The sequence below is a fragment of the Acinonyx jubatus genome, chromosome C1 (assembly GCF_027475565.1).
Source record: "Acinonyx jubatus isolate Ajub_Pintada_27869175 chromosome C1, VMU_Ajub_asm_v1.0, whole genome shotgun sequence".
Lineage (NCBI taxonomy): Eukaryota > Metazoa > Chordata > Mammalia > Carnivora > Felidae > Acinonyx > Acinonyx jubatus.
In genome coordinates, this window is record NC_069381.1 from 86,963,687 (window position 1) to 87,085,582 (window position 121,896).

At 35.5% G+C, this 121,896-nt stretch overlaps 1 protein-coding gene and 1 long non-coding RNA gene across 10 annotated transcripts; one reads left to right on the forward strand and one right to left on the reverse strand.

Annotated features, from left to right (window-relative positions):
- Positions 1 to 22,110: 22,110 nt before the first annotated feature.
- Positions 22,111 to 94,488, reverse strand: LOC113599225 (uncharacterized). Of its 2 annotated transcripts, XR_008295096.1 has the most exons (5): positions 94,185 to 94,488; positions 87,212 to 87,339; positions 80,145 to 80,367; positions 30,299 to 30,351; positions 22,111 to 29,242 (listed from the first exon to the last, which is right to left on the reverse strand). It is a non-coding gene; the product is annotated as an uncharacterized LOC113599225 (long non-coding RNA). The 2 variants fall into 2 exon arrangements; XR_003419965.2 differs by lacking the exon at positions 80,145 to 80,367.
- RNPC3 (RNA binding region (RNP1, RRM) containing 3) lies at positions 94,108 to 121,411 on the forward strand. Of its 8 annotated transcripts, none has more exons than XR_008295095.1 (17): positions 94,341 to 94,642; positions 96,308 to 96,355; positions 100,131 to 100,249; positions 101,469 to 101,552; positions 102,209 to 102,320; positions 103,638 to 103,706; positions 105,370 to 105,512; positions 108,924 to 109,046; positions 110,073 to 110,224; positions 113,672 to 113,833; positions 115,115 to 115,209; positions 115,298 to 115,356; positions 117,492 to 117,624; positions 118,542 to 118,613; positions 119,638 to 119,696; positions 120,353 to 120,428; positions 121,208 to 121,411. XR_008295095.1 is itself a non-coding variant. In XM_053214543.1 (16 exons), the coding sequence occupies exons 2-15, from the start codon at positions 94,448 to 94,450 to the stop codon at positions 118,599 to 118,601; spliced, it is 1,554 nt and encodes a 517-aa protein (XP_053070518.1). In that variant the 5' UTR covers positions 94,108 to 94,321; positions 94,434 to 94,447; the 3' UTR covers positions 118,602 to 118,613; positions 119,638 to 121,411. The 8 variants fall into 8 exon arrangements, 4 of the variants coding, with proteins under 4 accessions (XP_053070518.1, XP_053070521.1, XP_053070517.1 ...); XR_008295093.1 differs by having other exon boundaries at positions 119,638 to 119,681; XM_053214543.1 differs by adding an exon at positions 94,108 to 94,321 and having other exon boundaries at positions 94,434 to 94,642; positions 119,638 to 121,411.
- The last annotated feature ends 485 nt before the right edge of the window (positions 121,412 to 121,896 follow it).

Consider the following 121,896-nt stretch of genomic DNA (forward strand, 5'->3'; position numbering starts at 1 on the left):
TTATTTTATTGTAAGTATCCACAACAGCAAAGAAATGTAAGATAGCAGGTGTGTGTGTGTGTATGTGTGTGTGTGTGTGTGTGTGTGTGTGTGTGTACACATACATGAGTGACAGAGAGAGAGAGAGAAAGAGAGAGAGAGAGAGAGAGAGATGGAGAGATGGAGAGATGGTGAGAAAGGAGGTTCTTGTTACAAATTCATTCTAAGCACTTAAGTCTACCTTCTTTTAAATACTAGAGGAAGTTTAATAAGACAGCATAGAGAAAAGGTACATAAACTCCTTACAAACACTTCCCCTTGATTCACTAGAATCAAGACGAGACTACAGATTATTTATTACCTTAATTTCTAAAGTTGAATGTCTCGGTAAATAAATACAAGATTGAAAACAATAAAATAGAGCATGTAAATTAATACCAGGAGAATTGTAAAACTATATTTTATATTACCCCAGAGAAGAAAGGCTGCCTATATTTTTTGAAGAAGCATGGCAAATAGGATTTAACTAACTCTGCATCTGTGAGACTTCAAAAGTGGATCTCATCTGAGGACAACCTCAACCATAAAAAGTAATCAATCCTATGTTCTTAGCATGGCCAGGAAAATCATACACATCCTAGGCAACCAAAAGAATTAATAATAAAAAAAAAACCATGGGACTAGACTTTTAAAAATGGATTTTCACCCCTTCTTGACCCAGAAGATATATCACTGGTAATATCATATATAATAGAGAAGATACCAGATAATCAATGTCAGGGATTATCATTGTTTTCCTTCTCATGCATGGCACAGAAATATAGTTGTTCTAGTTTGATTAATTGCATTACTATTCTTATTACTTTGTGCATAATAGTGATGAGAATGAAATGTAATAATTACATAAAGTTTCTCTTATTTTTTATTGACGTCTTACTTATTTTTCAGCAAACCAAAAAAATTAAGACTTTTGCTTTGCCATAGCAATTCCAATGATCTGACTCCATCTACATTTTTTCAGTTGGTTTCTTTCATTTTCTGAGGTTAACTTTGCAGTGGTTTTTCAAGTTTCTGTTTCTACTTAAGAGTGCTTAGTGTTTTTAGGCAGTTCTAAAATTCTTAAAAACATATTTGATTTACCATACATGACCAAATTTTCATCTATGTGAATGTGTACAAACACACACACATAGCATGGACAAAGAAATAAGGAGAAGAAAGGAGAAGAGAAGGAAAGATAAAACTTATCTTAGAGTTCTAATTTGAGTTAAGAGGCCCAATTATTCATATGAGTGCTTTAGTTCACTTTGAGTTTATATTAATTTTGCTAATAACTTTTGCTAAGTTATTTCGCAGTAATAACTTAGCTTAAAATCTTAGTGGCTTACAAAAACAAAGGTTTATTTCTAGCTCTTATTTCTTGACTTTCACAGTTCACTGTGCTTTGCTTCATATTGTTTTCATTGCAGAACCCACACTGAAAGAATAGCCCTATCTTGCTTTCATGGCAGAGAGTAAGAATAATGTTGGAACCATGAAAATGTTCTTCTAGTTTCCAGCCAATAGTCTTACATATCACATTTACTCATCTTCCACTGGTCAGAGCCTCTTGCATAATCAATGGGGCATGAAACAGCAGTACAATCCTCTCTCAGGGATGGATGTTGCAGGGCACATGGCAATGGGCAATAACGCATTCACACTCTCTCTCTCAGTAAACAATTAGAAATAACAAAGCATCTACAATAGAGTCTGTGTCAATATTTCTTCTTGATAGATTCTATTATAATTGTATTCTAGAGTGACTTGGAATGGGCCTAACCTGGAATTGGTTTTATTCATTATAAGCATATTGTTGGGGCCTCCTCGCTCTCTGTCTGGTTACTTCTGACTCAACAAAAGAACATTAGAAAATGAAAGGAAGATTAGATCAATATCCAAAGTTTTAGTTAGAGAACTTGCATTTAAAAACCAGGCTGCTCCTGGTATACGTTTGTCATGAATTGTTAGAACATACTGAATGAAATCGTCAATATTACCTGCATAGGTGGATTAACACATAGCAGGAGGATAACTCAATCGAATTGTTTTCCTCTCTTCCTACTAGCCGGGTCTAATGGAGGTACTCCAGGGAACAGCCTTTAAACTAAATGGGCCTCTGGACTTGAAAATCTCCTCTGTATGTAAAAAGAGGTGTTGTTGGGTATCCCTCAGATATGCCAGAGAATCACCAGTCATCATCAGTAACATCTATTGCTTGTCACCTGTACCAAACACTAGTTGGGGAAAAAGCAATTTTATCAGCACTGACTTCATTCCAGTCAAGCAGCTAACTGGAAATAAAAAAAATTAAAAAATTTAAAAAAATTCTTACCAATCTATGCTTGAGGAGTGTGGACATTTCTTAGCTTTTAGGGAACAATCAAGGTCAGTGTTCCCTTTTGCTTCTATAAGTGTAAGACCTAAACAGAAGGTAGGAAGAGAGAAGGATGACATTTCCCCCAACGTATAAAGAGAAGCAGTAAGTGTATGAGGATCAGCACTGCTGAGTCACGCTACAGACTTGAAATGCTCCCAAGCTTTTCTCCTTCTAAACTTGTACTTCTATGAACCATGCCTTCTCAGGTTTTGTACTTCTTTTTTTTTTTCTTATAATGTTTATTTATTTTTGAGAGAAAGAGAGAGTGCAAGTGGGGGAAGTTCAGAGAGAGAGAGGGAGACACAGAATCTGAAGGAGGCTTCAGGCTTTGAGCTATCAACACAGACCCTGACACCGGGCTCAAACTCATGAACCATGCATGAGATCATGACCTGACCCGAAGTTGGATGCTCAACCAACTGAGCCACCCAGGAACCCCAGGTTTTGTACTTCTTTTCCCCATGGGTTTACAAGGATGATGGCTGTGGTGGATAAAATTAATTTTATTTTCTCCTTACTCTGTCAACATAAAAGCACACAAAAAATAACATGGTATATTACTTTATAGTATTTAGACTAGAAGTTTGGGAGAAAAAAAAGATTAAAGTAATGGAGTATCAGACACACTACCTACAACAAAGCTCAAAAACTATTACTTTCTTGCATCTATAACATTTGCTAATATGATAGGTATTAAATCTACCTTAATTAAAATATTACAGGAGCACCTGGGTGACTCAGTTGGTTACATGTCCCACTTCTGCTCGGGTCATGATCTCATGGTTTGTGAGTTGGAGCCTCGCATCAGGTTCTGTGCTGACAGCTGAGAGCCCGGAGCCTGCTTTGGATTCTGTGTCTCCCTCTCTCTCTCCCCCTCCCCTGCTTGCGCTCTGTCTCTTGCTCACTCAAAAATAAAATAGACATTAAAAATATGTTTTAAATATTACGCTCCCTTTCAACACCATAACTTTTTAGAGCTCTAATTATATGGTATATCTTTAATATGGCTCAATTTTTAGATAAGTCTTAGTTAACATCAAATAGAACATAAAAATAGTCATCAATTTTCTTCTGCTTTATATAAATAGCATTCCAATATCTTTAATTCTGCAAGCTTATTTTAAACAGTAAAATGGCACTTAATAATGTCATCATTTTGATTAAGTACCATATCATACCTTTGGATGAAAAATGTAAAAGTTTAAGACTTTGCTGGAAGAGTCTACATTATTTAATTTAATATTCATTCATTAACACTGGATAAAATCTAATTTCTCTAGGTTTCATTTTACTACAAAATAACCAAAAAGTTGTTGCAGTGATTCCCATATTTTACAGTTCCCTAAGTCGTGAGAAAGTTTACACTGAGATCTCTGGGTAATTCCAAACAAGGTGATGCCAAGGGAGTAGAAGAAGCATGGCCTAGCAGTTTAAGATTTAGATACTGCTTCTTGCAGAAAGAATACGGAAGAGCAGAAGAGAAATGCAGGCCATCTCTATTTTAACAGTGTTGTTTAAGAGCATATTTACCTAAAATATAAAATATATGATGAGCCATAAAGAAAAGTATTCTTACAAATCAAATGTTAATGATCCTTAAAATTACATAATAGATTTGCTTGTTTTGTTTGCATTCTACTTTTCTTCTAAACCACTAATTTTCAATGTTTCCTCAAGAAATTAAACTTTGTCCCATAATAGTACCATCATGGATACCACCACATTGATGTCACTAGATTCATAATTGCCCAACAGGCTTTTATAGATAAAAATGAATAGTTACCAGGACTTCCTCTTTTTTTGCCAAAAAAAAAAAAAAAAAACCAAAAACTACATCTAGACATATATTTTCCAAACTACAGAAAATTGAAGATTTAAAAAAAAAATCCTGAAAGAATCCAGGGGTGGGGTGATATCTTACTTAAAGAGAAGCAAAGAAAAGATTTACATCCAACTTCTGAGAAGCCATGTGCCACAGACTTAATGTCTCCCACTGAAAAATTCTTATGTTGAAATCCTAACCCCTGATGTGTTATAGTATTTGGAGGTGAGGGTCTTTGAGAGGTGATTAAATCATGAGTGTGGAGCACTAATAAATAGGATTAGTGTCCTTATAAAAGAGACCCCATAGAATTCCCTCACCCTTTCCACCATGTTAGGACACAGTAAAGAGACGGCTGTCTGTGAACCAGGAGGTGGGTCATCATCACCAGACACCAAGTCTGTTGGTCCTTTCATTTTGGACTTCCCAGTCTCCAGAACTGTGAGAAAAATAGCTATTATTTATGAGCCACCCAGTTTATGATATTTTGTTATGGCAGTCTGAAGGGACCTAAACACCATGCAAGCAAGAAGAGAATGGAGTAAAATATTTAAAGTATTGACAGCGAGAAAACAAAGTGAAATTATTCCTCAAAAATGAAGGAAAACTAAAGGCTGTCAGAAAAACAAAAATTGAAGGAATTTGTTGTTAGTAGATCTGCCTCGCAAGAAATATTTAGAAGATGTTTTTTAAAGAGAAGGAAAATGAAACCCTAGAGGAGAAAGCGGGAAAAGACCTCTCTGACCTCAGCCGTAGCAATTTCTTACTCGACACATCCCCAAAGGCAAGGGAATTAAAAGCAAAAATGAACTACTGGGACCTTATGAAGATCAAAAGCTTCTGCACAGCAAAGGAAACAACCAACAAAACTAAAAGGCAACCAATGGAATGGGAAAAGATATTTGCAAATGACATATCCGACAAAGGGCTAGTATCCAAAATCTATAAAGAGCTCACCAAACTCCACACCCGAAAAACAAATAACCCAGTGAAGAAATGGGCAGAAAACATGAATAGACACTTCTCTAAAGAAGACATCTGGATGGCCAACAGGCACATGAAAAGATGCTCAACATCACTCCTCATCACGGAAATACAAATCAAAACCACACTCAGATATCACCTCACGCCAGTCAGAGTGGCCAAAATGAACAAATCAGGAGACTATAGATGCTGGCGAGGATGTGGAGAAACAGGAACCCTCTTGCACTGTTGGTGGGAATACAAATTGGTGCAGCCACTCTGGAAAGCAGTGTGGAGGTTCCTCAGAAAATTAAAAATAGACCTACCCTATGACCCAGCAATAGCACTGCTAGGAATTTACCCAAGGGATACAGGAGTACTGATGCATAGGGGCACTTGTACCCCAGTGTTTATAGCAGCACTCTCAACAATAGCCAAATTATGGAAAAAGCCTAAATGTCCATCAAATGATGAATGGATAAAGAAATTGTGGTTTATATACACAATGGAGTACTACATGGCAATGAGAAAGAACGAAATATGGTCCTTTGTAGCAATGTGGATGGAACTGGAGAGTGTGATGCTAAGTGAAATAAGCCATACAGAGAAAGACAGATACCATATGTTTTCACTCTTATGTGGATCCTGAGAAACTTAACAGAAACCCATGGAGGAGGGGAAGGGGAAAAAAAAAAAAAGAGGTTAGAGTGGGAGAGAGCCAAAGCATAAGAGACTTAAAAACTGAGAACAAACTGAGGGTTGATGGGGGTGGGAGGGAGGGGAGGGTGGGTGATGGGTATTGAGGAGGGCACCTTTTGGGATGAGCACTGGGTGTTGTATAGAAACCAATTTGACAATAAATTTCATATGTTGAAAAAAAAAAGAATAAAGAGAAGGAAAATGATGTATGTCAGAAACTCAGATCTATATTTAAAAAGTAAGAGCATTAACAAATGTATAAGAAAGGGAGGAAAATTATATCTTATTATAGTTTTAATTTGTATTGCTTTGAATAGAATTAAAGGTAAATATTTCTTTTTCCAAGTTAAAAAAATATATTCACTGGTAGCTTTTTTAACCTTTTAAAATTAATCTTCCTACAGCGAAAATATATACATTTCAGCAAATGATGTTGCAGCAATTAGACAACCATGCCCAAAATAAATACACAAGCCTTGATGTAAAACCTTACACTTATAGAAAAATTAAAATGTATTATAAATTTCATTAAAAGATAAAAGATTATAAAATTTTTAGAAGAAAATAGAGGAAAAAAGTCTAGGCAAAGGGTTCCTAGACATGACAGCAAAAAGCACAATCACTAAAAGAATTAATTTTTTTCTACAAAAGACTCTGTCAAGTGTGTGAAAAACAATTTCAAAATTGGGTGAAAATATTTGCAAACTGCATATTTAGCAAGACTAACAAATCACAAAGGATTCAATTGGAAAATAGGCAAAAGATATTAACAGACCAAAGAAAATATACAGATGGCAAAAAGCATGTCCAAAATCATTGAGCATTAAGGAAATACAAATTAAACGATAATGGAATATCACTATGTACCTTTTAAAATGGTTACAATTAGAAAATAGTAATAATATCAAATGCTGATAAGGATGCAAGGAAACTAGCATCCTTTATACATTGCTGATGGGGAAATAAAATGGTACAGCCATTCTGAAAAATCCTGTGGTAGTTTCTGGTAACATTGTATTCACTTACCATATGATCCAACAATTCCACTTCTGCACGTTTATCTCAGAGAAATGAAAACTTAATTTCACATAAAAGCTTGTACATAAATCTTCATAGCAGTTTTATTGTCAATAACCAAAAACTGAAAAAAAAAATGTAGTACATTGATGCAGTGTCATACTATTCAGAAATACAAAGAAACAAACGACTTATACATGCAACAATTTGAATGTATCTTAAGGGCACTAAAAAAATTAATAAATAAATGGCCAATATTGAAAGGTTATATAATATATTATTCCATTTACATTACATTTTTCATATGGCAAAATGGAATACCTTGAAAATGATGAACTTTTAGAGAAGACAGATTAATGATTGCCATCACTATCTTCTGGCAATCACTAATGTGTTGTTGCATGTATAACTAGTTTGTTTCTTTGTATTTCTGAATAGTATGCCACTGTATGAATGTACTACAGCTAGGTAGAAGAATGTAAACGTTGGAGAAGCTAGGTATAAGGTACATGGGATTCTCTTTACCATTTTAGCAACTTCCTACGATTCTACAATTATTTCAAAATAAAGCTTTACAATGTAAAATTTAACAAATTAAATTTTCCCAAACATTTATATATTGATGTAAATGTGTTTAATCAAATTCTTACATTGATTTATTTCTCATTTAATATATCAGATTATTTAAAATATTTCAGCCCTGTAAGAATTGGAACTTTCAGTGTCTGTTTAGTATGTAGTCAGGGGAAAAGAGTGTTGTGCCTCACAGTTATGAAATCAAGCCCTGGTCGTGGGGCCCCATGCTGAGCATGGAGCCTGCTTAAGATTCTCTCTCCCTCTGCCCCTTCCCTGCTTGTTCTCTCTCTCAAAACAAAAAAAAACACCAACTAAAGCCCTAGGAAAAGAAGATGCATGCCCATTTCCAGGTGCCAATAATACTTATTTCAGCCACTACTTGGCTACAGATTATGTCTTTGTATGGTAAACACACACATTAAATGGACTAATTCCTTTTTCTAGGTACATAGGATAAAGTAAGTTTAATTCAAGGGAAGTATGCTAGTATATTATGGAACAAGCTGTTCGTGAAATCCGAATACCTCCCAAAGTCACTCTGTAATAGGTAGGAAGAGATACACCAGTCTAGAACATATATAGAGTCATAGGATGTGGTAGAAATGAGATCAATAGCTAATTAGATCCAGGGGCGCCTGGGTGGCTTAGTCACTTAAGTGTCCAACTTCGGCTCAGGTCATGATCTCACACTTCATGAGTTCGAACCCCAGGTCGGGCTATGTGCTGACAGATTCTGTGTCTCCCTCTCTTTCCACCCCTCCCCCACCTCACTCTCCCTCCTGCTCACACTCTGTTTCTCCCTCAGAAATAAATAAATATTTAAAAAAACTATTAAAAATAATTAGATCCAACATTATGGAAGGCCTTATATACCAAATAGAAGAGTTTGAATTTGATACAGAACTAGGTTCTCCTCAAACTGTTCTGCCTAACTGTCTCTAATAAGAGAGAGGAACATAAATATATGTGTCTCAGGATTCTGGAAGTTTGTTGAAGCTACCTGACACTTGCTAAAATTACTTTGAAGTCTCATGTGTTATCTTTAAAATTCAGCAGAAATTTATATGCTAATAATGAATATAAACTATATTTATTACTTATCAAAGTATTAAAGTGCTGCACAAATATTCATGAGGTATTGACAGTGTATAAAAGTATGTTGTGCTTATCCCGTGACACTATAGCATGTCATAATGTATACCCTAAAGCATAAACACCACAGTTTCAAAAGCCTGGCAGAGGCAATAGGTAGCCTTTTAGACATTCTTAAACAGAGGTGAAAGTGCACTTTTAAAAAGATTTACCTGAAAACTAATACCACAGACTTCATTTTTGGCAAAGTACATTCATATCTGACCCTTACATTAACCTATGGCAGTATGGCAGAGAAAGTATATTCATGTCCATTTATAAATAGATGAGGAAATTGAGACATAGAGAATTTTAATTGCAGTTAGTTAGCAGCAGAGCCAAGAGAACCCATTTTGTGACTCTGAATCCAATGCCAATTCTATAATTCCTGATCACCCTAGAGCAAAATATAGGATAAAATCAATTTATCTTGGATCACATTCAAGAGAATTTAGTTGTGCCAGTACTGTAAGGTAGATTTTCCCCTTATAGGTCACCCTAACATATACTCTGAGGACAGCATTATGTAAGTTCTCTGGTATAGTAAGTTTTCATTTGCTACGTGCTATCTGCTACTGACACTGACATCTTTTTCTAAGTGAAGAAATGCTATTGATTGTACTTAAAAGAATAAAATTGACCTGCTCAAATTTACTTGAAGGAAGGAAGGAAGGAAGGAAGGAAAGAAGGAAGGAAAGAAGGAAGAAAAAGAAAAATGTTCCTTCCCCCTCCCAAACCTCATTGAAAGTGATCACTACGTCAGGGAGACATTTTTTTATAAATGATTTGGGAATTCTCACTGCTATATCCTTAATTTTTAAAACTTTAGTGGGCAATTACTCTGAATAACCCACCAGAAACAAATAAGGACTCAGTTACCTTCCTGTTCTGAGGTTGGCTATTTGTAAGATAACTAACCTACTCTACTTGCACTCACTGAATACTATGCTCACAGCTACCAACTTCTGGCTCTTTCAGAGGGTCCTCCTGCCTGGAGCCATTAAGAAAGTTTTTTATTTTTATTATTATTTTTTTTAAACATACTTACCCTTTTGACTAGAGCCAAAAGCTTTGAAGTTAGTTGTTGATAACGAACCTGTACCTGATGGGCAACCTGGACACTCGACTGAATTTTCCACTAGGACTACCTCAAAAGCATTATCATACTAGTCTCTGGTTCCAGTAAAGGCAGACTTCTGGAGTATTCTGAATTGGATTCTCTTGGCCTACTGGGCACAGAAAATCCTGCCAAATTAGACCTGGATTCCTGGACTCCTGATTTACGAAAAGTATAGCATGGCATATTTGATATCCATGACCTTCTTTCATATCCACTGATAGCAAAAGTTTCTTGTTTTCCTCTAATCTTATTAGCAAAATATCCTTTGAAAAAACAGAAAAGGAGTAGAGATGATAATAAGAGAATGAGATAAGTAGCTAACTTTGAAAGCAGTTTCTAAAAGAAATAAACAGGGATTTTGGCCTAGGAAAAAAGCTTTTTTCATGAATTGTATTTTTGTTTTTGTTTTTATTTTTATTGACAACTAGGTAGACCAAAATTAAGAACCTAAGAATGTAATCACTATTCTCATAGGGATTATAACTGCCAATTTATTTTTTAAATATTTCTGGCATACATGATTACACTGATAAAAAAATCTACTAATTACGTTTAATCTTAGTTTCTATGTTCAGGGATAACATTCACTACTGTAAATAAAATTAATGGTAAGAAATTAGTTATAATATGTGTTAATGGTGCCTTAGAAACTTCTTCTGAAAAGAAAGAAATGTCAGGCTAAATTGTGATTAAAAGAACTCGTAGTTTCCAGGGCTCCTGGCTGGCTCAGTCAGTTAAGCATCCAATTTCGGCTCAGGTCATGATCCCGTGGTCCGTGAGTTCGAGGCCTACGTCGGGCTCTGTGCTGACAGCTCAGAGCCCGGAGCCTGCTTCAGATTCTGTGTCTCCCTCTGTCTCTCTTTCTCTCTGCCGATCCACCACCTCTCTGTCTTCTCTCAAAAATAAATAAACATTAAAAAAAAAAAGACTAGTAGTTTCCAAACTTTGCTCAATATTGTAATCACCTGAGAATCTTTAAAAAGTACTGATGGCTGACTCCCACTCTCACATTCTTATTTAATCCCTATGAAGTCCAATCTGAACATCAAGATTATTAAAAGTTCTCCAGTTCAACAGTTTATCTAGTGGAACCAAAAGTACACCACTGGAAGTCTGAAGTCCTTAGTTCAAATCCAGTCTCTTGCTTATTGAGACTGTAGAATCATTCAACTCAGATGACCTTTGCAAGGTTTTTTTTTCTTATCTGTAAAAGAAGGATATTGATAATTCACTTTCTATCTTTATTATAGGGATTTTGTGGAGATTAAATAAGAAACTATACAGGAAGTCACTTTGTAAATTATTATCAAGTAAAAGATGAAATGGTACATAAACATGAATTATTTATATTATATTATATATAAATATACACATATACAAATAAATTTATTATAAGGAATTGGCTTACAGGATTATGGAGGCCAGCAAATCTACTATTGACAGGGTAGGCTCGCAGGCCAGACACCCAAGAGAACCAATGTTCCAGTTCAAGTTTGAAGGCCATCTCCACAGAATTATGTTTTGCTCCTGGTAGGGGAGTGGGTAAGGAGGAATGTGGTGTTTTTGTTCTATTCAGGACTTCACATGATCGGATGAGATCCACTCACATTATGAAAGACAATCTGCTTTACTCAAAGTCTACCAATTTAAACGTTAATCTCATCCAATAATACCCTCACAGAAACAAATAATGTTTGACCAAATATGTGGGCATTCCCTAGCCCAGCCAAATTGACACACATAATTATTCAACACAGTATTACTGTAACCATTTTTAACAGGTAACTGAAAAAAAATCCCATCTAAGAACTAGACCAATTAAAAATGTAGGTTTATAACTACTGAGTTGTATTCTTGGCCCTCATGTTCACCTCAACTTTGTCCCAAATATGTTGACAAATATGTTGTGAGTTGAAGGACAACAAACAGAACTACTCTCAAATCCTCAGAGGAAAATCATTTTAAGAAAAAGGTTTCCAACTATAAGTGATTTTTCCACCCTTAACCCCAGAGTTACACCTAGGGAAAAAAATGTCTCAGATTCCAGTGGCACCCAAGACTGGCCATATGAGTAGGTGGTATGATCTGAGAAATACCAAGAGGCCGCACCTGCCAAATATACCTTCCCTTAGGGACATTCCTGGAATTCTCATCATTAAAGACAAAACAGAAAGACCCTTTTAAAATGCATAGAAGTGCTAGGATACCATGGATTCATTTACCAGGTTGACTAGAACATGAATAAAAATAGCTTTTTAAGATGGAAAAAGTGCCTACTCTCTCATCTTTTCCCTGGCAAAACTATTTTTCTTTACCAGATAAAATTTAGCATCGCTAAATTAATGTACTTCTTTACCTGAACTCAAATAGAACATATACTTTATTGGCTATTATGGCTTTATTACCTGATTCCTTGCTACCTTGTCCATATATTTCTAGGTGGCCACATTGCCACATTTGGTTCTCCACAATAGGACCTACAATAAGCTTAAAAGAGATTTTTTTTAATTTTCTTAGTAAACACTGGTGGAGTTTGGGGGTTCCTTATCTTTATTGTTTAGAGAAAGCATAAAGTTCAGATTTTTAACCTTAAAAAATGTATATGAATTGCAAATAGAGAGCCATCAAAACAGTTGGAATATAATAATATTTGCAATTAAAACTCTAACATGAATAAGAGGTTTTTTTGAGGAATACATATATGATTTTTTTAGTGTTTACTTTTTTTTTTTTTTGAGGGAGAGAGAGAGCTCATAAGCAGAGGAAGGGGCAGAGATGGAGAGGGAGACAAAGAATCCCAAGCAGGCTCCAGGCTCCAAGCTGTCAGCACAGAGCCTGATTCAGGGCTTGAACTCACTAACTGTGAGATCATGACCTGTGCGGAAATCTGACGCTCAACCAACTGAACAACCCAGGCACCCCAGGAAAATTATTTCCTGTGCTTATGAATACATATCTTACATTCCATGCAATCTGGGTAATCAAGAGTAAGGTTCACTTCCATCGTTAGCTCTTGAACCTAATCCTATGTATTAGTATTTGAAACTCCCTGGGTAAAATCACCTGAGTCCAATTCAAAAAATAAGGATATTTTGTCTCCACCCACAGATATATGTCTCTTCCCAGAGACTGCTTTCTATACTTCTTGACCTCCTCTAAAACTACATTTCTTCTCTAACTTCACTGTGACCTTGGCTAATGCTGCTGTGCATTTATCACTTCTTTCTACAATTCACAGCCTACTACCCTCACCTCCAAAGGTGACTCAAGAATCTAGTACTTCTCTGAGTGATAGATTTCTGCATCATGGGCATCCTAACATTATTAAATACATGAAACACATGGTGGGTTGTAAAAGTCCTGATGGTTGGACAACTCTGTAAATATACTAAAAACCACTGACTTATACCCATTAAACGGATGGATTTTGCAGCAAAATAAATAAATAAATAAAATTAAAAATTTAAAAAAAAAACCTTAATGTGTGCAAATGAAACAAAAATGATAGAGAGAATCTAGGGATCCCAGAATGGAAAGCAGAATGTTACAAAAGAATCTAAATATATTATAAATGTATGAGGCAACCATACTGAAGGAGGAGAGAAAAAAGCATTAATCTAAGATTTTTGAGAGTGAAGACTTAAAGGATAAAGGACTGTACATAAGCATTGTGTTCTACATTACATAGTTGTTGCTGATAAGGGTAAAAATTAACAATTCTGAAACCACACATGTATACTGCCATTGAATAACTAAGCAAATAAATGGCAAATAATGGGAGCCAAATTTCTCACTATTGAAGTAGGAGATTATATAGATAGTCAAAGAAAGGAAACTACAGTGACCCATGTAATAATGGATTAAAATTGGAGACATCAATATAAACTTAATATACAGACATACAGTTATATATAGATTTATAGACATGTGACTATACAAACATATTCCTCACTCTGTCAGTTGAGAAGGTCTAGAAGCATTGACACGCCAATAACAACAACCCCTCCTAGTGCCTAGATCCAGGGTTCCAATACCATTCTCCAATAAAAGTAACCTGAGATCCTTAAAGAAATGGCTACCTGGGACAGGAAATATATAAGATGGTCCTGGAGCATCTTGTAGTGACACTATACTGTAGTACAGAAAGTGTTTAAAAATCAAAACCTTACAGTGACAAGTGGTATGACAAAGAGATATAGAAGCCAACTAAAGAGCTCCCAAAGGCCAAATCCTTGAAAAATTTGAGCATTAAAATTAAATAGTATTGGATTATAATCCAAAGTAAAAATAGAATGCATGATTCCATGCTAATACAAATAAATAATTAAAGAAATTTAAAAAATGAAGAGAAACACTCTCCCATAGGGAATACTGTATATATATATTATGTAGTTTTTATATATAGTGATTATATATTACATATAAATATAAAAATACATAGTAACATATTTTATACTATATTATTACATGTTTATTTAAAAAACTTTTTGATATTCCACACTGAAAGAGGAGGTATACAACTCCCATTTTTAGGAATGGACTGTGCATAGTGACTGCTTCCACAGAATACAACAAAAACAATTCTAACTAAAGAAATTCCACAAAATACCAATATTTCTTAAAACTGTTAGGGTCATCAAAAATAAAGTCTGAGGGGAGCCTGGATGGCTCAGTCGGTTAAGCGTCCGACTTCACTTTGACTCAGGTCATGATCGCGCTGTTTCTAAGTTTGAGCCCTGCATCGGGCTCTGTGCTGACAGCTCAGAGCCTGGAGCCTGCTTCAGATTCTGTGTTTCCCTCTATCTCTCTGCCCCTCCCCAGCGTGTGCTCTGTCTCTCTCTGTCTCTCAAAAATGAATAAATGTAAAAAAATTTTTTTTCAAGTGCATAAAAAATAAAAATTTAAAGGAAAAAAGTCTGAGAGGGGTGCCTGGGTGGCTCAGTCGGTTGAGCTTCCCACTTTGGCTCAGGTCCTGATCTCACAGTTCATGAGTTTGAGCCCATGTCAGGCTCTGTGCTGACAGCTCAGATCCTGGAGGCTGCTTCAAATTCTGTTTCCCTCTCTCTCTGCCCCTCTCCTGCTTGCACTCTGTCTCTTTTTCTCTCTCAAAAATAAACAAACATTAAATAAATAAATAAATAAATAAATAAATAAATAAATAAATAAAGCTTGAGAAGCTATCACAGCCAAGAGGAGCCTATGGAGACATGGCAATTAAATGTAATGTAGTATCCCAGACAGGACTCTGGATCAGAAAAAGAACATTAGGGGAAAAGTGAGGAAATCTGAATAAAGTATGAAATTTGGGTAATAATAATGTATCATTATTGATTAATTAATTATGATAAATGTACCATAGTAATATAAAATCTGAAATAGGGAAAAATGCGTTTAGGGTTGTATGGGAATTCTCTGTACTATCTTTGCAATAATTCTGTAAATCTAAAACTGTTCTAAAGTAAAAGCTTCTTGTACCTGGCTCACTCAGTTGGTAAACCATGAGACTCTTGATCCCAAGATCAAGAGAGGTGAGTTTGAGCCCCACATTTGGTGTAAATATTACTTAAAAGTAAAATCTTAAAAAAGCAAATAAAATGTATTAAATATGCATTTATATTATTACATCTTAAAATAATATTTTAAGGGGGTTAACTTATATGTAAGCATGTTGTGGTTGACATTTATTGTCACTTTAGCCCATCTATCATCATTGTTTCCTAGAATAAGACAAAAGAATATTTATAATACTTTAAATGAAAACAAACTATCCCCACAATAGCACTATAAGATAAGTAGCATTATTATACTCCTTTTATAGAGACTAACATAGATAGTAAGTGGTATATATGAGTAAGACCCAAATCCAGGTACCTCTGACTCTAAATTGTGTATTTTAAACTATCCTATCATACCTCTTCCCCAAACCATACACATGTGGTTAAAATAATGGAAGAAAAAAGAAAGAAAGAAAGAAAGAAAGCAAGAAAGAAAGAAAGAAAGAAAAGAAAAAAAGAAAAGAGAAGAAAAGAAAAGAAAAACTATCAAAGACATGTATTCAAAGAGAGTAATTTCTTCCTTGATGAATATATGCATAATATTTTACATGCCAAAAATTGATAGTATCTATTACGTTGTGTCACATTTGAGCATAATATTTATGAAGTTCAATAGCCTTTACTTACTCTTTTCAAGATTAAGAAATAAGTTTGCACTTCTTTTTTACAAAGAAATAATTTGTTTATTATATTCAAATGAAATTGTTCACTGTTTTTTGTATATACTTTATAATGCATAGATTGGTAGAAATAATTTTTTAAATTAAACATTTTTTAAAAATATGTATTATATAGAAGCTCAAGAATAATCTGTAATATTATTTTACTGATTTTACTGATATAAAGAGCTATTTAGCTTTTAGCTAATATTTGGAGTAGATAGGCTAGATATTTAATATTTTTTCCCAGAACTGTATAGAATACAGTGTACTTTGTATTTTATGTTTTCTAAATTTCTGTACTTATTTAAATAAAACGCTACAAGCCAAGTAAAACATTAGTTTGGTAAAGTTGAGTTCCAGCAAATGAACAAGAACCAGTTCTACAAATGAAAGGGGTCTGGTAAGATTCTAAGCCTTATTTTTCTCTTTATACAACTACTAATTAGGGGCAGAGGCTGTAAAACAAAACCTAAAACTGTTCAGTAGAGAAATTTAATTAAGATTTCAACTTTATTCTTCTAAGAATAAATATGCTCAAAATACCTTATTTGATTCTTAATAAGCATGAAAAATCTGACTGACCCATTAACCCAGACTGACCCACTTTACAAATACAGTTGCAAATTTCAAATTTCTCCTGCTCACTTTATTATACTATGTTAAAATAAATGTTAAAATAAAATAAAATAAAATGTAATCTCTCTTTTTAGATTATAATCCATGTGAAGACACATCTATTAAACTTGCTGGAACTCAAAATCTGCACTAATGTAATAACCAGAAACGACAATGAAAATCCCTTCCTGAACTGTGGTGGTCATTCTCTAAATGGCCCCAGTTGCGTTCAAAATAACCTAATCAAATAACTGGGGACCAACTACTTCCTCTTTCTTTCAGAAAACAATTTGACCCAAGGTTAAATGAGGTTTTAATATGCTGTCATCCACAGAGAGAGGTTAAGATAATTTCTCTTTCAGTTATCAACAGTTCTGATCTCTCTATATTTCTCTAGAGTCATTGCCATGCCCCTAAAAAATAAGAAAAATAATTTGTAAATGGATCAAACTTTCAAAACTATTTCACAATTAACTATCAGGACCAATGGGATAGTAGGAAAAATCAGTACAAATAACAAGCACCGATGATCCACAGGGTCTCAGGGTCTTTCTAAGGCACATATAAGTACAAATTCCATGTGGCTATTTTTATCTGAGCTGTTACCTTCAAATAGTTTTAACAAGGCCCAAACCTATTTTAGTGTCCCTATTAATTGTTTGTATAATGTTGAAAAGAAATATTTATTGTCATTTGTCAAATGAAGGCATTGAAACAACGTAAATCCAACTTTGTGTTTAAAGTTACATAGATCTACATCTTTCCTTATTCTTCGCCAAAACAGAATTTGTCATAATGGCAGAGAAGCAATATGATATTGCATGGTACATCGAATAACAAGGGTTGGTCTGGGTAATGACAGAATTTGACTCCAGCCATGGCTTTTTTACCTGTGCTTGCTAATTACTTAATCTCTGTGTTCCTCAGTATACTTATATTTAAAATAAAGGTACTGTGTTAAATGACTTCTAAAATGTCCAATAGGGTCACCTTGGTGGTTCAGGTCACGGTCTCACAGTTTGTTAGTTCAAACCCTGCATTCTGGCTCACTGCTGTTAGTGCAGAGCCTGCTTGGGATCCTCTGTTGCCCTGTATGACCCTCCCCCGCGTGTGCATTCATTCTCTCTCTCTCTCTCTCTCTCTCTCTGTCTCTCAAAAATGAATAAACAAACGGGGTGCCTGTTTGTTAAGCTCAGTCGGTTAAGCTTCTGACTTTGGACCAGGTCATGATCTTTTTGTGAGTTCAAGCCCCGTGGTCTCCATGCTGACAGCGCAGAGCCTGGAGCCGGCCCCCTCTTTCTGCCCCTCCCCTGCTCACACTCTGTCTCTTTCTCCCTCAAAAATAAATAAATATTATTTTTTAAATGAATAAACATTAAAACTTTCTATACCAGTGGGGTTTTTAAAAAAAAATAAAAATAAAAGTAAATGTCCAATAGTTCTGGAGTTTTCAATGGAGTAGAAAGATCATAGTAAATGTAACTCCTAAGTAGGCTAAAAGAATTCCTAAAAAAAAAGTCATCAAAGGCAAGATAAGAAAAAAATGCTGTACTTCTTTTGTTAATATTATAAGGAAAAAAATCAATAAATAGAAAAGAATAAATCAGCAAATTTCAAAAACTTGAAATTTTTACTAATAAGGCAGTTTTTCTAGGATAGTGTATATTTAGTTAAGAAAATTCTTGTTTACAGGTGCCTGGATGCCTCAGTCAGTTGTGTCCAACTTGGCTCAGGTCATGCTCTCATGGTTCACGAGTTCGAGCCCCATATGGGGCTCTGTGCTGAGAGCTCAGAGCCTGGAACCTGCTTCAGATTCTGTGTCTCCCTCTCTCTCTCTGGCCCTCCTCCCTCTCTCTCTGGACCTCAAGCTTGGTCTATCTCTCTCTCTCTCTCTCTCTCTCTCTCTCTCTCTCAATAAATAAAAACATTAAAAAATTTTTTAAGAAAATTCTTGTTTCTCTAGTCTAAACTATAAGTTCCTAGAGGACAGGTACATTTTCTCTTCTTTTCATTTTTATCATTCAAGTCAACTTCATGGTATAAGGTTGTCCTCAGTCTGTTTCTCACCATTTACTCTGAAATATTGGCACAAGCACAAAGCCACCATGTCATTCTCCCCTGAAACCTAAAAAAGTGTAACAAGTTCCCTGCTTGATAACTCCTGTTGAATGTCTAATAGGCATTTTGAATCTAATATGCCCCAATTGGAAACCTTGCTTGCCAACTTCATTAGTTTTTTGTTGCTGTGTAACAAATCACAATAAACTTAGTTACTTACAACAACACCCATTTGGGGCTCCTGAGTTGCTCAGTTGGTTAAGCATCTGACTCTTGATTCTGGCTCAAGTTATGATTCCAGGGTTGTGAGATCGAGCCCAGGGCAGGGCTCCATGCTGAGTGTGAAGCCTGCTTGAAATTCAATCTCTCTCTCCCCCCCTGCCCGCCCTTCTTCCCTACCTGCATGACTCTCTCTCTCTAAAGTAAATAAAAAAATAAAATTAAAATAAAATAAAAAAACAATACCCATTTACCATCTCACAGTTTCTATAGGCTAGAAGCTTAAACTTCTCAGGAGTAGCTGAATTCTCTGTTCAGGATCATGTAGGGCCAAAATCAAGGTGTTGGCTGGAGCTATGGTCTCACATAAATCTTGGGGTACCCATCCAAGCTCATTTATATTGTTGACAGATTCAGTTCCTTGTAGATGTATTATTACTGAGGTCCCTATTTTCTTGGTGACTATCATCCAGGAACAACTATCAGCTAGTTGTTCAGCCTAGAGGCTCCCTCAGGTCTTTGCTATGAGATCTTTTCCTCTCTCAGTTATCTCAGTTTGCTGCTTCTTTGAGGTCAGCAGAAAAGCATCTCTCTGACATTTCACTTTCCTTTAAAGGGCTCACCTGGTTAAGTTAGGCCCACATGCAATAATATCCCTTTTTATTAGTGGAATATGAACTGATTTGTAACTTAGTTATGGGAGGGATATTCTATCATATTTATGATCCCTGCTCACTCTCAAGGAAAAGAGTTTACACAAGACATGTATACAAGAAAGCAGGGATCTTGGGAGCCATCTTAGTATTCTGCTCACCATACCAACTTACATCCAAACTTCTCTTATGCAGGTCTTCTTCCAATGACTAAACTGTTCTAGCCAAAAGTCTAATAGTCTTATTTAATCCTTCTTTCCCTAACAACCTATAATCAAGATATCATGAAATTCTGTGAGCTCTACCTCCAAAGCATATGTTTGACTCCTTCTCTCTATTAATTTCCTCTATAATCTTTTCTCCATGAAAAGTGGAATGACTTTTAAATTTTACTTTTTAAATTTTTAAAATTTTATTTATTTTTAAACATTTTATAAACTTTAAATATTTTTTAAACTTTATTTTTTATTTTTTTTAATGTTTACTTATTTTTGATAGAGAGAGACAGACAGATCAAGCGGATGAGGGGCAGAGAAAGAGGGAGACACAGAATCCAAGGCAGGCTCCAGGCTCTAAGATGTTCGCATAGAGCCTGATGTGGGGCTTGAACTCACGAACTGTGAGATCATGACCTGAGCCGAAGTTGGACACCTAACTGACTGAGCCACTCAGGAGCCCCTATTTTTTAAATTAAAAAAAAATGTTTAATGTTTATTTAGTTTTGAGAGAGAAGGACAGAGTGTGAGTGGGGGAGAGACAGACAGAGACAGAAACACAGAATCTGAAGCAGGTTCCAGGCTCCCAGCTGTCAGCACAGAGCCTGACACCGGGGCTCATTGTCATGAAGCCTGAGACCATGACCTGAGCTGAAGTCAGTCACTCGACCAACTGGGCCACCCAGGAGCCCTGGAATGACTTTTATTAAAAAATACTCCTCCTCTCTCTGTGCTGATGTTGCCTTCAAGCCCTCTCCCAGCCTGATCCTTCTCCAGAAGAGTGTATCTTAACTCTCCTATTGTGTCCTCCTAACCTTTAACCCCCTCCTCCATTTTGTGGGCTAAATTACCTATATTTTATAGAGAAAACTCTAAATTTATAGAGATGAAAGGCCCAGGATGGGCCTGTGTCTGTGTATAAATTGTGCAGACTGTGAAAGAAAAAAAAATTAATCACACCATGTTATCCTTCTTTGACTTCATTTCCCATTTTGACTAAAAGTCAGAATCCTAAACAAGGCCTACTAGGCCCTATGTGAAGGCTTGTTTGAGGGGATTCTATTTAACATTTAAATGACTGACTAATGGAGAGAGCCTTGTGACCATCACAGGAAAGAATATGTCTGGCAGAGAAGGTGGTTAATCCAGAAATCCTGAGGCAGAGATAAATTTGACATGCTTGAGGAACTGAAAGAAGGGTAGTAGGACAGACCACTTGCAGTGGGAAGGAAGTAAGGTAACCATAGTTTCTGACTCTTCTAGGAAAAATAAGTGTCAGGAAAGATAATATGTAACTTGTACCAATGTAATTTAGCATTGGTTTCCTCTGTCCCTGTTTAAACTGCTGGTTACACGGGGTGCTTTGTGGGTTCTTTGGAAATCTTTGATCACTGCGGTCTTACACCAATATCTCCCTTGATGAGAGTAAATACATTCCCATTGGGTGGTTGATTTTGATACCTCTCCTTATTATCTTTTTCTCTTACAGTAGTTCCCTTTTAGACAGGACTCTTAGAGTGAGTCTAAGGCAGCTCCAAGGCTCTTTATAAATGTCCCACATCTGGAGCAGAGGAAACATGCAATCCTAATCCACTCTTGGTAGGAATGGAGTTACTTCCTACCTGCATCCTTTAATATGTTGCCTCAAGCTGCTTAAACCAGATTTTGTTGTTTAGATTTCTTGTGTCTCTGTCCCAAGTTGCAAAGGGCATTTATGCAGTTCTACTTGTATTCTATTCTTCTTAATGCCCCTCTCACTTGACTTGAGGTAAGTGAGAAGCAATCCACTACCATTCATGAGAGACTAACAGTCTTACAATTATTTTCAATTTCCTACTTTCCGCTTAATTACTGATCTTCACTTACATAAACACTGACCTTTCCAAAGCTGATTTTTAATGATGTGCTTTGTAATTCTAACATGGGTTGTTCTGTAGTTCTCTTTAGATGCTGGCAATAGGAATATACTTAACAGAACATACACTGGTACTATTATGCTGGGGTGTAGCTCCTGGCTTTATTATTCACCATAAATGTGACCCTGGTTAAGTTACTTAAACTTTCTGTGCCTTAGTTCCTTCATCTGAAAAATACAGAAAATAATAGCATAAATCTCACAGGGTTATTAAGAAAATTAAACTAACTATATACACGGGCTTATATACAGTCATATACATATCCAGCTATGTAAACACATTTACACACAAATATACACACAGCTGAGCATGTATATGCTTCTGTGTGTATATATATATATATATATATATATATACACACACACACATATATACATATATATTTATATACACATAGATACATATATATACATATATATACACATAGATACATATATATACATATATACACATAGATACATATATATGTTTGTATATATTATTTATCAGCATATACTTGTATATATTTTATACCAGTATTTATGTACAAGTATATATATATATATTTATATTCACTAATAAATATTAGACGTGGTTATCACCTATTATTTTATTGTCAATCTTTGTAAGCCTTAAAATTGAGACAAAAAAATCTCATTTTGAGATTCTGTCAAAAAACAGGAAGAAACAAAATGATAAATTTTCATCATAAATCACAAGTAAAGGATGTGTGTCTACTACACACATTGTTTCAAAGTGTTTCACAGTGTTGCAAAAATGTCTGAAATGCATATGAACATAAACATTCAAATTTATTTATTTTTTTATTTTTTATTTTTTTTTACATTTATTTTTGAGAAACAGAGTGAGACAAAGTGTGAGTGGGGGAGGGGCAGAGAGAGAAGGAGACACAGAATCTGAAGCAGGCTCCAGGCTCTGAGCAAGCGGCAGCACAGAGCCTGATGCGGGGCTCGAGCCCACAAACTGTGAGATCATGACCTGAGCCGAAGTCAGATGCTCAACCGACTGAGCCACCCAGGTGCTCCAAACATTCAAATTAAAAAAAAAAAAAAAACTAAAAAACCAAAAAATCTTTCCTTTAACAAAATAGTTTGAGTTCATAAAATGCCCTAAGAGAGTGGCCATTATTATTTTTAACAATATAATACTATATATGTATTGCACTTGTGTTCAAAATGTATTGATTACATTATCACATTTGATTTATATTAGCTCATTTGAAGCAAAAGCCATTTTACGTAGCATTATTACATTTTTATTTATTCTTATATGAAAAAAACTGAAATTAAGAAACATTGTGATGTAAGGTAACCCAGTAAATAAAGGTAATAGAGCTAAATATAAAACAACGCTCCAGCAAGTCCTTGTTTATACTGCCGGACAATGCTCCCTATCCAAGTACAGGAGTAATTTACCCACTATTTGTGATTGCACAGTATTTTGTGCATTATTTGTAAGATATATAATTAGTATACTGAAGATAAGACTTATAGAATAAATTAAAGTAACAATTCTGTTTTATCTTCAATACTTCCTTAAAATTTATTCAATGTGGGAAACCTTCCCCGCCCTTGGATGTAAAATTGGCTAGGTCTCATTACTTTCCAGCTTACTCTTAGGTAGTAAGCAGTCCTATGATCCCTTAAGACCCAAAACATTGTCTCACTTCAAAAATCATAATATATACAATCCAGATTATTAATCAATGTTTCAATAGCTATTCAAACTGAGACTTCTTCTCCTTCCCAAGGCCAAGGTCTATAGTTGGCTGCCTCAAAATAATTAGAATGCTTGATTGTCCTTTGCTCTTTTTCCTCATATGCCTTCCTCCTTCCTCACTAGCTAGCAGCTTTTTCAGATTCTTCCAGGGTCAAATAAAGCAGGAAATATAGAAGAACAAATGTTTTTCCTTGGCTGATTGTGCCATATTCTCTGTGCTTGATATGTAGTTAAAGCCCTAATTTCTGATGGGATGATTGCATGGATACTTTGGAGGTTTCCATAGCTGTGGTGTTTCATTCTCCTGGCTGAATACTCTTTGTCCAGTCTCTAATTTCCCTGGAGACTCCCTCCCACAATCTCACACTATTGGAGTCCTTTCAACAATCCAGGCTGGTCCTCTTCAGCAGCCCTTAAATGGCTTCGACCCAGCTCTCTTTCCTAAGGGCCCATGTCTGGTCCATTCACATATCCTTTGTCATAGCAGGTTCTAGGAGAATATGCTAGTCTCAAAGCAATAGCAATAATCTCCTGCCTCTACACCAAGCAGCTAGTCAGCCTTTTTTCATCCTCTAGATAGATGAGGTGAGCATCTGCCTCCAGGCTTGGGGCACCACTAGATAGCTGGACGTTCTAATGTGAGTTCAAATAAGGTTGTAGGACAATAAGGATAAATGAAGCAATGAAAAATAAAAGCAGTGAACTTAGATGTCCTTCTTTGAATTTTGTTCTTTATAATAAGTACAGAGGGTCTAACTTCTAATCCTTAAAATTCAAGTGTGCAAAAGTACTAACTTTATTTTTCTATACATAAACAATTTCTATTCTGTGCCCCCCTCCCCCCTGTTTTGCTGGGTAGTAAAAATAATCTTGGTCAATTTAGAGTAATCTCAATCATTTTAGTTACTTACCTTTGTACCTACAAACCCTTCACTGAGGTTATATCTAAGTTGCAAAGCTCTTAGTATCACATAATTAGAAAGTTTTATATGGTTCTTAATGGTCACTTCACACTAATTTCCATCATGGGGTACTTTTTTTCTCTTCTATATTTTCTGTCATTTGCCCTTGTGTATGACAGCTGCATCTTCCTCTTCCTCAAAATAACCCCTCCTACCATCTGTTGGTTCCTTGCTCCCTCCCTGTGCTGCTCTCAACTTAATGGAAAAACATACTTTTGCTCTCTAGGCTATATTAAAGGAGCAAGAGATTCTAAGAGGCTATCTTAGAGCTGTGTCTTGAATACCCCATCCATCTGTACTCTTTTGTTCCTATACATGCAAGGGGGAGAGTGTATAGATGAGGGTAGAGGAAGAGTAGGGTAGATACAAAGTATACAGCTTGACACGTCTCTAAACTCCACTTGAGAAATATCAGGTCTCTTAGAATCCCAAATTTTTGAGATTGATCTATTGTTAATTCCCATTAACCCAATAGTTGGGGAAACAAGGTACATAGACTCTCTTATCAAGTGATCCACCAATATCAAAATGCTCTTTATCCTCTGCTTCTTGTCCTCTTCTCCAACAAAAAATTTTTCTTGGTGGGTTGGGAAAACTAGTTTTGATTGGTATAGTTAGTTTATTTTTGCACCTTGGCTTTTTTCTCCTATTATTTGCTTTGTGTGTGTGTTTTAAAAATTCCTTTTTATTTTTGCATTTGAAAGTCAAACACCAATACTTTCATTTTATTGTTGTTATTCTATTGTTTCATCCCTTTTCTAGGATATAAGCTCAGAACACCCTGGTTGCTGCTAGAATTGGGGCCAGGGTTGAGAGGGGAGCGTAGGGTGGGGGAGAATACACCATATAATAACCAAAATATCAGGAAAAATGTTTCAAAATACTATATTGTTACATAATGACCAGGTTAATTGGGTTTATTAGAAAAGAACTATGTAATTTAGAGTGACAATTTCATAAAATGTTCTATTATTTATTCTTAAGTAAAAATCAATTATTTTCTGAGTCTTAAGTAATTTATGTCTAAAATAAGTCTTCTGTTAAATACTGGGTGCATTATCAATCTTGAGGCAGTTATTAAGGATTATTAAAACAAATACAAATGGAAAAATTCAGTTTCTTGCATAAAGGAGTGCCTAATAAAATGTATTTTATTAATGATAAATATCACAATCTGAACTTTTATTATTTTCTCACCCATGTAACTGAATACTAAAACCCTCAGTTTGGGGCGCCTGGGTGGCTCAGTCAGTTAAGCGTTGGACTTCAGCTCAGGTCATGATCCCATGGTTCATGGGTTCCAGCCCCATGTTGTGCTCTGTGCTGACAGCTCAGAGCCTGGAGCCTGCTTCTGATGGTGTCTCCTTCTCTCTCTGCCCCTTGCACACTTGCACTCGCTCTCTCTCTCACAAATAAATAAAATTAAAAAAAGATTTTTTTTAACCCTCAGTTTATCTCACACAATCACTGAAAGGTCTAGTCAAATAAGTTTCCATAAAACCTATGAAATACATCTGATATTAATTGTACTTGTTAAGTGTGGTGATCAATATGCCCAAATTCTTTCAAATTGGATGTTATATATACTTTCATATGGGATTCCAAAATTATCTGAACATTTCTGAATTTTTAAATTATTCAATTATAATATAATTAGGCCTAATTGAAAACCATTTTGGAAAGGATACAAGGTAAAATTATTACATATATATGTAATTATATATATTTCTGTAACTCTATGTAATATTTTTACCCTGCATGTTTTCCAAAATCACACAGACGCCCCAGCAATTTAATCTTTTTTTTAAATAAATTCTAATGTTAGTTCCTAATTAAGGAAAAACTTGAATACTGCTCTTCCTTAACACATGCTACAAAATAAAACCCCATTTCAGTGATTCTGTAGTCTGCTCTTAAGAAAATCTAGAAAAAGAGTTGCAATGTGAGTCAAAGACAGAACACTGAAATTGATTCATATTTCACAGAGATCTGCAAAACTGTGGATCTAGATTGCAGCTCTTAGCCACTAGCCAGCTTTGCCTGCATTTCCATGATAGGCTCTGTCTTCACTTTTTAAAATACTAACAGGCTTCTTGTGGGTGGGATCAAATGACTGCCCCTCTCCCTTCACCTGTGAAATTTCAGAGCCTATTTGAAAAGGGCCATTGTTTCCCAGGAATGCCAGGCCTAGTCCAGGAAAGAAAGTCTTCATTTCAACAGGAATTTGGAGCCTGCCTGAGAAGGCCAGCCAGTTAGTTTACTTGGTGAAAACCAGCAATTCATTCAAGTTCTGAACAGTTACTATCCTGGCCTTACTCTCTTACTCTTAACTCCTAAGCTTTATGACAAATGTGGGTTTTTCCCCCTAAATTATAGGTGCATGTGTGTGTGTGTGTGTGTGTGTGTGTGTATGTGTGTGACAGCAGAAAGAAATAAGTGTGTACGCAGTGTAGCATGCGCATAGGCAGTGAGCTGATGAAGGAAACCTCTCTCATCAGTGAGCTGCAGCCATGAGTATGAGACATAGGTTCCTCTGTTCCAATATCTGCCCGTACAGTTACAGCACTTGACTACATTAATGTGACTAAGCTCATATGTTTAACAAGCATTTTGAAATAGGTTCCCAATAAAATATATTTGCACAAGAATACAAAACAAAGATATAATACTTGCATTCAAGACCTGGACAGAAAGCTCCTGTCTGAAGCATATCAAAAATAATTTCTAAAGTAAAATTAGGACCAGAAGCCAAAATAATACATTGTTTTAAAACAAACAAACAACAACAAAAACAAAACATCTCGTACAGAGATACAGAGTCACATCTTTCTTATTACAGTCTACAGGGGCTGACTATGAATTTACTACCTAAAATTCCTACTGTTTAGAGTTCTCTGACATTTTCCACAAAATGACTTGAACATTTTCCAAGATTTGTTCATTCTACTAATCAGATATTTAAGTTCACAGAATCCTTATTAAGAAAATCTACTGCTGCCCCTCAATAATTTCAAAACATCACCCAAGCATTCAAATAGACTAAAATGTAAAAAAAAAAATTAAAAACAATAATAATGTCAATGAACTTGAAAGCAAAACACTCACCCTTATGTGTGTTTATTAGCAGAGAAGGAAGTAGTGATGCCAATACAGCCTCAGGATAGGATTTTGGAAATATTTTTTCAAGGCGAGGGCAAGCAGTGTTAAATAGGAACTTACATTAATTTCTTCATTCACAACCTTCATTATGGAAAGCTTTTTATTTTATTTTTATTTTATGACTCTTGACACAACCCAGGTTTAATCTCTCATTTAACAATAAAGTACCATTAGTTTGTGATAAATTACCATGTAATTATTTCCAAAAAGAATGTTCTAATATTAGAAAACAGAGTTAAACAAAGGCTAATCAAGTCAAACAATGACATTTTTTTCTTTGCTTCTCCTTCGTCAGATGTTTCCTGTGATCTTGTGAAAAACCTGATGTTGTAACATTATTAGTCATTGGACTTTAGGAAAGATGGGGCACAAAAGGAAGCTTGTCCTTTTGAGACCTGGTTTTGAATCGGTTACAGACGACAGAAAAATACTCTTTTGTGGCTGCTAAAGTTCAGGAATGAATTCTGGCAGTCTTACCCAATTCCCTAAAGCAGAGTCCACATTACCAACATCTAATTGGCAGGCTTCGCTTGTAACTCCCACTAGGGGCCAGGGTAATGAATGGATTTAGCAAAGGTGTCCTGAGTCATCTGTAGAGTGGCTGGTCTGGACACTGAGGCTCTTCCTTATAAACTCCCCAGACATGTCACTCAAGGAAAAGAGAGAGGCCTAGGAGTTTGTATAACAGTGACAGACTCGGCAGTTTTATTGAATTGTATTCCTAAAATGCTTATTTTCTTTATTTGATCTAGAAAAGCAAAGGAAATCTTAGGAAAGAAAACATTCTTGTTGGATCACTTCATTCCTATATTTCCATTCCAAAATCTTTTATATTTGACTTGAATATGACTATAGTTGAATGTGACTTCCCCTAGGCCTATGACAGGTTATTTTTTAGGTAGTCAGGGAAGAAATTTGGCCCATTTTTGCCTAGAAAGCAAAAGATTAAGGGTGACCCAAAAGTCAGATTCCTACTCTGACAAGGTGAGGTTCTAAGAATAACATTATGTAATTTCTTTTTTAGTCCTTAGGCTTGCTCTATGAGGATTTACTTTCATGCATTAAGTAACTTTTATTACTATATTATTTGTTTACTCCCTCCAGTTCTATATATATCAATAGCATTAAATATTTAATATTAATTCATTTTTATCTTGTTAAGTCTTTAAATCATTTATGCCAAATTCTATCTGAAATATTTTTATATCTGCCTCTTTAGCAAAGTTCCAACAGTCTCCCAAATCTGGCAATCAAGACTAAATACTGACTACACTTCAGTGGTAATACTACTGTCTAGTTGAAATTAGAGAAGTAGGGAGAGTTGAGAACAAAAACAAAATGGCAGTCATGCCAAAAATAATGACTGAATGTTGAAGAAAGCACTCTCACTTTCTATCAACAGACTTATGAAGAAGTACTATTATTTATTTTCTTAGCAAACATTTTCAACATTGATTCCTCTTGAACTAATTCATAAGGCATTGTAATCTAATAGTTGCACAGAATTATGTCATGAGATCATTTTCATCCTTTGTTATGTTAAGTCCCTTCTCTTTCTTGAAATAACCAATGAACATATACACTACATATACTACATTTTTTTAAATGAATAAAAATATAAAGAGAAGTTTCAATAACAAAATCCACATTGCAAAGTTAGGTGCTTTGAACTTTCTCATCACCTTACCAGGGTTTCCGCATGGGCAGCCTAAAAGACAACTCAGCAACTGAATGGAGCTGCAAACAATGGCTCCTTCACAAGTGGGTCTTTAATTGATTACGGCTGTGTTTATGGAAGCAGAAGAGAATTTACACAAGATGACAGATTCCCTTCATTTTAAGGGGGTTTTACTGGCATTCGCGTGGTAAGGGTGGTTTCTCTATTGACTAGTCCTGCTCTTTCCCCACATATACCCACCTGATAACTACCCATATGAATGAACATTAAAAATGATTACTTTATACCACTTTTTATTAGAAATATCTCCTCAGGTTTTTGTTTTTAATAAAGTAAAATTTACACTTTATAAGATATAGCTTGTGTTTAGAGAATCCAAACAAGGTCCTGCTTTCATCTATCTTTTTGCTGTATATTCTTATAAATATTATACAAAATATTAGACAAAATAAACAACAGAAAATTCTTAAAACTAAATTTAAGGGGTCTTTCTTCTTTCAATTTGTTTAAGAAACTGCAGAGATGGGAAATTTTAAATCATATGATGTGACTCTCTCACCCAAGTAGTAAGATTTACTTTCATCATTTAATTATCTAAAAATTTCTGATTTAAATTTTTGTTACATTTTTATAATGTCTTTATGCAAGGGAGTACTATGGTCTTTCTAGTAATTTGGGGCACACGCAATTTCAGATTTAGCTATATTAACCTGTAATTCCAATATGCTTTTCATTTGTCTGTTAATAGTGACCTCTACAGGTCTACTATAACAACAACATAGTATCTGTAGGTAGCTGCTCTGAGTCAAAGGTTTATCCAATGAAGAACAGTGGTATAATTGTAATATTAAGTTTAAAATATTAGACGCACTGTGCCAGTTTATATTTTAAATCTTTAAACCCCACACAAATCAATGGGTTCCATAAATATCTGTGTATTCCAATTTAAAAACAAAGTGATATCTGACAAGGTCTTAGCTGATTTATTCAAAAAGATTAATAAATTTTGATAACTCCAAAGAAGGAAAACCTAAAATGTATGTTAATGGCAATATTTTTGTTATGTAAAATTAAGGAAAAAAACATTATATTATGGGTATGACTTCTTTTTCTAAAAAACGTGTGAACATGAGTTGATATAAAAGAATAAATCTGTCTTACCTTAGAGCATTAACAGCATATTCTTCCTCATTCACCACGGACTTCTTTCCAAGCTAAAAGCACAAATGAGTACTTGTAAAACTTTCTTATTTTTAATAGATTTTATACATTTATTTTATTAACACAGTATTAATTCATTGATTTTAAATGACAATATACTTTGATAAATCCATAAAAGATAAAATTTCATTGTTTGCAGTATTAAATTTTGTAATTATATATAAGTAAACTGGGAAATATTTCAATATTGACTAAGTTACAGTTACCATTATGGATATTCAAGGTAAAACTTTCTGACTCAAGTCAGCCAAAAAAATTAATCTAGTTTTCAATCCAATGACTAGTTTTCAATCCAACTTCTTAGTTTTAGTTATTTTCCTCTATTTAAACTAGACATTCTAATGAACACTTGAAAAGTATAAATTAATGTATTGTAATTTTCTGACTCCAACCTCTTATCTTTCCATTTATTCACTTATCTTTTACTTCACTGAGTGCTCAAGATTATTGATATATCTTTATTTTCCCCTTGCTATGGCCTAATACTTCAAACACTTTCTTGTCAACATCTTACACTCCTTGGCACTTTTCCATTACATGCCAGTAGGCTAACATAATCCTAACTTCAATGACACCTTTCTGTCTGATTTACGTAGGCCTATTCTCAGAGGAGCTTGGCAATTATAGAATATGTTTGAGCTATAATGTCCCCAGTAACAAACCTGCAGGTGGCAGTAGTGCAGGGAGACCCTCCCCCAGGGGATCAGTGAAGGACCAAACCCTTGGATTCCTAAAATTTGGAGTTATGGAGCCTAGCCACAGACTTGACATAAAGCACAGGAGTGCTGTGCTGCCTGGCAGGCGGGCAGTTCAGACGCAGGCAGGGTGAAGGCAGGGTGAGGCCAGGGACACACGGAAAAGTGAAAGTCTGCTCTTATGTGAAGGCTTCCTGAAGGGTGGTGGGCATGAGCTCCCCACTCAGGGGTCAAGCAAGCAGGGCAACGCCATTTTCACCCTGTCCATAGCACTGATCAAAGTCAGGGACAAAACAATGCCGCCTAGGGGAGGCAGGAGCTACCTACACCAATCCCACTGCACCCAGCAGGCGTGTCTACACTGGGGCAAGTCCCTCTGAGAATCAGTGCAACAGTCTCTTCCCCGGAAGACCAACACAAACCCTCTGTATGCACCAAGTCTTCGGATCATAGAGCACTGCAAAAGCTTTAGCTCTAGGGGAAATAGTATACAGCTTCCTTTTTATTTTTATTTTACTATTATCATTTTTTAAAATTTTATTCTCAAACTATTCCAAAAAACAGAAAAGGAAGAAAAACTTCCAAATTTATTCTTTGAGGCCAGGAATACCCTGACACCAAAATGAGATACATAATCCACTAAAAAAGAGAACCACAATATCACTGAACAAGGATGCAAAAATTCCCAATAAAATATTAGCATTGAATCTAATATTAAAAAACTCATTCACATGAGCACCATGATCAAGTGGGATTTATTCCTGGGTTTTAAGAATGGTTCAATAATTCAAATCAATCAATGTGACACACCACATTAATAAAGGAAAAGAACCATATGATCCTTCCAATAGATGCAGAAAAAGCATTTAACAAAGTTCATAATCCATTCATGATAAAAACCCTCAAAAAAGTAGGTTTAGCTAGAATATACCTCAACATAATAAAGACAATATACAAAAACCCACAGCTAACATCGTCCCCAATAGGGAAAAACAGAGCTTTTTCTCTACCATCATAAAATTGATAAAGACAACTTATCAATTTATCAAGAAATCATAAAATTGATAAGACATGGATGTCCACTCTCATCTCAGGGATGTCTTATTTTACATAGTACCAGAAGTCCTAGCCACAGCAATCAGGCAACAAAAAGAAACAAAAGGTAGCCAAATGAGCAAGAAGAAGTCGAACTTCCAGTATTTGCAGATAACATGATACTCTATATAGAAAACCTGAAAAACTCCACAAAAAAACTGCTAGAACTGATAACACAAATTCAGTAAGTCGAGGGATACAAAATCAATGTAGAGAAATCTTGCATTTCTATAATCAATAATGAAGCAGCAGAAAGAGAAATCAAGGCACCAAATTGCGCCAAAAACTAAAAGAGATCTAGGAATAAACCTAACCGAAGAGGTAAAAGATCTGTACTCTGAAAAATATAAAACACTGATGAAAGAAAATGAAGATCACACAAAGAAATGGAAAGACATTCCATGCTCATGGATTGGAATAATAAACATTGTTAAAATGTCTATACTACCCAAAGCAATATACACATTTAATGTAATCTCTGTCAAAATACCACAAACATTTTTCAAAGAGGTAGAACAAACAACCCTACAATTTCTATGGAAACACAAAAGACCTCAAATAGCCAAAGTAATCTTGAAAAAGACAAGCAAAGCTGGAGGCATCATGATTCCAGACTTCAAGCTATATTACAAAGCTGTAGTCATCAAGAGAGTATGGTACTGGCACAAACACAGACACACAGATCAATGGAACAGAACGGAAAACCGAGAAATGGGCCCACAACTATATGGTCAACTCATCTTTGGTAAAGCAGAAAAGGATATCCAATGGAAAAAAGACCATCTCTTCAACAAATGGTGTTGGGAAAACTGGACAAGTCATGCAAGAGAATAAAACTGGATCACTTTCTTACCTCATACACAAAAAAATAAATTCAAAATGGATGAAAAACCTAAATGTGAGATAGGTAACTGTTAAAATCCTAGAAGAGAACATAGGTAGTAAACTCTCTGACATCGGCCATAGCAGCTTCTTTCTAGATATGTTTCCTGAGGCAAGGGAAACAAAAGCAAAAATAAACTATTGGGATTTCAATAAAATAAAAAGCTTGTTCACAAAAAAAGGAATCAATCAGCAAAACTAAAAGGCAACTGACAGAATGGGAGAAGATCTTCACAGATGACATATCTGATAAAGGTTTAGTATTTAAAATATATAAAGAACTTATAAAACTCAACACTCAAAAAATGGATAATTCAATTTAAAAATGGGCAGAAGACATGAATATAGATTTTCCCAGAGAAGACATACAGATGGCCAACAGACACATGAAAAGATGCTCAACATCACTCATCATCAGTTAAATACCCACCAAAACTACAATGAGATATTACCTCACGCCTATCATAATGTCTAAAATCAACAACACAGTTGTGCCTGGGTGGCTCAGTCAGTTAAGCATCCAACTCTTGATTTTGGCTCAGGTCATGATCTCACAGTTGGTAAGATCAAGCCCCACATCAGGCTCTGTGCTGAAAGTGAAGAGCCTGTTTGGGATTCTCTCCCTACACCTCTCTCTGCTCCTCCCCTGCTCACACATGCACATGCATGCACATGTATTCTCTCTCTCAAAATAAATAAATAAACTTAATAAAAAAACACACAAGAAACAACAGATGTTGGCAAGGATGTGGGGAAAGGGGAACGCTCTTGCTCTGTTGGTGGGAATGCAAACTGGTACAGCCACTCTGGAAAACAGTATGGAGATTCCTCAAAAAGTTAAAAATAGAACTACCCTATGATCCAGCAATTGCACTACTAGGTAATTTCCCAAAGAATACAAAAATACTAATTCAAAGGGATACAAGCATCCTGATGTTTATAGCAGCATAATCAACAATGGCCAAATTATGAAATAGCCCAAGTTTTCACCAACTGATAAATGAATAAGAAGTGACATATATATTATATCTATAATATATATATAATGGAATATTACTTAACCACAAAGAAGACACACATTTGAGCTCATTTTAGAACTCTGTGTGTGTGCGCATGTGTGTGATAATCACCAGGTGTAGTACTGAAGTGATGAATAACTATATTGTACACGTGAAACTAATATTACACTGTTAACTAACTGGAATTTAAATAATAAAAACAAATAAAATGAACCATGTGACTAAAAAAAGATAAAATATTATAGCTCAATAATTATCATGTACTTTTCATATCAAGTTTGGGTCATATTAAAATTTTTGTGAAAGTTCAAAAACAAAGTGTCTTGTAGTCACTATTAAAAAAATAAAAATAAAAAATGAAAAAACAAAATAAAAAAGGGATTCTGTCAAAAAAAGAAAGGAAATAATAAGATTAAAAACAAAAACAGATGATGTTCAATAAAAAAAAAAGTTGGTCTTGCAAAAATTTATAAAATCAAGAAAAGTCATAAAATTGATCAAGTAAAAAGAGGGAAGGCCCAAATAAAGAGGATTGGAAATGAAATGGGGACATAACTAATTGCACTTGCTGCTGGCATTAAAATTATAATAAAAGATATAACAATTATTTTTACAACAACTTTGAAAATAGGTGGACTAGAAAAATTCCTAGAAACATCCTACTGAATCTGAATCAAAAAAGTGAATGAAAATAGAAAAGTGCTACGTTTATTTTAAAAATTGGATCACAATTAAATCTTTCAATAAAGAAAACTTTAAGCACAAATAATTAGGCCAGCAAGTTCTATCAAACATTTAAGAAACAAATAATTATAGGGGCGCCTGGATGGCTCAATCAGTTAAGCATCTGACTTTGGCTCAAGTCATGATCTCACGGTCCGTGAATCTGGGCTCCGCATGGGGCTCTGCACTGACAGCTCAGAGCCTGGAGCCTGCTTCCCATTCTGTGTCTCTCTTTTTCGCTGCCCCTCCCCAGCTTGTGTTCTCTCTCTCTCTCTCTCTTTCTCAAAAATAAATAAATGTTTAAAAAAAGAATAAATAGGGGTGCCTGGGTGGCTCAGCCAGTTAAGCATCCGACTTCAGCTCAGGTCATGATTTCACAGTCTGTGGGTTTGAGCCCTGCATCAGGCATTGTGCTGACACTTCAGAGCCTGGAGCCTGCTTCAGATTCTGTGTCTCCCTCTCCCTGCCCCTCCCCTGCTCATGCTCTGTCTCTCTCTGTCTCAAAATAAATAAAAAGCATTTAAATTTTTTTTTAAAAAAATAATAAATAATTATAGTCTTTCACAAATATAATTTTAGGTACAGAGAAAAGAAGCACACCCATTTTCCTTTATGAAGCTAATAAAAACTTGATAACAAACATTACAAAGACAGTTCTAGGAAGTAAACTGTGGCTTATTGAACTCACAAACATGCATTCCAAAATTATAAACAAAATATATCCAAACTGACTCCTACAATGAATTTTAAAAATAAAATATTGTAGGGTGCTTGGGTGGCTCAGTCAGTTGAATGTCTGATTTTGATTTTGGTTCAGTTCATGATCCCAGGGTAGTGAGATTGAGCCCCACAATAGACTCTGCACTGAGCGTGGAGCATGCTTGAGATTCTCCCTCTCCTCTCTCTGACCCTCTGCATCTTTTCCCTGATCATGTTCTCTCTATATAAAAAACAATTTAAATTAAATTAAATTAAATTAAATTAAATTAAATTAAGTTAAATTAAAATAATTGTGATCAGTTAAGTTTATTCTAGAAGCACAGGGTAGTTTTAAAATTAGGACTAAAAGTTTCAGAAAGATCGTCACACTCAAGTTTTTAAGCTGGAAAACAATTTTCTGAAAATATAATGGTACTAGCAACAAATGTTTATCAGGATAATAAAGATTATTACTGGCTAGGTCGGAAGATGGCAGCGTAGGAGGACACTGGGCTCACCCTGTCTTGCGGATCACTTAGATTCCACCCACACCTGCCTGAATAACCCAGAAAACCACCAGAAGACTAGCAGAACCGATTCTCCGGAGCTGGCGGGAGGGAGCCGGGGTGGAGGGGCAGCCCACCGGCAAAGCAGAGCCCCCATCTGGCTTGCAAAAGCGGAGGGGCCAGACAGAGTGTGTTCTGAGAGCAAACAGGACTTAACATCTGGAAGGTTATTGGTTAACAGCTCTGCTTGGAGAGCGGGAGGGCTGGAGGACAACGGGAGGGAGAGTTGTTGAGCCCAGGACACAGGTGCTCAGCGTTTGGACAGGGAACAAAGCGCGCACCGCTGCCCGGGGGGGGCCCCCACCACCAACCCACACACAAGCAAAAGGGCTCAACGCACCACTGACCCCAACGACCCCCCCCCGCCCAGTCTACCCCCCCCAAAAAAAAAAACCCCAATTAGAAAAAAAAAAGTAAAAAAAAAAATTTAGTGAGTGGACACACGCCGACCACTACTCCATCAAAAAAGGGGGAAAAAATACCATGAGTCGCCGTGCGAGGGCGAGCGCCGCAAAAATTGCAATTGGTTATGACATCTTTTGCTCTCAGCTCGAATTGAGAATAATCGGGCTTCGTCATGCGTGCTACCATGCAGCTGTAATATAAACTCTCCATGCAAGATGAAAAGAAGTTAGTTGATAATTAGTTTTGAGTGATGCGAGAGCGCTGCGCGCTCGCCGCGCGCGCGCTGAGGGAAGTGGATGTAATGAAGTATTGGGAATGTGAATTCAGTAATATTGGAGGAATGGGGGGGGGGGATTGTAACATAGGGAATAGCGACGCGACGCGCGGTATGGTTGAAAGGGAAAGTTTATGGTTAGTTTGGTGACCACGCGATGGTCATGGCTGGGAACATGAGGATGGGGGTTATTATGATGTAGGTAGGGAAAATAATCTCGCTTTGATATATAGTGTGGAGGTCATATATATCTACGATCACTATATATGGGATGAAGGGATGATCATAACTAGAAAGGTATAGCCATGAAGTAAAACTTTTGGAAACAGATTTTTTTAAGAATTGGAACGGGGAGATTATGTCGGAGTAGGAAGAGCATGGGATGTGAGAGATAACTCAGGTCTAGAAAAAGGGAAGATGGGAGCATCATCAGTAAATGGATGTGAGGGGAAAGAGAGAGTAAAAAAAGGATGAGGGAAGAGAGAGGAGATTTTTGTTTATTTATGGTTTTTTTTTTTTTTTTTAGAATGTTTTGTTAGTATGAGTTAGTTAGTGATTTTGGTTTGTTATTGTGTATTTTGTTGGTGTTGTTGTGAATTTTTGGTAGATAGGGGGGTTTTATGTGTTTATGATGTGTGAGTGGAGTATTTGATTGGTAGTTGTTATGATGTGTATTTTTTGAGTGTTTGGTTAGATTTTTTTTTGGGTGTAGTAATGGGAGATGGTTGGATGTGTTTAGTGGTTAGTGTGTGTTTGGTTGGTTTTGTTGTACTGAGAAAAAGAGAGATAAAAAAATTCAGGAGTATGAGGGGAAAATTAGAGAACTAAGTGCTGCACTAAAGAGAAATAATCTATGCATAATTGGTATTCCAGAGGAGGAAGAGAGAGGGAAAGGTGCTGAAGTTGTCCTTGAAGAAATAATAGCTGAGAACTTCCCTGATCTGGGGAAGGAAAAAGGCATTGAAAACCAAGAGGCACAGAGAACTCCCTTCAGACGTAACTTGAATTGATCTTCTGCGCGACATATCATAGTGAAACTGGCAAAATACAAGGATAAAGAGAAAATTCTGAAAGCAGCTAGGGATAAACGTGCTCTAACATATAAAGGGAGACCTATAAGACTCAAGACCTATCTCTCTACTGAAACTTGGCAGGCCAGAAAGGAATGGCAGGAAATCTTCAATGTGATGAACAGAAAAAATATGCAGACAAGAATCCTCTATCCAGCAAATCTGTCATTTAGAATAGAAGGAGAGATAAAGGTCTTCCCAAACAAACAAAACTAAAGGAATTCATCACCACTGAACCAGCCCTACAAGAGATCCTAAGGGGGATCCTGGGAGACCAAGTACCAGAGACATCGCTACAAACATGAAACCTACAGACATCACAATTACTCTAAACCCATATCTTTCTATAATAACACTGAATGTAAATGGACTAAATGCACCAACCAAAAGACATAGGGTATCAGAATGGATAAAAAAACAAGACCCATCTATTTGCTGTCTACAAGAGACTCATTTTAGACCTGAGGACACTTTCAGATTGAAAGTGAGGGGATAGAGAACTACTTATCATGCTACTGGAAGTCACAAGAAAGCTGGGGTAGCCATACTTATATCAGACAAACTAGACTTTAAATTAAAAGCTGTAACAAGAGATGAAAAGGGCATTATATAATAATCACAGGGTCTATCCATCAAGAAGAACTAACAATTCCAAATGTCTATGTGCTGAATACAGGAGCCCCCAAATATATAAAACAATTACTCACAAACATAAGCAACCTTATTGACAAGAATGTGGTAATTGCAGGGGACTTTAATACCCCACTTACAGCAATGCATAGATCATCTAGACACACGGTCAATAAAGAAACAAGGGCCCTGAATGATACATTGGATCAGATGGACGTGACAGATATATTTAGAACTCTGCATCCCAAAGCAACAGAATATACTTTCTTCTCAAGTGCACATGGAACATTCTCCAAGATAGATCACATACTGGGTCACAAAACAGCCCTTCATAAGTAGAGAAGAATTGAGATCATACCATGCATACTTTCAGACCACAACGCTATGAAGCTTGAAATCAACCACAGGAAAAAGTCTGGAAAACCTCCAAAAGCATGGAGGTTAAAGAACACCCTACTAAAGAATGAGTGGGTCAACCAGGAAATTAGAGAAGAAATTTAAAAATATAGGGAAACAAACGAAAATGAAAATACAACAATCCAAACACTTTGGGATGCAGCGAAGGCAGTCCTGAGAGGAAAATACATTGCAATCCAAGGCCTATCTCAAGAAACAAGAAAAACCCCAAATACAAAATCTAACAGCACACCTAAAGGAAATAGAAGCAGAGCAGCAAAGACACCCCAACCCAGCAGAAGAAGAGAAATAATAAAAATCAGAGCAGAAATAAACAATATACAATCTAAAAAAAAACTGTAGAGCAGATCAATGAAGCCAAGAGTTGGTTTTTTGAAAAAATAAACAAAATTGATAAACCTCTAGCCAGGCTTCTCAAAAAGAAAAGGGAGATGACCCAAATAGATAAAATCATGAATGAAAATGACATTATTACAACCAATCCCTCAGAGATACAAGCAATTATCAGGGAATACTATGAAAAATTATATACCAACAAACTGGACAACCTGGAAGAAATGGACAAATTCCTAAACACCCACACACCTCCAAACTCAAACTGGAGGAAATAGAAAGCTTGAACAGACCCATAACCAGGGGAGAAATTGAATCAGTTATCAAAAATCTCCCAACAAATGAGTCCAGGACCAGATGGCTTCCCTGGGGAATTCTACCAGACAGTTAAAGCAGAGATAATACCTATCCTTCTCAAGCTATCCCAAAAAATAGAAAGGGAAAGAAAACTTCCAGACTCATTCTATGAAGCCAGTATTACTTTGATTCCTAAACCAGAGAGAGACCCAGTAAAAAAAGAGAACTACAGGCCAATATCCCTGATGAATATGGATGCAAAAATTCTCAATAAGATACTAGCAAATCGAATTCAACAGCTTATAAAAAGAATTATTCACCATGATCAAGTGGGATTCATTCCTGGGATGCAGGGCTGGTTCAACATTCCTAAATCATTCAACGTGATACATCACATTAATAAAAGAAAAGACAAGAACCATATGATCCTGTCGATCAATGCAGAAAAAGCATTTGACAAATTCAACATCCTTTCTTAATAAAAACCCTCGAGAAAGTCAGGATAGAAGGAACATACTTAAACATCATAAAAGCCATTTTTGAAAAGCCCACAGCTAACATCTTCCTCAATGGGGGAAAAAATGAGAGCTTTTTCCCTGAGATCAGGAACACGACAGGGATGTCCACTCTCACCGCTGTTGTTTAACATAGTGTTGGAAATTCTAGTAGCATCAGCCATCAGACAACAAAAGGAAATCAAAGGCATCCAAATTGGCAAAGATGAAGTCAAGCTTTCACTTTTTGCAGATGACATGATATTATACATGGAAAATCCGATAGACTCCACCAAAAGTCTGCTAGAACTGATACATGAATTCAGCAAAGTTGCTGAATACAAAATCAATGTACAGAAATCAGTTGCATTCTTATACACTAATAATGAAGCAACAGAAAGACAAATAAAGAAACTGATCCCATTCACAATTGCACCAAGAAACATAAAATACCTAGGAATAAATCTAACCAAAGATGTAAAAGATTTGTATGCTGAAAACTATAGAAAGCTTATGAAGGAAATTGAAGAAGATATAAAGAAATGGAAAAACATTCCATGCTCATGGGTTGGAAGAATAAATATTGTTAAAATGTCAATACTACCCAAAGCTATCTACACATTCAATGCAATCCCAATCAAAATTGCACCAGCATTCTTCTCGAAACTAGAACAAGCAATCCTAAAATTCATATGGAACCACAAAAGGCCCCGAATAGCCAAAGGAATTTTGAAGAAGACCAAAGCAGGAGGCATCACAATCCCAGACTTTAGCCTCTACTACAAAGCTTTAATCATCAAGACAGCATGGTATTGGCACAAAAAGAGACACATAGACCAATGGAATAGAATAGAAACCCCAGAACTAGACCCACAAAAGTATGGCCAACTCATCTTTGACAGAGTAGGAAAGAATATCCAATGGAAAAAAGACAGTCTCTTTAACAAATGGTGCTGGGAGAACTGGACAGCAACATGCAGAAGATTGAAACTAGACCACTTCCTTACACCATTCAAAAAAATAAACTCAAAATGGATAAAGGACCTGAATGTGAGATAGGAAACCATCAAAACCCTAGAGGAGAAAACAGGAAAAGACCTCTCTGAGCTCAGCCGTAGCAATTTATCACTTGACACATCCCCAAAGGCAAGCGAATTAAAAGCAAAAATGATCTATTGGGACCTCATGAAGATAAAATGTTTCTGCATAGCAAAGGAAACAATCAACAAAACTAAAAGGCAACCAACGGAATGGGAAAAGATGTTTGCAAATGACATATCCGACAAAGGGCTAGTATCCAAAATCTATAAAGAGCTCACCAAACTCCACACCCAAAAAACAAATAACCCAGTGAAGAAATGGGCAAAAAACATGAATAGACACTTCTCTAAAGAAGACTTCCGGATGGCCAACAGACACATGAAAAGATGCTCAACGTCGCTTATCAGGGAAATACAAATCAAAACCACACTCAGATATCACCTCACGCCAGTCAGAGTGGCCAAAAGGAACAAATCAGGAGACTATAGATGCTGGCGAGGATGTGAAGAAACGGGAACCCTCTTGCACTGTTTGTGGGAATGCAAATTGGTGCAGCTGCTCTGGAAAACAGTGTGGAAGTTCCTCAAAATATTAAAAATAGACCTACCTTATGACCCAGCAATAGCACTGCTAGGAATTTACCCAAGGGATACAGGAGTACTGATGCATAGGGGCACTTGTACCCCAATGTTTATAGCAGCACTCTCAACAATAGCCAAATTGTGGAAAAAGCCTAAATGTCCATCAACTGATGAATGGATAAAGAAATTGTGGTTTATATACACAATGGAGTACTACGTGGCAATGAGAAATAATGAAATATGGCCCTTTGTAACAACGTGGATGGGACTGGAGAGTGTGATGCTAAGTGAAATAAGCCATACAGAGAAAGACAGATACCATATGTTTTCACTCTTATGTGGATCCTGAGAAACTTAACAGAAACCCATGGGGGAGGGGAAGGAAAAAAAAAAGAGGTTAGAGTGGGAGAGAGCCAAAGCATAAGAGACTCTTAAAAACTGAGAGCAAACTGAGGGTTGATGGGGAGTGGGAGGGAGGGGAGGGTAGGTGATGGGTATTGAAGAGGGCATCTTTTGGGATGAGCACTGGGTGTTGTATGGAAACCAATTTGACAATAAATTTCATATATTGAAAAAAAAAGATTACTATTACTAAGATCATTTCACTTTTTGTGAGGTGACAAAATATTAACTTGAAATATGCTGTGATAAATTAAAGATGCATATTGTAATCTGTAGGGTGAGCACTTAGGAAAAAGAAACAGGTACAAAGAGGAATACCTAAAAGCTATGGGAGGAATTAAAACAAAAGTCTGAAAAGTAGCTAACATGGTTAGTTACTGAGGGTTTAAAGGTGGGGATCATGAAACAGAATTGGAAGAACTATAGTGTATACTCAATTAGAGGTGAGTAATCAGCAAATGCATTGGATACTATATTGTCACTCTTCAATATATTATATTATGTTTATTTTTAAAATCTTTGATTCTTTCAGTTCTCTTCTAGAATTTATTGTAGTGACATGATGAATGAGATAAGGCTTGATATGTAATATTTACATTTGTCTAACATCAGAGACGCTATCCTTGGTGACAAGATGTTTGTCGAGAGCCAAGAATATATCTGTTAACAATTGTGTGCTGTAGGTCATAAAATGCTAAAAATATATTAGAAAGAAAAAAAAGATCAGTTGATAAAACCCTTAGGAAAAACACCTTTGAATATAGGGCAAAGCTTCCATTTGTAGGCCCACTCTTTCAAGTCTTCTGAGTACACTGATACCATTATGATTAATGGGGGAAGGCTAAAATTGGATGGGATCTGGGAAACATGCTAGATATAGACAGGATTTTAAATTTTTAAGAAAATTGACTTGTAACTTGGCATAAGATATCCTTTAATGACTAATTTGATTATGTCTTAGGGAATGGCTTATGTCAATAAGTTTACAGAAGATTCAGAAGTCAGACTAAGTAGTGATCCCTGCTATACAACTCAAGGATCTCAGAGAGACTAAAAGTCTTGTGAAGAATCAGTCCCATACATGGGATAGTAGGGCCATTGTTTGAGTCCCCACAACTGAAGCACTCCATAATTTAGAGTATCTTATTTGTCAAGGCCATTTGGGCAGGGCCTCTCAAGCCCAGCCCAGCACCCACAAAGAAGTTGATCCCTACTTTTCCCCTTTGGAGAACTCTCCAACTCTCTATCCTTGTTTTTGTTTTGTTTTGTTTTAAGTTTATTTATTTACTGAGAGAGAGAAAGAGAGGAGGAGGAGGAGGAGGAGAGAGAGAGAGAGAAGAGAATCCTAAGCAGGCTCTGTAGTGTCAGCACAGAGCCTGACATAGGGCTTGAACCCATGAACTGTGAGATCATGACCTGAACCTAAATCAAGAGTCGTACACTCAACTGGCTGAACCACCCAGGCACCCCTCCAACTCTCTACCCTAAGTGTGGTCTTGACTAGATGGCATGAGTAGTTTTGGGTTTATACTTATAGGAACCATAGTTGGTCTCTGTTTCCTGGAAGGTGGCTTAGCAAACCAATCATTTCTACTGGCTGGGGTAGTATTTCTTTAATGTAAGATTGGCCTCCAGAATCCTATTGATATAATTTTTGAGGGGATTTCAAATACAGGCCAAGTTCAAGGCTATGAGATATATTAGTCTTTCACAGAACATTGGTCTTGAGCTTTATGTATGGCCTTGTGCATGGATATCAATTGTATATAGTTTAACTGCTGTGCCAACTTTGGTCAACAACACCCAAGGGAGGTGGGACTGGCAGCAGACATTTTTTACTCTGAATATCCTGCCCCCAACATCCTGGGTGTTTACTCTCTTTGCCGACTCCACCCACGTGTTAAGCCATCTTATCCTCCAGGGTTGGCTATGCATATCTTCTTTGAGGGCTTTCAACACTATTGTTCTGTAATACCAATAGGTTCTTTCTTCTTCTTCTTCTTCTTTTTTTTAATGTTTATTTATTTTTGAGAGAGAGACAGAGAGAGATAGCACAGAAGCTGAGGAGGGGTACAGAGAGGGAGACACAGAATCCAAAACAGGCTCCAGGCTCTCAGCTGTCAGCACAGAGCCTGACGCAGGGCTCACACTCAAACTGGGAGATCATGATCTGAGCTGAAGGCGGACGATTAACCGACTGACTCACCGAGGCACCCCCAATGGGTTCTTTCAATCAACGTCCTCTCTTGCCTTTAATTGATGTGATTTCATGCTCTTCCAGATAAGTTTTAAGCCTTTCTAGGTGAAGAACAGACAATCAATCATTGTACAACTAGGACCACTTTTCTTGCACTGCTCCTAATGTTCCTCATCTTTCCTCTCATCACTGCCAGTATATGTAGGTACAGGTGCAGTCTACATTAAATGAGATCACATTTTTAGGACTGCAATTATTGTGTCCTAGAGTTTAAGAGAAGACATTGTTATAAATGGGTTGCTCTATATTTATGCTATAAAATTCCACATGGTAAGCTTAACAAAACCAAAAAATAAATTATCATTATATTTCCTGCATGCTCTGAAAAAGACTTACATGAATGTCATCAAATAAAACACAGTTTGAGAGAAGAATTGGAAGTCACTATTTAGAGCAACATTATGGATGAGAGAGCAACATCATTAAGTAGTGACAAATAAATGGCGTTGGAAATAGAAAGGCAAAAAGACCTGGATTGTTTCAATAAAAATATGTTCCAAAGACCATAGCATTGTAAAAAATAAGTTGCTATCTTTGTCTTGTAGTGGAAATATGACACTGGACAGGAATCACACCTTTGACAATAAAGAATGAAAAGAAATAGCTCCTGAATTAAAAAGGAATGCACAATGCTTGAGCACCATAAAGAATTTTTATTCATACTATTGACAACAAACAAATATGATTGTGTATTTTTTCTATCCACTGTTTTCAATCTTCATCAACAAATCATAATACCTCCTATGGGCCCAGAAATTGTCTAGTTCTTAAAATCAGATTACTTATTTCTATAGTAAGTTATACCAAAAATATTTTCTTGGTGTCTCATTTATCCTAGGAGTGATCCTACTTTTTGAAAAAGGCTGGGGCAGAGGATGGGTGTAAAGGAGTAGGAGAATAGTAGAGTCAACTAATTTTGAGTCTTTGTATTAGATGTTTTACATTAATTAGACATTTAATCTTCACAATTGGCCTATAAAATAGATATTTATGAAGTGCTTTCTAAAAGTTTACTTATTTTGAGAGAGAGAGAGGGCACAAGCAGAGAGAGGTGTAGCAAGAGAGTCCCAAGCAGGCTCCATGCTATTAGCATGAAGGTCGAGATCTCAGGCTGGATCTTACAAACCCTGAGATCATGACCTGAACCAAAACCAAGAGTCAGATGTAACTGACTGAACCACACAGCTGCCCCTATATTGGGTAATTTTTTTTTTAAGAATGCATCTCTTTTTTTTTTAAGTTTGTTTGTTTGTTTGTTTGTTTATTTATTTATTTATTTATGTATTTATTTTGAGAGAGAGAGCGCGCGCAAGCACAAACACGCACAAGGGAGGAGCAGAGAGAGACAGAGAGAGAGAATCCCAAGCAGGCTCAGTGCTGTCAGCACAGACCCCAATGCAGGGTTAAATCTCACAAACGGTTAAGATCATGACCTGAGCCAAAATCAAGAGTTGGATGCTCAACTGACTGAGCCACCCAGGTGCCCCTATATTGGGTAATTTTTAGAACCAAAACAAATAACTTAGTTCTATCAACAAGAGTTTATTTCATTGTGATATTTCTTCGAAAAATAATACAACATGAATACATTTTAACAATCTATATGACTATATTAAATCTGTCCTTGTGATTTTTCAGGTGTCCTTTAAAATTTTTTTTATATTTTATTTATTTTTTATAGACACAGAGAGACAGAGCACAAGTGGGGGAGGGGCAGAGAGAGAAGGAGACACAGAATCCGAAGCAGGCTCCAGGCTCCAAGCTGTCAGCACAGAGCCCGACGTGGGGCTCCGACTCACAAATTGAGAGATCATGACCTGAGCCCAAGTCGAACGCTCAACCAACTGAGCCACCTAGGCACCCCTCAGGTGTCCTTTTAAATGTTCTTTGAATTTTCATCTTTAGGGAAAACAAGTCTTTAACAACATGAAACAAACTTTAGAGTATCCATTTCTAGTCCTGTAATAAGGGAATATAACAATGACTTTAAATTTGAATTTGCTATCATCAACAAGAAATTCAAAAGATCCACCAAACACCCAATTTAAAGAGAAGAGTTAATGTGGCTGTAGGAAAACTCATTAAAGATAATGCTGATCTTTAATCATAATTGTTCAATTAAATAGAACAATTGGAAAGGAGCCATCATACTTCGTTTTCTGGTAAAAAATAAATGTATGCAGCAGAGAAATAAAAAAATGCCTGATGGAATTTTCTGTGATCACCAGGTTGTTTCTTTCAGGGCAGATAATCCTCTTTCTGGTCAGTCATAATACAAAGGAGATGGTATAACAAAAGTCTAACATTTATATAATGTTAATCATACACTTGACACTATTCTAATGTTCTACATATATTAACTCATTTAATCCTTATAATGTCCTAATGGAGAAGATACTATCTCTATTATTCCTATCACCATTTTGCAGAGGGGACCATTGAGACAGAGAAATTAAATCACTTCTCTAGGTCCACACAACTGGTTAATGGCAGAGTGGAATTTGAACCCAACTGATCAGGCTTCTGTGTCTATGTTTTAATCACTATGCAGCATAGCTTTTCTATAGAGTACAGTGGTGGAGCATAAATGCTGCGACCAGATTGCCTAAAATAAAATTACAGCTCCATTACATACTGAATATGTGACTCTCAGCATAATTTCTCTCAGCCTCAGTTTCCTCATTTGCACACTGGAATACCTGATGTAAATCTTTGTCAGGATTGTATGAGGTAGTCCACAAATAGCACTCGGTCTAGTGCTCAATAATTGGAGGCATTCAATCTTTATGAGCCAATTATGATAATGAAGCCATTCTTCCTTTTCCTATTATGTAAGTAGAGTGATGTAGATTCATTGAGGAATAGCCTCAAACTTTGGCCTGATGGGCAAAAGGGATCAACCAATATATGGGTAGTTTAACATATAAATATTACATATCCTTAAATTTGTGCTTATATTTTTAATATGCTTGAAAATAATATTAGGTCATGGAACATATAATAAATTATGATATTTTATTTAATCTAAGATGCTATTGATTATGTCCCACAATCTTTTATGACACAATATTAGCAAAATGCTCCCAGTTACATGGAGATAAATTGTTTTTCACCTATAATTTTATTGAACATATTTTATATTTATTCAAACATAGATTTTTAAATATTTTTAAATTTTATTTTAAAGAGAGAGAAAGAGAGTGCAAGCAGGGGAGAGGGGCAAAGAGAGAGAATTCCAAGTAGGTTCCATGCTAGCATGAAACTTGACACAGGGCTCAATCCCATGACCCTATGATCATGACCTGAGCCAAAATCAAAAATCAGACACTCAACTGACTGAGCCACCCAGGCACCCCTAAACATATATTTTTAACATATATCACATGAAGAAAAGTGCTAGAAAAAGAAATTTGTTTGTTCCTAGAAACTTCATCATAAAGCCTGACTCTACTATATCTGTTTTTAACTTAGAGTCATTTCTTTCCTTATTTTTTCAACACAGTATTGTTCTCTGTGCCATCAAAATTGCTGGTGATGCAGCATTTCTTAAAAGATTCTTGTCTACATGATTTTTCTTTTAAGTTGCTGATATACACTCTGAAAGTTGTGATGCTAGTGCTATTCTATCTGAATAAGCTCATAGTTTTACTTTTTTCCTCATTCAAATTACATTTTTCTGAAACTTAGGCACCTTTTGTTCAAACAGAAAGCTTTTAAACAAACATGTGTTTCAACACTCTAACAATAATCTTGCATGATTTGTGAAGTTGGTCATTCCATCCTCTGTAAGATTTGTTTTATCTATTTCAAGACTTCGTAATCTCTACAGTTACACTATGTAGTGTGTAGTAACAATACATGTAGTTCCAACAACACACATAACTCAAGGAGGTGAGTAAAATATGAATAGCTATGCCAAATTTGCATATGTGCAGGCATTAACTAGCACATCATGATCGACACTTAGTTGATAGCAGTTGTAAAATGCATCCCAATTTTAAATATGTTAGTTATTTGGAAAAAAATATACGTCTTCAATTTGGTGAAATGCCATGATTTACTACATTGTTCATCTGATTACATAAATGTATCTGTCATGCCTCCAGTGTCACGAATTCCACTATGCATAGCTTTTTCATCCTCTCTTTCTTTGCATATCCAAACAGGAAAATTTTTAACTTCTCCCAAACTTCAGTTTAGAATAGCGATAACAAGCCCTCTGGCACAGGGCTACCAGGAGAAATATTGTCTACTAACTAGTCTATGAAAACCAAGATAAAAGCTTGTAAGTTGTTAATCAAAAGTCAACCTATTCTTCCAAATGTTTGTGTTCACACTTCCTCCCTACAACTTACACCCGTTGTAAGACTTAATTACCTTACGTTTTGAAGGAATAGAATGTACTACAAGAATGTGCTCAGCTCTTTTTAGACCTGTAAGGCCCAGTTAGACTCATTGCAGAGGTTCAAGAGTATATTACAAATCTACAGAGCTGCGATAATTTTGTCACCAATTATTTGCTCTTTTCTGTCCAAAGCTTCTGAAAAAACTTACACAAAGTTTAGAATTAGAATGTAAACAAACCTTTGCATCTCCAGTGTAAAAGGCATTAACCCTATTCTTCTGGAGAGTGACCATTAAGATCTTGACATTTATCCTTTTTAAATATATACCTTTATATTTTTTCTGCTCCAAGTTTTAAAGTTCCACTTTAATACTATTTGTTCTCTGAAATAACCAAAAGGAAATATAATTTTTTAAGCAGAGAAACAACTTACAGATAATAGAGGCTAGAGATTAAAGAACAAAACATTCTGATTAAAACTTAAATCTCAAATTGAAATTTAACAATCTTTCATAACAACCTAAGTAATTCACTATTCTTAAATCAATTAGAAGAGAAAAATCTCTTGGGATTTGGTCTATAATTATATTTATAAATATAATTTTTTTAGTGAAGCTTTGTTTTCTCAGACATAAGACTCTTCCAAGTTTTTTATAAATCAGAGGAAATGTATGCAGCAAATTCCAGTTTATTTATCGACATATCCAAATATATTTCTGTGCAGAGCATTCTGCTATAGAATATGAGATTGAAAATATATATAATTCTAAAAATATGCAACAAGAAAAGACGAAAAAATGGAAAGTTGAATCATATGGGTACAAAATGTGATTAGGTGTCATTTTAAGAACACTGTATTCCTTTAAGAACTAAAAGACCTTATACATCTATTGAGTTGTAACTATTCATAACTAGTTATAATTAGGTTTGACTTATATAAGAGAGATTTAATTTCAGCGATCCAAGACAGAAATGTTCTATTTTTAACATGCATCTGCTGAGGACATCGTAGGAAACGTCTTTATTCCTATTAACAGAAAAAAACAAAAAGAACATGGAGGATCACCCATGGGAATTTTGTGGGTCAGCCCTGGAAGGACTACAGATCACTTTTGTATTCCACTGGTTAGAACTCAACCACATGACCACTTCTAACTACAAAAGAAACTGGGAAAGAACTCCCAGCTGAAAAAGAAGAGGAGGCTATGGTTTGGGTGAGCACTTAGAAGTTGTGTCACTTCTCCTCAGAGGCTTTTTTTTTGGTATGTGTGTGACCATTAAATGAATTAATACATATGGATTACTTTAACAATTCCTAATTCGTGGTAAGTGCTCAATAAATGTCCACTCTTATTATTTTCAATTCTTTTCTCACAAACAAATTTTTGTCCTTTAACTCAGAATAACTAAGTCTTACCAAAAGCATCTTTAAAAAAAAAAGAATATTTATTCTATTTCTTTATGTTTCTGCCAAATAGAGTCTAGTACTGTTGACCTATAGTGGTTAATTTAAAAGATCTAGTTGACCTAAATATAAATTTAATTTTGTATGAAACTTCCACACTTTCATTGAACATATTATTGTCCATATAAACTACTACTTATTTTAAACATAAAATAGATTGCCTCATATTGATGTTACATATAAATTTTACGACAAAGTAGGAGATAAACATAAACTGATCTTTGGTAGATTAAACAGTGCATTTGTAACAAGTGTGATAGGAGTAATACTTTTTCTTCTGCTCCCTGACATTCAATATAAGAATTTAGAAAAAAATTCCCTAAACTAGTTTAATTAGTGTAGGTAAAATGGTGAAAAAGGAATTAATGAGAAACTTTTCCCTAGTAAATTAAATTTATAGCTGATAAAGAGCACTAGAAGACTCCATTTACTTAAATGTGTATCCTGTTAAATATTACTGTCCTTGGAACTAGTGATTAAACAATTATTCCAGGCAGTGGTTCAATATGGAAATTAGTGTAACTAACTACATCTTACTTTATCCTACTAAAAAGTACAGCATTATAAAGTTTTCACATTGTACTCTGAAATCACAAGTCATTAACTGTCTCAGCATGCTACTAAATGGTGCATTCCAATTCAGAATGTGGTTCTAATGAGCTTCTTAATTAGCTTATCTTAAATAAAGTAAATAGTATCTAACAGTATTTGTTTGAAAAACACATTATTTGAGAGATATTATTAAATAAAAAAAAGAACATGTGTGGAAATCACTAAGTGAAGAAACAGACTGAATTTAAAAACTTTTTTGTATTAAAATATAACTGACATTTAACATTAGTTTCAGGTGCACAACATAATGATTTATGTATGTAGTGTGAAAAAGTCACACAAGTCTAATTAACACACATTGCTACACATAGTTATTTTTCTTGTAATGAGAAATTTTAAAATCTATTCTCTTAGCAACTTTGAAATATACAATACAGTGTTTTAACTATAGTCACCATGTTATACATTACAATCCAGAACTTATTTATTTTATAACTTTTTACCAGTTTATTCCTTTTCACTTATGCCCACTCCCTCCTCTGGCAACCATCAATCTGCAGAACTGATTTTTGAAGGTATACAACTATATATAACTATATAAAATTTAGAAGATTTTAATATTAAAAGCCCATCTGTGACAATTTAAAAGTAACCTCAATATTCAACAAAATGGGTAACTGATGTTGAGTAAAACTAAAGAATTTCTGGGTAGGTTGACAACTTTTATATTCTGTCAATGCCTTCCAGTTAAAGACCACCAGGAACATACCTAGAATTAAATTAAGTTTATTACTTGCTACCATTAAGAGAAAATGCATACTAAGAAGAACTGTGGGACTTTTCAGGTAGGAGCAGTTAGAAAAGACTTATTGTAGGATTTGGGTTATGACTGATTTGGGTGAGGGTACGACAAAGAATGCCCTGAATTGAGTTCTTTCAGAAAGCAGGACAATTTTATAATTGGGTTTCTCAATAAATCTCATTTATATAGGAAAGGTATACTAGAGTGAGGCTAAAGCAATAATTGGTTAAGAAGCAACAGCCGTTCATATTAACTAGGAAAGGGAGGTGTTTGCTTTCTTGTGGCTTCCATAATTATTCATGTTTTGTGTTCAGACAGGATTATAAGATAAGCTTGTGTTTGTCTTGTTCTCTTATGGTCTCTCATGACCTTTGCCATCTACAAAATTATTCCATGCTCAAGAACACCAACACTTAGCTATAAAAGGCTGGCTGACAGGACCACCAAAGTCTGATTGATAGTATCAGGCCACCCACAAATTTTTCCTTTCTCTTTCTTAGTATCGATTGATTGATTGATTGATTTTATTTTTAGGTTATCCCTACACCCAATGTGGGGCTCGAACTTAAACGTCAAAATCAAGAGTCACCTGCTCTACTGACTGAGCCAGAGAGGAACCTCCTTAGCATTCTTTTATATAAACAAGTAATTGCTTTGAACTCAATAAATATGTGGCTTTGTTTTTACTAAATTCTGCTGCACTATACCATCATGTGTATTAACATAGATGTGCTGCTGAATAAGTGATATGGCTGGAGTGAATTCAGCATTAATTTTCCTAAGTTTAATTTTTTCTTATAACTATGATGTGATCTTCAAAAAATATAAGTTTTAATAATATTTGATGGGCTTCCAATTTACATTATGGGTCACATAGAGAAAATTTTTCCATCAAAATTAATAATCCAGTAGGATTTGAAAAAATATATATGGAGAAGCCATACAGTTCTGTGGCATGTAGTGGAGTATATATAGAGAAAATAAAGCTGAAATAGGAACTGGGTTTTTAATTTATTTTAGAAAATCAAATTTAGATAAAGTAAAAATAATAAAGTAAATAGAGTACAAATAGCTAATGGTTAACATTTATTAACTTATTAAATCGATAATATTAACTGACATTTTGAGTGTTTACTATGGACTAAGTAACTGACATGCATTAACTCATTTACTCCTTGCAACAATGACATGAAACAAATTCTAGCATTATCCCTATTTCACAGATGAGGAAAATGTATTATACAACTTGCCTAACTTAGGCTAATATATAATAGACATATATATGAAATCATGTCTGTCTGAATTTAGAGCCATGTCCTCAATTTTTATGCTATTACTTTACCTTCTAAGGAGGTTCTTCTAGGAAAATCATTAGTTATAGGGGTTAAGATTATGAGACATCAGAGTGCCCATTCAGTATGACAGGATAATATGATGCCAATTATTGACGATGAAATTAGTTTAGCCAAATAATACAACAAAATATTAGTATAAAGTATGGGAAAGCTCATTAATAGTTTTCTACTGTGAAAAACACAAGAACATATCAATAGAGTCACGAATTTGAAATGATTTATCACATTATGTTCAGGCTATGTTGAGGCAATGAAATGAAGATAATTGTTCAAAACAAATGTAATTTCTAATGAATTTTTTTTTTTTTTGGAATTTACTCTTTAAGCAATCTCTACACCCAACATGGGGCTTGAAATCACAACTTCGAGTTCATGCTCCACCGACTGAGTCAGCCAGGTGCCCTGAAACAAATGTAATTTTTAAATTATGGCTTTAACCCCAAAATAGATAATCCAGTAAAGAAATGGGCAAAAGAAATGAACAGACACTTTTCCAAAGAAGACATCCAGATGGCTAGCAGACATATGAAAAGATGCTCAATATCACTCATCATAAGGGAAATACCCATCAAAACCACAATGAGATATCACTACACATCTGTCAAAATGGCTAAAATTAACAACTCAGGAAATAACAGATGTTGGTGAGGATGCAGAGAAAGTGGAACACTTTTGAACTGCTGGTGGGAATGCAACGTGATGCAGTCACTCTGGAAAATAGCATGGAGGTTCCTCAAAAAGTTAAAAACAGAGCTACCCTATGACCCAGTAATTGCACTTCTAGGTATTTGTCCAAAGGATACAGAAATGCTGATTTGAAGAGGCACATGCACCCCAATGTTTAGAGCAGCACTATCAACAATAGCCAAAGTATAGAAAGAGACCAAAATGTCCATCAACTGATGAATGGATAAAGAAGATTAACACAGGAGCATACCTGTGTTAATATATAGCATATATATTACTATTATGCTAAGCAATATATATATATATATATATATATATATATATATATATATTATGCTAAGCAAAATAAGTCAGAAAAGATAAATATCATATGATTTCACTCATATGTGGATTTAAAGAAACAAAACAGATGAACATAGGGGAAGGGAAGCAAAAATAAGATAAAAACAAGGAGGGAGGCAAACCATAAGAGACTCTTAAAGAGAGAACAAACTGAGGGTTTCTGGAGGGGTGTTGGGTGGGTGGATGGGATACATGGGTGATGGGCATTAAGGAGGGCACTTGTTGGAATGAGCACTGGGTGTTATATGTAAGTGCTGAATCACTAAATTCTACACCTGAGACCATTATTACACTACATGTTAACTAACTTGGATTTCAATAAAATAAAAAAAATAAAAATAAAAATATGGCTTCAATGAATAGATCTTTCAGAATAAAAGGGGGGTGAGTACTTTTCATAATGTGCCTCTATTTTGCTAAATAAAACTTTTTAGTTAAAATGAAAGCACAAATCTAGATTTCTCTCTTTACATTTGGAATTAAATTTTAATTTAAGACTCATATTCTCAGGACTGCTATCTTCCCCTAGATCATCACTAGATGATAAGTAAAAAGGATTAACAAAAGCAATGTTGTAAAATGATATGATCCTTCCAGAAATTTGCCAATAACTTGGCAATTGAAAAATCTTAAAATTTTCATACCCTGCTTCCTTATTACTCACCAGAAATCTACCTCCAAAATGCAGACAAAAATTTATGAACAAAGAATTTAATCAACCTAAGTTTTATAATGTTGGAAACAAGCCAAATTTGCAATATTAGGGGAATAGCTAAGTGAGTTATACACTCAAATAATTTAACGTGAGGTGGCCATTTATAACTTGTCTTTTAGCATTTTTAATGATGTAAGGAAACTATGCTGTATCAAGAAATAACAAGAAAGCAAAATAAAAGTATATAAATGCATACATGATCATAACTATAAAAATGCATATTAAAAGACTGAAGAGAAATATAGTGTACTTTTAATATTGAATATTTAAGAGCAGTAATGATATATTATTTAAATATTCCTTAAAACTTGACTTTTAAAATTTTTAACAAGTATAGTAGACATGCCTGTCATTTCCTCTCCTAGACACTCATTTTCTAGAATCTACTATAACCACAGACCCTAGAGAGACAGATTTTTATGACCCTTTCACCCATCTCCTCATGTTCAATCATGAATAATCATCTAGCCCAAAGCCCGTCAAGATACTGGCAGTCCAATGATAAATCTGAGTCTTTCAAGAATTGAAATGAGACAGAGAGATAGTAATCAATTACTAATAAGAACAGATACCAAGTATTCATAATTTATAGCTGTTACTGGTGATTCTAATTGGCATCATACTAAATAGGTTACAAGGTGGTAACAGAGAAAGACACAGAATAGTTCAGCATCAAAGAGAAAGCTAGAAAAGCAGGATTTAGAGTCCATAGGGCTCCTGAGAATGTAACAAAGACTGGTCTCTGTTCCTGACATCCCAAATCCAGGTCCCATGAGGTCCAACATTATTCATTTCCATTCTTTAAAATTATGAGACATCCATGGCTTTATAATAAACAACTTTTTACTTGACCCAGTTTAAGTTGGTTCCCATCCCTGAAAACAAAAGAATTTTACAGAATAAATGAAAGGAAATATGCCAGAACAACTTAACATACTCCCATTCTTATGAAAAAAAATGGAATAGGAATCTGAGCTAGAAAAGCACAAGTTTCAATTGTGTCCCTACAATTTTTTTCATTTTGAGTTCTGAAGTTAACATGTTTTCTTTTATGTGACTAGTCGAAGTTTTACTTAAAAGCAGAAGAATGAGTCAGAGAGATTGGCAAAAGGAGAAGTCTGACAGAATCCAAGCATGAAAAGCACTCAACACACTGACACTGGCTCTGAGATGAAGAAGAAAGATTTCTTTCGAAGCCAGGGGCAATCCCTAGCTGAGAGCCAACAAGGAAGGAGGACCTCTGCCCTACAACCATAAGGAACTAGACTCTGCCAACAACCCAAATAAGCATGGAAGTGGATTCTTCCTAGAGCCTTCTCATAAGTGCTCAATTAGCCAACACTTTGATATTGGCCTTGTGAAATCTGGCCAGCTAAACCAATACAGCCTTCTGACTTATGGAGTTATGAGATAATAAATTTGCACTGTTTTAAGCCACTAAGTCTGTGGTAATTTATTATGGCAGCAACAGGAAACTAATATACCACTTTAGACCATCAACCCCTTGTTGAGTGTTGAGATGACTACAGTCACATACGATACCAGCTGAGTCTAGACCAAATGCTGATCCAGAGAGCTGTTTGATGTCTTAAGCCACCAAATTTTGGGGTGATTTGTTAGGCAGTAATAAATAACCAATACAGAAATATGTACTGAGAACTAGAGTCTGCTGTATTCAAATTTGAAAGCCAATAGGTCAAAGGTAGAGCCTTGTAAAGTAGAGAGGAAATGCTTAGTGAGGCAGAAAAAAAATGGTGATGAAATTGCCATAGGAAACTAACCTAGAAACCATGTGCCTAGATATTATATTCCAGTAAGATATGTATAGTGAGAAGAGCACAGTCAAATCCTTGGGAAGCAGAAACACGTTAGGGGTCCAGAAAGAAAGAAGCTATCAGTAAAGGAGATTGACAAGCAGTGTTTGAGAAGATAGGCTGAGCCAGGAAAGAGCAATTCAAGTAAATCAACAATCAAGGTTGGCAGGGGTGTTCAGAAAGGTGTGTGTGAGAAATTTTACCATCTGTCTTCTGGACTTTAAAAATATGTGTATATTTTGATTTAGAGTTATGCTTTTGGCCAATTATCCTAAAGAAAATCACAGCATTATTTTAATAGCTAAGGAAAAATTCAAAAACAACTCTGACAATAAATTATTGGTTAAATAAATGATACGGCCATTTTGTGCAACCATTAAACCATTAAAAATTATTTTGTTAGAAAGTGTTTATTGACATATAAGATAGTAACCTTTCACTGACCAGTGAAAAAAAGTAGATTACAAAATTTCATAGACTTTGCATTTAAAAAATATGTATGAATATCTATGAATATTCAGAAATATGAAAGTATGTGAATCAGAGTTATTCTGAAAGTATATACAGTGAAATAGTAATGTTAATCACCTCTGAATGGTAGGATTACTCTTGATTTTTTTCTTTATTAGTGTTTTCCAATTTTCTTATTACAAACATGTGTAAGTCAGGATTTTTTCACTAACATTAAAGAAGACATCTTTCTCTAAAAAGAGTGCTCAGAAATACTAAATGCCACAAATAATTAAAAAGGAAAAAAATGCTAACTTAATCTGACATTCAATAGATTATTCACAATTTGAGAAAAGACATTTCATTTGAATTTGGAAGCTCCATGGAGGTTGAGGAATGAATGGGGGCATCCACTTCACAGAGATGTCATGAGAACAAACCAACAGGATGTGGCTTAAGATCTTAACCAATGCCTGATACATATTAACAGAGTAGGCAATCATTCAGTGAACAGCAGTTAATTTTAGGGAGGATGAAAATATCTATATTCTAGTGTACAGACTTTGGGTTTAGATTATGTTCAGCAAGTGCTTTAACCTGTCTCAACCTCAGTTTCCTCATCAGTAAACAGGGAGTAGGAGATATCTACATATATTTTGTCAGACAGTTAAGAATTAAATTTGACAGTCTGTGTAACACTCGAGCTTTACATGCTGGCTTAGAAATGTCTCTAATTACTAAATAAAGGAGTGGAAAGAGGAATCTTTTAAAAAGCCTTTGCAAGAAGCTTGGCTGTGAAATAAAGGAATAAGTGTGATTGGAGTACACAGGAGTAAGGGAGAGTATTTTGAGGACAAGAGAAATCAATTATACACATGTATTTTCTGGACAAAAGGAAATAGTTAAAGAGAGATAAAAATGAAGCTTTGAAGAAAGAAATGGATTAATCTGTGAAAAAATATCCTTGAAGAAATGCAGGTAGGTGGGGTCTACAGCATAGGAGAGGCATTTATTTTAGTCATCTTTCCTGTGAGCCAGAAGGTAAGAACAGGTATCAGTATCTTTAGGAAATCTTTAGGAAATTATTTTCTTGATATGTCCCACCTTGAGTGGGCTTCTCCCTGAAGCTTGGGGAATATTCATTTTTGACCCACAAGTTTGAAAGCAGCTATTATTATTATTACTATTATTATCATCATTTTTTGTCTTCCTTCATGTATTAAAAAAGCATCCCTTCCCTCACAAAAAAAAGGGGGGAGAAACTTTGAAAGGTATTTTACTGAATTAAGATAAAAAACATTGAGAGAAAGACACTTACTTACTTGAGTAGTGCCTTATCCAAACACCTTACCCAAAAATTATTGCTAGGCCCTAGATATCTTTATACAATTAAGCCTCAGTAATGTGAATTCCCACTCCATATAAACACTGGTTAACACAAGGTATGCGTTTGTTCCCTTAGTACTTTGAATTAACATTTTGAACACTTTTCACTTTTTGGGCTCTGGAAAAGGAACATTTTTAAGGTATTTTTGGCAGGTGCTTTGGCTAGCTTCACTGAATCTATTCATTAGTACAAGGGAGCATTTTCCACTGGTTGCAGACCAAACCTAAGGTAAAACTTACTGGGTAAACATTTCTGTTTACCTGTCATGGTAAATTATTTGATTTATGGTTGAATTAGTTCACTATACACAATAGTTTTGTTTGATAAAGAAATTAAGAAATAACATATGGGGCCAATATAGATGGTTGGTAATATGTTGAGGACCATATAACACTGAGGTTTAAATAAAGTGGATCATGATATAATCTGTATAGCTATATTCCAATTATCATCATCATTTTATTTTCATTTGAAATAGAAGTTTCCCCTGCAAAATGAATACGAACATACTTCATATTTAGTAACTGTTTTGGTTGTGCCCTTGAATTAGGATTATCCAGAAAAATAGAACCAATAGTATGTATGTATATAAAGAGATTTATTTTGAGAAACTGGCTTACTGGATTATGGAGGCTGGCAAATTCAAAATCCACAAGGTAGGCTGGCAGGTTGGAGATCCACTGCTATAGTTCAAGTCTGAAAGCCTTTTCCTGTGAATTCTCTCTTACTCAGAGGAACTCAATCTTTTGTTCTATTCAGGTCTTCAACTGATTGGATGAGGCACAACCACCTTGCAGAAGGTAATCCACTTTACTGAAAGTTTACCTGTTTAAACATTAATCTCACCCCCCCCCAAAAAAAAGTCTCAGAAACATGGAGAATAATGTTTGACCACATATCTGGGCACCATAGCCCAGCCAAGTTAATGCATAAAATTAGCCATCATACGCTTCCTTAATTGTAATCAAGTTTAATGCAACTTTTAAAATTAGGCTAGAAGGATACATACCTGTGAGAGATAGAGTTGGTACAATAAGTGAATACCAGAGAGAAAACTGTCAGTGTCTTTCCTCACCTCAGTCACTTCTGTTATGCTGGTAAATAGGCTGCGTGCAATACATGCCACCCTGCCTGTCTTGGATCTCCACTCCCACTCTCTAATCGTTACCCCTATCTGGAGGAGCCACCAATATTTGTCTGCCTTTGGCCTTACTCAAAAATATAGGCAGACAGTATCCTGTACTGTATTCCTCTTCTCTCACTCTACTTCTCTCCTCTGCTTCCCTCCTTTCCCCCTTTCTCTTTGGAGGTCTCCAAACCCAGGGACTCCCCTCATTTAGCCTATGCCTGAGTGGGTAATACACCTTTAAATTACTTTTAATCATTGGCTCTGGCAAGGACTGTTAGTCATCTAATATTTTGCACAGGAGGTAATGCAGACATGACAACTGGCCCAGTCATGCAAAAGCAATAACACCAAACTGTTAAAATGATCATTCCTAGACAGAAGTGCAGAGGTTAAAATTTCTAGTTTCTAATCAATGTATATGTGTATTAACAAATAAATATTTCATATTAAAAAATTCATTTTAAAAGTAGGCCATCTAATTAGAGTAGCTCTGATGAATACTATATAGACCATGCATTTTTATTGTATACATTTCAAATACAGTATTACCAACTGCATAAACAAGAATGAAGTCTATTTTCACACAAGTTAAAGGCCCTTGCAGGTATGGCAGTTGTACTATACGAAGTAATCAGAAGGTTAACTTCCTTCTGTCTTGTGGTTTGTCCATCTCTGGAGTCTCAGACGGCTCATTACCACTTGTACAAATTCTAGCTAGCAGTAAAAATGAAAGAAGGAAGGAAAGGTATTTTCCTTTCTTTTAAGGGTATTACTTGTGGGTGGCAGAGATTATGTCTGCTCATATGCCATTGTCCAGTACACAAGCACATCTAGCTTGAAGGGAGACTGGGAATATTTAGTCTGCATGATCTAGTGCCTAGTATTATAAGAACAGGGAAAATGGATGACAGGGAATAAATAACCAGCAGAGTTGACCACATATGTAAGCTTTAGCTTAATAATTAGATGGATATGTATTTGTATGTACGTGTGTGTGTGTGTGTGTGTGTGTGTGTGTGTGTGTGTGTGTGTGTGTGTAGGGAGAGAGGGGAAGAGAGAGAAGTGGGGAAGGAAGTGAATAGTGTGATTCATAGCTTGAAATTAACTAAAATTGTAACTATCCATCTGCTATGATGGTAATATAATTCAACTCTGTCAATAGGATTTGCTTTATGTCATAAGGCATACTAGATTCATTTTGACTGATTATGAAAATATGTATGCACTAGAAAATTTTTCTGTGGATATAAAATAAACTGTGTGGTTTATTCATGAATTAGTCATATGAAAAAAATCTCTTCGTAGATAAGTTTCAGCTATTGCCACAACTGTGCTTGTAACAAACTACCCTATGACTCTGAGGCATAAAACAACATTTATTCTTGCTTACACATTTGTGTCCCATAGAGGTCGGATGATTTAGGCTGACCTTGGTTCCAAACTATAGGTTAGGTCCAGGTCTGCTCTATCTTTCTTGGATCAGTGCAACTAGTGGGTTACCCAGGACATGTTCTTCACATGACAATAACAGAAGCACAACAGGGCAGACTCAACTACTTTATATAAGTTCTGTCATGGCTGCTAACAGTTCATACCCCACTGCTAGTCAAATGTGCAAGCCTTGAATTAAAGGTTGATGAAGTACTTCCTGCCTACCTGGAGACATGGCAATGGTGTGGATATATATTACTATTATAAGGAAGTGAAAATTGGGATGACTACATGTAATTTCACATGGCATATCAGACTTATTCCTTTAAATTACTTTATTGATCCGATACTTACTTGGCTCCAATTATGTGCAAGGTACATTTTTTTTTTGAAAAAAAAATACACTTCCTACTCTAAAGAAAATTAGCCTGGTGGAAGATTACAACAAACTAAAAAACAATTATAGTATAATGTGGTAAATTCAGTGATAAAGATATGGAGAGGGCAATTCACAGACACAAAGGCATCTGTTCCAGCCTAAGAAAAAGGAAGAATATTGGGAAGATTTCCTGGAATTTCCTGAAAAGCTATGTAAAAGAGAATTAAATTCTATCAGTTATCTTTTGATGCATTAAAACTGCCCAGAAAACCTCTCAGAAGTTTTATTCACATGTCTTTGGGTTTGCTGGAGTGGCTCTACTTCACATGATGTTCATTCCCCGCCTGGAGCCAGTAGCTAGCCAGGGTATTCTCCTCATGGTAAGAAGCTGGATGGAAAGCCTGAATATACAAATACATTGTGTTATATCTTTTAAAATCCCACTGGCCAAAGCAAGTCATATGACTGAGTAAAACATTAAAAGGTAGGGAAGAAAGTATACTCTTTCATGTTTGGGAAGGAGGGTAAAGTTGTAAAGTTACAGGGCAAATGATTACAGGGAGCAGGCAAAAGAACTGAAGCAAATAACTCAGTCTACCATAGAAGTAAAACAAACCTCCAAAAACCCCATTTCCTACAAACACTGATCTGTCTACATTAATATATATTCATATATGTCTAATATTATAATAAAAACAAATACATAAAATGAATAAATGCAATTAAAAATACATACTCAGTTTATATTGTGATTAGTTCATATTAGATGTGATTTGGTCCATATCAAATGTTGGGCACTATGGTATGTGTTTGGATATGTTAATAAATATACACCATACTAATTCCTACAGCATTGGGAATGCTCCCTGATACCATGGTCCACAATGATAACATTTATATAGTATTTAGTTATCCATTCTTTACATAAATGTTTATTTATTTATTTTGAGAGAGAGAGAGAAATCATGAAAGTGGAAGGGGCAGAGAGAGAGGGAGAGAGAATCCCAAGCTGGCTCCACGTTCGGCGCAGAGCCTGATGTGGGGCTTGGCTCCATCTCACGACTGTGAGGTCAGGACCTGAGCCAAAATCAAGAGTTGGATGCTTAACCAATTGTGCCACTCAGATGCCCCTTATACTTTTTATGCCACTTTTCTATATTTTCACAGAATTAATTTGTGATATAACTATATAGATACATTAATTAAGCCCTTTATTAAATTCTCAGTATCAATTTTGGTGTTTTTTTGTTGTTGTTATTAAACATAATAATATAGGACTTAATTTTGTAGACTGACTTTAGTAAAGTTAAAAACAGTGGCCATTAATAGGACATTAACAGTAACTAACAGGTTTATGTATGTGTGTTTTAAGTTCCATGGAAAACAGGACTTTGCCTCTGCATTACAAGGGGAGTTTAACAAAGTAGTTTCTCAGGTGTCATTCAAGAGAGTCTGGTGGTGTAGGCTTTTTTATGGATTCAAAAACACCTAATAGAAATTGATTAAATCATTTAATACATGTTATAAAAAAGCAGTCAGTTGATACAGGTAGTCCTAGAATCCCCTTTGGGAACAGGTTTTGGGTTTAGGAACTCTGGAGAAAAGATATGAAGACAGATAATAATGGACAAAAATAGTTCTCAATTCTTGGCTATTTATTTTTTCTGATATGTACTTTGAACATAAAATAAGAAATGCAGTAACTCCTGGAATCATTATTGCACCATAGCCTAACTAACTTGGATGTAAATTTAACAATAAATAAATAAATAAATAAATAAATAAATAAATAAATAAATAAAAGACATGCACTAGGTGAATGTGTTTAAAGCACACTGGAACTGGTAAATGAAGATGCATGCTATTTTGTATATCATTAGTATTTGCAATGAATCTGTGGATATTTAGTAGAATTGCCTAACTGTAAAAGTCATAATAAGATGCTTTTCAGACTCTCCTTGATTATTAATTAGAAGTAAAGACTTTGAGTAATTTGCTTTTTTGCTCTGTTATTAAGATGTCCTCAAGTCTCATGACTGACAGCCCTAACTGATATTATTTTCTAATATATCTAATCTGGTATAAGAATTAGTATAGTTGGATAAGCCAGGCAGGATTTTCAGCTTCCTTGCTGTCAACATTCTATACAAATGAATGCCACCAATATTCTTAAATTGAGACATCTGATGTGAGAATCTGGTAAGTGACTACTTAATGGAATATATAAATCCAACCTTGACTGGATACGCTTAGTGTCAAATTTAACTACAAAATTTAGCTTTCAACAAAATTTGAAAGTTATAACAATGCAGTAAAAACCAAACATTATTAAATTATGCCAAAGTTCATCATTCATTCATTACAATAAGAGTAGCTAACAGTTATTGAGCTCTTATAGGCACTTTACATACTTTATTTCATTAAATCCTCAAAGAAATTCTTAAGCTTGATATTATAATTATTTTACAGATGAGGTTCAGAAAAGTACTTTCTCATGATTATACAATTAATAATATGAGTTTTTCCTTACCTATTTATGTCTATCTATGGCTTAATAGTATAAACATAAATATGCTTTTCTTCAATCATCAAATATTTCAGGCAAAATAACCCAGATTTTTTTTCTACTAAGTTATAGTGCTCTTAATTATTTTGTTCATTTTTCCCTTAGGTAATAATTGAACAATTACAATGTGTAAGAAATTGCTCTAGAAATTGTTGACAGAGACTTAAAAAGGAAGATATGGTCCACTACCTTCATGAGTTTCTTAGTCTGATGATGGTTTAATAAATATTCACTGACTGATTGAATGGCTGACTGATGGCAGTGAGCCTACCCATTTTTTTCCTTCAAATTTTTGTCAACTGTTTGCTTGAAAACCACAAAATGGAGGTTTTTAGAATCACTCATAAACTAAAGATATGTATCTGAATAAGAAACTAAAGACATAGCCCAAATAAACTAAATCAATAAGTTAGAATTCTTTTGGTTGCAAGTGACAGAAAATGCAACAAAGCTAGATGTTACAAAAAAAAGGAGGGATACCAGCTAACATAAAGGAACACTGTAGGAGTAAATCTATCTCTAGTTCAGAAACAAAACTGCACCAGGATCAATTTTCAGTCTCTACTCCCCTTGAGGCTCTGATCTCAGGCCATGGTCCTCCAATTAACAGAATTCAAGCCACTCACATCAAGTCCAGTGTTGAAGAGAAGATCTGCCCTGGTATTCATAGCAACAGTCCTGAAGTTTACTTCAGTTGGACTGGCTCTTCTACTCATGTATGAAATAAACTCAGTGGCCAGATGGCAACTGCTTCAAGTCAATGAGTCTAGCCCTGAGGTACCTAGGGGTAACTCAATTCAAACATGAAGTCTGAGGAATGGCTGAGCGGAGAGCAAGTTCCCCAGATAACTATCAAGAGACTCTTGCAAGTATTTTTCTGATGGGGGCTATGCTTTATTTTACATAGAATAGGTTGCCAGGCTGCTTAATTCTAGAAAATTAGAGTATTTTCTAGAATTACTGAGCAATTCTCACCAAAATCATTTATTTAGCAACTATTGACTTCCACGCTTTGATTGGTTAGCTATACTATAAAAATTATCCAGAAGAGAATAAGATATCATTTTTAATCTTAAGAAATAGCTATTTTCTCTGACTTTATAAACTTGGTTTATCTAAAATTATCTAAAAATAGTTAAAACTGTTTAAAACATGATAGAAGCAAAAAAACCCTTTAAGCAAAAAAAAAAATCCTTTTTTCTAGAAGTAGAGAAAATTTACTTTAAATGAGGCTTTTGATTAAGAAAAGGTAAAGCAAAGATCCTATTCTGGAATGAAAAGTTTAAAAAGATACAAGTTAGGGGTGCCTGGGTGGCTCATTAGGTTAAGCATCGGATTCTTGGTTTCAGCTCAGAGAGCCCCGTGTGTGTTGAGCTCTGTGCCGACAGCATGAGTTTGGGATTTTCTCTGTCCCTCTCTGCTTTGCCCCTGCTCATGCTTTTTCTCTCTCAAAATAAATAAATTTTTAAAAATATAACAAGGTAGTTGTTTCATATAATATTGTAAGTGCTTTCTTTACTGTGAAAGGAGCTGCATTGATATAGGTGGTCTCTGTTATGAAAATGAATCTTTGCTAAATTTGGATGAAGATGATGTTTTTGAAAACTATTTATTTGGGGGAGATGTGATACCTACATGCCTGCCTATCCTTATCCAAATTGTTACTCGTGTTACAGATCAAAACAAGACACTAGATAAAGGCAAGAAGGAAAAAACTGACCTCAAGTAGATGGAAAAATTCTACACAGGCAGAACTGTGAGTGCTGGAACCCAACCTACATTGTTCAGCTGTACTTGCTCACATGGTATTATATACACTGAGGAATTTGTCAATGTATAGTAATCGTTGTTAGGCAATGTTTTAATTTAGAAGTGAGGTAGCAGATTCATGGATGTCCTTTTTATTATTACTAGGCTCTATAACATTTATATTAGATATGTTATTTTATATCTATCTAATAGTATATTCGATATATATTAAGGGAAAATAATAAAGGGATTGGTTGGATTCATGCATTGGGATACTATAAAACATGATTTGAAGAACAGTATATAATTATATAAGATGTTTGTAATACACTACTAAGAATTACAAAGTAATATGAATGATAAAATTCAATTTTTACAAATACATGTATATAAAATAGGTAAACAAGTAAAAGGAATATACAAACTGTTAACAGACTTTATCAATAGTTGATGGGGTTATATTTTATCATTCTTTCATTTGCTAATCAGCACAGTTCAATATAAATATATATTACTTTTAGAAAATATTAACTTATTAATTTCCAGGATGGTATAGTTGTTTCTTAAATATGTGAGTTGTTAAGGTGACTTAATCTGGGATATTTGTGGGACAGTCATATATTTGAAAAATTTACTTGGGGGAAGCCTTCTTAGTATAATAGCTCAACTCATAAATCCTCTCTCAAGTTGAATATAAAATAATTTTATGAGTCAGGTTTGAAAGACAATAGAGTAGAGAGATTAGAGAGAGGCAGAAATCAATGCAAGACTCAGAATTCATGCTACAAGTCTTCCCGTGATGTAAGAAATCACTGTATTGAATGTGTTTTTCCACTTTGAATCGTTTAAACTGAGACTTTTAATATGTCTGAATTCCTTCCAGCATTGCTAATGGTAGCAAGGTGTAAAAAATTAATATTAATAATTAAGTAATTTATATTCCTTTCATTCTAAGCCACTGTAATTGAGACAGTTGAGTAATAATCACCCTTCTTACTAAGCATAGAAAAGGAAGAAAAAAAATCATTTCTTCAGCAGTTGAAAGAAAGTTAATCAAGTTTCTTTCTTATAGCCAACAACATTTCACATCACATTACAAAGGGAAAAATAATAAGACCACTCTCTTAAAGTACTATTATTCATGTTACATGTCCACATTTTGAATATATTTTAGTAAATTTGTTTTACCAGAGCATCTGCATATATTTAACCAATTTTTATTAATGGATATTTATAAAATTAATTTTCAGAATCAAAAAATTTGATCATTTATTTGTAGGCTCTTCAACACTTTCTTTTCTTTCTTTTGTACCAGGTGCCTGTTAATAATTTTGTTAAACAAAAGTAAAGTTGAACAAACACAATGGCATTGAACCCCACAATTTCTTTTCCCAAGATGATACATTAGTAGCTAGAAGAAAACAAAAATTACACATGGTTCACATCAGTGTGAGTGACCAATAATCAAAATAAAAGTTAAAGTTCTTGTATAAGAATGAGAAATGGAGGGTATAAGATATAGAGTAACTCATGTCTCAGCCAAAATCATAATGGATTTTTAGAACCAGCAGGCATAGGTTTGAAAGGAAACTTTTGTTAATAATAAATATTATAATAAAACTTTCTAAACACTGTTTTTTAATAGAAAATTATGAATAATGCAACAAGGAGCTAGTAGAATGACAGAAATGCTAAAAATCATCACTGCAAAAGAAGCTGGTCAGAAGGGTAGAACATACAATGGAATAAAGCAGAATAAAATATAGGCGACTATTCTTATTTTATTATTAAACTTTCATCTTCCTATCATCCTGCCAACCTAAAAAACATACATATGACATTTCCCCCTCTCTTGCACTTTCACTCGGTTTCATGAGGCCTGATGCCAGCAACATTTGCCTTGCCTAAAACAAGTTTGCCATCTGCTGTCAATTACTAGTAACTACAGAATATGAGAATGCATTCAGTGCATACAAATATGCATTCATTACCTCAAAACTTATACCATTGCTTTTTCTTTTTTCAACAGAATTTATAGAGTTTCTATTATGAACTGGAATCTTGGGATACGGCGGTGAGAAAAAAAAAGACGATATGGTTCCTAAAAGTCTCATGAGGAAGACAGATGTTACTCAATCACCAATTAACGTAAAAAAATGCATCAAATATAACAATGAAGCACTGACTCTGTGCTAGATTAATTCATATAATACTCATAAAAAGCCTATGGGGAAGATATTTTCTACATTTTACTGATCAGAAAACTGAGGCAGAAAGTCACATTACTTTCCCTAGGTCACACAGAACAGGAATATAAACCCAGACTGTTTCACTCTCAAATCTGTGTTTTTAAACACTTCTGAACGTGGTGGTTAAAACTGAAACTTTGATATATGCAAGAAAGACAAATATATGATTGGAAAGCACTCCTTAATTCACTATTTTGGGGGCATCTGGGGGCTCAGTCGGTTGAGTGTCTGGCTTTGGCTCAGGTCATGATCTCACAGTATACATGAGTTTAAGCCCCACATTGGGCTCTCTGCTCTAAGCACAAAGCCTGCTTTGGATCCTCTGTCCCCCTCTCTCTCTGCTCCTGCCCTGCATGCTCTTTCTTTCTGAAAAATAAGTAAACATTTTTAAAGATTCATTATTTTTGGCCTATGAAGAAGCAAATATAAAAAAGACAAGACAAACACACTTAACTTCTTAAAACCTATATCATAAACACACACACGCATGAACACACTCATATACATAAGCACTAATGTATAATGCATAGGCTGTTATATGCCCAAAATATAATACATCAGGATAAGTGATTAGTGATGGGAAGGTGAGGAGGTACACTATTTCCAGGAAAATCCTCTCTGAGGAAAGGACATCTGAATAGACATTGAATAAATGTGAGGGATATGAACATCTAGAAGAATGCTAGAGAGGTATAAAACACAAACGCCATTAGGAAGGATTCTATTTTTCATTCTTTGTCTCCACCCTCCCACTCCCCTCCCCATATGAAACAAGGATGACTAAAGGGGAGTGCATAAGAAACATAGTAGGATTATATGAGATTACAGAAGTACCTTAAAAAGCTTTAGAGGACATGGTAAGGACTTTATATTCCAAGTGTGATGGGAAACCAATTGAAAGGTTCCAACAGGGAAATAAAATAATCAAATTTATGTCTTTTTTTTTAACGTTTATTTATTTTTGAGAGAGAGGTAGAGAGAGAGAGAGAGTAGGGGAGGGTCAGAAAGACAGGGAAACAGAATCCAAAGTAGGCTCCGGGTTCTGTACTGTTAGCACAGAGCCTGACACGGGGCTCAAACTCAGGAACCGGAAGATCATGGCCTGAGCTGAAGTCAGATGCTTAACTGACTGAGCCACCCAGGTGCCCCTCAAATTTATGTCTTTTAAAGATCACACTAATTACTGTGAACAGAGTAGCTTGTAGGATGTATAGAGTGAAAACAAGAGAAATTGATCAGAAGGTTATTGCAACTTTCCAGGTAAGTCACAATTATGAATCTAAAAATCAGGTGTGCTGGCTGGCTCAGAAGGGAAAGGATGCAACTCTTGGTCTCAGGGTTCTGAGTTCAAGCCCTACGTTGGGTGTAGAGACTACTTAAAAATAAAAATCTTTTAAAAAATTTTTTAATATAATAATCAAACTTACAAATAACTGTAATACAAAGGAAACTATAGGTGTCATAGTAGAAGTTACAAAGTATATAGGGCATCAAAGTTTGTATTTGTATGAAGACCAAGAAACTCATCACTAGGGGCCAGCATACACAAGCATACTTAAGTACACAGAGAATACGTGAATGTGTTCAAGAAAGAGTAAATACACTTTACTATGTAATAAGGTGCATGGAAGGGTGAAACATAAATTAGAGTCAAATAATGGAGCAACTAAAAGGACTAGGGACATTAAAATTAGTCTATTTTTTTCTTCTCTGCTTTCTTACACAGCTTCCTGTAACAACTCAGTTACATGCTAGTTTCCATCTGTCATTGTGGTTGGTCTGTGTCTTTTTAAATGTCCTTGAGACTGTTGGGGAGAGAAAATGTTGTTCAAAAATGGTTAATAAATCTGTTCAAAGACCACCAAACTGTACCACATCTCTAGTCTGACAAACGTAGGTGTATTTGCTGCCAAGAAATTATACATTAGCAAGAAATGCGAGGATTTCACCAAAACAAAGGTAGAGCCAGTGGTCTTATCAATTTGGGGTTAAGGTAGAGTTTAACTAAAATTTACTTTTTCATTTATTTTAATTCCAGTGTAATTAACACACACTGTTATATTAGTTTCAGGTGTACAATGTAGTAGCTTCAACAATTCTGTACATTACTCTGTGCTCATCACCATAAGTATACTCTTAAACGTCTTCATCTATTTTACCCATCCCCCTACTTACCTTCCCTTTGGTAACCATCAGTTTGTTCTCTATACTTAAGAATCTGTTTTTTTGTGTGTGTCTTTTTTCCTTCCTTCATTTGTTTTGTTTCTTAAATTCTAAGTACGAATGAAATCATATGGTATTTGTCTTTCTCTGACGTTTCACTTATCATTATACCTTATAGATCCACCCACACTGTTACAAATGGAAGATTTCATTTTTAATGATTAATAGTCCATTGCATATATATAAAACACCTCATCTTTATCCATTAATCTACTGATGGAAACTTGGATTCCTCCCATATTTTTGACCATTATAAATAATGCTGCAATAAACATATGGGTGCCTATATCTTTTCACCTTGGTGTTTTTATATTCTTTGGGTAAATGCCCAGTAGTGTGATTACTGAATTGTAGGGCAGTTTTATTTTTAATTTTTTGAGGAACCTCCATACCATTTTCCAGAGTGGTTGCACCAGTTTGCATTCCCACCAACAGTGTACAGGGGTTCCTTTTTTGGCATATTCTTGTTGATACCTGTTGTTTCTTGTGTTTTTTATTTTAGCCATTTGGACCGGTGTGGGGTAATATCTCACTGTGGTTTTGATTTGCATTCCCTGATGATTAGTGATATTGAGCATCTTTTCATGTGTCTGTTGGCCATGTGGATGTCTTCTTTGGAAAAATATCTGTTCTTCTCTTCTGCCTATTTTTAAATTGGATTATTTGTGCTTTTTGGGTGTTGAGTTATGGAAGTTTTTTTATATATTTTGGATTAGCCATTATCAGATAGGTCATTTGCAAATATCTTCTCCCATTCAGTAGGTTGTCTTTTAGTTTTGTTGATTGTTTCCTTCACTGTGCAGAAGCTTTTTATTTTGATGCAGTCCCAATAGTTTATTTTTGCTTTGTTTCCATTGTCTCAGGAGACATTATCTGGAAACATGTTTCTATGGCCAGTGTCAGGGAAATTACCACCTCTCTTCTAGGATTTTTATGGTTTCACCTCTCACATTTATGTCTTTCTTCCATTTTGAATTTATTTTTGTTCACAGTGTAAGAAAGTGGTCCAGTTTCAGTCTTTTGCATGTACTTGTCCAGTTTTCCTAACACCATTTGTTGAAGAGACTTTTTCCCATTGCATATTCTTGCCTGCTTTGTTGAAAACTAATTGACCATTGGTTCATGGGTTGATTTCTAGGTTCACTATTCTGTTCCATTGATCTATGTATCTTTTTTTTTTTTGTGCCAGTACCATAATATTTTGACCACTTTATAATATAATGAGAAGTCTGGAATTGTGATGCCTCCAGTTTTGCTTGTATTTCTCAAGATTTCTTGGGCTATTTGGGGTCTTTTGTGGTTCCATACAAACTTTAGGATTGTTTGTTCTAGTTCTGTGAAAAATGCTGGTGGTATTTTGATAGGGATTGGATTAAGTGTGTAGATTGCTTTGGGCAGTATAGACATTTTAACAATATTTGTTCTTCTAATCCATGAGCATGAACTCTTTCCATTTCTTTATGCTGCCTTCAATTTTTTTCTTCAGTATTTTATAGTTTTCAGACTGTAGGTCTTTTACCTCTTTGGTTAGGTTTATTACTAGGTATCTTATTGTTTTTGGTGCAATTGTAAATGGGATTGATTCCTTAATTTCTCTTTCTGCTGCTTCATTATTGATGTATAGAAATGTGACAGATTTCTATAGATTGATTTTATATCCTGTGACTTTACTAAATTCATGTATTAGTTCTAGTAGTTGTGTGTGTGTGTGTGTGTGTGTGTGTGTGTGTGTGTGTGTGGAGTCTTTTGGGTTTTCTATATAGAGTATCATGTCATCTGCAAATAGTAAAAGTTTGATTTCACTATTCCTTACTATTGGATACTATTGGATACTATTCACTACTTCCTTACCTATTTGGATACCTTTCATTTCTTTTTGTTGTCTGATTGCTATGGCTAGGACCTTTAGTATCACATTGAATAAAAGTGGTAAGAGTGGACATCCTTGTCTTGCTCCTGGCCTAAGGGGAAAGGCTCTCTCTTTTTCCCCATTGAGGATGATGTTAGCTAGGGGGTTTTCATATATGGATTTTATTATATTGAGGTATGTTCCCTCTAAACCTACTTTGTTGAAAATTTTTATCATGAATGGCTGCTGTACTTTGTCAAATGCTTTTATGCTTCTTTTGAAATTATCATATCATTCTTATATTTTCTCTTATTGATGTGATGTATCACATTGATTGATTTACAAATATTAAAACACTCTCACAACACAGAAATAAATCCCACTTGATCATGGTGAATGTTTTTTTTAATGTATTGTTGGATTTGGTTTGCTATTATTTTGTTGAGGATTTTTGCATGCATGTTCATCAGAGATATTGCCCTGTAGTTCTTTCTCTCTCTCTCTCTCTCCCTCTCTCTCTCTCTCTCTCTCTCTCTCTCTCTCTCTCTGTGTGTGTGTGTGTGTGTGTGTGTGTGTGTGTGTGTGGTATCATTATCTGGTTTTGGCATCAGGACAATGCTGGCATCATAGAATGAATTTGGAAGTTTTCCTTCCGTGTCTATTTTTTGGAGTAGTTGAGAAGAATAGGTATCGACTCTTCAAATGTGTGGTAAAATTCGCCTGTGAAGCCATTTGATCCTGGACTTTTGTTTGTTGGGAGTTTTTTGATTACTGATTCAATTTCTTTGCTGGGAAATAGTCTGTTAAAAATTTATATTTGAAAATCTCTTGTTTCAGGTTTGGTAGTTTATATGTTTCTAGAAATTTATCCATTTCTTCCAGGTTGTCCAATTTGTTGGCATATATTTTTTCATAATATTATCTTAATATTGTTAGTATTTCAATGGTGTTTGTTGTTATTTCTCCTTTTTCATTTGTGATTTTATTTATTTTGGTTATTCCTCTTTTTTTTTCTTGATGAGTCTGGCAAGATGTTTACCAATTTTCTTGATTTTTTTCAAAGAACCAGCTCCTAGTTTCATTGATCTGTTCTATTTTTTTTAGTTTCTGTATCACTTATTTCTGCTGTAATCTTCATTATTTCCTTCCTTCTGTTGTTTTTAGGTTTTATTTATTGTTCTTTTTCTGGCTCCTGTAGGTGTAAGGTTAGGTTGTTTGAGACTTTTCCTGCTGATTGAAGTAGAACTGTAATACTATAAACTTCCCTTTTAGAGCCTCCCAAAGATTTCGAACCACTGTGTTTTCATTTTCATTTTTTTCCAGGTACTTTTTTATTTCTTCTTTTACTTCCTGGTTAATCCATTCATTGTTTAATAGCATGTTATTTAACCTCCATATATTTGTGGTCTTTTCAGATTTTTTCTTGTATTCGACTTTTGGTTTCATACTGTGGTGGTCAGAAAAGATGCATGTATGACTTTCATCTTTTAAAATTTGTTGAGGCATCTTTTGAGGCCTAATATGTGATCTATTCTGGAGAATATTACATGTGCACTTGAAAAGAATGTGTATTCCACTGTTTTAGGATGGAAAGTTCTGAATATACCTGTTAAATTCATATGGTCCAGTGTGTTATATAAAGCCATTATTTCCTTGTTGATTTTCGGTTTAGAGAATCTGTCCATTGATATAAGTGGGGTTAAGGTCCCCTACTATTATATTATTGTTGATTAATTCCTTTATCTTAATTCCCCTGTTAGGTGTATAAATATTTACAATTGTTATCTTCTTGTTGGATTGTCCCTTTTATTATATAGTATCCTCTGTATCTCTACAGTCTTTGTTTTAAAGTTTATTTTGTTCAATATATGTATTGCTACTTTTTCTTTTGACATCCATTTGCATGATAAATGTTTTTCCATCCCCTTTCTTTTTTTATTATTTTAATTTTTTTTAACATTTATTCATTTTTGAAAGACAGAGAGAGACAGAGCATGAATGGGGGAGGGACAGAGAGAGAGGGAGACACAGAAACAGAAGCAGGCTCTAGGCTCCGAGCTATGAGCACAGAGCCCGATGCAGGGCTTGAACTCACAGACCGTGAGATAATGCCCTGAGCCCAAGTCAGCCACTTAACTGACTGAGCCACCCAGGTGCCCCTATATGCCCTTACTTTCAATCTGCATGTGTGTTTAGGTAGAAAATGAGTTTCTCGTAGGGAGCAATAGATGGGTGTTATTTTATCCATTCTGTCACCCCTATGTCTTTGATTGAAACATTTAGTCCATTTACATTCAAAGTAACTATTGATAGATATATATATTTATTGCCTGCCATTTTATTACTTGTTTGTGGTTGTTTCCAAAGATTTTCTCTGGTCCTTTCTTGTCCTTTTCTCTTTCATAGTTTGTTGGTTCCCTTCAGTAATATATTTGAATTTTTTTCTCTTTATTTTCGTGTATTTGTTAGTGGTTTTTGACTTGTGGTTACAATTAGGTTTGTAATAACATCTTCCACATATAGCAGTCTATACATTTTTTAAATTTTCTTAATGTTTATTCATTTTGGGGAGCATGAGTCACGTAGGGGCAGAGAGAGAGGGAGACACAAAACCCAAAGTAGGCTCCAAGCTCCCAGCTGTCAGCACAGAGCCTGATGCAAAGCCCGCACCCAAAACCCAGAGAACATGACCTGAGCCAAAGTCAGACACTTGACCAACTCAGCCACCCAGGTGCCCCATAGTAGTCTATATTATGTTGATAGTTGCTTAAGTTTGAACCCATTCTTTACTCCTCTCCTCCCCATATTTTAGGTATATGGTGTCAGATTTGCATCCTTTTGTTTTGTGAGTTCCATGATGGAGTTTTTAACCAAAATACTCATTTTTCACTCCTTTGTGTTTCCTACCTTCATACTGTCATTTTTGTTCTTTCCTTTCCACTCTAACAGTCCTCTTTAATATTTCTTGCAGGGCTGGTTTAATGATCAAGAATTCTTTTAACTTTTGTTTGAGAAACTCTTTATCTCTCCTTCTCTTCTGAATGATAGCCTTGCTGCATAAAGTACTCTTGGCTGCAGGTTTTTCCCATTCAGTACTTTGAATACATCTTGTTGCTCCTTTCTGGCTTGCAAAGTTTCTGCTGAAAAATCTGCTGATAGCCTTATGGGATTTCCTTTTTGTGTAACTGTCTTCTTTTGTCTTCTTCTTTTTTTTAATGTTTATTTTTTTTGGGGGGGGAAGGGCAGAGAGAGGGAGACAGAGGTCTAAAGTGGGCTTTGTGCTGATAGCAGAAAGCCTGATGTAGGGCTCAAATTCATGAACTGTGAAGTTGGACGCTTAACCAACTGAACCACCCAGGTGCCCGTGTCTTGCTTCTTTTAATATTTCTTTCTTTATCACTATATTTTTCCATTTTACTCACAATATGTCTTGGTGTGGGTCTGCTTTTGTTGGGGGTTCTCTGTGTCACTTGGATCTGAATATATGTTTCCTTCCTCAGATTAGGGAAGTTTTATTTCTTCAAATAAACTCTCTGGTCCTCTTTTCTTTCTCTTCTTCTTCTGGACATTCGATTGAGTCATTGAATTCCCTAACTATTCTCATTTTGCAAAATTATTTTTCTCTCTTTTGTTCAGCTTGATTACTTTCTATTACTGTCTTCCAATCATTAATTCATTCCTCTGCTTCTTCCAGTCTGCTGTTCCCTCCATCAAGTGTGTTTCTCATTTAGTTTATTGAGTTCTTTATTTCTATTTCCTTCCTTATCTTTGTTTTAATGGTCTCACTGATGTCCTCCACTGTTTTTTAAAGTCCAGTGAGGACATTTAGGATCATGTACTTTAAATTCCCCATCAGGCATGTTACTAATATCTGATATCCTTTGGTTAGATCTCCAGCCATGGCCTTATTTTGTTATTTCATTTGGGACAAATTCCTCTGTCTTCTCATTTTGTCTAAGTCACTGTGCCTGTTTCTGTGTGTTAGAGAAGTCAGCTATACCTCCTGTTCTTGAGGGTAATGGATTTATGAAGAAGAGGTCTTAGAGTGCCCTGCAGTATAGTGTTCCTTGTTCCCCAAGGACTGGTGCTTCCAGAAGTATATCCAGTTGTGCTGTGTGCACTCTGCTGTTGTGTCATGGCTGCTTTATCCTTCAGGTCAGTCACCAACAGAGGTTCTTTGACTGTTGTGGGCAGTATTTGGTCCCTGGCCTAAATGTGGCATATTTTAACTAGGTGGGCCCTGGTCTGCTTGTGAAATGAGACCTGCTGCTGGAACCAAGATCCTGAAAAACTCTAAGGTCAGGATATGCAGTGTTGGCAGGGGTATGGGCCAATCTTCTGGGGATGGGGGTCCACAGTAAAGGGACTGAGGCATGCATGACAAAGAAGGGTGTTTCTTACAGAACATGGTGTGGGGTGGGGGTGTATGCAAGTTAGGTAGGGAGAGCCAGCACTGCACTGGTTCCTGCAGGTGATTCTGTGTTTATGCTGAAGGGCAGATAGAGGGAAAAGGCCTGTCAATTCCTTTATTCCTGGAGTGTTCTCTCTGTGAATGCTGCCTCTCTGGGAAACACTCCAAGATGAGCAAGATGGGCCACTCTGTGCCCCAAGCATAGAACATAGAACAGATGACTGTTTCTATGTTGTATGTCTATGTGCTGTTTGCCTGCCTTCTTTCTAAGAGCAGTCCCAATGTCCTCCAAGCTCTCTTAGAGCCAAGCACACTGACCTTTAAAACTCCAGGCTTTAAGCCCTGCAGGTTGCAGGAACTTACAAAATTCAGGGTCTCTCACTTTCCAAGCCAATTTGCTATGGAGATTCATTTTCCCCATGCACTCTCTTGTGTGTTAGTCTATCTCTCAAGCTTCTCCATAACCATGGATCCCTCCTCACCACAGTGACCACAATCCATTTCTCTCCCAAGCCCATCTCTGCACTTCCTACCTTCTTCAATGTGGCCTCTTTTCTACCTGTAATTGTGGTGTTTGTTCTTCCAGTCTTCAGATCAATTTCTGGGATAGATAGTATGCTTTGATAGTTACATAATTGCATTTGTGGGATGAGGCCAACCTAGGGTCCTCCTATTCCTCTGCTATCTTCCCCTCCCCAAATATACTCTTATTATAAGACTAATATATAATATAACATATATTCTTCAGTATGTATATAAAGCAAATTTAAAATCTTATAAATAAAAGCTATATATCCACATAGAGAAAAATACTTATTTTGAGGAATTGGCTCATGTGAGTATGGAGGCTGTAAAGTCCCATGATTTTCCTTCTGTCAGCTAGAGATCCAGGAACGCTGGGTATATAAATCACTCCAAATGTGAGTGTCTGAGAACCAGAGAGGTAATGGTATAATTCTCAGTAAAGGCCAGAGGTGAGGTATTCCAGCTCAATAGTAAGGCAGGAAAAAAAGGGACAGACTCTTTCACCATATACTTCATGTTCCATTCAAGCTCTCAAGGGATTGTATGATGCTCACCAATATTAGACTAGGCAAACCACTTTACTGAGTACACCACATCTAATGCTAATCACATCTAAAACCACCGTCAGAGACAAACCAAGAAATAATGTTTAACCTGGGCATCCTGTGGCCAGTCAAGTTGACTCATAAAATCAACCATCAGAGTGTATTTTTATTCATAATAGAATTTGCTTTGCTATGGTTAAAAAAAATAATAACCCTAAACTATCAGTGCATTAACATAATAAAAGATATTTCTTAATTATGGAAAGTTTGGTGGGAGTCAAGTAATTTTGTAAGGCAGTTGTCATTTAAATGGTGACTGTGTATTCTGTTATGTTTACCTGTCTACTTATGTTTACCTTATCTCTATAATCTCAATGTGTGGTCCCCATGATCACTGCTTTCACATCTACTCTTCCATGCTATGGTCTGGAATTGACACATGTTGCTTTCACTAACAGCCCATTGACCAGAATGAACTGCATAGTCATACCTAAGAACAAGGGAGTTGGGAAATGAAGAACACATGGAATAATTGTTGAGCCTTTTTGTGTCTGCTGAAGGGGCAAGGACAAAAGTAGAATGGCCATAAGGCCACTGCAATTTCAGAAAGTTCATGGTGGCTTTAACAAGGGTGGTAACAGTGGGGATGGAGAAAAATGGTCCAATTTTTGATACATTTTGAAGGTACAATAAGGGTTTGTTGAATGGAAAGTCATGGGGTATAAAAGATAAAGAGAAATCAAAAGTAACTGAGATGGAAAAAACTTGAGAGTTTTAAAGAATATCAAGAGCTCAGTTTTATTTATTTATTTATTTTACTTATTTTTGAGAGAGAGAGAGAGAGAGGGAGCAAGTATGGGAGGGGCAGAGAGAGGGAGAGAGAGAATCCCAAGCAGGCTCAGTGCTCTCAACATGGAGCCCGATGTGGAGCTTGAACCCATGAACTGTGAGATCATGACCTAAGCTGGAATCAAGAGTCAGACATTTAACCGACTGAGTCACCCAGGAGCCCCAAGAGCTCAGTTTTAAACAAGTTATGTTTTTGATGATTATTATATAACATGGAGGAGGTATCAAAGCAAGCTTAGATATAGGAAAGAGGTATAGGCTGGAGATATTAAATTAGGAGGCATCAATATATGGATGGTTTTAAAAGCCATGAAACTTGATAAATTACCTATAGGATGGGTAGAGTAAAAAGAAACTCCATCATTTGGAGGTCAGGGAGATAAGGAGGAACCAGCAAAAGAAACAAAGAGAGTGATCAGAATGACTGAGGGAAAACATTGCAAGTGTGGTACCCAGTAAGTCAAATGAAGGGAGCTTAGTTTGGGAGTTGTGCTTTGTTTTGGTTGTTTTTACAGCAGAGAGTAAATAATTGTGTTTAGTGATATTGATAGATCAAGAAGCATAAGATCTGAGAAATTACCATTGGATTTAGCAATGTGTTGGTCATTAGTGACCTTGAAAAGGGCAATTTCAGTAGAATAGTGGGGTTGCTCACTTGATTAGAATAAACTGCTAATGAAAAAATTCAACTGAGTAAATTTGAAGATCTAATTGGCTTTATTCAGTGAATCACTTAATAATTAGGCAGCATCCAATCTAACAAGCAGGTTTTTATAGGTAGGGGGCTGGAGCAAGAAGTTATTAGCAAAAGAAAAGAAAGGATTGTTCCAGACAAGTTTACCTTCCCTTAGGGGAGCTTAGGCAGATTACCTCATCTTCTTTTCCGGGGCTGAGAGGGTGCATGTGACAGACTACCTAATTGATGCTTAAGAGAAAACTCTTGATTACTTAAGACTAAATTTCTGGGGGAGGTTAAAACTCCAAGTAGGTTATACATTAAGCTTTGATTTGGTGACAGCCTAAGTGAAACCATTTTGGGCCTGTGGTTTTCTTTTTAACAATCTCCCCCTCCCCCCACCATTGATCAGACTCAGTTTAACTAAGAGATGTGATAAAAATGTAAGGCATCAGCACCGCTCTTAGCTACTGCTCTATAATTCTTGCAATTTGTGTTTTTCCTTCAGTGTGGTAGCCATATGTCATGCGTAACCTCCATGATATTCACAAGTCATGGTTTCATTTAAGTCAGTCATTTTCTTGGCTTCTCCTCCAAGGTTTCACTCTCAGGAAGATCATCTGCTTGGTAGTTAGCAGTTACAAACATGCATTTCAAGTTTTTGAGAGGATACAATATGCCAAGGAGATTATAAGAATAGTTCCCAATGTTCAGAGTGCACTTCAAAGCCATAGTCCCCAAGACATAAATATAATCATGAATTCATAAACCTAAATCAAAAGTAAAAGAAAGACTTCCTTGAAGAAGTGAACTTTTTAAGCCAAGTGGCTTGCTCCATGATTTAATATAATGAAGTTTTAACTTCCCCAGAAGTGTTAATCCAGATACAGCAAGTGGTGTTGGCCACAGCTCAAACACCTCCTTGCTCAGCGGAAAGATAATTATGGGCTATCCTATTATCAAGAACCTTGGCCAGAGAGTCTAAAGACCTTTTTGGGGCCACCATTACTTCAGCAGATGGTTCTGCAATAATTAAGAATTAAGGAGAGGTTGTTGGTCATAGCCTCCTTTACATTTAGCCCTAACCAGGGAAATAGAGACCTGACAAACAGAAAGAATCCTAAATCATGAAAACCTCCTTAAGAGGTCCTTTCTAACTCAACAATGTAAATTCAGGGGAGTCAACAAATGAGAGATCTTATTTTGCTTGTGAAAAGTTAGGGCACAATTAGATTTTCTCCTAGCCTGAAATAAATTCTAGATTACCCCCTCTTAGCAATGGACTGGGAGATATAGATGATGGCATTATCTTTCCAGGCAAATGCCAAAGTACAGGAAAAGAAAACAAGGGGAAAGGGTTTCATCTTTAAAGTCTGCAGTTGATCCATTGTCATGGGCAGAATCAGTTTACCTTGATGTCACCTACTTCTCCTCCTTGTCAATGTGATTCAGAGGTCTCCAGTGTCTTATAGTTTCACAACAGTATCAGTGGTTAGGAGAAGTTGGTAAGGTCCCTTTTAGCTGAGCTCCAGAACTGTCTTTCTTTGATAATGTTTCCAGAATACCCAGTCACCAGGCTTTAGACTGTGCCCAACAGGTTCCTCTGAGTTGGGATCCAGAAAGTCTTCTATAACCTGTTGACAGGTTTCAGCATAAGACATGGAAGATTTACTGTAGTTGGTCATACTAGCATGAGAAAACAAGGGATCTACAGAAGGCTGTATGCCAACAGACATTGGTCTGCCTGTGACTATATAATGTGGTATGAGTTTATGCTTCCCAAAGGAAAGCTTCTAATAGTAAGACCAAGGGCAATCAATACCTTAGGACAGAGAAGTCCAGTAGTTTTGGCAAGTTTAGAAATGTTCAGTTTGAGGAATCCATTAGTTCTCTCAACCTTGTCTGATGATGGAAATGATATGAACAGTGATAATTCCAAAAAGTTTTCAAGATTTCCATTAAGGCTCATGTGATTTTTCTCCGTGAAGTAGGTGCCTTGGTCATCAGAGATCATGGAAGGTATATTAAGTAGGAAACACATTTTCTAGCAGTTTTTTTTAGCTACCATGAGGACATCAGCCTTATAGGAAAAGAAAGCTTCAATCTATGTGGAAAACACACAAAAAAGAACAGGAGCATATTGGTAAACTATACTAAGAGACAGCTGAATGAAGTCCAGCTTCAGGTATCCTAAGTGTCCAAAGGGAGGAAGTGTGAATCCTCTTGGAAAAAAACCAGTTTCTCCAGGATTATGAACATGACAGGTCAGACATCATTGGTAGACTATTTTTGCAATTTTATAAAAGTCTTCCCTTCAATGTCTATTAATAATTTGAGACATCTTGAATGCATGAGAGTGGTTAAAAAAATGTAAACACCAAAAAAATGGGGCATGCCAGGGAGCCAGAAAGAACTGTGCAGTCATCTTGGGTTTCCCATAGCCTTAATTTAATTTTGCTATGTTTATTTTTCAGAGAGAGAGAGAGACAATGTGAGCAGTGGAGGGGCAGTGAGAGAGAGGGAGACACAAGATCTGAAGCAAGCTCCAGGCTCTGAGCTGTCAGCATACAGCCTGACACAGGGTTCAAACTCATGGACCGCAAGATCATGACCTGAGCTGAAGTCAGACGCCCAACCAACTGAGCCACCCAGGCACCCCAACCCCCCATAGCCTTAATTGTTCATTTAATTTACAACTATTGTTTACCCATCTTAATTTCTTTGTTTTAGAAGTAGGCTGTTGCCATGGGCAAGGACATCAGCATGGTAAAAGTCTGGCATCAAAGGGTCATTTTCTGCAGAGGCAGAATAGACTTCATCCACATATGCCACAATCTTTATAGATTCTGTTGCTGCTGCCTCTGCATGAAAGTCAGCTAAAGCATTTCCTTGATACTCAAGTTTAGTCCTTTTAATATGAGTCTCATTTTTGATGAGACACTTCAGAAGGTAAAAGAATATTTTCAAGTGGTAACATACCAGGACACGTATTTCTAGGAATTTCACATAATTTCTAGAACTCTTATATATTTATACAAAAACAACATAAAAAAAGAATAGTATTAGTTCTTATTTGACAATGCTTCCCATATAGTTTAAAATATGAAATAAGCCTAGTTTATTAACAAATCCCTTGGAATGTTCCAGGGAAATTTCTAGAAAAATTCCAGTTTCTTCTAGGACTAAAAGACTTCACTTAGAATTTGATTTGGGGAAGTTTGTAAAAATAGCACACAAAAAACTTTTTTAGGTGCTGACCTGAGTAGTATCACAGATCATTATAAAACTTAATTACCTATTAGCAAAATTTAGTTTTTTTTTTAATATCCATTTATTTTTAAAAGAGAGAGAGAGACAGAGCACAAGTGGGAGAGGGGCAAAGAGAGAGGGAGACACAGAATCCCAAGCAGGCTCCAGGCTCTGGGCCATCAGCACAGAGCCCGACACAGGGCATGAACTCATGAACTGTGAGATCATGACCTGAGGTGAAGTTGGATGCTCAACCAACTGAGCCACCCAAGATCCCCCAAATTTAGCTCTTTTAATATTAAGAAGACTCAGGGGTACCTGGCTGTATCAGTTGGTAGTGCATGCAACTATTGATCTTGGGGTCATGAGTTTGAGCCTCATATTGGGGACAGAGATTACTTTAAAAAGAAAAAAGATATATACGTACATACACACACACACACACACACACACACACACACACACGGAAAACTCAGTTTTCCTAGGTAATCAAAGACCTGATAAAGACAGTAGACACAGGAAATTATTTTTTATAAAACACAGAATATTTGTTTTCTAGGCAAATCACTCAAAAGGTAAAGAAATGTTCATAATCTATTAACAAAAGCGGACCAAAAATCCAGCAACTTTGTCCTTTTAATGGAGAAAACCAAATTCCAATTTTGTAAGTTTACTTTTGATATTAAAACTTACTCATTCCAACCTCCTGACTGATGGGGTTTTAGAATGGTGGGGGTCTGTAGCCCATGGCCAGGAACGAATTCTTGAGACATCTTTGGTGCAAAAAAGGTGATTTTATTAAAGCACAAGGACAGAGGACAGGCTCCTGGGCAGAAAGAGCTGCACTGGGGTTATGAAGAGTGACTGGTTATATACTATGTAATTTGGGGGAAGTAAAGGCAAGAGGGAGGCCTCCAGAAGGACTTTCATATGTTAAAGAGAAAAAAAATATATGCTAAAGAGGACTCCTAAGATACCTGAGTCCTTGCTTTTGTGAGGCTAAGGTTGTTTTCCCCCTAATAAGGGATTAACATTATGACAGTAGGGGGTTCCTGGAGAAATGTTATACTCTATTTGCCTCAAGTATTTATTTGTCAATGGGCTGCAGGTTATAAAGAAATTTAACTTTACCTGCCATTTCCTTCTTGCCTTTGTTCCCCACATCACTATGGAGGGGAGGGTGATATTGGGGGTACACATTTCTAGACATTAGGCTATTGATAAGATTGCCTTTTTCTTGTAATTTACTAAGATATTTGAAAATTGTCCTGTATGACTGTGATCTCTATCAGTTAACTGTTTGTTTTCTTTCCTTTCCTTTGTTCTTGGGCAGCCAGGAGTACCTGAGGAATATCACACATATACCATGGGTGGGGGTGGCTATAGGGTGTCAGCTTGCCTTATGGTCCCTTATCACTGACCACATATAAAATTATTTTCCAAAGTTTCCTTTTTCACAAACTTTCTACAATTTTCTTTTTTATATTCAGATTTTGTCTATTTTCTCTTTAAACAACCAGTCTCATTTTAGGACAAAATTACTTTCTTTTTCCTCAACAAAAATTGCATCTCAATTTCTCATATCTTTTAATATCAAAAATACATCCTACTTTCTTGGTATGATAGGAAAAGATAGGATAAAATAAGCAGAGAGGGAAACTTCCTGAGGTCCCTTGGTGGGGAAAAACACGTATTTTGGAATAATGCTGCGAGTATCTGACCACAGTATGCCCTGGGGCATAAGATTCCTCTTAAGAATGTAACAGACACCACCCCCATAGGTTTTTCTCAGGAATTTGACAAAAGACCTCACTAAAAATAAGTAGATCATAAAACCTATGATTCACAAGGAACAGGTATGGCTTTAGACCACCCCTTATACAATGGAAATGAGTCAATCAGGAATGGACAACCCAACACCTAGCTATCCAGTCAATAAGAGTAGAACCTGAGAAGGAATAAGGAGGAAGGGTGTGGGGGTGGGGGGTGGTGGTGACCAGAACCTTATAAAACAAGGACCCCTGCCTATTGTCCATAGGTATGATGACTGAGCATGAGGCAGGCGGAGGGCAAAACACAAGCCAGAACCAACCTTCCCTCAAGGTGGGACATGTGTGAGGTTTACGACTGAGGTTTTATTAAAATGGTGATGAATGGTGTTTTGCTAGCAACAGCTAGCCCCTCAAGGTCCTGGAAACCTTGTTTCCAAAATTCTTTAGAGACTTACTCTATCTCTGATCTCCTCCCAACCTGAGGGTATATAATGAGTTACCCATCATGACTCCAGTGCAGCTCTCCCTGCTCATGGATCCTGTCCCCATGCTTTAATAAAATCACTCTTTTGCACCAAAGACATCTTAAAGAATTCTTTCTTGGCCATCGGCTCCAGACCCCACAAACCCCCCATCATCCCAAAACTTCATCAAGTATTCACCTTCGAATGCCCCTCTCTGTAAAGAGAGCTTTCCTACTATTCTTCCTTTCTAATCTTATATTCTAATAAACCTCTGCCTGCTGCTCATTCTGTGCCCACCTCTTCAGTTTTCAAAGCAGTGAAACAACGAATCCCAGGTAATGAGGTAAAAAATCCTACAACATAAGGAGATATTTCCCTTATTATTTCTAGTTGTTTTAATCACATATTAATTAGAATTCTTAACTCTTAGAAACCTTAATTTCTAGTGAAAACTAGAAGTAGGCAATTGTGAACCTTTATACCAGCATTCTTTACATTGGCAAATTTATGAATACATTTCATAATTTCCAGAAGCATGTGCCTTTTCCAATGTAGCATTAACACATCTGAATGTCTTAGTTTCTCTGTTATAAAAAGCCAAAAGTAGAGAAATCTATGTTTAGTAATTAACATTTTATTATTTTATTAGAAAATGATCCCAATATTCAACAAATTTAATTCATCCCGTAGCAAAACTTTAACGTTTCGAGTTACCAAGAAGATTTGGGGAAATAATTTTTAAAGTCTACCCAAAACGTTATCTGTTCAATCTACTCGTTTTTAACAATTATGTTTAGATTATGTATAAAAACTTCATAAGACACCAGATAAAATCAACTATAATTCTAAATTATTTTTGCTAACAAATTGCAAATGATATTACATGAATTTAACTAGTAAATAAATTTAACTAGTAGAATAAAATTTATTTATCAGAATTATATTCAATGTTGATAACTCTAAAGACATGCCTCTTTTAATTAAACCAGTGAATTTATTGAGCTAACTTTAATTTACTGAAGATTATCCCAGAATACAATGATGTAGAGAATAAAGGTAAAAGAAATATAGATAAAATTAAATCTCCTTAGGACTTATAGCCCATTGACAAGTACTTGGGACAGCCAGAGTGACCTTCCTCAAGGAGCTTAGCTGCTTCAATGATGATAAAACTTTGCTAGAGGCAAAAGACAACCTAATCTTAATATTAACAATATTAACCAGACCGCCAAGATCCTGTAAGTCTTCTTTAACAAATGAAAATCCTTTTGGAAACTTCCTTTGTCTGTACTTCCCCCAACTCCAAAGTATAAAATCAGCCATTTCTCACAAGTCCAGTGCAGCTCTTTCTGCCCAGGGGTCTTGTCCCAGTGTTACAATAAAAACACCCTTTTGCACTTTTCAAGAATTCTTTCTTGGCCATTGACTCATGGACCCTAGTTCAAACCATACCAACAAGAACCTGAAAAACATTTGGGTTAGTTTCTATTACATTTCTGAGAACTTTTATGTACACTAATTTACGTAAGTGCTAGTTTGTTTAAGCCAGTTAAACAGAGCTTTAGCAAATTAATTTTGGCAATACCATCTGGAGGTAGAAAATATCACACATCTACAAGACAGATATAGACACATATGAACTGTATGTTCAGATATACAGAGACCTTATAGCTTCCGTTTTAAAATTACTGCCATGAGGTGTGCCTGGTGGCTCAGTCCATTAAGCATCCAACTCTTGATTTAGACTCAGGTCATGATTTCATGGTTTGTGGGTTCAAGCCCCATGTTAGACTTTGAGCAAACAGCATGGGATCACCTTGGGATTTTCTCTTTCTCTTTCTCTCTTTCTTTCTCTCTCTCTCTCTCTCTCTCTCTCCCCCCCTCCCCTGTTCACATTCTCTCTCAAAATAAATAAATAAACTTTTAAAAGAGAGATAGCTGTTTAATAGCCTCTTCAGATTAGATATAAGTCTTATAATCTTTGTTTTAGGTACATTTTCTCTATTTTTTTATTAGACATTTGCAATGAATCTTCCATTGAAACTACTTTAGAAGTTTGAAAACTTTTGGAGACTTCTGCATGCAAATTAAAATAAGTATCCCATTCTATTTAATTTGGGGACTGTTAATTTCAAGTATTCTTCTTAAGTGATCTTATCTAATTATAATGTTTCCCATAATGGCCATTGTAATTTTAGGTTGTTTTTAGTAAAACTGTTCATCTTGCTAGATATCTGCAACTTTCAGGACTATAGCTCTTAGATATAGAATAAGCAGGTGTGTGCTCAACTCTCTAATCTAAAGAATCCTATTTCTTTAAGCTAGGCCTTTTAGTTAGGATTCTTGGAGGCAAATGCACACCTAAGAGGGATGTGCCATGGGGTTGGTTTTGGGGAGGTATTTTACAGTGTACCTCATTGTACAGATATTTTCTTGAAGCTGGCAAGTAACCGAGTGTCAGTCTAACTTATTCCATAACCAAGTTATCCTACCATGGGAGTCTTCTTGAGATGGCAAATACTCCAAAAGCCTTTAAATGCTCAACCCATGTCTATCAATGTTTGCAGCTTTATTTTTGGCTTCCAATATTCCCATTAGCTACTAATTTCTATTTAAAACACCAAGTCTCACACTAAATGCAATCCAGCTTAAATCAGACCCAGTCCAATCCCAGACTCATTCTAGTTCTCAAATCAGACCCTGATTCTGAACTCAGTCTGGTTCTTAAGTCCAACCCAGTCCAACTCTAGTTGGTAACTACCAATAATTCCCAATACAGACCAAACTAGAAAACTCCAGTAAACAGGGACTACAGACTGGAACTGGGGAAGGGATTCATATATCGCATTGTGGACTGAACCAAGGGTTGACTGACGATCTGTTACAGCTACTTTTAAGTCTAGAATGACTTATTAACTCTGGACAAAAAAAAAGGCCAATTAGGTCAGAGTTCAAACGTAAAGAGAGCAGAGCTCAAACTGAGAGGAACTCACCAACGGCATTTGGAAACAGCGAGAAAGACAGTGAATTCAACAAGGTTCATAGAGCACCATGCTTCTGTTTCTCATTATCCCTGAATTTTGATGGAGGTTTGCTTCGGATCCCACTGCTGCCACCAAATCTGTTAAAGAACAAAATTCAACTGAATAAATTTGAAGATCTAATTGGCTTTAGTAATTCATGAATCAGACAGCATCCCATCTAGAAGGTGGAGGGGAGCTCCAAGGAATTGCACAAAATAAAAGGTTTTTATAGGAAGGAGGATGGAACAAGAAATTATTAGCAAAAGAAAAGAAAGAACTGTTCCAGGAAAGGTTGCTTTCCCTTATAGGGAATGGTAGAAAGTCTTTACTAAGTAGACCACCTCATCTTCCTTTGGGGGCTGGAGAGGGCCCATTTGACAGATGCTTAACAGAAAACTCCTGATGGACCAGTTAAGATTATATTTCTTGGGGAGGTTGAAAGTATAATTACGTTATATATTAATCCTTATTTCAATGACTTGGCCTAAGTGATGCCATTTTGGGCCTGCAGTTTTCTTTGTTAACAAAACTGAAGAAAATATAGGAGAAAAAAAGTGGAGACAACAAATATAAATCCTATTTCTAGAAGTTTTGCTATAAATAGAAAGAGATGGCAGCTGGAGAGGGAAGTGGAAACAAAAGTTGTTTTTTTTTTAATTTGTATATTTGCTGATATGAAATGTTGGGGTTCAGTAGTGAATGTTCAAGAAAGAATTCTTGAAATGTCTTTGGTACAAAAATAAAGATGGTTTTATTAAAGCACAGGGACAGATTCCTGAAAGAGTTGCACTACAATTGTGAGGAGTGACTAATTATACACTTTCAAGTTGGGAGGGGGTTAGGGATAGCAGAAGTCTCCGAGGAATTTGCAAGCAAGGTTTCTAGGACCTTGAGGGGTCATTTACTACTGTCTAGTAAAACCTTAGTCATGAGATCCTTCAGATGTATTTCAGTGAGCCATATGTTTGGAGGGCTATTCTAACATATATCCTCTGCAGGAGGAGGAGGTGAGGGTAAGAGATAAAGGAAGTTTCCAAAGGGATTTTTATATGTTAAAGAAGACTTATAGGATCCTGGAGGTCAAGCTAATGTCAAGCTAAGGTTGCTTTTGCTTTTTGCCTCTAGCAAAGTATTAAAGGTAAGGCACTTGAGTTACTAAAGAAAGATCACCCTACCTGTCCCAAGTACTTGTTAATGGGCTGTAAGTTGTAAGAAATTTTAATTTTTTTTCTATATTTCTTTAGCCTTTGTTCTCCAAATCATTTACTTTGCTTTTTTTTTTATTTTTTTATTTTATTTTATTTTTTGAGAGACAAAGAGAAACGAGCATGAGCAGAAGAGGGGCAGAGAAAGAGGGAGACACAGAATCCAAAGCAGGCTACAGGCTCTGAGATATAAGCACAGAGCCTGATGTGGGGCTTGAACCCATGAACCATGTGATCACAACCTGAGTTGAAGTTGGATGCTCAACTGACTCAACCACCCAGGTGCCCCTGATTTGCTTTTTCAAAAAGCAAAATGATAATAGCATACATACTGAATGAGACTGGTTCAGAGTACCCAAGAAGGCAGGGGATCCACTTCTGAGGTGAGAGTTTGGCTTAACCAAAGAGAACAAATATAAGTATGATTGATGGGTATGGGAGTCCTCAATTTTTTTCAATGAGATTAACAAACAAGGTTGTAATATAACACTAAAAGTGGACAGAAAGTTCAAAGTTAGGTGACAGAGGGAAAAATAAGGAATTGAAAATTTATTAGAATCAGGTTAGAGAAAAAGTGAGCTAGAACAATAAGAGAAATGGTATGTTTTGAAAACCAAGGGAGGCTGATGCTTCAAAAAGAAAGTTGTCAAATGTTTCAAGTGCTGTGAAAAGTTAAAATGACACTGAAAAAGTCCACTAGATTTAGAGATTTGGAGGTATCTGTTGACCCTAGTGAGAATTACTCTAAGGACTAATGGAATCAGAAGTCAGATAGAAATGCATTTTTGAGTGAGTAGAAGGTAAATGAATAAGGATAATTTATGTTTCTCTCTAGATGTTTGGCTATGAAGGAAGAGGAGACTGTTTTTAACAAAAAAATTTGGGAAAGAATTCATGAAACTCAATAGCAAAAGAATATACAATAATTCAATTAAACATGAGCAGAAAATCTAAGTAGACGTATCTCCAAAGAAGATATACTGATGGCTAATGGATACACAAATGGATGCTCAACATCAGTAATCCTCAGGGAAATGCAAATCAAAACCACAACGAAATACCAACTCATGCCTATTAAAATGGCTATTATCAAAAGAAAGAAAGAAAGAAAGAAAGAAATAACAAGTGCTGGCAAGGATGTGGAGAAAAAGGGAATCCCTGTGCACTATAGGCAGAAATGTAAACTGGTATAGCCATTATGTAAAACAGTATGGGGCCTCCTCAAAAAATAAAAGTAGAACTACCATATGATCCAGCAATTCCACTTGTGGGTCTTAGCTGAATAAAACTAACTCAAAAAGATATATGTATCCCCACATTTACCACAGCATTATTTACAATAGTCAAAATATAGGCTAAACAACCTACACATCCCTTAATGAGTGAATGAAGAAAATGTGATATGTAATGAAATATTATAAAATATTTTTCAGAAATAAAAATGAAGGAAATCTTGACTTTTGTGGCGAAGTGGATGGATCTCAAGGTCATTTTGCTAAGTGAAATAAGTCAGACAAAAATGACATCTGATCTCACTTACATGGGACTCAAAAACAAGACAAAACAAAACCAAGCTCAGAGATACAAAAAGTGGTTGTCATAGGCCGGGGGGCGGGGGTGGGGGGAGATGGGAGAAATGGGTGAAGGATGTCAAAAGATATAAAGTTCTAGTTATAAAATAAATACTGGAGATGTAATGTACAGCATGGTAACTAGAGTTAATAATATTGTATTGTATATTTGAAAGTTGCTAAGAGTAGATCTCAAAAGTTCTTGATCATAAGAAAAAAATATTTGTAACTATGTAAGATGATGGATGTAAACTAGACTTACTGTGGTGACCATTTTGTAATGTATACAGATATCATATCATTATGTTGTATACCTAAAACTAATATAATATTCTATGTCAATTATATTTTAATTTAAAAAAAAAGTCTGAAAAAAAAGAGTAAATTCCTTTCTCAGGTTAGTTCTCCACAGCCTTCCAAAAATAGCAGAAATAGGCCCCAGCAGTGCTCCTAGCTTCATGGGAAAAAATAGGGAGCTTGAAAATGGAAAGGAATGCAGATAAACTAGGGACGTAATCCAAAGTAAGGGCCAAGGAGCAGGGAAAGCTATTCTTATCTCAGAAGGTACTCAGTGATAGAGGGGGAATTGATGAATATGAGCCCCTAAAAACCACATTAGCGGAGGCTTCCATCCACAGAAAGATAGAACCAGAGAGAATCAGAGTGAGATAAAGAACCAACATTTGGTCAATGAGGTAAGATACTCCCAACCTCTAACATTCCCTCCTTCCTTGCAATGAGGAAAATCAAAACCAAAAAGAAGTTAGAACCACAATTCTCAAACTGTATGCTGAGGTGCCCCAGGTGCCCCAGTCACCTCACAGGAGTGCTATGGAATAATTTATTTTGATTTTTAATTAATTAATTAATTATTGTTTTAAGCAATCTCCACATGCAACGTGGGGTTTGAACTAATGACCCCAAATCAAGACTGAGCCAGCCAGATGCCCCTGCTATGGAATATTTTAAATATTTGAGGGAAACAGCAACACTCAATATCTGCCAGACACTACATGAATCACCAGCTTGAAATATTTTTGAATTTAAAAATGTTTGGTGGGGTGCCCATTGTCTCAGGCAGTCAATTCAAGCCCCATGGTGGGTGTGGAGCCTACTTAAAAATAAATAAATAAATAAATAAATAAATAAATAAATAAACAAACAAACAAACAAATAAATGAATAAAAAATCTTTGCAAAGCTGGGTTTTTGGTTTTTTTTACCCCTGTTGCTTTGAGAAAAAACAAGTGCCTCTTGAAAGTCAAGGTGGAACAGGAAGCAAGGAGGCACCAAAGGATGTTATGAAAAAATTATTGAGACAATAAAAGCAACAGGAGTTGAGAAAATTTGGGAACCTCTGCAGTATAACAAGAAAAGAAAATGAGAAATGTGCAACTCAGAACAGAGCATATCCACTTCTACTCAAACATGGGAGAAATAAAAGCAAATTATATCTTCCTCCTATCTCTCAGGTTAAGGCTAATATGAAAAGAGGGTAGAAAGTGAGGCCTGAATGTAATTTAGAGTTGACATTTCAAGACCACTGGGACTATTAACTGAAAGTGACTAAAAAATTATGAAATCTGTCTGAGCTATTGGCAAGAGAAGGATAAGACAGATTTAAGTGAGTGCAGATAAAAGTAATTAAATTAAATGGTAAACTATCCCAATGAGTTGTGATACTCAATTATAATATATAAGGACCATTAAATTTATGCTGATGGCCGATGGAGCAATTTTTGACCATAAGAAACAGTTATAAATATTAAGGTTAATCCATTCCTGAATTCATTCCTTGAACAGATATTTATACATTATATGCTCATCATTTAACTAATGGTAAGAGACACAGCAAAAGTTTGCAAAAGACAGTGTTTAAAGCAGCATGCCTTCTCTAATAAGTTTATCCCTCTACCCTGTCTCTATTTTTTTTTTTTTTTCTCCAAAGCACATATAACTCTCCAAAGGAACTTATTTACTTATCTACATGTTGTGGTCTATCTTTACTACTAGAATATAAGTGCCAAAAGAAAAAGAATTATCTTGTTCTTTCTCCTTTCCTCCATTTCCCAACATTAGCACGCTCCATAGATCAATACTGGGCCCCCTTCCCCTGGCCTACACTATCTCTCATCCCTTGGATAGAAATATTATGTGTGTTGATGCTATATGTGCATCCCCAGTTGATATTTCTCTAGAATACCATATTTACACATCCAATTTCCTACTTGAAACATGGATACTGAATAGGTACTTGAAATTTAACATGTATTCCTCCATTTCCCACCCTTCCCTGCAGTCCCTAATCTAGTTAACATTTTAGTCGCTCTTCTCATGTTCAGTAAATGGCACCATCATCCACCTAGATGGTGAACAGTTTAGCGCTCAAGCTGAAAACTCAGAACTATCCTTAATCACTCTTCTTCATCTAAAAGTCTATCAATTCTACTTCCAAAATATGTCTCAATTCCAATTTCTTCTCTCTATATCTACTGTTACCAAACTATTTCAAGCCATGTCTTATGCCTGGGCTACTATAGTAGCTTCTACTGGCTTCTACTATATTTTTCACACTGCAACCAAAGAGAAATTTTTATATCCAAAATTTAATCATTATACATAGACACACACACCCATACTAGAAAAATCAGTCAGTTTACAATTAGTCTCCATATAATCAAGACTCCAAAGAAACATACTGGAGCATCAAGGTCTGACTCTACATAACTGACATTTGGGGGTTTTCCCATGTTTTTCTAGTTTTTATTAAAATCTGTCCCTTATTAGGAAAAAAATATTTACAAACAGAGAGGGATGGAGACAAACCACAAGAAACTCTTAAATACAGAGAACAAACTGAGGGTGGATGGGGGGGGTGGGGTGGAGGAGAGGTGAAAATGGGTGATGGGCCTTGAGGGGGGGCCTTTGTTGGGATGAGCACTGGGTGTTGTATGTAAGCCAGTTTGACAATAAATTATGTTTAAAAAAATCAGAAAATCGTCGAGTACTACCAAATACTAATACTAAATTAGAGCCTCCTGAATTGCTCATAGTGCTTAATACACCTATAGAATTTAGACGTCCAAGCTTTCTTATGATAAGAAACATCAGGGATTTCATGTTAAAAAAAAAAAAAAAAAAAAAGGTCCCTTCCCTGCTTCTCCAACAATGCTCCATGAAAGCAGAAGTTTAGTATATTGCTTGCTGTTATATCTTTAATACCTAATTAAGTAGGAAATAAAAAGTAGGCTCCATAGGCCCCTAGACTATAGCAGCACCTGTACAGAATGTAGCCGACTGTAACCAATACCTCTCTCTAGAATCCTCAAGGGATTCTAGAAATTTTCATATCCAAAATTTAATCATTATACACACACACACACACACCCCTACTAGAAAAATTAGTGAGGAAGATTTCTGATTGACTTCTTGGGATGATCTTTCCCTCACTACATTCAGAAACTAGGCAGGATAGTGGATCAAAGTGTAACGCCAGTCACGCTAACAGGGTCGAATCTCAGCTTTGCCATTTACTAGCTGTGCAACTTAAACATCAATGCCCTCATTGTATATCAATGCCCCCTGTACATCAACGTCCTCACTTATAAAATCGAAATGAGTACCTACCCCCTTAGGGTTGTTATGAGGATTAAACGTGAAGATATATCGCTTTATCTATATAATCATTTATTTACATTTATTAGAGTATATCTCCCTAGAGGCCACCAATTCCGTGAAATAAACAGTGGCCAGAGCCTATGAGGCTGCTATATGCACGATGATTCAAGAAAACAAAACACATTTCTTTGTTAACTTTTTGTTCCTTAAACTGAGTTCTAAATGCACTTACTGAAGGAAGAGCATGCTATCTTTAGGTTTTACTCTTCCAAGACTGTAAGCAACCCCCACCCCCACCCCCCCACCCCCGCCGCCAGCCAGTCAATATGCTTTCGCGATTGGCCAGGAAACAGGAATCCAGTGAGCTCAGCTCCCGCCCAGGCCAGCGCCGCGTCCCGTCTTGCTCCCCGCCTGCTCTGTCGCGGCGGTGGCTCTTTCATTCCCTGGGTTTACGTTCTTTCCCCTTCACGTGACTAGGGCCCCTCATTCCTTATTTGATACATTTTTAAATCCTCACGCTTCTCTAGGGCAAAGGTTTTTTTTTTAATACCTTCAGCAGCTACCTGTAATTTAAAACCACTTTGCTTTCCCTTCGTTTGGAACCTAGTTCTTCATTTTTAGAAACCGGTTTCCGAAGAGACATCCGTCACGGATGCAAGTCTCGCGAGAAAGTGACTCTCTATCGCGGTATTTCTCTGTTTCCAGAATCCTTAGCGCGAGGCGGAAAAATACTCATTTATCCCCAGCTTCTGTTGATTAGCTCATTTTCACTGCGGCCTCTTCGCTTTCCGTGTTGCAGTTTCTCTGTGGGAAATGGCGGCTCCCGAGCAGCCTCTACCGCCGATGGCAAGAGGATGTCAGAGCTCTGCTTCACTCTCTCCGTCACGGGGCGACCGAACCCTTCTTGTGAGGCACCTGCCAGCCGAGCTGACTGCTGAGGAGAAAGAGGATTTGCTGAAATATTTCGGGGCGCAGTCGGTGCGCGTCCTGTCAGATAAGGGACGACTGGTAAGGGCGCTCCTGTCCCAAGCCGCCGGGGAAGGCCCTTGACTCGGGGAGGGGGAAGCTTTGACAGAAGGAAGACAGAAAAGAGTGGGAAAATGCGCTTGTGTAGTGAGGGCGTGTCTATCTTTCCTCTTTAATGTCCAGACGTCTTGCGTACCATGTGAAGTTTTAATTGGCTTGAGCCTGCATTAGTCACAGCGCCGCCGAGAAGGGCAAGGCAGAAGAGTGGCTTATGTTCCCTTTTCTGATCCATCCGGGAAATCTCAAAACTCCTCTGAATTTGAGAGCATTTCTTTTAGACTCAGTACTCAAATATAAAGTACAAAGGACTTTGCAAAAATGTTGGGTCACGTATATGCCACTGTGAAGATATTCATTAAAATAGAGGAGAAACTACAATAGTAACTTCAGTAAGCCAGTTATAGAATTTCTACTAGATTTTTTACGAAGAAATTATTCATAAAATCTTTTTCTAAAGTAAAGTGAAAAAAATAAAAAGGGGCACCTGGGTGGGTCAGTGGTTGAGGCTTCATTTCTTGATTTCGGTCAGATCGTGTTCCGTGGGAGGTGAGATGGAGTTCCTCTCCGGCTACCCGCAGAGCTTGGACCCCGCTTAGGATTCTCTCTTTCTCCCTCGCCCCTCTGCCCCGCTCATGCTCGCTTGCTCGCTCTCTCTCTCTCTCTCTCTAAAATAAAATAAAAATAAAATAAAAATTTATTTCTGACGGAATCTTTGGGGAACAATATTTTGAGACTGCAGGAATTTACTCAATAACTTCATTTGCTTTTATGCCTGAAGATGTTTTAGATGGGTTTCTCTCCATTAAAATAATACGGTGATGTTAAGTTTCTGCAAGATGGTCTATGATGCAGCGAAATCAGTGGTTTTAGTCTCCTCTGGTGATTCTAATATGCAGCCAGGGTTAAGAAGTACTGAGAAGAACGACCAGTTTTGATCAAAGTGTCATGTATACCAACAAGTACAAGTATTCTGTGTTACTCAGTTTAAATACACTCTGATTAGGTCATGTTGGATCAGATCTGACAAAATTAGAATGTGTGATATAATATAAGCAACTCTTGACAACAACTCTTTCACAGCATAAGGATTCATTTACTTTTGACTTATGTTTTTTTCTGATGGTTTTTAAACTATTTACAGTTTATATTGAAAAATAGACTTCTCCCATTGAACCCTTATTACAAGGATAAATTACAAAGGAAACATGCACTTAATGATTTTCTGTTGGTAAACATTTTTAAACTTCGCATTTATCTTATAGAGGAAAGTTTTTAAGATCTTCATATATATTATAAATTGCAGATATTTGTATATTGAGATAGTTTAAGAGTTGTCCTGTGTATAGTAGGGGTTTTTAAACTTCTGGTCTATTGAACTATTTAAAAGCATGTGTAAAACATACTGTATATGTGTGTACACCTTCATATTTAAAAGGCTACCTAGCTGTCATCTCAAGGAACTCTGAAGCAAAAAAGATTCAGAACCACTGTACTGAAATTAATTATCAGTTAAAACAATCTCGATTTTCCATCCTTTTCCACGACTTTATTAATTTTTGAAATCACTGTCAACTGGTGAAGTATCAGACTTCCTTATGGAAGACTGAAATTATGTTACAAATAATTTGTACCTTAATTATTTTTCAGAAACATACAGCTTTTGCTACTTTTCCTAGTGAAAAAGCAGCTATAAAGGTATGACTTTTTTATTTATTTTTTTTTACTATTAAAGTTGTCAGCAATTTCCTATTAATTTATCTTTGTTCAAAAATGAAATGTGATGTTAAACCACAGTTTTCAAAAGCAAAAGGGTCTGTATTTCAAGAGTTTTCCTCATAGACTGCATTTGGTTTATCAGTTGGCAAATCTTCTCCAATGTTTAGGCATTTGGAAATTAGAATAGATTCACTGGAGGGGCGCCTGAGTAGCTCAGTCAGTTAAGCATTGGACTCAGGTCATGATCTTGCAGTTTGGGGGTTTGAGCCCTGTCAGGCTGACAGCTTGGAGCCGGGAGTCTGCTTCAGATTTTGTGTCTCCCTCTCTCTCTCACAATAAATAAATAAATAAACAAACAAACAAACAAACATAGATTAACTGGAAAGCAAATTAAGATTGAATTGTAATTTCATATGTAATTAAAAATAAATTCTAAAGGATGCAAAGATTGATAACTCTCTTTAACTGCAAGGTAAGATGTTTTAAGTATTAAAGGGAAAATACATGTATTTTAAAAATCCATGTATTTTAAAAATACATGAACTTTAAAAATTCATTCACAAAGAAGTTGACCTTTGAGGTAGACCTTTAAATGATTAGTTGGATTTTGAGAAGAAAACAAAGGGAGATGGGCCCTTTCAGGTTGGGTGAACACTAAGTGAAGCTGTCAAACATGGAAAGTTGTAAGTAGAGCAAGAATTAAGGGTTGAAATGGAAATAGGACTTGGAAAATAGGTTGAGATCTAAATTTGGGTGGGAGGGAGGGACTGAATTTTGTTTAGTAGATATTAAGGCAATGATAGTTTTGAGCTGGCCAATAATATAGTCAGATCTGTGAAAATATCTGGTAGAGTTCATGTAATGGATTAGATGGGGAAAAACTAAAGGTAGGAAGACCAAATGGAAAGCCAAGACAAGAGAAGTGTTATAATGGGCAAGGCAAGATAAAAGGTCTGAGTAAATCAATAAGAAGACAAAGGAAGAAGTAGGTATACACTTGGTAGAGATTGAGTTTGTAGGTCTTGTGATTCCTATACATAATTAGGTTTGAGATTTTTGGGCTGAGGTATTAGGTTATTACATTAGCTGACATTAAGGGCAGGATTTAAAAGATACTTGCAAAGGTAGATAATGAGTTCAAATTCTATCTATTAACTTTGAGGAGTCAGTGAGCTACTTCTGTGGAAATATTTTTAATACAGTTAAAAATACGGCCTTAGAGCTGAGACAAGCTCAAAATGGAGTTTTTTGAATCAGGTGAATGGGTATGGTTGCCCAAGGAAGACAGACCAGCAAAGGAGAATGAGAAGAAGAAGTTGAAAAGGAAGTAGAACTACAAAGTAAGTAGCTGAGAGAGGTGGGGGAAATTAGCTAACATTAAAAATGAAAAACCATATATCCTTAAAGAGAATATGTATGACATCCATTTTGCGAGGAAGAAAATAATAAAGATTTATGTTCTCATTGAGGCTCACATTCTCTAAAGGGGAGGCAGATTATAAATAATAAACATAATTGTTTAATATTTTAGAAAATGATAAATGCTATGGAATACAAAGGAAAAGGAAATAGGATCAAGAGTGCTAGATGGGAATGGTTAAGTTGCTGTTGAGGTGATAAGGGTCATATTTGAGTAACGATTTGAAGGAGGTGAAGGACGTTAGCTAAGAGAGTACCTGGGGAAAGTACATTCCAGTCAGAATAATGGCTGGAACGAGGGCTGTAGTATGGGAGAACGTCATGTTTAAGTAAGCCAAAGTGGCTGAAGCAGACAAAATGAGGGAGAAATAATTGGATTTGAGGTTAGAGAAGTAATAGAGGCCATATCATGTAGGTATTCTTTTTTTTTTTTTTTTTAAAGTTTATTTAGAGAGTGAGCAAGAATAAGCAGGGAGGTACAGGGTGAGAGGGAGACAGAATCCCAAGCAGACTCTGTGCTGACAAAACTCACGAACCCTGAGATCATGACCTGAGCTGAAATCAAGAGTTGGACACCTAACCAACTAAACCACCCAGGCGACCCTCATTTAGGTATTCTAAGGATCCTAGATTTTACTCTGAGTAAATGGGGAGCAATTGGAATATTTTGAGCAAAGCAGTAACATAATCTAACATATCTTTAAAAGGATCACCTCGGGTGTTGTGTTGAGAAGAGATGTAAAGCAGGGAAGAGTAGAAACAAGGAAACTGCAAAAAGGTTATGGTGGCAATTTAGTTCAGAGATGATAGCTGTTTGGAATGAGGTGATAGAAGTGGTTAGATGCTGGATATATTTTGAAGATAGAAACAAACAATTTCTTGATGTGGGAAGAAGTCTTACAGATGATTCCAATATTTTTGACATAAGTGAGTAGAAGAATGGAGTTATACCAGCAACTGAAATGTGAAAACTTCCAGGTAGAAAATATTTGAGGGGATGAGGAGAGAGCATTAGTGGCTCAGTTTCTGAAGTGTGAGAAGTTTGAGATGTTTGTTTGACACCTAACAGGAGCCATCCTGTAGTTTGGATATGTTTTCTTGGACTTCAGGACAGGTTTGCGCTGAGGTTATGAATTGGGGAATTATAAGCATAGTGATGGAATTTAAATTTAGGATGCTGATTAGATCACCAAGATAGTAGCTGGAAAGAGGGCCCATAATAGAATTCTGGCGTATGCCAACATTTAGAATTTGAGAAGGCACAAGCCAAGAGATTAAGCAGTAGAAACCAGTGAGCTAGGAAGCAAACAGCAGGAAAGTATGATGTTTTGACACCAAGTGAAGAACATGTATCAAGGAGGGAGTGATCAACTGTGTTAAATGCAATAAGATGATGATTGAAAGTAGACCATTGGCTTGGCAGTACAGAATTTGTTGTCTTTGCTAAGCAGTGCCAGTGGACTGAGTTGGCGACTGGATGGGAGCAAAGGAATTCTAGGTAAAGGGCTTAGGTAATTCTTAAGGAGTTTTACTGCAACAGTAATTAAAGGAGGGGAGAAGAGCAAAGTGGGATCAATGGATGAAGAAAAACAAATTAGGATGGGAGAAATAGAAGCATATTTGTGTGCTAATATGGACGATTTAGTAGAGGACAGAAAATTAAAGAAGACTTCCCATACAGTTTCAGGGAGCAGAAGAGAGACTCTTGAGTAGATGAGAGGGTGGGATTTAGTATACAAGTCCAGCAACTGGATTGAGATTAAAAACATGACTAGTTAATACATTATAGCAGAAGGTAGAATGTGTAGATGCATATGCTGGTAGATGGGAGTTATAGTGGGAATCTGAAGTTCTCATATAGTTGTTTCAGTTTTCCCAAAGTAGGAAGCAAAGTCCTAGGGTAAAGAATGGGAAAGGAATGTTGTGAGGGTTGAGGAGCCAGGAGAAAGTACAAAATAGTCTTAGAAATTAGTAGAAAAAATGAACTAAAAATGAGATATGTATGGCATCATTAAGTTCCGCTCCAGATTTGTGGTTGTGGTCATGAATTTAAAGTGAGTCCAGGCTGATTGTGTTTGTTTTTTTAACCTTTTCAGTTGCCTAGGTATAGGCAGATTTGGATTTCAGCAGATTTTAGTTTTGGTAAGTGATAGGAAGCAGTCCCTTGATAAACGACAAAGGCTAACCAGCCTGACATTAGAAATGGGTAAGAAATAGCCAAGGAAATATTAACAGCATTAACAAAGAACATGTGTAAGTTATTATATAGATGTTCTCTAACAAATAATTTTTGGTGGAATTATAAAATATTTTACTCTTGCTTTTCCAACTGAAGGCATTGACAAGACTTCATCAGCTGAAACTTTTGGGTCATACTTTAGTTGTTGAATTTGCAAAAGAACAAGATCGAGTTCATTCCCCATGTCCCTCTTCAGACACTGAAAAAAAAAAAAGGTATGTAGATAGGTTTTCCTAAAATTTTAAAGTGTTTTTAATCAATTGTGTTTCTATCGGGTTGTCTTCAGACCAGCAAGTAAATGATTTCAGATAATAAATGATACATCTCTTGAATCTAGTGTATTATATTTATGTTTGTTCTTAATTGTGCATTAGGAATCTTGAGTGTTGATTTAATATTAAGAATTTAATCAGTGTGAAGTGAGAAGAGGGTAGGGTGAAAAGTAATCAATTTTAAGTGGAGGAAAAGTAATCAATTTTAAGTGGAGGAATATAACTAGACTTCAATTTTAAGTGGAGGAATAAAACTAGTATAAGTCCTTGTATTACAGATAGCAGGGTGTCATGAAAAGGCATGGCCTTTGAAATCAAAGACTTGTATTTAGTTCCCAACTGTAACTCTTCGTAGTTATAAAACTTATAAATTTGCTTTGCACTAGTGGTTCTCAGAGTACTCCCTGGACCAGCTGCATCATCTGCACCCCAGATTCTTGGGGTACCTGGGTGGCTCAATTGGTTAAGCATCCATCCAGCTCTTGATTTCAGATCAGGTCATGATCTCACTATTCCTGAAATTGAGCCCTGTGTTTATTATCTGTCAACACAGAGCCTGGCTGGGATTCTCTCTCCCTCTCTCTGCCACTCCTCTGCTCACTCTCGCTCTCTCTCTCTCTCTCTCAAAATAAATAAATAAACATTAATGAAAAAAGAAATACAGATTCTTGGGCCTTACCCTAGTCCTACTGAATTTGAAATTTGGTGGGGGGAAGGGTAGGAAGGGGAAGATAAAGCCCAGCAGTCTGAATTGTAACAAACTCTTTAAGTGATATTGATACATGTTAAGAAATTTGAGTACCACTATTGTATACCGTGTGAACTCCAGGGGTATTTTTTTTGCTTTTTGTTGTTGTTTCTTTGTCTGTTTTGTCAATGAGATTTGTCATACCATCTTCATAGGGTTTCATTTAAGAGTAAAAAGACTAAATGAAAATGTGTGCCTTGTATAATGTCTAGGATAGAGAAGGACGTTTACTAATGTTGATTACTATTTACCTTTCTTTTGCTATTTGTTTGAGAAATGGTTGGAAGTTTTATTTATTATGGAACTATTTTCGTAATACAGTACCATGTTTGAAAAGGTAATATGTCTTTTCTGTATGCAGTTTTTTTACTCTATTTCTAAAGATAAGATCAACTTTGATTCTGTATTTTTTAGATCTGATGATCCTGTGGAAGATGATAAAGAAAAGAAAGAACTTGGTTGTTTAACCATAGAAAATGGGATTGCACCAAACCATGGGTTAGTATTTTTTGTTAGTGTCTTGTTGTTTTTTCAGTTTTGTCATTCAGAGTGTGTGTGTGTTTGTGTGTGTGTGTGTGTGTGTGTGCACGTGTGCATGCCTGTATTGCAAATAAGATGTTCTACAGGATATTTTATTATCTGTCATGTATATTTTTAACATGTTGATTGAACATTTTCAGCAGTTAGAGTTTGTCACTGAATTTGGGACCATTAAAATGTTAAGAGCTATAAAGGCACCTGGGTGGCTCAGTTAAGCGTCTGACTTTGGCTTAGGTCATGATCTCACAGCTCGTGAGTTAGAGCCTCGCGTCAGGCTCTGTGCTGATAGCTCAGAGCCTGGAGCCTTCTTCAGATTCTGTGTCTCCCTCTCTTTCTCTCTGCCCATCCCCTTCTCACACTCTTTCTCTCTCTCTTAAAAATAAATGAACATAAAAAAAAATGTTCAAAGCTATAAGATAAGCTCTGGTAAGAAATACCTTTTTTTAGTGCAGTCAGAAAGCAAGTTTCTTTTTAAATGTACTTATTTGGGATTATTAGGAACAAGGTAAATCTAAAAGTACTGAATTATGTGAGCAATTTTGTATGTTACCTAAAAGTGAGTTATTGATATGAAATTTACTAAAACATGATAAACATTTTAAATATTTTTTTAGGCTGACTTTTCCTCTGAATTCATGTCTCAAGTATATGTACCCACCACCTTCAAGCACAATCCTAGCAAACATAGTAAATGCTTTGGCAAGTGTGCCTAAGTTCTATGTACAGGTAAGTAGAATGAAACGTAACTTTCCTCAAAGTAAATGCTTAAATGACTTGATAAGTTATTCTCCATGCTAATTTTTATACTTTTCATAATAGTGTTAATCAGACTAATTCCAACATGCAATGATATTATAGTAATTAAAGGTGTCTTAGTTTGGGTTGCTATAACTAAGTACTGTAGACTCACTGGCTTATGAACAGAAAATTATTTCTCACAGTGCTGGGGATTGGAACTCTGAGATTAGGGTGCCCGCAAGGTTGAGTTCTGGTAAGGGCCCTTTCCTGGGATGCAGGTGGCTGTTTTCTCTATGGATCCTCACCTTGCTGAAAAAAGGTGAGAGAGCTCTCTCGGGTCCGTTTTATAAGGGATACTAATCCCATTCATGGGAGTCTACCCTTATGACCTAATTACTTCCCAAAGGCCCTACCTTCTAAGACCATCCATCACACTGAGTGTTAGGATTCAGTATATGTATATGGGTGGAGGTTCAGTCCGTTGCAAAAGGTATGAAGTGTTACTGGATTCAAGTAGAAGTTTTTCTAAACTGTGGTATAAACATAGTAATATGCTTACTATTAATAATACTAATAAACACAATGTAATTTGGGAAATATAATTTCTGGTAATTTTTGTTACTTAAGCATACACCTTTAACATAGAGATTCTTTCTTAAAGAAAAAGGCATAGTAGACCCTTAAGCAAATGCTTGAAAGTATTGATAGTAGTAAGATACTTTGAGGTACAAAATGTATACGATATTTATTTTCTTTATTGTACCTTCTGTTTCATAATTCTACAGTAATTAAGGGGAAAGACATAACATTTTGATAGCATTCACATTGCAAGAACATGACATTTTTAATAATGAGAATAATAGTATTTGTAGAATTGACAAACATTTCAGGAAGGCTAATCTTCTGAGATATACCAGCACCTAGTATTATCCCTGTTCTGGGATAAGGCAAGAGGTGGCCAGCCTTTGCACTAAATCAGGAGTGTTATTGCAAAGTTTTAAATTACATAAAATATAAGATGTGAGTTGAATTGGGTGCCTAGGTGGCCCAGTTGGTTAAGCATCCAACTTCGGCTCAGGTCATGATCTCACGGTTTGTGGGTTCGAGCCCCGCGTCGGGCTCTGTGCTGACAGCTCAGAGCCTGGAGCCTGCTTTGGATTCTGTGTCTCCTTCTCTCTCTGCCTCTCCCCCACTTGTGCTCTGTCTCTCTCTATCAAAAATAAATAAATGTAAAAAAAAAAAAAAAAAAGATGTGAGTTGAATCGTCATTTTATTATATGATTTTAAATGTGTTTCTGCTTTAAGGTTCTTCATCTTATGAATAAAATGAATTTGCCCACACCTTTTGGACCAATTACTGCGCGACCTCCCATGGTAAGAAATCTCTTAGAATTTTAAAGATTTACAACATCTCTTCTGAGGTGGGATTATTTAGGATAAAGTTCACAAATATTGTACCAGTAACCTCTAATGTGCATTGAAAATAAGGGACAAATACAGAGTTAATAGAACATTAGTCAAATGAACAATTAAAAGTGGAAAAAAGCCAGAACATGAAAGAGATGCATTTGGTAATAGAGGCCATCATTTCTGTGATATCTTTTTTTTTTTTTTTTAACATTTTTTTAAATTAAGTAAGCTCTACATCGTGGGGCTTGGACTCATGCCCTTGAGATCTAGTTGCATGCTTGGGTGCTTGGGTGTCTTAGTTAAGTGTCTGACTCTTCATCTCAGCTCAGGTCTTGATCTCTAAGACCATGAGTATAAGCCCTGTGTTGGGCCCCATGCTAGGAGTGAAGCCTACTAACGAAAAAAACAAAAAAACAAAAAGAGTGGTATGCCTTACCTACTGAGCCAGCCATTGGCTCCCTAGAGGCCATCGTCTGCTGCCAGTGTGGTTCAGTCCTCTGATCCAGAACGTTCTGCCGTTTTATAAAATAATTACATTCAACAATTATGGAAATTTCTATTGTTTCTGGTTTTACTGCATATAGAACTTCATTTGCAAAAGACAAGAAATGTTGCTAATAATTTTTATTAGAATTTACTGTGCAAACCTATCAGTAATTTAGATCATCTGTGTCTGCTGTTGAATAATTCTAGTTTCTATTTTGGTGTTGTACTCTTAGTATTTGTTTAGACAGTAGCATAGAGAAATTATTTTGAGTCCTAACATTTAAGTAGAACATTTGCTTTTCTACTATGTATTGCATATTGGCTACTTTTCTAATGTCTATACTATTAACCTTGATAATATTTTGTAATCCCAACATCTCAATGCCTGGCACATTACAGGATTATTAAGATTAGGCTAACTGTTGGGTGCATGGGGGCTCAGCTCAGTTGGTTAGGTGTCCAACTCTTGATTTTGGCTCAGGTGATCTCATTGTTTGTGGGATTGAGCCCTGTATCAGGCTCTGTGCTGAGAGCGTGGAGCCTGCTTGGGATTCTCTCTCTCCCTCTGCCTCTCAGCCCCACAAGCTCACATGCACACTCTTTCTCTCTCTCAAAATAAAAAACAAACAAAAAAAGATTAGGCTAACTACTGTTAACATAAACTCAAATCTTAGTCACTTAACACAGTATAATTTATTTCTTATGCATGTTAAGTCCATCCCAAAATGGACAGAATGGTGTTGTACTCTACTGAATCATTCAAAAGACATAACTTCATTATGTGCATTCCCATATCAGTGAGGGTATTACCATACATCTTGCAGATCAAGAAGGAAGAGAGGATTATGGGTGGATTTTTTTTTTTTTTTTTTATGCTAGCATTTTGTTGGCTAAAACTGTTGTATGGTGAAATCTAACTGTAGGAGGTTTGGAAATTTAGTCCAGTTAGGTGCGAAGGAGGAAGAAACAAGTTTTGTGATCAATTAGCCATCTTCTGTAGCAGGTGTTATTCAATGTTGCATGTGTAAAAGAATATTGTGAGGGAAAGAGATCTGAGAATAATGTGTCTGGATGGAAATAGTTTTTCTGTTCTATAAATATCATAGATTGCTGTAGTCTTTTTGTTTTTTCTTTTAATTAGTATGAAGACTATATGCCATTACATGCACCTCTTCCACCTGCATCTCCTCAGCCACCAGAGGAACCTCCTTTGCCAGATGAGGAGGAGGAATTATCAAGTAAAGAATCAGAATATGAAAGCAGTGATGATGAAGACCGACAGAGGTTTGTAATATCAAGTAAGATTTGTTTAGATTTGAAGAAACAGAATGATTCACTTGCTCTTATTAAATTTTGCCTGTAATTGTTCGTAATTTGGGGTGATTAGAATTTCTCCCCAACCCTCCAACTCTTGACCATGCATATTAGGTACAGATTAAGACCTGGGACTATATATTAAGACCTAAGGAAAAATTTTTGGATTATGAGTGATTTTTTAGATTGACGATTATGATACTATAAAGTACAATTGATCCTCATTATTTGTGGATTGCTTATTTGTGAATGTGCCTACCTGCTAAAATTTATTTGTAACCCCCAAATCATTACTTATAGATAGGGCTTTTATGGTCTTTTGCCAATGTGGGCATGGTGCAATGATGAAAAATTTGAGTTGCTTGACATGTGTATTCCCAGATGAGGTATAACAGGGTGACATTCTGCTCCCATACTGTTAACAGGTATCCTTTTCGTGGTCTATTTAATACTAATCTTTTCACATTTTTATGCTGTTTGTTGGTGATTTTGCTGTTTAAAGCGGTTTCCAACCATAGTGTTGTAGTTCTGTCTAATGTTTACAAGATCAAGGAGGCTGTGATGTGCCTGATGGAGAAAACACATTAGATAAACCTTGTTCAGGTTGGAGCTGTAGTGCTGTTGACTGTGAGTTCAGTGTTAATGAATCAACCATATTTAAAATAAGGTGCCCTTAAACCAGGAACACATAAAACAAGGTGTTTATAGATCAGTTGGTGAAATGTTAGAGAATAGGCTTGCAGGAAACTAATCCTGACTTTCCCCTAGGGGCATTGATTCATTCATTATTCACTAATTCTTTGTGGACACTTTTTTTGGCGGAGGGGACACTTTATAAAACATAACTCTCTCGAATAACAAGAATAAGAATAGATTGTATTCATATTTTTTCAGCTTATTCCATGAATTTTATTCACCTCTGACTATTTCCAGAGCATTTCTGAGGGATTTTATGCAAAGCCATTCATAGTTACTAATGCAGGTGAATTTATTGGTTGTTCTTGACAGCCTACATATATTTTATTTAAAGATTCTGGTGAAAAGCAGTAAGTTGTTAATAATGTCCAGGTGTATAATCCATAGCATAGCCTAGAATAGGAATTGCTAAACATTTTCTGTATAGGGCTAGAGACTTCTGTTATAGTAGGAAAGTAGCCGTAGACAAACCTAAATGAGCAGATTTGGTTGTGTTCCAGCACAACTTTCTGTTTACAAAAACAGGTAGCTGGCTGAATTTGGTCCTAAGGCTGTTAATTGGCCAATCCCTCCTCCAGCAGACTAGTATGTGCACATGATGGGAATCCTTTTTTTTTTTTTTTCTTGTTTTTTAAGATTATTTATTTTTAAGATTATTTATTTATTTTTAAAGTTTAATTGTTTTGAGAGAGAAAGACCAAGTGTGGGAGGGGCAGAGAGAGAGAGAGAGGGAAAGAGAGAATCCCAGGCATGCTCCACACTTGAGTGTGGATCCTGACACGGGGCTTGAACTCAGGAACCGTGAGATCATGACTTGAGCCAAAATCAAGAGTTGGATGGTCAATCAACTGAACCATCCAGGCGCCCCTAAGATTTTTTATATTTAAGTAATCTCTACACCAAACGTGGAGCACACCAACTGAGCCAGCCAGGTACCCCATAGGTTGGGAATCTTAGGTAACTGTACAGAAGTCAGATACAGGAATGGTTGACAGGAGTCAAAACCCAAGCAGAGAATCTAGGCAATAGTTACAAATAATCAGTAAGAATTTCACTATTAATTGAGTCAGTGTTCACTTAAGTAGTGGCTCAATATATATATTCTTTCAAGAGAAATAGTTAAAATCAAAGTGTAGGTGGAGCCAAAACTACATAAATGGGGTGACCAGAGTGTCTTCAATAGAGACATTTTAGGAAGGCTGACAGCTCTTGATAGACTATAACTTTAACTTGTTACTGAATAAAGAACAGCATAGAGTGTTGCCTTGTGTTAATTCCATAACCTCTGTAAATTTTACTTTCTTTGTAAAAATTATGCAAACTGGTGAAAACGCTGTTGTTTTATTTAGGTTTTAATTTAGGGATATAGTGAGGAATTCTCTAAGTAATTCATCTTGAGTAATGAGAATAAAGTCTTTGCATGAAACAGTCTCTGGTTTCTACTTTTCCAGTATCTTCTGGAAATTAAAGAAAAAAAAAAAAAGGAAAAACAAAAACCTGTACTGTTCATTCAGCAAATATTTGTTGATTACCTACCTAACTTATGCCTGGCAGTGTTGTAGAGGCTTAGTGTACTTTGAGCAGTTTGTGAACAGAGGCATATTTTTGTATTACTAGATTTATTCATAAAATTTTGGATAAACTATGATTGTTAAGAGGCTTTATGTTTACATAGCATAAGCTTACATTTTTCCTCACTTAGATTTAAAGCTTATGTTAACGACTTAATTCTCTTTTCTTGAATTTTGTGTGCATGTTTATTTTGCTTCCAAATTTCACAAATGTAACTATAGATATAGAGCTATCTATGACTAGTGGTTTTTGAGCTTGTGCTCTGTGGAAACACCATGTCCCATCCTGTGGAAGATACAAAAAAGCCTAGACAAGATCTTTTCTAAATATTATTCACACTCACAATGAAGATAAACTACATACAATGTATCAATTGTTACACCTTGATAGTTATTTATAAACTACTTCAGAGTATAGTACTGTATTTGAAAACATTGTTCTCAAGTAACTTATCTTGTTTGTGTAATGATTCATGTGCAACAAATGCTTTAAAATAAAAATACTTCAGTTTAGGCTATCTTTAATTAGAAGAAAAGTCAGTCAATGAAAGAGAAAAGTTACATAAGTTGTATTACTGTATCCTGTTTTAACTTTTTGGCATCAGGTGTAGTCATTTTATTTGAACAACTAATAATTTTTATACTAAAACGTATCTTTTAGAGATAAATTGAAACTAAGTAAATTTCCAATTCCTTTAAAGTAAGATGAAAGTTGACCAAGGAAATTTAGAATATGAGCTTATTTTAAATTATTATCTTAATTGATGGCTTAGAAACTATACTTAATGGAGCCCTGGGTGGCTCAGTTTGTTGAGCGTCCGACTTCAGCTCAGGTCATGATCTCGCGGTTCATGAGTTTGAGCCCCACATTGAGTTCTGTGCTGACAGCATGGAGCCTGGAGCCTGCTTCAGATTCTGTGTCGCTCTCTCTCTGTCCTTACCCCACTCGCACTCTGTCTCTTTCAAAAATAAAATTAAAAAAATTAAAAAAAACAGACTAATGCTACATAAATCCTAATTTACTAGAATATGTCATTTATACTTATAGCTTAATTTATATTATATGCGCCTACATGAGGAATTTTTTGTTTTTATTTTTCTTTCCCTAATGTAGAATGACCAAACTAATGGAACTAGCAAATCTTCAGCCCAAAAGACCAAAAACAATAAAGCAGCACCATGTTAGAAAAAAGCAAAAAATAAAGGATATGTTGAAAACACCATCTACTGCACACAGGTAATTTTGTTTTGGGTTATGAAATAAGCATTTTCTGTGTACTTTGTCTACTTGCTTAACTCATGTCACTTAAAAACAATTATGGCAGATATTTTACTTGCCTGTTTGCCATGGAATTCTATGCATTTTAATATCTTAGATAAAATTATCATTAATTGAAATTTTAGTTTTTGTTTTTTTTTAGCTATTCTACAATATAATTTCCCTTGAACTTGTAAGTAACTTCATAGAGAGTTTGCTAAAAATCTTTTTTCCATTTGAAAGGAATGAGTCTTATTTTTTTAAAGTTTCATATTAAGTATAAATATGATGTATGTTTCTTACCTATGTATGTCTTGATACCACAGTCCCATGCTTTTAATCTCTATAGCAGCAGAAATAACTAAAGATCAGTCATGTGAACCAAATTCAGTTTTCCAATAGCCACATTAAAGGAGTAAAAAGATGCAGATGAAATTAATTTTGATAGTATATTTTATTTATCCCATAATATCCAAAATATTATTTTAGCTTATAATTAATATAAACAATTATTGACATTCAACATTTTTTTGTACAAAGTTGTTATATTCTTGTGTGTATTTTATATGCTTATATTTTAATTTGGAAAGCAATATTTCAAGTGCTCATTAGCCACATGTTTGGCTAGTGGCAATTCTGTTGGACAGTACAGCTTTATTGTACAGCATATAGAATACAGTACATAAACATGCATATATTAAACATAGAATGAACTTCTTTGTGTATTGGTAAATATCCTCAAGTTTGGAATCAGTAGTCCCCAAGTACTGTCTCTGTCATCTAATGAGTGATATCCCTTAATCTCAATCTCCTTGTCTAACTAGGAATTTAATAATACTCATATTAGAAAATTTGTTAGGATTTATTGAAGTATTAAATGGAAGTTACTTTGTGTAATGCTTATAGTATTATGAGCACTTTATCATTGTTATGGTAAATATGAAATGAAGTTTTACTCAGGATTTTATTTGCAATTACAAAGTAATGCTGTCTGTTTATAAACAGCAGTTTACATCCAGTGCTGTTACCTTCGGATGTATTTGACCAACCACAACCTGTAGGTAATAAGAAAATTGAATTTCATATATCTACTGACATGCCATCTGCATTTAAGAAAGATCTAGAAAAAGAACAAAATTGTGAAGAACAAAATTATGGTAAGCATATTCTAGTTCTTTATTTAATATGCTATGTAAAAATTCTTAATCTGCTTTTTGTGTTAGAATTAAATATTTGAAATATGCAGACTTCCTTAATATCATGAAATACTATCCATTTTGAACTTTTTCTTGTAATCAAAATTAGTGCTTAATGATGAGACCATCACTGTTGCCTTTTGCTAGTAATGAACTATGGGGTGAAATTTAGTCTGGTTTTTGCTGATGTTTACACTAAAAATACAATAGAAAAGTTTCTTCTGTTGACTTATGTTTTCATTGTTAGATGTGATGTTGTATTATTGATTAGGAAACAAGCTATGTGACTATTGTGTCTGTTGTAGATTTCATGTAAATTTTTTTTTTTTTATCCAAAAGACATGGAAGATTGTTGACTAAGATGGTATTAAGTGTAAAGATTATTAACATTACAGATACTTTTTCTGCTTACTTTAGGCATTAATTTGATATTATAGTAACATTCCTTTTTTTTTAATCTTGTTTTTTAATTTTGGAAATAATACGAGCTTATAGAAAATAAACATATAAAGTAACATTTTAAGAGTTAACACCTCAAACCCCACTGTGCCCTATCTTACTCCATAGAGACAGCCATTGTTAATAATGTAGAATATAGTTATTCTTCAGACCTTATCCTACACATGTGTAAACACGTTTTCTTTTTTTTTAAATGGGCATCATGTTTTATGTATTTGCCATTCACTTAATATTGACTTATTGAAAGTGTAGAGCATAGCAGACTTTGTGCTCGGCACTAAAAGACAAGTTAGGCATCGTCTCTGACCTCTTGGAGTTTAAAATCTAGTGGGAGTGGCTTACTGTATTAGAACATAAAATATATACCTTATTTTGTTTTTATGGCTGCATAATACTACATAGTCTAGTTGCATTAATCTTTATTTTTATTTTTTTTTAATGTTTATATATTTTTGAGACAGGGAGAGAGAGAGAGATAGCATGAGTGAGGGAGGGGCAGAGAGAGAGACACACAGAATCCCAAGCAGGCTCCAGGCTCTGAGCTGTCAGCACACAGCCTGATGCAGGGCTTGAGCCCAGGAACTGTGAGATCATGACCTGAGCCAAAGTTGGATGCTCAACTGACCGAGCCACCCAAGTGCCCTTCATCAATCTTTATTTAACCATGCTCTGTTGGTAGAAGTTGAGGTTGTTTCTGTTTACTATTTGAGAAACCACTGGAACATAAATTTTTGCACATGTGTTTTTGAGCACTTATGTGAATATATGATCAGAGTTCCAATAACTGTTAGAAAGTGAGTGGAAAAACTGCTTTTAAGTCCTTTCTCATGGTTAGTGAGAAGGTATTACCTTTTTTTTCTTCATTTTTTTTTTTTTTTTTTTTAAGAGAATGGTATGATGCCTCCATCTGTACTCTTTTCCTGGCCCTGCTGGCATTAGGGTTGGGCTTGTGTCAGCCATCTGACCATAATCTCCACCAGAGAGGCAGCATGTGCAGTACCCCGGCCCCAGAGCACAGTGCCCATCACAGAAGAGGAGATAATAAATATTGTGAGAAACAACCAAGATGATCCAAGTAAACTGCTTGGCCTGGTCTAAATGTCTAAATATTAGCTATTGTTGTTTAATAAATGAACAGTAGGTAGAGCACAGATAGCTCCTTTTTTGTTTATATATATATATATATATATATATATATATATATATATATATACACACATATAGATATACACATATAGATATACACATACATACATATATGTATATACATATATATGTTTATTTATTTATTTAGAGAGAGTGAGCCCAACCAGGGGAGGGACACAGAGAGAGAGGGAGAAAGAGAATCCCAAGCAGGTTCTTATGCCATCAGCGTAGAGCCCGATTCAAGACTCAAACCCACAAACTGAGATCATGATCTGAACCAAGATCAAGAGCCCAATGCTTAACTGACTGAGCCACCCAGACACCCCTATATTTTTCTTTTTGTATATTTTTCTTTCTTGTTTCATGTTAGTCACCCTTACATGCAATATTTTTAGTTTTTAAGTTTAATTTTCTCAAAGGTTTAGACCTGTATGAGAGGGTGATAGTCTTCCCATTCTACATCAGTGCAAGTAGTAATGTTGAAGTAATAGTAGAAGCAGTCTTAAAGTTTTTTTTCTTATTGATGCTTTCAGGCCACAGGAGATCTGTTTGTACAATTTTTCAACATTATGTACAAACTTTTGTAATTCTAAATATGGCATATTCTTTGCACTATTTTCATAGCTTTTTAGTTTTTTGGTAGTATGACTAGAATTTTTCTAGTGAATGTTTAACCCTAACCCTATCCTTCCCATACCAGTTTAATTTTTGCTGAAGGTAAAATTCATGTTTTGTAAATGAAATCTTTAATGTTGCTATATAAAATTTAAAATTTGCCATGTTGGGGCACCTGGATAGGTCAGTTTGTTAAGTGTTAGACTTCAACAGTTCAGGTCATGACCTTGCAGTTTGTGAGTCCAAGCCCCACATTGGGCTTTGTGCTGATAGCTTAGAGCCTGGAGCCTGCTTCAGATTTCGTGTCTCCCTCTCTCTCTGCCCCTCCCTGCTTGTTTGTTCTTTCTGTCTCAAAAATAATAAACATTCAAAAAATTTTTAAATATTGCAGTGTTTTTGAATTTTCCTAGTCAGTAATCTCTTAAGTATGAGTACTTGTTTTTCTGTACTTCTTGCAGGATCCAAGAGTAGGATTGACTTTCTTTTTGGTGGGAGAGTGGGGAGAGGTTTAATGAAGTTTTTTTGGTAACTTCGAATGAAAGTGTCTTATGATTTCAGCAAATGTTCTGATCTTAATCTTTTAATAATCTTTGATGGTTGTTTTCTAATATTCTGATGTAGCATTATGAAGTCATCAAATGCATTGTATAATCTTGAATGACCACATGCCATTACAGAATGCCTTTGATAGTTATGTAATTTATTTAATGAATTGCAGATTTCTTTCATGTAATTACTCATAGTTCAGAGTGGGTAGGTTAAACAAAATACTGTTGACACCCCCTCCCCTCCAACACACATTTCTGCTTGTCTTGCTCACCACATTTAATCAGATATCCCCTCTGGCACCTCGAACTAAATTCCTTGAAAATAAATCATTTTCTTTCCACTTTGCAGGCTCTTACAGGTAGCAACACAAAGCATCCATTTGGCTGTTTAGCTTTTGTCTGTGTCTGTTTCATGTTACAGTGACAGAGTTTAATAGCCATGATAAAAACCATATGGTCTGCAAAGCCTAAAATATTTGCTATTTGAACATTTACAGAAAAAGTTTGTCTACAGAAAAGTTCTAAAGCATTGAGAAAAACACTACAGAGTTTTAGTGCCAGAAGATACCTTAAAATGGAAAACAAAACCTGTTTTGAAGGGAGGGAATTTTTAATTGCTGATGTTAACATTAACTTTTAGATTTACCTGCTACTGAAGGTGATGCACCCAATGTAGGATTTGGAAAAATCTTCCCCAAACCTAATTTGAACATCACAGAGGAGATTAAAGAAGACTGTGATGAAATGCCATCAGAGTGTATTTCTAGAAGGGAGTTGGAAAAAGGCAGAATTTCTAGAGAAGGTAATTTTGTGAAATAAACCAGTGCTCATTCCATTTCTTTGATGCTTCAGAAACAACAAAACTTTTCATGTTCTTTACCATATTTAAGGCATATCCTTCAAAACATCTTTCCAGTTAATGTTTTTAATCACTTTTTTTTATTTTTAATACCCATATTCGGTAGGGAGGAAAGTGTCTCTCAATACAGTGTTTTCAGTCTATATATAATTGGAAAAAAATTTTTGTTTTCATTCCTAAAACTTTCATATGACATTTAAAAAAATCAAGTGGCCCATAATTTATAGTTCTATATTCCAAATGCAGTAGATATATCATCACAATATTGTGTCTGAGATGCATGCAAAGCAGTTGTTTGTTTTAAAAAAAAAGTTTCAATTTTGTAGTGATTAAAGTCTGTGTTTATGGATTTTATTTCCTAACATGATAGTTTTTTATTTCTAAAGAATTTTTCCTGTTTTACTACATTTTAGGAAATTAGGGGTTTTAATTGACGTGTAGCATGTTATAATTTTTTCCATAATAATGGGAAATAACCCTCCAACTAGCATTTTTGCATAGAATGTCAGTTGTTAGGAACTGATAATTGACACTTAATAGGAGTAACTGTATAGGGATTCAGAAGCCACAGTTTGTATGAAATACTTGATTATCAGGTTTGACTAAATTAATACTTACATTTGACTGTGTTTGTGCCTGGTGGTTTGGGAAATTGACTTTAAGCAAAACAGTGACACAGATGGTTGATAACATTAAATTGCTTCAGTCTTTTTAATAAAGTAACATCATAAAGGAGCCTCAATAATAGATATTTTATTGGATAAGTTTTGGTTATTCTAGATGCCTGAAAAAAATTTTTTTTTAATGTTGATTTATTTTTGAGAGACAGAGAGAGATAGAGCATAAGTGGGGGAGCATAAGAGAGGGAGGAAGACCCAGAATCTGAAGCAGGCTCCAGGCTCAAAACTGTCAGCACAGAGCCCCACGTGGGGCTCGAACTCACAAACTGTGAGATCATGACCTGAGCCAAAGTCACATGCTTAACTGACTGAGCCAACCAGTGCCCCTAGATGCCTTAAGTTCTTAAATTTATTTTCATATTATCAACTCACATTTTTAGTGGGTATTTTTGTTAATAATACTGCTATTAATTGCTGTAGTTTTGACATTTTCATATGCTTTTTTCATCTATTTAACATTTGTATTTGTTATTATGGTTTTTCTTTGAAAAAAATTAATGAAAAAATACTAATTTTATATTGTTGTGTTTTCCTTTTAAATAAGAAATGGAAACACTTTCAGTTTTCAGAAGTTATGAACCTGGTGAACCAAACTGTAGAATTTACGTAAAGAATTTAGCTAAACATGTTCAAGAAAAGGTAAGTTGAAATTTATAAATTGGCTTTTTATTTTACCTTTTTTTTCCCCTGAACCTTCTTATTTTTCTTTTTCTTATTAAAATTCTAGGACCTTAAGTTTATTTTTGGGAGATACGTTGACTTTTCTTCAGAAACACAACGGATAATGTAAGTGGAAGCATATTCTTAAATTTTTTTATTTTATCTGTTACAAATTAACCCCTTTTTATCCCAGCATTTTCCCTGTTGCATAAGTTTTAGATATCTAAAGCAGTAGTCAGCAAACTTCTTTGTAATGGGCAGGTAGCAGACATTTTCTATTTTTAATTTATTACAGGCCATAAAATGTCTGTTGGAGCTACTCAGTTCTACTTTTGTAGTATGAAAGCAGGCATAAACAATACATAAACTATTATTTATGGCTGAGTTCCAGTAAAACTTTATTTATACAAGTAGCATAAATTCCAGTGTTAGTCCCCAGTTGTAAAGCAGTGGTTCTCAAACTTTACCCTGAGTAAAAATCACCTGGAGAGCTTGGTAAAAACAGTTTCTTCAGTCCATCTGGGTTGAGGTAAGACCCATGAATTTGTATTTCTAAAAAGCTCATGGATGATGCCAAAGCTGCTGCTCCAAAGACTACACTTTGGAAACTACTGCTTTAATAACTCATGCAGGAATATATAGCAGTCAGGCCTAATTTTCAGATTCTTAACATTGGTAGTAACTTCCCTTCTTTTAATTAGTCTGCATTAAGCAAGTCTCCCACTTTTTGTGAGAGCAAAAGAAATGGATGTGATTTGTAAATGAGTTAAAAGCTAATGTTTAGAGTTAGAATATCATTCTTTAAAATGCCATCATTAGTTAACTCAAGTATTTAAGACCCCCAACCATATAAATTAGAAGTAGGGAAAAGTAGAAAAGGAAAAGAGAGAGACTTGAGTAGAGGTAAAAGAGTGGAGATAAAGGAGTAACTGGAACTAGTTAGTCTTGTTTTAATCTTTTAAAGTCTGTCTGGCTTGTTTATACTTGTCAGTGGCAAATATCTCTTCTTATACTATACCAATAGTTTCTGTTGCTAGGCATGCAAAATACTGGTCCTTTTTCTTGTTTCTACTTTTGAATCATTATAAGAAACAGAAGAATATATGTATGAAATGTTTAGTGTACATAAATACATATGTGTGTGTGTGTCTATCCATTTCCTCTGTTTTTTTGTATTGCTGCATTTAGAATTTGAGAGGAAAGATAATTCTATATGGAGAAAGCTGTATACGTCAAAATGATCAATTAATTGTTTTCCATGGGACTCGTCATGTGAATTAAAAAAAAATTACTGCATTTTTAAAATGCTTTGTATGGACTATCACAGTTGTAGGCAGTACTTTAGTTGTAAATTACAGTTTGGTTTTTCCGATTTTCTAATATAGTTTTCCAAAAAATGTTGAAAAATGAATATGCTATAAAATAATAGAACACTATACTTAGAATAAAAAAAATCTGGTATCTGTTTCACTCTAACTTTATCTGTATGACCTTGAAGAAGTCACTTATTCTCTGTAGGCGTCACTTGTAAAAATGATTTTGACTAGATAATAAAGTCCGTTTCTACTTTGAAATTCTATGTTACTTTTCTGTGGTACCTCTCAGCCTTTCTGTTCTTGATTATGTAGTTGTTTTTTGTCACTTGGGTAGATAGTATTGAGTTGGCTGTATGAAATTTTTTAAAAATAGAGCTACAAAATAAAAATTTAAATTTGTTTTCATAGTTTCTAGCAATATAATTTTTAAACTATGTAAATACAGCATGGCAGAGTATCTCTTTGACAAGCACATGTTGGGAAACAGTGATAATGAGAGCTAAGCCTTAGGCTGTCTTCCCATCGCCACATGGGTGACTTCCCTGGTCACTGAGGCAGTGCATGTATGTTGGGGTGACATTTTCCCTTTTCTATAAGTTGTACCAAAACATCTACTTAACTTCCTTCATTTGTAACATTCCTTCAAACAAAGTAATTTGGTACCCCCCAAAAAATAAATAAAAATAAACTACCTAAATACATTTAACATAGCTTTAAAAAGCTAGATATAAGCACATTATCAAACTTATATTACATAGAATCAATTTTAGAACAGAATACAAAACATAATTTTAAGAAGTCTTGAGTAATGTTCTAATCAGACACTGTAGTCATTTATACTCTGAAATAGAAAAAATTTTAGATGTTTGACACATTTCTATTCCCCTCATCAAAATTGTTTGACATTCTTTAAATCAAAACCTCTTTTTCTTCCTTGACTTCTAGGTTTGATATACGTTTGATGAAAGAAGGTCGCATGAAAGGACAAGCTTTCATTGGACTTCCAAATGAAAAAGCTGCAGCAAAAGCCTTAAAGGAAGCTAATGGATATGTTCTTTTTGGAAAACCTATGGTGGTTGTATCCTTTAAACAGTCTTTCCCAAAGACAATGTGTCTTTTAAGCAGAAGGGTATACTTGCAACTAATTTTTGTGTTATTATTAAGAAGTCTCAACACTTGGCATTCTAGCTCCAGATGCTCAGTTACAAACATACTTAGCTGAATCAGGTGGTTGTTTAGATTTTTATTGGAGAATAGAGGAACCTCAGCAGCATGGGGTTATTAAAATTTAGCCATGTTTAAACATTTCATTTCTACAGCTCAGTAGTACATTTTTATGCTAAGCCTAAAAGACTAGAGTATTCACAAATCCACTAGGAGTTATTTAAAAAAGATATGATTCACTGCAGTTTTACTGTTTTATTTTGTAATTCATATTTCTATTTGAAAATTTACCAAAATATATTATTGATTAAACATTCTGCTTTTAGTAGTTAATGCAGTTTGCAAGATAGAAATCAGAGGGATATATGTAGTGAAGGTCCAGGTGTAAAAAAAAATGACTATAAAGAAAAGGTAAATTTTTTACTTTTGCAAATCATGAGCAGCAGGTAGGCACTCAAAAAAACATTTGACAAATGTCTGAGAGTAGGAGGACAAGTATAAGAGATACATTTTAAAAACTGTACTTCTGGAGCGCCTGGGTGGCTCAGTCGGTTGAACATCCGACTTCGGCTCAGATCATGATCTTAAGGTTCATGGGTTCAAGCCCCACATCAGGCTCTGTGCTGACAGCTCAGAGCCTGGAACCTGCTTCGGATTCTGTGTCTCCTATCTCTGCTCCTCCCCTGCTCACGCTCTGCGTCTCTCAAAAATAAACAAACATTAAAAAAATTTAAAAACTGTACTTCTACCCTATATTAGAATGTTCTTAATAATTATTTAGAGAGGATTACTGTTATGTTTGTGAAGGAAACCTTAATTTTTAAATATTAGCAATTTGCTCGATCTGCTAGACCAAAACAAGATTCTAAAGAAGGAAAAAGAAAGTGTTAAAAATTAATAAAGGTAAGTGTGGATATAACATAATAAAAGAACAAACTGTCTTGAGATAAAATTAAGGAAAGATAAAAGCCTGATAGTGATAAATTCAGGTATCTCCTAAGGTTTTTAAAGGATGTGAATCAATTGATCGATCCACCCATGTCTCTATCTCTCTGTGTCACTGTGCAGTTAATTCTCAGTGAATTTCAAAATTATAGCTACCTTATGAATAAAGCCCATATGTATGTAAAAATTTAGTTTGGAGAATGAATTTATGAGAGGAATGAGTCTTTGTCTTAAATCTTTTTCTAGCTAGAGGAAAGCAATGCTTCTTAAACTTTAATATGTACTATGGTATTCTGAAGGTCTGATAAAACAGTTTGCTAGGCTTCCCCTCACCCTCACCCATTTTCTAACTCAGTAGGTCTGGAGTAGGGGTCTTGGGTAGTCAGTCATCCCAGTTTTCCTGTGCTGAGACTGGGAAAGTGTCTACCAAGCCAAGACAAATTGGTCACTCTTAATGGGCCTAAGAATTTGCATTACTAATTATATATGTCACAGAACTATTTACATATTTTTTGAGGCAAGAAATTTTTTGCCTTTCCAATAAGTAATTTTAATGCGTACTTAAGTAATTTAATGATTAGAAGTGGTAGAATTAACCATTTTAAGCTTCAAAGTTTGTGTTACATTGTTTGATTTTAGGAAATCGAATGAGTAGAAATACATTCATTTTGTTTTATTTTAAATCTTCCTGCCTTTATAAACTGGAGGAACATGAAATAACTTGGTCAACCTCACTGGTGTTAAGCTGAAAAAAATATAATTAGGGAAAATTTTGCAAAATGTTTATTTCTTTTGTGAAATGCCATGATAATTTGAATTTTGTGAAGTATATATCCTGATGTAGTCAGAATTCTTACAAATACCTTAATGGACCAGTTAAAAATAAACAGTTTTCAGTGTGTGTTTAAAAAAGTAATTTATTTGTAAATATAATGTGAAAACTGAGAAAAAAATTAAACTGCATTCTGCTGTTCTTCTTTAGAAGCATTCCTGCGTAAATACTGCTGTAATACTGTCATACAAAGTGTATCCTTTCTTGTTGTATCCTTTTTGGGGCAGTGTTTTTTGTTCTTCCTAGAAATGTTTTGTCACTTTACCACTCATGGATTCAGAATAAGCAATAGTTTTTTATAATTTTATTCAAATGAGTTATTTTTTAAATTATCAACATTGATTGGACAAATCATTTATGTGGGTTTTTTTTTGTTTTTTGGGGAGTTTTTTTGTTTGTTTTTTTGTTGTTTTGGTTTTTTTGTTGTTTCTGTTTTTTTGGTTTTTTTGCTTTGTTGATGAATTTTCTATGCCCTTCTTGAGGTTATGTAATTTTTCCAGGGAAAGTTAGTGAATCAGGTCAACGTATTTACTTGGAGAATGTATGCATTTGCTTTAACACAGAAATTAGTCTTGTTTCTTATATTTATGTACTTCCTAAACCTAATTCAGTAACATGCCTTCTGTTTTATGATGTATCTGGTTTAGGTGTTCTATATAATGTGTTGTAAATTTTGTTTGGGGAAAGGATTTTTTTCATTTAAAAAAGTACACATAATGAAAATTAAAATAACTGGATTTCCTTGTCAGTTCCAAATAAGAGGAGCAGACCTCACATCTCAGGTTTTAATATTGATATGTCTTTTGAGATAGATAGCAAGCAGAAGTATCTTTTTTCCTCTTTCTTTTTCTAAACAAAACAAAAGGAATAAGAAAAGAGGAACAGAGAGAAGACATAATGTTGACTCAGGGTAGCACATTAAGTGAAAAGAAACAATACTGGTAGGTATACATAATAACAATGGTTTCCAGACTAGTTGATGACTGGTATTACCCAAAATAGTGGTTTTTAATCCTGGCCACGTTTTAGAATCACCTGAGAAACTTTTCAAAAATTCTGATAAAGTAAAAAGAAAAAAAAACCTGAAAAATAACACTATTGCTTAGGTTTCTCTCCATTTTGATTTAATTGGTCTGGCGTACAACATAGATACTGGAATTTTTCAACCCTCCTAATGTGTGACCAAGATTGAGAACCACTGAGGAAGGATTTTTACATATAAAGATTCCTGGGCTTTCTCCTAAAACTAATAAATCAGAATTTCTGTGAATGAGACCAAGAATCTAATTCGAAAAGGTTCCTTCAGTAGTTACAAGGGCTGACCAGTTTAGATACTACTTAGATTAAAATAGTTAGATGCCTAGCCATCCCACCTTCTACAAGTTGGAAAATCAAGAATTAGAGCCTCTACATTTCTTGCAAATTCTACTACTAGTACTATGAAAATAATTCAAAATTCTGTTAATAAATTATCACTCTAAGAGTACGAAAATTTGCAGACGTTGAAATTGCTATTTTTCAATAGAGACAGTTAAAATGTTTTATTTTCTAATGTTATAAATCCATTTCCATATAAGCTGTTTATGTTGACAATGAAAAATTTGTAGTACTGACATGATTCACTAATTTTCTAAATATAAATGTTTTAGCTTTTAGTTATTTTAAAACAATTGAAATGTTTTATAATCATTATTTTTAATGAATTCTTACGGTGTTTTAGGTTCCTTTTGCTTCCATGTCTTCCAACTGCTTTCCAACTTTGAGGAGAAGAAATTGACACCTGGACTATGGAACTGTGCGTAACAGCTTTTAAAGTATATTTAAAAATTAAATCTATATGCATTTAAATCTGTTTATTGGGGATATATTACATGTATTTTAATCATCTTCCTCATATATAATAAATTATTTTCTTTCCAATAAATGTTCTTAATTTTTCTTTATGTTTAATACATTTGGAAAGTGTAATTTGATAATCACATAAAAAATTTTCCAGGTAAAAAAAATTTTTTTTCAGGTAATTTTACAATACTAAATAGAAATTTTCTTTTATGATTATGGATACAGCTCTTTTTTCATTCTTACCTGGATACCACTGCACTCACATACTTTTTTTTTTTTTTTTTTTAATAATGTTACTGCTTATTTCTTGTAATTATTTTAGGAGTGGTTTGTTTGGCTATGAGTTTTGCTGTTTTTTGTTGTTGTTTGTTTTGTTTTAGTAGTGGGAGATTTTTCCCACTTCAGGGGATTTGTATTCTTGTTCTTAATTGTCTTTTATTTTGGTGCCCCCAAACCTTAAAGGTGTAAATGTTTCCCATACAAAAGTATCCTGTTGTCTTAGTGAAATTAGTTTCAGCTATGTGTTAATATAAAACTTTGGTATATTTAATTTGTTTATTAAAAGTG

Excerpts from the sequence above, each read along its gene's own strand:
- RNPC3 (XM_053214543.1), top strand. The coding sequence starts at position 94,448 with ATGGCGGCTCCCGAGCAGCCTCTACCGCCGATGGCAAGAGGATGTCAG. Across the intron at positions 96,356-100,130 it reads GTGAAAAAGCAGCTATAAAG|GCATTGACAAGACTTCATCA; the intron begins GTATGACTTTTT and ends TTCCAACTGAAG. Across the intron at positions 117,625-118,541 it reads TTGGAAAACCTATGGTGGTT|CAATTTGCTCGATCTGCTAG; the intron begins GTATCCTTTAAA and ends TTTAAATATTAG.